The sequence below is a fragment of the Myxocyprinus asiaticus genome, chromosome 14 (assembly GCF_019703515.2).
Source record: "Myxocyprinus asiaticus isolate MX2 ecotype Aquarium Trade chromosome 14, UBuf_Myxa_2, whole genome shotgun sequence".
NCBI classification, from domain to species: domain Eukaryota; kingdom Metazoa; phylum Chordata; class Actinopteri; order Cypriniformes; family Catostomidae; genus Myxocyprinus; species Myxocyprinus asiaticus.
In genome coordinates this window covers 13,450,633-13,572,528 of record NC_059357.1, presented here as the reverse complement: position 1 = coordinate 13,572,528, position 121,896 = coordinate 13,450,633, and the positions used below count along the sequence as shown (strand labels likewise).

The following is a 121,896-nucleotide window of genomic DNA, read 5'->3' as shown; positions in this document are numbered from 1 at the left end:
AAAAAAAATTAACTCACTGAAAGTGGAAAATAATATTAATATATAATATTATTATGCCAGTTTTTTGACGTGGCCATTTTTGTCCACGAGGGACCTCTGATTAACTTTTTTTATTATTATTGACGCACACGGGTTAAACATGCTAAAACGTGTGCTATCAACATGTGTTGATGTTTACATAAGTTTTATAAGAATCTTCCTGTCATAGCTCCGTTTCTGAGCGAACGATCTAGAAAACGAGCGAAGCTTCTCATGGGTTTCGACAGCAGCCATGGGCGGAGCTTTCTGTGCTTTCTGCCTTTTCATTGGTCAACTCTGCACGAGTGTTCGAGAACCGTTCAGAAGATAGCAGCAAGCAGTTGGTTTTGTATTTAAACAGAAGCGCAGAGTGAGAACGTCAGAGTTCTCCTACAGAGCTGACTTCAGTTACAGGGAAGAGAACACAAGTCACGACGGTTTTCTCTGACGAAATAAAACTAATATCTGAGGAAGAAACCACAGAACTGCACAACGGTATGAAATTTATAAATGTTTTCAGTCTTATATCGTCTCTGTTTACTTTTACTATTTAATAAACTAAATCGGTATAATCTTAATCATTTCAAATCATTTTGTAAAGGCAATTAGCTGAATAATAAAGTTAGCCAATAATAGCTCATTTCACACATCCAGCCTTTTCCAGAAAATGTACTGCATTTTTCAGGTAAGAGATCGTGTGTGAACAAGACCTTTTTGAAAATACTGATAAATTTTGTTATGGTAATTTCCCTTACTGAGAAGTTTTTATACATTTTCATATTGATGGTATGTGTGAACATGTACCAGTAAAGGCAACCCAACAATTTTCCTGTAATTTACCTGGTTGTATGTGTGAAAGGGGCTAATGTTTTTATTAAGATGTGCAGGTAAGTTAGTTGTTCCAGTCAGTCTCTGTCTAGAGGAGACTGATATGGGATTTTTGAGACCGATACTGATTTTAGAGGGGGAAAACTCACAGATTATATCAGCCACCATATCGGTATTTATTTTTTGAGCTGGAATGAAAACAGACCTTTTCTATGTGAATTTGTACCGATTTTGCACCGATATGACTATGCAAAGGTACTAGGAAGGCTGCTTTCTTAAATATTTTTATCAAAGAATATTTGAGATTATTATTAGAATTTGTTGACAATGTATAGAAATGAACACTGAGAAAATAAAGAATACAAATACAATAAATAGCTTAATAAACATCAGTACTGTATGTTTATTAAGGTACACCTGGAAGTCAATTGCTGACCATTTAAATAAAGAATAAATAAAAATAAAACATAGCTAAATAAACATCAGTACTGTTTAGTATCAGTCAATTGCTGACCATTAAAATAAAGAATAAATAAAAATAAAATGAGTAGCTAAATAAACATCAGTACTGTTTAGTATCAGTTAAATGCTGATTATATTAATACTGCCGAGTCAAGAGATAAACAGCGGCAGCAGTGTTACACCATATTCTGCTATACAAGTTCAGGGGAAACTTTCAATGGTGGAAAACCAGACTTCTGAATATTACATTTTATAAATGACACAACTGGAATTGTTCAGCTGAAGGGGGTACCAAACTGTAAATCCTGAACAAAACAGTTTGGTGAATACATGTTTACTCATTAGCTTCCACTCAGCTGACAACAATGAAAGTAGCTATGTGGTTAGCTAGTTAGCTATAAGCTCGTTGTCATGGAGAGTAAAAGACAGACATTGTTTATTTTACTTTCCAGCATTGTGTCTCACCAACTAGGTAACAACATAGCATGAAATCAACACTCATCAGACACAATCCACCACTGCACCGTTGTCTGCTGAGCTGCAAAAAGATGCTCTGATGTTTACATTTCAGTCTGCTACATTACTGACTGCACTGACAAACTATAGCTAGCTAACAGCAAACAGACATGAGTGACATGGTTGTCAGGGACAAGGTTAATGTTATATTAGTTATATTGAAAAGGGAAAATGAGTTCAGAGTTAGCTCTGTAAACAGTGGAGTCGGAGCGCACTCTGCTGGACAAACTACACTATGACACCAAATCTAAAGCATTGTTTTCTGCATTATATTTTATGGAAAAATGTTTTCATATCCGATATATTGGTGAAAGGCTAATATCGGGCACTAGTCTAGAGCATTACTGGGACTGCTTCATGTCTATTAATATAGAATACTATTATTATTGTTCATTGTTCTACTTTTTTTTTTTTTTTTGCCTAGATGTTTGATTTTGATTTTGTATTTTGTTTCTCTTGTTTTAGACAGCTGTTAACATCCTGTAAAACGAAGATGTCATCTGCAAAAGGAGTTGCTATTGGAATTGATCTGGGCACTACCTACTCCTGTGTGGGGGTGTTTCAGCATGGAAAAGTGGAGATCATTGCCAATGACCAGGGAAACAGAACAACACCCAGCTATGTTGCCTTCACAGACACAGAGAGGCTCATTGGAGATGCAGCTAAAAACCAGGTGGCCATGAACCCTAACAATACCGTATTTGATGCGAAGAGGCTGATCGGCAGGAAGTTTGATGATCCAGTTGTCCAGTCTGACATGAAACACTGGTCCTTTCAAGTCATCAGTGATGGTGGAAAACCAAAGGTCAAAGTTGAGTACAAAGGAGAGACCAAGTCATTCTATCCTGAGGAAATCTCCTCTATGGTACTTGTGAAGATGAAGGAGATTGCAGAGGCTTACCTGGGGCAGAAGGTTACGAATGCAGTTATCACAGTTCCTGCATATTTCAATGACTCCCAGAGGCAAGCAACTAAAGATGCTGGAGTAATTGCTGGGCTGAATGTCCTCAGAATTATCAATGAGCCCACAGCTGCAGCCATTGCCTATGGACTTGATAAAGGCAAAGCTTCGGAGCGCAATGTCCTGATCTTTGACTTGGGTGGAGGCACCTTTGATGTGTCCATCTTGACCATTGAAGATGGCATCTTTGAGGTGAAGGCCACAGCTGGAGACACTCACCTGGGTGGGGAGGACTTTGACAACCGCATGGTGAATCACTTTGTTGAAGAGTTCAAGAGGAAACACAAAAAGGACATCAGTCAGAACAAGAGGGCGCTGAGGAGGCTGCGTACAGCTTGTGAGAGAGCCAAGCGAACCCTCTCCTCCAGCTCTCAGGCCAGCATTGAGATCGACTCGCTGTATGAGGGCATTGACTTCTACACATCCATCACCAGAGCACGCTTCGAAGAAATGTGCTCAGACCTCTTCAGGGGAACACTTGACCCTGTGGAGAAAGCCCTGAGAGATGCCAAGATGGACAAGTCTCAGATTCATGACATCGTTTTGGTTGGTGGTTCCACAAGAATCCCTAAGATCCAGAAACTTCTGCAGGATTTCTTCAATGGCAGGGAACTGAACAAGAGCATCAACCCAGATGAGGCAGTGGCTTATGGTGCTGCAGTGCAAGCTGCCATCCTCATGGGTGACACATCTGGAAATGTCCAGGATCTGTTGCTGCTGGATGTGGCTCCACTATCCCTGGGCATTGAGACAGCTGGTGGAGTCATGACTGCCCTCATCAAACGTAACACCACCATTCCCACCAAACAGACCCAGACATTCAGCACATATGCAGACAACCAGCCCGGTGTCCTGATCCAGGTGTATGAGGGAGAGAGAGCCATGACAAAAGACAACAACCTGTTGGGGAAGTTTGAGCTCTCTGGAATTCCACCGGCACCTCGTGGAGTCCCCCAGATTGAAGTGACCTTTGACATTGATGCTAATGGAATCCTGAATGTGTCAGCGGTGGACAAAAGCACCGGCAAAGAGAACAAGATTACAATCACCAATGACAAGGGTAGACTGAGCAAGGAGGAGATTGAGAGAATGGTGCAGGAAGCAGACAAGTACAAAGCAGAAGACGACCTCCAAAGAGAGAAGATTGCTGCCAAGAACTCCTTGGAGTCTTACGCCTTCAACATGAAGAACAGTGTAGAAGATGAGAACCTGAAAGGCAAGATCAGCGAAGATGACAAGAAGAAAGTTATTGAGAAGTGCAACCAGGCCGTTAACTGGCTGGAGAAAAACCAGCTGGCTGATAAGGAGGAGTATGAGCATCAGCTGAAGGAGCTGGAAAAAGTGTGCAACCCAATCATCACTAACCTGTACCAGGGGGGGATGCCAACTGGAAGCTGTGGTGCTCAGACACGTGCCAGCTCAGGGCCTGGTTCCCAGGGGCCCACTATTGAGGAAGTAGATTAGTTATGAAATGGGAAATGTGATTGTTCTTTGTAATTGAATTTACATAATTTATTTGATATTTTTGGATCATTTATTTAGATATTTTTGTGAAGCATACAAGTTATTTTTTTATTTTTTTTTATTTGCACTGAACATATTGTACATTTGTTGAATATATTGTAATTTTGCCAGTACTGCAGTTGGAATATTGCATATGGAATATGCATTTCTGTTAGATGTGTTCTGTTTAAGTAGATGTTGAAATGTTATGGTGTCAGAATGTTAATGTTAGTTAATACGTCATCTGCATGTTAAGAAATGTGGTAAAAAAACACATATTTTTAGTTTTGCATTTGTGTAGTCATATGATAATTCATTGTGCCATATTCCATACCTGAAAGGGTTAATTAAGACTGTTAACATTTTTCATGAGTTGACTCTGAACATTTTTAAAAACTATTGAAAATTAAACTTGTTAATTGTTACCAGTGTTATTTTCCATAATGAAAACATTTTTGTTAACTGAAATAAAAATAAAATCTAACATGGTTGGAAAAATGGAAACTGAAATAAAATATACTTTTTCATAACTCCAAACTAACTAAAATAAAATAAAAAAATGCCCTCAAATTAAATGTTTGTTTTTTTAAACAGTATACTATAAAATGATAAACATTTCAAATCCACCTGATTAGACAGAAAATGCTACTGGATAGCGGTAACACAAGACTGCCCTGAGAATTTAGTGACATAAAGCATACTTGAATGATACAAGTAAATGTTTTAGCTCTGGCAGCCATAAAACACTAAAACTAAATAAAAAAAAAAAAACTAACTAAACTGAAACTAACAGTCAAAGAGTGCAAACTGATAAAAACTAAACTAATTTGGAAATGACCAATAGAGAATAAAATATAAATAAAAACAACATTAAAAATTAAGCACAACAATATTCCTGATTGTTACTGCTTTATTTTTTTTTTTTTTTTTTTTTTTTCAGCTTCTTAAATCTATAGTAGCAAGTACTTGATCAACTCTAAACATTTGATATACACTGCCTGGTCAAAAAAAAAAGTCACCATTTGGATTTAAATAAGTAGATACTTAAGAGCCTATAATTGGATAATTATTGCAGTGATTAATATGTTTCAGCTGGCAACAATTCTTTTAACTCTAAATGATGCAGTGTGTAGCTTCTCATTTCTTAAACAACCATGTCTGAAGACGTATTCTGAGGTGGTGGAAATTATGTTACTGGCTGAGTTCGAAATGGCATACTACTCTTACTACTTCTGCCATATGGCAGAAATAGTACGAGTAGTATGGTAGTACGTCAGTATGTGATTTGGAACTCAGCCACTGTGTTTCAGAAGGGGCAAGTTATTGGCCTGCATCAAGCAAAGAAAACAACTAAGGAGATTGCTGAAATCACTGGAATTGGGTTAACAACTGTCCAACGCATTATTAAAACCTGGAAGGATAGTGGTGAACCGTCAGCTTCGCGTTAGAAATGTAGTCTGAAAAAAATCTTGAATGCTCGTGATCGATCATTAAAACGTTTGGTGAAGTCACATAGTAAATAATCTACAGTAGAACTCACAGCTGTGATTAATAGTGAAAGTAAGAGCATTTCCACATGCACAATGTGACAAGAACTTACAGGATTGGGACTAAACAGCTGTGTGGCCACTAGAAAGCCACATGTCAGAAAGGCTAATCAGAAAAACCAATTCAGTTTGCTACGGAGCATAAAGATTGGACTGTGGAGCAATGGAAAAAGGTCATATGGTCTGATGAGTCCAGATTTACCCTATTCCAAAGCTGTCACACATAGTGCCCACTGTACAAGCCTCTGGAGGCAGTGTTATGATCTGGGGTTGATGACCAGGTTATCCCATCAGTGGAGTTTTTTCTTCCCTGGCATATTCCAGGACGACAATGCCAAGATTCATCGAGCTCAAATTGTGAAAGAGTTGTTCAGGGAGCATGAGGAATAATTTTCACATATGAATTGGCCACTACAGAGTCCTGACCTTAACCCCACTGAAGGTTTTGGGATGTGCTGGAGAAGACTTTAAGGAGTGGTTCGACTTTCCGTCATCAATACAAGATATTGGCCAAACATTAATGCAACTCTGGACGGAAATAAATGTTGTGACGTTGCATAAGGTTGCTGAAACAATGCCATGATGAATGCACACCGTAATCAAAGCTAAAGGCGGTCCAACGAAACTTAAGAGTATGTGACTTTTCTGTTTTTTGTTGGCCAGGCAGTGTATAAATACATCAACCTAGTCCTGAAACTTCTGATCGTTTAAAAAAATAAGGACAATTTTTTGCTTGCTTAAAAGTGAAACATAAAAAGATGAAACATACAGTATAAAGACTTAATTGCTTGCATAACATAAAAATAAATGAAAAATGTATTGATCCCAAAGTGCATTTGAGAAGTTACAGCAGTTGGGGTGCTAACTAAATAAACTTATATTTCACCCAAAAATGAAAATTCTGTCATCATTTATCATCATGTTGTTCCAAACTCAAATTACTTTCTTTCCTTTGTGGAATGAGATGTTAGGCAGAAGTTTAGGGACTGACAACCTCAATAACAATTAATTTTCATTGCATCTTTTCCCCCATTCAATGAAAGCGAACGATGACCGAGGATATCATTCTGCATAACATCTCATTGTGTATTCCACGGAAGAAAGAAAATCAAATGGGCTTGGAACAACAGGAGGGTAAGTGATGTCAGAATTTTCTTTTTTGGGCGATCTATCTCTTTTTAGGTTTCGGTTGAACAGAAACGCATAAAATATGTAATAACTGAATGGAAAATTTGGGAAATTACAAAGCAGGCTCAGTTGCGTTCATTGATCAATGAAATCAATTTGTCTCGTGCAGCAGAGATGCATCTCTTTGTGATAGATGGGGTGTACTATAAAATCACCATAAATAATATTTTCTTATCATAGTTTATTTGGAGATGTATTTAAACATGTGATTAAAGGAGAAAAGTCTTATAAAGCCTCATGAAAATTCCCTTTCCATCATGGTCTCTCTGCCCAGACCCCTGTGTGTCCTCCTCGCGCCCCTCTCCGTTGATGACGCGTCAGGACTCATTTCCGGCGACCGTAATCTGTTGTTGAATGTACCGTTCTGTCCAGATTCGGGATGGTGCTCGTCAAGCAATAGTGAGTGGCTTTCACAGATTTTAATTACGCTTTATATTCGACAGCATGCCGCTGCCGTCTTTTACGTATATTTTAAGCCCGTGATTTGGGGTTTGCTGGTCGGCGCTAGCCGCTTAGCCTTCCCGATACAGCATTGGTGTGTTTTATGGATCGCTCCCCCAGCAGCACCGCTATTCAGACATGCATGATACGATGCATATTTAATAAGAGCTATATATTCCGTTTAGGTTCGGTTGGATGGTAAAGAGCTGGTTTATCGCGGAAAAAACCGGGACCAGCTAACGACACGCCCGTTATAATGCGGTGTCACAAACAATATCAGAGAATAAATGCTACCTGTCTTTTATTCATTCTCATATTGCTTTGTAACCCCTCTGTTTACTTCTTTTTTCAGCCAGGTGCTGTTGCCATGTTCAGTAGAAGAGGTAAGACCTAAATTCACCACTACTACATTAACCGGCTTTTATGTCTTCTGTGATCGAAAGCTGGTTTAATTTTCTGTATTTCTGTTATTGCTTCAACAAATAATGAGACAGTTCCATTCACGCCGTTTGTCAGTTTAATGTCAACATCTTCCTTTTCTGCATTACATTGTTTGTCTTCATTGTGCGGTGAACTAGCGGACAGTTGCCATTAGTTACTTATGTAACACCCCTCAACCCCCTCCCAGTACCAGGTTGGCCAACTGTACTCGGTCGCAGAGGCCAGTAAGAATAACACAGGGGGAGGAGAAGGAATCGAGGTCCTCCGAAATGAACCTTACGAGAAAGATGGGGAGAAGGGCCAGTACACCCACAAGATTTACCACATACACAGGTGAGTGCATGTGTTATTGTATTGGTCACCAAAAAGTGTGTAAACCAGAAACTTCTAGCACGGACATCTACTATTAGCTGGTGATTTATAGTTAAGTATACCAACATGTAGTGATACGTACCTACTATTCTAGTGATATTTTGTGATATATGGAACCCTTTTTATATTTATACGTCTTTTACAGCAAGGTTCCTGGTTTTATTCAGATGTTCGCACCTGAAGGAGCCCTGGTTTTTCACGAGAAAGCCTGGAACGCCTATCCCTACTGTCGCACTAGTTAGTAAACATTAGTTACCTGTGCGAGTGTGTTATTTAAAGTGTTCCTGGGTTATCTTGTTCCATATCACACTGTTCATACTTTATTACCCTGGGTTAGTAATTAAAGGAATATTCCAGGGTCAATACAAGTTAAGCTCAATCGACAGCATTTGTGGCATAATGTTGATAACCACAAAATGTTTTTTGACTCATCCCTTCTTTTCTGTAAAAAAAAAAAAAAAAAAAGAGGCAGAAATCGAGGTTACAGTGAGACACTTACAGTGGAAGTGAATGGGGCCAATTTTTGGAGGGTTTAAAGGCAGAAAGTTTATAATTTTATAAAAGCACTTGCATTAATTCTTCTGTTAAAACTCATGTATTATTTGAGCTGTAAAGTTGTTCATATCATTGTTTTTACAGTCGTTTTAGGGTTTGTTGAGATTACATCATCATGCAACGAAGTTGTAAAATTGGCTATAACTGTACACAGAAAAGGTTAGTAAGTGATTTTATAACACTGAAATCATGTTAACGTGCATATTATTTATGTCATGTGACTATACTTTTGAAACAGTGAGTATTTTGATGTTTACGGATTGGCCTCGTTCACTTCCATTGTAAGTGCATCACTCTAACCCAGATTGTTTCTTTTTTTTTTTTTTTTTTATAAAGAAAAGGAGGGGCAAATCGAAATTAATTTTTGTTGCAATCAGTATTATGCCACAAATGCTGTCGATTGAGCTTAACTTGTATTGAACCCGGAATAATCCTTTAACACAGGGTTAAAAACGTTAAGGGCCGTGTGAAAATTCTTCAAGTTTGTAATGCATTGTATGATTCTACCTTATTTTTTACTTGTGTATTATATTAATTGTGTACTGAAGCAGTCTTCTGCGATGCAAGCAAAATACCTTACCTATTGTCCATCTTTTCTTTTCTCTCCTACACTGAATTGAATTTGGAACATCCTAGTTGTTACAGTAAGTGTATCTTTGAAATCATCATACTATTGACATGATACTGGACTACTCCCAGGTCATACTTGCTGAATCACAGGGTTTTGTCAGCATTGCTCACTGTTGAGTAAAATTACCTAAACATTCCATGCAATATGCTAAAATCTTTGTGCCATCTGCTTTTCAGAATGAGTACATGAAAGATGACTTCTTCATTAAGATTGAAACCTGGCATAAAGCAGATATGGAAACAACTGAGAATGTGAGTGTAATAAATACATGGTTCATCAGCTCTTAGATATGTGATACCAAATAACTCAAAGTGAAAATGAAAGGGATTATGTCATAACCCCCCCCCCCCAACACACACACACACATATCCACCTTATTTTTCAGCGAAACTAGGGCCTTCTTGAATGTGGACCTTTTCTGGTATAAGCCACCTCAAGCCATTTCAGCGATTAAAAAAATACTCATTTATACTGCTTAATATTGTAAGCTGGCAATACATGTGATCGCATTATTATAATGTATTATTATTTTCATTAACATATTATTTTGGAGTGCATATAATTTTACCTTTTTTCGCATTTTGCCATCATTTTATCACATGCGCTGACATGGACAGTCCTCAGCAGCTCTGTCTATCCTGGCTTCCACAAACTTTACACAACCAGGAGAGAGCAGAAAGCTGCTGCGGAACTTTGTCTCACTTGCCGGAAATGCAGCTGCAGCTTACTTCTGCTTTGAAAAATATGGTGGATATAACCTTATTTCTTCCATGTAACACAAAAGGAGACAGAAAGTTAGCCTAATTTACTTTCATTGTATGGGAAAGAGTAGCATCAACATTCTTCAACATTTCTCCTTTTATTTTCTATGTGAGAAAATAAAGCCATACAGGTTTGTAACGACATGAGGGTGAGGAAATGATGATGTAATTTTCATACTTGTGGACAATTTAAGTATACTTTGTAATTTATTTGAATTGAGACTTATTATTATTATTGCAGACTTATTACATCATTTTGCATCATTAATTGCCTGAAGGACAACTGTATTGTATGCAATCTAATGTTTCCATCTTCCTCTCATGCAGCCTCATGGTCTCCCTCCTGAGGAGTGGGAAGAGACAGAGATAGTGCCAATCGATATTGCAGATCGTTCTCAGGTGGATGATGTGGTGAGTTGAATGAAAAAATCACATTTGTGTCTTTGTGTGAAATGTTTGTGGATCCACTTAAGTTTAGCAGAAATGTGATTATGTATCAATTTTCTCTGTTGAGCTGCTATTTTGCTTCAATATCTCTCCTCCTCCTTTCTATCCCACACATATATTCTATTCTGTTCCTTTAACCGCTCCATTCATCTCTCTATCAATCTGGGTTACAGGACTATAAACCAGAAGAGGACCCTGCTATCTTCCACTCAGAGAAAACTGGGAGAGGACCTCTTGGGCCTGAATGGAAGGTAAACATGATCACTACCCACATACAGTATATTCACACACACACACACACACACACACACACACATACACACACATATATATATATATGTGTGTGTGTGTATGTCCATGCATTCTGAAATGCAGTGTTTACTGTGATAATCGATATGAAAACTTCTATGCACAGTTTTTAACTCTCTGTCTCTTGTAGAAAGAGCTTCATAACGGTAACTGTCCCTTCATGACGGCGTATAAGCTGGTGACGGTTCATTTTCGCTGGTGGGGTCTGCAGGGACGTGTGGAGAACTTTATTCATAAGGTAATCCAGTAGTACCCTGGCCTATAATACTTATGGCTCTTTAAGCTAAGCACAAGCAACTAGTCTACAAAAAGAAGTGCCGATTGTAGCACGTGCCTGTCGCCAACGATCTTTTAGTGTGCCCACTACTGAGACATGTTCAGAGATGCAGACGCTATGACAGATTTCAAACCTGTTTGAAATCTGGCCGATCAGTCATCAGATGTGCGCTAGAGGTCGACTGATAGTAGATTTTGCCAATAACGATAACTAAGCTGGTGGAAAAGGTCAGTATCGGTCAATTAATCGGTTGGTTTTTAAAATCGATTTCTAGTATGTAAAAAAAAAAAATCTTAGTCTTAGGCACAGACATAGGGGTATCAAAAGTCCAAAATCAATAAAATCCCAGATGCAGTTTATTGTGTAACCAAAATCCTAATACTTACCAGAAAAAAATGAAAATTTGGTGCATAAGGCAGGACTTTTAACTATAAACAAGCCCAAATATTTCACCTATTACCTACAAATATTTCAAATATTAAACCATATTTTGAGGAATGAGGTTTATTATTATTATCAAGATTACGGCTGTCAATCAATATTTGTTTTCTTTTAATCGAATTAATTACATGACATGCCGATTAATTAAACGAATTAATCACAATTAATCGCATACATCATTATTTGCTGAGAAAGGCCTCCAAATAAAGATTATTTATATAAATAATGCATAAAAATTCAAATATTTGTAAATGTAATACGTGTAATTTCTATAATAAATATATAATACGGGTTGAAATACAGAAATAATTTGCATTATTGTGGCAGATGAATAAAACATTGATTAGACAATACAAAAAGAACTCAATATATTTTATGTTTTATTCTCATATCATTGAACAAGCCTACACTTGACAGCAATCTGTTTTGCAATCTGAGTTCGTCAATGTGTGTAGTTCTCACTGGTATTCATAATCATAAATGCTGCATTTTTAGGACGCTCTGTCAAGATAAAAGTAGTAGAAACTCGATGTCTCAAGATTCGTGTATTCTTTTGTGTTTCGCCCACCTGTTATGCTTCTTCAGTGAATGGTTCTAATTCTGTGGCTGCACTGCTTGTGAGATTTGTTGAGGCGGCTGCAAACAATACACGCGGCTCGCAAAAACGGATGTACTTCAAGCTTGAAAAAGTCTGTGTCACTTGCTGACATCGCATCTACGACTGCTTCACGTACATAATGAACATTGGAAGATCTCTGCCCACTTGCGGCTCGTATGGTTGGAATATCCATACTTTTATCACGGAATTTACGTACACGCCGGGGCATGATTAATTGTGTTAATTTCTTTTACGTGTTATTTTTTTAATATAATTAATCGCACAAAATTAACACATTAAATTGATAGCACTACGCAAGAAATGAAGTTGGAGACACGATGTATGTGCTGACAGGGCATGTTTGCATATACTTGCTTTTTTCTTTGTATCCCCTCGCTTTAATTTAGAACACTCGATTATCCAGTCAAAATAAAAAAATATGCATTGAAGTGAGGATAAATATATAAAAATATGGATGAATATTGACAATGATGAAAGTTTTAGTTTCAGCAAATCTCCACGAGGTGTCAGTGACCACGTTTATATGCACTTAAGAAAACGGTTTATTGCATAAAGTGGCATTCTGAAACAACATGTAAACAAGAATGCCGATTTCCTTACACCGCTTAAGGGATTAAGAGAAAGCGGTTTAACACACCCAGGTTTCTTGATGTGGCCATGTAAACATGTTTGAAGAGTGCGCATGTACGTGAACAGACTGAAGAACAAACGTCATATGATGGAGCCCAATAACAAGTCCTCACAGTGGAAAGAATTCAACATTTCTGGGAGTACAGTAGGAAAAGCACATACACTATTAACTATACACATTTATACACGATCCCTTACGTCCGCATTTATATGCTAGGACATTGGTGGAATCCCGGAGTTTTACATAAGAGGGAGGTCGCTAAAGAAAGTTAAAAAAACAAACACAGCAACAACTGTGGAATATCTGAAAATAAACCGAAGGAACGGAGAATAAAATAGCAAAGTCTTTCTCAGATGCCATGTTTGTTATTTACACAAGCGTTGCAGGGAAATTACGTTGCTGTGGAGAAAGCTGCTTACTGACTGAGCCGCATGTATACGGGAGTAAAGAGTATGCTGTTTATGCAGTACATGTAAACCAGAACACTGCTTTCTCGCAATAACATGCTTTCTCACAATAAGCTGCTTTCTGGTGTCTATGTAAACGTAGTAGTCATTAATTGTTTTTATCAGCATAGATTCTTTCTAAAAGTAACTGTCGGCACTGATTAAATGGTAAAACCGGTATTTCGGTCTACCTCTGATGTGCGCAATATCCTGACGAGCGAGAGAGCAACAATGACCAATAGCCAACGACTTTGTGAAAAAGGACAAGAGGAGAGAGTAATGCATTGGGAAGCAGGAGACAAAAAAATTTTATACATAAAAATAAAATAAAACATCCAACTGCTACTCATATCTCCCCACTCAGTGCAAAAATGACCACAAGCTATTCCTCTTTGTTGTTTGATGGTATTTTGTCAAGAATAAACTCTACCGTTGCTATATATGTTTGTAAGAACAAATTTTGGGATCATAGCTTCAGTCGGTGAGGAGAGCGATCTAGTAATTAACGTACTTGCTCTGCGATCAGTTGTGTAGTGTTTGCACACACAGGAAACGAGACTGTGAGTTTTTTTTTTTTTCAGTTTGGAATGCCCAATTCCCAATGCACTTTTAAGTCCTCGTGGTCGCGTAGTGATTCGTCTCAGTCCGGGTGGCGGAGGACAAATCCCAGTTGCCTCCGCGTCTGAGACCGTCAACCCGCGCATCTTATCACGTGGCTTGTTGCACGCGTTGCCACGGAGACAGTGCATGTGGTGGCTTCACCGCGGCAACCATGCTCAACTCGCCATGCGCCCCACCGAGAACGAACCACATTATAGTGACCACAAGGAGGTTACCCCATGTGACTCTACCCTCCATAGCAACCGGGCCAATTTGGTTGCTGAGGAGACCTGGCTGGAGTCACTCAGCATCCTGGGATTCGAACTAGCGAACTCCAGGGGTGATAGCCAGCGTCTTTACCATTGAGCTACCCAGGCCCCCGAGACTGTGAGTTTTTAAATATGCCCAGGGCGACAAGTTTCAGTCTTCTAGTGCGCTGCTGACTTTAGTGAAAACTCTTTTATTCTGGTTTGAGATATTTTTATACATAAGGATTTGACAGCTGAAATAATTCTTAACTGGTCCTTGTTCATGCTGTTGTTGTGAAACAGGTTTGCTTATAGTAACACAAATCCTATCTCTCTCTCCGTCTCTCTGAGTAGCAGGAGAAAAGGCTCTTCACTAATTTCCACCGGCAGCTCTTTTGTTGGCTTGACCGCTGGGTGGACCTCACTATGGATGACATCCGCAGGATGGAGGAGGAGACGCAGAGAGAGCTGGACCAGGTAACCATTACTATAGACACCATGTGTCTCAGTCCTGCACTTAGCAACTGAATTCTGGGCAGGAAATAACTCCAACATTTGATGTCGCTGATGGTTCTACAGTTGCAGATATTTTATTAACAGCAGTTTGGCAAGTTTCATATTTGAAATAATACCCCAACTTCATAGAGTAGGGATGTGACCTACAGTAGTGCCACCTGTGGGCTGACCAACTTAATTGTATTATTATTGACAGTGCAGTTTAAGTGATGGTATTTATGCATTGTAGATTATTACTTAACCCTTTAAGCTCTGAAGGTGTTTTTAAGAATTTCCTGTTTCAGTGGCATACCTAAAATTAAAAGCTTATAACTCGATAAAAAAACTAAACAAAAAAAAAAAAACAAGGAATGTTTGGTATCATTTAAAAGAAAATGTAAAAATAAATAAATAAATGTCATGATATAGATTATGATAAATTTTGATACAGCCTAAGAAACTGCTGAAAAATCACAAAAAACTTAAGCCAAAATGTAAATGTTTTCTTTTTCTGATTTGACATTATTTACCTCAGGATGTAAATAAGGTGGCTCTGAAAAACTTGTTTGTTTGGTTCCCAATCATATCACCTGTAACTGAGTCAAATGTTTGTGTTGATATGACAAAGCAATCAAAAGTTATAGCATTACAAAATTAATTTATAGTAGTGTCCGAAAACATCTCCAAGTGTCTTAAAGCCTCTCCAAACAAATAAAACATAAAAATGGTACATAAGAACTAATTACACATGCAAACACTACCATGACTTAAGGTTTGCATAGCATGCAGTCATGATTTTGGAATTTAATTCTGTGGCATTTGAGTGATCATTTAGTCTGTGTCATATACTTGGCACCATCTCCTGGTGGCCATATGTAATTAGAGTGATTGATCACATGACTCTCTGCCCAAATATGGAGGACTATCACCATTGGTTGGAGCAATCTGAACCCAATCGGATTGGTTTAGCATTCCATGACGCTGCAGCATTTCCAGTGATGTCATCTGATCAAGGAAAGCTAACGTGTTTTTAGCCAGATAGCACATTATGTGAGTGTGCACATTATGCTTTGTGTGGATTATCTAATGATCTATGTATTTGATTAATTTGTGTGTGGGCTTGTTTTAAAGATAATCACCTCCTCTAAGTAATGGTATGTGATATTTTATGTTTATCTTATGTTTATGTTTCATGAAGTTATAAGCGAAAACGCGGCATATGAGCAACACCTGTTCACAAGAAACATTTAAAAGATATACTTCGCTATTAATCTATATATTTTTTGTCTAGGTTGTATTCAACTCTTTGAGAGCTTTCCAACAACATATGACACATGACTATTTGATCAGTTTGATGTTTTTACAGATTACAATAATATTTACAATGCACCATTTTTAATAAATTATTTTTTCTGCGAATTTCAAAGCACTTGTTCAGTTTTGGTCATAATGCCTATATGCATTGTAAAGTAGAGCTTCTATGCTTTAAAACTATAAAAAAAAAAAAAACTGTAGTTATTAATAGTTTTAAGAATATTAAGAATATGAATATTTTCCACACATTTAAGGGTTAAATACAAAATAGCCGTTAGTGAAGATTTTACAAATGATGACCCATCTCAAAATTAGGATTTTGTTTATTGAAATAAAATATCCAATGTGACCAAGAGTAAAGTGCCACCAATAAGGCCCCAGGGCCTCTGACCGCCAGGGGCATCAAGTTTAGAGGTCCACTATGACCTGCCACCCAGAAGCAAGCCACTAACAGATGTATAATTTATATAGATTGATAAACAGCGCTTGAATGTGTGCAAAACATGGTTGTGTTGAACACCTTGTGCATGCACAGGAGAATAATAGTTCTGTGGATAAGGAGCATAATGCTGGATTTATTGTACTTTTCCATGTCATTATTATTAAAAATCTCTTTCATTTTCAGATGCGCAGCCAAGGCCCTGTGAGAGGGATGAAAGCAGGAGAGGACTAGGAAGAGATCGAAGAATGCAAGATACAAAAAGGGGCTACTTTTTATTTTACCTCCTTCAGTCCTCATGGCCAATCACAACGTGCCACATCACCAAGCCCTTCCAAACAGGAAATGGTCATCCTTACTGAGGACATGTCCATTACCATAAGTGTGAATGTTTGTGCGAATGTATAAAGTATGCATGTGTAGCCGTGGTTGTGCAGTTTGACTTTAAACCTCATTATTTGCTGCCAAATTCTTTGGGACTCACTTAAGATACGTTAAGTGATACCGGCATTTCTTTTTATAATTAAGTGTTATAATTGTTTAATGTTTTTTTTTTTTTGGTTCATTTTGCAACCATCAGCTTTTTACTGAGTGCGCCATTGGAGTAATGAGTCCGAAGCCCTGAGGAATAATTTTACTACATGTATTTTGACCATAAATAAATGAAAAAAAGTAATTTACTTAATTCTGTTATATTTATCTTGTTGTTTGGGAAATCTTGGTGGGAACATGCCTCAAGAGGTAGGATCATGTCAGAAAATGTATTAAAGGAAAAACAGAAAGCTTGTTATACTTGTAAGAAGCTCGAAAGCATAACGGTTTTCAGGTTTAGATATGGTGGGGTTTTGGTTTGGTTCTGCACTGATTACAGTGTGGATGTCATTGTTGAGAGCTGTTGAGTGGATAATGTTTCATTTTTAAACTTGAGTGTAAGAGCCTTGAAACCCCTCCCACCTTTGACTGACATGCTACAGGCCACACCTCTCCATTTGGATGGGGATGGTCAAAATTTTTGGAGAATGAAGTTCAATTTACAATACTGTAACAACAAATAAAAGAAAACATCATTGACTACTAAGAGTTGTGTGTGTCCTTTTATTCTAATGCATTTAAGTAACAAAAGATTTGGCAAACTAATTAACGGAAATTGGCCTTGCCTGAATTATGCAAAGATAGAGCAACAATAAACCCAACCTTCATTTATGTGAGTGTTTATAAAATACTCATTTTGAATCCATAATTGGTAGGTATTCTGTGTACATCACCTGTATGCCAATTTATGGCACTTACTGTAGCTGTTTGATCATATGGACACTGTCCTCTTTTGGTTGGGTTTGTATTGACGTCTTATTCTGTCTGTATAATTCTCATCCATTTTCAGTTCAAATTTAACAGTGATTTGGGTGGACTTTTTACTGCTGCGTTTTATTTGTATAAATTAGGTCACGGACTAGCAGGAAGATGTTTTAAATCTATAAATCTGTAACAATTACAGGCTTGGTGGGCTCAGTAAATCATAGACAAATATTTGAGATCATGTTTGACATGGCCTAATGTGTCAGAGGACTGCACTGAGATGAACCTATTTCTAAATTTTAGTCTCCTAGCTTGCTCGCAAGGCATTTCAAGAAAGTCAAAACATTTGTACTTCCATAGCCTAATTTAGTATAATAGTGGTGAAACTGTGCAACTTTAAAAAACCCAAGGCCCCAAGACTGCACATTTCCATTAAAGTAGTTATGAACCTTTGATATCACCAACTGTAAATTTGTAGCTGCTGATTAGAGAATATGTTTTAAGAGTTTATCTGTATCATTTAGGACAATTTATGTAAGGTAAGATTATGGTAAAATCGGTAAGATTAAGAATGGAAAAAATATTATATTAAAAAGAGAAAAAAATAAAATAAAATATAAAAATCTTTCCACCAATTTTCATTCTCAAGGCTTTTCACACGAACTGCATATGCCATGGGTGCAAAAGGTCAACAGACTGAGTTATATCATCTGAAAAGAGTTTATATAACAGAGAACATCCTGCTTTAAATACATACTGGACAGAAGGCATAAAAAAGTGTGAGACAGAGAGAGTGTGATGAATAAATGAGGAATTAACATAAGGAAAAGGAAAGGGATGTCCATATAGAGGGATTAAATAAGAAAAATAAAGATATAAACAGGTCGGCATTACGTAATTTAACTTTATGGATTCTCCCAATGATGCGCTCTGACTCATATGTCATTCCGTCTAGTCTAAACAAGGCGACCCATAATATTCATCAATCCTCTTGAGACCCAGAAATTCACAATTGTCAATTGTAATGACTTACTGTAATATTTTCTTAATAACTGAGTCTTGAAGTTCATAACATATAGGCAGGATTGGGGAGTAACGGAATACATGTAACGGGAATACGTATTTAAAATACAAAATATAAGTAACTGTATTCCACTACAGTTACAATTAAAATCATTGGTATTTACAATACAGTTACATTCAAAAAGTATTTTGATTGCTGAAGAGATTACTTTGCATTTTATTGTCATTTGTTTCATTTAATATTTAGTCCTTTCAGATGGAAATATTTATACATATAAATGATGCGATCCAAAGTGCATTTGAACAGTGGTGAAACACTTTCTTATGATGTGTTACATTCATACGAGCAGACAGAGAAGTACGTTTGAAGTAAGTCTGGAGCACAAGAAATAGAAATAAACCTTGTGTAAATTGTCAGCTTTACGCAAAGCTAAAATGCTATTTCTAGTCATTTCACATGCACATGTTACCAGGCACAATCATATTTTCTTTTTATCAAAGAAAATTCACATTAGATCATATATATTTTTTTTTTTTCTAGTAAGACCTTTGATATTAGGGCAAAATTCTTGATAATAATTTTTTTTATTGTTTTCCTGTAAAAATATCTAAAAAACCTTAAAACAAGATCAATTTGATATATCTTGTTTTAGAAACAACACTGCATAAGATATTTAGGTTTTTCAGAAAATGTATTTTTAACGTGTATTTTGTCTTACTGTACTGGCAGAGTTTTTATAGTCAAAACAAGTGAAAAAATCTACCAGTGCTGAAGAAGTAATCCAAAGTATTTAGAATACGTTACTGACTTTGTGTAATCTAATGGAATTCATTACAAATTACATTTTACAACATGTATTCTGTAATCTGTAGTGGAATACATTTCAAAAGTAACCCTCCCAACCCTGCATATAGGCCTGTTAATAAAGACATAAAGGCATACACATTTCTTATGCTGAACACTATAAAAAACAAATTAAATGCAGTTTTTTTTTAAAATTTTGGTACCTTTAAAAATACATATTATTTCATTTTTAAATGTTTAAAATAACACTTTATGTATGATGGGGAACTTTACCACACTCTAGACAGCTGTCTTTTATGTGGTAGACAATCTTGATTAACCATCAAGACTTTAATTACAACATAAAACACTGAACTGAAACATAATGACACACACACAGAGCGGCTGCTTGCGTCTCTCTCTTTCTCTCTCTCACTCTCTCTGGCACCCCCAGCTCCTCCTTTATCTCTCTCCCACTGATTGGGCAACTCAGCGCCGGGCATGCATCCTCACGGCTCGGCTATGCCCTCCTCCTCGTCACATACCTCCAATGCCGATTCAGGCAGGGGAAACCTCCGGCCTGACTTAATTCCTGGAGAGGAGGAGTGGGAGCATGCCGCAGGCTGGTCTTCCATGCCTCCTGGGAACCTGGGTAGGATGAGGGGAGGGAAAGGGGAGAGAGAAAGAAAGCGGGAGAGCCCAAGAGCGAAAGGGGAATTTTTAAGAAAAACTTGGGTTCCTGACCACGCCGCCATTCAGTCCTCAGCCGGCTGTCCAGCAATCCTCCGTGACGCCGGGCGATGGCACTGGATTTCGCCTCCTGAGGGATGGCAGAGGGCTCCTCTGCCTCCTGGCAGACTGCAGCGGGCTCCTCTGTCCCCTGGCATACGTCAGCGGCTCCTCCACTTCCTGCGAATGGCAGCGGCTCCTCCGCTTCCTGGCCGCTTCCTGGCTACCTCTTGTTTGGTAGGGAAAGGAGGAAGCAGGAACCGGGTTAACACTCATAAAGACTTTAGTCATAAAACTGAAACGACACATTGACACAGAACGGCCTCGTGCGTCTTTCTCTCTCTCTCTCTCTCTCTCTCTCTCTCTCTCTCTCTCTCTCTTTGGCATCCCCGGCTCCTCCTTTATCTCTCTCCCACTGATTGGGCAACTCAGCGCCAGGCCTGCATCCTCACGGCCTGGCCACACCCTCCTCCTCATTACATCTAGTTAAAGTCTTACTAGAAAGTTTTATTATTTTGTTACACATCTTGGGTGTAATCTGATTACAAAGTAATTAGTTACTGTAATCTAATCAGTTTTTAAGTAAAAAGTAGTGTAATGCATACCATTTTTATTATTTTAATCAGATTACTGACTTTCAATTAAGGTAATAACCTTTAAGTACCTACATTGCTTGGGCTACACATATTTCTAAAATAATATTATTTCTGGAATAGTATATTTAAAATATGAATTCATATGTTCATATGTAGGGTACAATGGGGCTTAAGGCCTCCTGGGGTAAAAGGCACTTTTGATTTTATTTTCTCCCAAAACACAGCAACAAAAACTTCCACAGTACTTTCCTAAACACATGTTTGTCACTATACACTTCAAAATACTCCTGATCCATGAAATCACCGCGTGCAATGTCTAAAGTCTGATTTTAAGGTAATTTAATGTAATATTTAATCATTTTTTAAATGTTGCGAATTTATGTCTCAGATGAAAATCACATTTATTTTGAGACAAAATACTTATTTATCATTTTCAGATTTGTTCAAGGTGATTCAATCAAAAGTTTTTTAATAACTGTTCAGTAAGTGAAAGGATAGTATTTGGGGTAAAAAGCCCCCATGTTGTGGGGGCTAATGGCCCCCATAAAACACCTTGTTGGGATGAAAAGATTTATGAAAAATTTTGTTGGCTTATATTTACTGATTCACAATGGAGATTCATTTGTTGATAGATGTTATGAAATGCCAAAAGTGACTGAAATTGATAGAAAATCTTCCTGCTAGTCTGTGACCTGTTTCTGAAGTGGTTATTTTGAATAAGTTTTATCTTAATTTGCTACTCAAATAAGCATCTTGCTGTCTAAAAAGTATTTGCATAAGTTGACAAATTTTGCCCTGATACTAATGTAGGCCTACTTATATTTACAAGATATCAATATAACCTCCCTGGCCACCTTTTATTTTATTTTATTTTTTAAATCAAAACAACAATCTTTTATTTCTTCTCACAAAAAATTATGTTGCTCCATAAATCTTCAATAAAAAGAAATTTATTTTTTCAATTTTGACACCTTGTGACCAGAAAAAAAAAGCACATTTTCCTTAAAGGGATAGTTCACCCAAAAATGAAAAATCTCTCATCATTTACTCACCTCATGCCATCCCAGATTTGTATGACTTTCTTTATTCTGCAGAACACAAACAAAGATTTTTAGAAGAATATTTCAGCTCGCTCCATACAATGTAAGTGAATGGGTACTGACGTTTTAAAGTTCCAAAACGCACATAAAGGCAGCATAAAAGTAATCTATATGACTCCAGTGGTTAAATCCATGTCTTTAGAAGTGATATGCTAAGTGTGAGTGAGAAACAGATCAGTAATTAAGACCTTTTTTTTTCTATAAATTCTTCTCCCTGCCCAGTAGGTGGCGATTTGCATGAAGAATGCGAATCGCCAAAAATAAAAGTAGAAGAATTTGAAAGTGAAAATAAACATTTATAGGAAAAAGGGACATAAATATTGATCTGTTTCTTACCCACAAGTATCATATTGCTTCTGAAGATATGGATTTAACCACTGCAGTCGTATGGATTAGTTTTATGTGGCCTTTGTGTGCTTTTGGAGCTTCAAAATTTGGTACCCACAGTTTTAGCAGAAGAAAGAAATTCACACATCTGGGATGGCAGGGTGAGTAAATGATGAGAGAATTTTAATTTTGAGGTGAACTATTCCTTTAAAGCGTGCCTTGAGCCTTATTGTACCCTGCGTCTCTTTCTCATTTCCGTGACAGCTAAAGGGTGTGCAACAATGAGCAAAGAGGAAATATCAACATTATTTTGGATTCGTTAAGCAGAAAAACATGTGTTTCTGTTAATGTTTTTTTAGAAACACAAAAGTAAAGTGATTAATATTGTAATTACTTTTTCAATGAAGTAATCAGTAGCCTCAAATAATCTAATTACAGTTGTAGAGAAGTAATTAGCAATTTGTAGTGGATTACTTTTTTACCCAGCACTGCTTGTTAAACACCCACCAATTTCCTTTGAGGAAATAAATTGTAGCTATGCTGTTGTTCAGTGCTCAATCACATCAGTGTCAAGCCTTCTAAACGAATAATAAGCAGAAATCTTGGAGCTAACTTTCTGGTTATGACGTGATGTTGTGTATGTCACTACTCTTTTCGAGAGACAGATCGGTGGCTGATCATCAGAGGAAGATCATCTGAGCTAACTGTCTAGACGCGGAACACATGATATGCTAATACATGATAATTACAAATGTCAAGTGATCAATAAATATATGGCACCATTTTAAGAGTGTGAGGTTTTGGATATTTAAGACCTACTAGTAACTTGTTGTACTCATGCTATTTGCACAAAGAGCAACGTTCATCAGGCATCAGATGTTTAGCAGTGATAGAGGCTCACCAGTTAAGTGTGAGTTGAGCAAATGTGCTGTGGAGTTCGTGGAAAACAGCTGGCGAGGTTAAAAGGATTAGCAGGCTGCAGGATTTGATTGTATTTCCTTTATTATGTTTCCCAAAGGTCGCAACATTAATGCCATTTTCAGGCCATAATGCACCATACGAGCGCCAATAATCTTTGTGTGGGAGATTATCAGTCTAATGCGGAACGGTACTTAGTGTTGTTCACTTATACAGATGTTTCAGATTTATTTTAGAACATTCTATTTGATCAAACTGAAAAATCTAGAATGCTGAGTTTACAGAGCACTTATCTCTAGTTTCTGCTTGAAATGTCTCACACAGGTCATTCTCCTCACAACAACACCTGGCCTCTTTTTATGAAACATCCTACTTGCATGCCTAAAATGGGATTAATTTAAGGGATAATTCATCCCAAAATGAAAATTTAGTCATCATTTACTTACTCCCATGTTGTTCAAATCTGTATGACATTCAAGAAAATGTCTGTTAGCTTAAGCCAAAGTCAATTAGTCAATATTAATTTTCTTAACTTGCGTAGGAAATGGCAGGTAGATTTATGCAAGGGAACAATATTTCATTCATAATATATACACTGTAAATACTAATAGTTATCTAAAAATTACCATTACTCTCTAAATCCTAAAGTTGTCAGTAATAAAAACATTAAAGTGGTCCTAATTAAACTTTACTTGAAATGGCACATTTTAGATTCAGATCTCAAATATTTACATTCTTTAAACTTTGGCTTCAAGTTTTACTAACTCTAATTATCAAGTACAAAATTGTGGCTGTGTGTGGGATACCCATAAACCCTTGCGCTTGAATAAATTTTGTATGTTTGGTCAAAACTTATGTAGAAATATATATATATATAGTTTTAATTCTTATGACTTTTGTTGTAACTGGTAGATAGCTGTGATTTGTGTGAAGTCACCATTACGGTGATTAGTGTTACCTTTGGTGAACTTGAAGCCTGTTAAATTTAAACCATTTTTCTCTATTCAGTTGTACTTTACAAAATTGCAGATTTTATGTGCACTTAGAAGTAATGAGGAGAACCCAGTGTGTCAAATGTCTGACCGAGATTCCAGTCATAATTTCCCTTATACTGTTTAAGACCTGCTATAACTCAATTTAAATAATTCAATATAAACAATGATACTTTAATCACAGATGAGTAAAGTTTACTCGTAACTACTGTAGTTAACTTAAAAAATTAAGTTCAGTTTACTTGAGCCAAATAAGTATGTTTACTTAGAAGAAGCATGCAAAGCGCATTTGCATTAAAAATCTAAGTAAGGTCAACTAATTAGATTTTACAGTGATACTAATTTTCTATGCATAATCTGTATGTGTGTGTGTACAGATGACCTAGACATACACTCACACACTGATGCGCTAGAGGAATTAAACTGGAATAGAGAGAATAAACTGTGATCCAGTCCACTGATTAAGTTTTTCATTTTCAATGATGAGATTAACTAAAGCCTATATTATCAAATTACAGCAATATCATAAGCATGACATGCATTAAAAAAAAAAACAAAAAAAACAAAAAACATATTAAGCCATGTATGCACACAGCAACACACCCTAATGTGGAATTAAATAACTTTCAGAGTGTTTTTCATTCAGTTTTATCCCAAAAGTTCAAGTATGCATGTCCAATGAAAGACACAATCCAATTCTGAAAATATATATCAGATATGCACTCAAATATTGTTACATAAATCTGATATGACATCATAATAGTTTACAGGATGAGTCAGTAGTTGTGGTACTCAAAGAAAAAACAATAATACACAAAGTGGTATAAAATACTGTTTCCAAATAAATCTGTAGTTTGTGAATATATTAAAAGTCTGACGGTTGATACTGGTATTGGTGTTTTCTTCTTTGCTGTATACCTTCAACATCTCAGGTGTATTCTCAATTTTTAGACATCATTTTGACAAACTCTGCAGGAGAGAGATGAAAAAAAAAAGAGCTTAGAGTGTGAGTAACATAAATGCAAAGGTCTAGTGAAATAATACTTAAAAATGTTTGCATTATTAAATATGCAATTTTATTATTAAATAAAATTTATTTTAATTATTTTAAGTAAAAATAGCACAAACACACTATCCAAGAAAAACAACTGACAAAAAAACAAGTTTGTTAGGTTTCAAATTTAACAATTTTAAACATAATTTAGACTAAATTAAGAAAGTGAATAAGGGAAAATTACTTGGGTCTACTTGGTTAAAAGTAATTGTGAAAATGGCAGAGAAAAGTGAAGTTAGATCTGAAAAAAGTTTTAACATCATTTGTTTGCTGAATACACTTGGTGTGATGTTTTGTCATCTAATGCAATTAAATTCACACAAGTGAGATGTAATTGTCCAAAAACATATCGAAGCCACTGTATAGTTGGACTTTTTCTCAGTATCATCATAATAATCAATTGTTATTTAGCAACAGTGACAACAGACACCTTAAATGCATTATTGATATCTTTGGTTCTCATTCCAAAATTGCTACTGTTTAATGCCCCCATAGGTTCCCTATGACCCATGAAAAATAATTATTTAATTCAAGTACAAGGCATTGTAGGAATTCCCCATAGCCTCAATTTTGTACTCAATAGTTTGAGTTATTAACACTTAAAATCTTAAGTCTATGGATTTTTAAGAAAAATAAGTTAAAGGAACATAGATATTTGAGTTTTGAGCCCAAAACTTGAAATTTTAAGTAATATTTAATTAAGAAAACATGATTTTTCCAGTAATGACAACTTTAGGGTTTACAGTGATAATGTTTTGTGCTATATGTCAATGTTTGTAGTCTGTACATTTTAGAAACACACTTAATGTGACAATCATATCATCATCTGTGTGGTCAAAATTAAGAACAAAGAACTAGTTCTTATCAGGGATCTGTCCGCAAAAGTTCGGACAACAAGTGTGCAGAGGTTTCTGTGAGACACATGAGAGCATGTACACATGGCATGTTTAAGTCAAATTGGTCACTATACACTGATCTTAGTATCGAATATGACCCGCAGTTTCCTCTGGGCCAACTGTGACTGAGGCAGGGCAGGTGTATGCAGAGGATGTTGTTTCCCTTATGGTTTGATCAATGTTGGTACAATTGCTGAAACAACTTTTCCTACTCTGACTTCAGTAAATTAAAGAAAGTTCTCAAAGCTTCAGCAATTACGGAAGAAGGTCAGTTCAGTAGGATGGTGTCTAAAGATCCCTTTGCTTGCAGGGCTGCATGTGGAAGGTGGAAACATGCCATTATAGATCAGGTGATATGTGGCAGTTTTAAACTAGAACAGAGTGTAAAGGAGATCCTGTGTGAATACTGCAAATGCCCCTACTTTCTACTACTCTATTCTACTACTCATTTGCTCATTTTACATGCATGTTGCAGTGGTGCCATGTACCTTATATCACTATAAGCAAGATAAGAGGTTTATAAAAAATAGACATAAGTAGATTTATATCAAGTTAAATTAAAAACTGAACTTGACATGAAGTGATCACCATGCATGTTTATTGTATAGAAAAGAGCAGCTGTGACATTTTCATAATTGCTTCTTTTTTTGTTTGATTGGGAAAAGTCAAATGGATTTCGAGTGCTATGAGGGTGTGTTTTTACATTAATATTGCATCAAGAGGGACAGTTTTACCAAGAGCATTTGAAAGCAGCCAGCATTTGTGGCTATCAAAATATTGAACTAAGCAGAGATTCCCAGTGGCACCCAGTTTGGGAACCACTTGTGTAGATGATGACACTACTTTTCAGTTTAGAGTGAATTATAAGTTCTAGTTTCTGGAAGTTCATGTACCCTGAAATCAACCCCATTTAACCTCATTATTTCAAGCGACATCTCCCATCAGACATTTCTACATCAATTTTACTGCAAATATTTCCCCCTCTAGTTCTACTGATAGCTAATTGTGCAAGCAACCTCTGAAGCTCAGGTTCTGGTCCCATAGGAACCAGGAAATAATCTCATTCACAAAAAAACAATAGTGAGTGTGATTCAGTGGTTACATTTTCACTCTTAAATTAAATCTTAACTCCACTGACTGGTTAGGTTTAAGGTTGGGGCTTGGGTTAGGGCATATGGATAATAAAATATGCTTTCCTGTTGAGTATATAACATCATTTACAACTAAAAATACTATTTGCTTTTGGCGCCGCTCTGTGGACATTTCACCCCAATAACACTTCTGGCTTTGATCTCTGGGGGCCAGTGATTCGAATTTTGCTGAGAACAAACCAGCAAACCTTTCGACCTACTGTCGCCGAATTCACAGTGTGATCAGTCATTTACTGTTTCAATGCCTGATTTCTGAAACAGCAAACACTTTTTTTTCTTCTTTTTTTTATTTTTTTACCTACAATAATTATGCATCTTAATTATCAAAGTTGTAAAACTTATTAAAACATTTTTTTGGAAGTTGCATTGAAAATCCACTTGGCACAAATATATGAGGGGGCACATTCCTCAGTTTGAATGCACATGACTCTTCTCTTTGTGTGTGTATAAATAAGAAAGCCTGAATGTTGCTTTTTTTTTACCTTCAAAATCAACGGTTCCGTCTCCATTGTTGTCGGCTTCTTGTACAATGGCTTCTATTTCCTTCCTGTTTGTGTTTTCACCCAGCAACTTTTGCATTGCATGCTTCAGTTCTTCTATGGTAATAGAGCCATCACCATCCATATCAAACTACAGATAAACATACAAATATGAACATCACACTAATTTAAAGGGATAGTTCACCCCAAAAAATGAAAATTCTCTCATCATTTACTCACCCTCATGTCATTCCAGATGTGTATGATTTCTGTCTTCTGCTGAACACAAATGAAGATTTTTAGAAGAATATTTCAGCTCTGTAGGTCCATACAATACAAGTGAATGGGTTCCAAGATTTTGAAGCTGCAAAATCACATAAAGGCAGCATAAAAGTAATCCATAAAACTCCAGTGGTTAAATCTATGCCTTCAGAAGCAATATGATAAGTGTGGGTGAGAAACAGATAAATATTTAGGTTCTTTTTTACTATAAATCTCCACTTTCACTTCCACATTCTACTACTTTTGTTTTTGGCAATTCACATTCTTTGTGCATATCGCCACCTACTGGACAGGGAGGAGAATTTATAGTAAAAAAAAGGACTGAAATATTGATCTGTTTCTCACTCACACTTACAGTATATTGCTTCTAAAGATATAGGTTTAACCACTGGAGTCTTATGGATTACTTTTATGCTGCTTTTATGTGCTTTTTGAAGTTTCAACAAACTCACTTGTATTGTATGGACCTACAGAGCTGAAATATTCTTCTAAAAATCTTCGTTTGTGTTCTGCAGAAGAAATTAACTCATACACATCTGGGATGGCATGAGGGAGAGTAAATGATGAGAGAATTTTCATTTTTGGGTGAACTATCCTTTTAACAGCCAAACAGACATCAGACTGGAGGCCTACTTTAAGTAATGGTGGAAATTAATACAAAAAAGGACTTACTTTACAAACAATAATGCAGCTTTTTATTAGAAATACAGTGGGGTCCCAAAGTCTGAGACTGCTAGTAAAAATTCTTCTACTTTGCTCTTTTTTAAAACATGAATTTTAGAATTTCTTTGTATTTGGTATACACCTTTTTTGTGTCAATAAAAGCATACACTCGAGCTGGCATGAACTCCAGGTTTGTGCAAAAAATTATGATTCATGTTCTCCCAGCATGATTTGAGAATATTTCAGACAGCAGCTTGTGTGATTTCATGGAAAGCAAACAATCTGACCTTGTGAACAAAGGGGTTAACATGGTCAATGTTACAAATTTGTTACCTTTGATTAGTGAGCCAGAAATAGTGTGGAATCTTAAATGTATAATTTTATGTCACAATGTTTCTTTGTTTTAAACTTTTTCAAAATTCAAAATTAAAAAAAAAAATAAAAAAAAAATTTATTTCCATGTTTAAATAAGATTTACAATCTAAGATTTTCAATGTGATCTCATACATTTGGACCCCAGGGAAATTGAAAGAAACCAAAAATAGAGGGGAAAATTAGGTTAAGATAAATTCTGCATTTAGAAAGAACAATTCTTCACCTCTCTAAATGCTTCCTTTAGCTCCTTTAGCCCAATCATTCCAGCAGTTTCTGCCAACAGCTTTGGAGCCATGAGGTCAACAAAATCCTGAAAATCTACTTGTCCTCCAACTGAACAAGAAACAATTAGAGATAAAGAGAGAGAAAAAAAAATGTGAAAAAGTGATCAACACATGCTAAATAAACAGATGAGACCTCATCGAGTAGATATGCAATAAATCACATGGGGAATAACAGCTGCTAGCACATATGTGAGACAGGGAAAGGGAGGGAGAGATGCAGCAGGAGATGACATTGTCTTACGGTTCATGTTGATGTTTTGGCTAAGTTCAAGCAGTTCCATCTCAGTGGGCATGTAACCCATTGTACGCATCAGGTTGCCAAGATCTTTACAGCTGATCAGACCATCCTTATCCTTATCAAACTCAGCAAATGCCTCCCGCAACTCTGCAACATACACAGTACACAGACACATTACCACTTGATAAACACTGAATTACTGAGACTGAGTAGTTGGATTGTTCTGGATGAATGACACTGTTAAAACAAATGGCTGATATTTATTTTTTAAATTGTTACATTTACATTACACATGAATTTGGCAGATGCTTTCATCCAAATGACTTGTGCTGCCAGCGCTGTGCTTTACAAGAACAAAATGCCTCGCCTAAATTACACAGTGCATCTGGGATTTCACATTTCATTTGCATCTTTCATCTTATTTTGTTAGGTCAATCTGGTTATGTCAATGAGCCAGAACAGCTCAGATAAGCGTCAGTGAATTTAACAGTGAAGCTGGGCTTCATATTTTCTTTTTTTCTTTTTCTTTTTTGGTGCAATTCTTGAATCTATGTTTTAAATTTCAGTTCTAAATAAAATTGTATTTGTATTTTATTTCAGATGTGGGGAAAACAGCTAAATAAATGATGGTCTTACCCTCTATCTCTTCATCAGCCAGCGGCCGCTCCTATAAGACAACTGCAGTTACATATTCACCAACATTTTTGGATTCGTCAAAACTGAGTTGACCTTTTATGTAAGGTTTATGTAAGCAACAAGCTGCTGTTGTTGATGTCAATGTCTTAGGACTAATTTTGAAATAATTCTCCTGGACAGTTATCATTCTGTTTCTGATGGATACTCATTAATCCCACCAGCAGATCCAATACCATAATCAGAGAACAGTCACATGGGTTTTAACAGACAGAGACAACTCCAGCTAAATTATAGCATGTAAAAAGCAACTAGATGCTCACTGGTGCAGCAAATGAGGAACTCCAGGTTAGAATCACTGGCTATACTTGAAATTGTGGGATACTGTAATGTCTAACAATGACCATGACACTTGTGTGAACTGGAGTCCATGTGCGTACCAGAGTACATGAAAATATACAAATAAATGGATTTATAAAAATGAAAGAGACTTACAATATTTTTAGCTCCTCTTAGGAAAATGCATGCCGGCCCAAGACTCATATCTTACAACCTCTTCTCTGTGTGTTCTGTCTGTCTTTAAAAGTTTTCAAATATTTAACAATTTGTTTTGTGACATTCATATTGTGACACTGAAGTAATTACATAATAGTTCAATACGTCAATATTATTTCAATTTACTCAGCAATTGTTTAATAACACTAATTTGTCATCACATTATTTTGTTTGTTAGATAATTTTACATATTCTTCAGAAACATTTCTTGCATTTTTAAACTCTTAATTAAACAGATTAATAATAATGATTAAATACTTCATAATTGTAACTATGGATAATAAAATGACTATGTATAAAATAATAGTGAATAATAGTGAAATAGTAATAATACTGAAATAGACCTCTAGTCTAAAGATGCTTGGAAATATGTTTGAAAATACAGAATTTAGATAAAATATCCATAACTATAAAAAAAATTGTTTTTCCCCTGAAAACATTTGAAAAGTTAGAACCCCACCAAATAAATGGCAATGAAGAGCACCATTCCTAAAGTTCCAAACACAAACCTATTACTCACCTGTTCTCTCTACTCCTCTGGTCACACAAGTAGTGATAGGAAGGGCAGTTGTTATGTTTATGTTGCTTCTGTCAGCCAACTATCTCTTCCCTTTGTTCTTTACTTTGACAAAGAGCACGAACAAACCTTCTTTACTGTCAGTCAGCAGACTTTGAATTATTAAACAATACAGAGAGGAAGGGAACGAGTAAGAGAGTGAGTGAAAAAGCGAATGAGTGATGGGGGGGTGGGGGTGGGGGTTAGAGAGAGAGATCAAATCTAGCTTCTTAAGCAGAACCAGACAAAACAAGTTTCTGTAACTGCAAATGACTTACATGGATCAAAACTATTTTGGTAAAAATTTTGTTGATATTTTTCCCCTGACTTATTAATATTACATGCATTTCCAGTAGTAAGTAATGATGAACTATAATTATGATATATTATGATATTTGGTTACACTTAATACGGTTGTATATTTTAACAGTATATTTTAACACTAGTTAATGCATTAGGCATCATGAATAAAAATTTTGCAGACTTAATCTTGGTCAATACAATGCAAGTGAATGGTGACCAGACCTTTGAAGCTCCAAATATCATATAAAGGCAGCATGAAAGTAATGCATATGACTCCAGTCGTTAAATCCATATCATCAGAAGTGATATAAGTGTGGGTGAGAAACAGATCAATTCGTTTACAATAAATCTCCACTTTCACTTTCAGAATGTGAAAAAATTTGAAAGTGGAGATGTATGATAAATATTAAATATTTAGATATGTTTCTCAGCCACACCTATCAAATTGTTCTGAAGATATAGATTTAACCACTGGAGTCATATGGATTACTTTTATGCTGCCCTTATGTGATTTTTGGAGCTTCAGAGTTCTGGTCACCATCCACTTGCATTGTATGGACCTACAGAGCTGAGATATTTTTCTAAAAATCTTTGTTTGTTTTCTGCAGGAGAAAGAAAGTCATAGATATCTGGGATGGCATGAGGGTGAGTAAATGATGAGAGACTTTTAATTTTCACTTGTGTGTTGCATAGAAAGTTTATGTAAGGACTGTAAATAATGATGCACAATTAAACCTGTTTGTCTGTGTGTCAGTTTATTTGTCAGTTTATTTCTGTAATACACACATGCAGATACAAATGGTCTGCAAGTTTAAGTAAATTGTTAATGCCCAGCATTTCTTGAATCCTGAAATGTGTTTGCATAAGGGTAGCCCAGTAATCCCAGAGCTCTCTCTGCTCACCACCATTACTAATACTGTCTGCTAAGATCACTGCTTTACAGCCCTTTGACAGAGAGGTGGGGGTGAACTAGTCTGATCAGAAAAGAGGATTAGTAACAGTAGAATAGAAAAAAAATGTAATGATTGTATGATTGAATGATATATATTGGCATGGAGCAGAAGGAAATATATTTAGTGGGGGTTTGGATATGTTTTTCTCTGTGGAAGAAAGACGTCATTGTTGCTGGATCTGAAAATATTTGAAACTGCTGGAAAACATGGACAATAGAGTTGTGAAATGCAAAAGAAAAAAAAATGTTGCTATGGAGCTTTGTTTTTTGTCATTTATGATCACAATGTTCTGATGTCCCCTAAAAGGAAAATCTATAATATTTTGGGACAATATATGGCCAACACAAGTAGGACTTAAACAGAGAGAGAGAGAGAGAGAGAGAGAGAGAGAGAGAGAGAGAGAGAAAGAGAAAGATATATATATATATATATATATATATATATATATATATATATATATATATATATATATATATATATTTAGAGAGAGAGAGAGAGAGAGAGAGAGAGAGAGAGAGAGAGAGAATTAGTGTCAGCTTATCTGGTATGATTACAACATCTGTTGACAAGGATCAACCATTTTTAACATTTTTGGGGAAAAAAAGAAAAAATGTGGTGGTTTATCAGACACAATATAATAGACTAAGACTAATAATAGACTGCTCACATGACCAGATACCACTGCATTTCCAACAGTACTAATCCAATCGTCTAACACTGCATTACATCACAAGCATTATTTCTAAACACATTATTCCAACTGTCTTCCTTTCTGTGTCTCTTTCTATATGTCTCTCATCTACATCTTCCCTTTCTCTCATGCATTTTTCATTCTGGCCCCCTGATCCCCCTTTGTGATATTCGATCATCTGCTTTATTTTCAGGTCCTCTACCCTCACAGGTTTCAATGCAGAAAGATAAAATTGCTGACAGTGGAGACCTCCAACCCTGGGTCTCTGTCTGGGTGCTGAGTGAGTGTAACCATCCCGCTGTGTGTGTGAAGGTGAATGCAAAGCAATACTTCCTCCCAGGGCCGTTTCATGGTCATGATCACTGACCAGGGCGGTGTTTCCCAATAACGATTGATCTTAGCGGTTAAGAGCGTTTTCTAAGAGCAATTTTACGAAGGCTCCTTATGTTTTATGTGCGTTTCTCAAAACTGCACTTAACATGAACGTGCGAGGAAGTGCTTTAAGTGCTATTTAAGAGAGTCGCTGTCCATATAACAGTGCTGAAATGTGACCGTATAGTGCTGCTCTTCATTGTAACTTCATTATATTTGTGCATAAATTTACCGTTTGTAATTTGCATGGCTAAAATGTTTTTTTTTTTTTAAATATTCGATTTAATTAACTGCAAATTTACATATTGTTTTTCCAATAATTTTGTGCAGAACGATCTTTTTCTTTTACACAATCTGCTTCCATAATCAGGTGTGCATTTATAATATTTCGTTTTCACAAATTCCTCTCGATATAAAAGCTTCCAGGATTAGTGAAGACAGTGGAGGACCTGTCTGTTGATCCTGCTAATTAAAAACATTCATTGAATATTATTCAGTGTTATCACGGAACGCAAAATAAGAAGACGTTTGGAAGATGTGCTTTATGGACATTCACCAATAAAGTGAAGGTCTGCTCTTTACTCCCAAAAGTGATAACGGTGACAGTAATGCTGCATGTGTGGTGCTACAACTTGAAATGCTGGTGAGAGAGCCTGTGGGTGTCAGAGAGGGAGAGGAGATGAGGATAAAAGTGTCTGTCAAATGAATAAATGTAAATGTAGGATGATGAGCAAATATATACGGACGATTTTCATGCACGGTAGCAAGTTAATGATTTGTTCTTCTCTTTCTAATATTAATTTATACAGTTGTCTGCATCAATCTTGCCACAACTTTGTTGTTACCAGCTTGTCCAGCTAGTCCACACAAATAACTTTATTTGCTTACTAATTAATCTATTCATCCATTTAGACAATCTATTTTATGCATTTCATAATAATAATTATTATTATTATTACTATTAGACTTATCCTGATATTAAAGTCTCAGCATAAAATGTAGCTATTGGTATTTAAATTGTATAAAGTGTAATTTCACACTTAAATTTCATTGTCCTGCAGATATCTGCATAAGTCTGTGTCCTTACGATGTTCTTAGCGGTGTTCGATTACTACAGAGCACTTGTTAATCTACGAGCATATTCAAGTACTACTAAAGTTACGATGCTTTTGGGAAACAGGCCGCAAAACTAAGATGAATCGTAAACTGAATCTACAATCTACTTCGGCTTACGATGCTTTTGGGAAATGAGGCCCAGGTCCATAATCCAGCCCTGTTTCCAACACCCTTCACTGTTACCAGTGATTACAAAATGTTTCACGTTTAACAAAACATTTTATTTTGAACTGAACGCAGTTGAGTCAATTACATACTTGATTTGCAGGACAGTCATCAAATGCATTGTTGGCTATACAATCAAAATGTTCATGTTGCATGCAAGTAGTCTGGTCATATACGGTGTATTGTGTTCACTGTGTGCTTCATAGATCTGAAAATATATCACCATGTGATGTAATAAAAACATGATTTATAGCGTAGGTGTGAATTACACTTGGTCTCATAGAATCACGTTACTACAATGCCTACATTTTTGCAAAATAATTTTTACATGGTTTATTGTACGTATCGTGGCAGTTTCCTGGAGGCACTACAACAATTACTTTTATTCCCTTTCATACAAATCAAAAGTAAAACGGCAGATTGTCAGTTCATAAACATATACTTTTCGCCCTGTTCCTCACATAACGCTATCTTATAATATCAAAACACTTTTACTATAGTGACTTATAAGGCGATACATTTTAACATGTGCTTTATAAAACCAACTTTATTTGCAAGCTTGTTCGAGCATGATGGAGTTGCCTAGTAGCTTTATTGATAAACCACTGTACGAGTGGACACATGAGCTTAAATTGTCATAGAAGCACCCTTAAATGACATGGCTGTTTCAGCAATTGCATTTTTCATGTCATCTTTGCTTTTATGACACTATTGGTTAGGTTAAAGGTTTAGGGTAGGGAGGTACTCGATAGGCCATTAAACTTAAAACCCTTTTTGCTTTCTGCACCATACAGTGGACATTTCACCTTTGGAACTGCCGTGATACGTGTAAGGAACCACATACAATTTTGCAAAAATATCCCCTCCCCACAGTCATGTTATTTTTATGAGATCAGGCTGTGCAAAAGTACAGTATTTACAGAGAACAATATATCACAGTATACATTAGCGAGGTCAGGAGAGGAATAGAAGAAATCAGGCACAGAAACGATAGAACAGGAACACGGGATTATCAAGACAGGCACAGGTCAAAGATTGATGTGAAATTCAAAAAATGTTGTTCGAGTGTCATCACAGTATCTGTGTATGTGCTCAGGACAGTGTTCATAGCCCATATGCTGTCTCGTCTGTATTTTGGGTAATATGTTGTTGAGAAGTTTGAGGAACTGTAGTTCTGACTGAACCAATTTGTCCAACTTGCTTAAAGGGATAGTTCACCCAAAAATGAAAATTCTGTCATGGTTTACTCACCCTCATGTTATTCCAAACCTGTATGACTTTCTTTCATCCAAGAACACAAAAGGAGATGTTAGACAGAATGTTCAGTCACAGTCACCATTCACTTTCATTGTATGGGAAAAAATGTAATGCAAGTGAATGTTGACTGAGGCTAACATTCTGCCTAACATCTTTTGTGTTCCATGGAAGAAAAGTCATGCAGGTCATTGAACAATACGAGAATGAGTAAATGATTACAGAATTTTCATTTTTGGGTGAACTACCCCTTTCAGGTTTCTGTTGAACAGAAATGCACAAAATGATATGGTAATTGAATGGAAAATCTCAGTCTAACCTTTCAACTCATCCAAAAGAAGTTTTGCAAACTTTTAACATCATTTTGGCATTTGGATGTGGGAGGAAGATTTGACCAGTGCATCCTGGGAAATGTAGTTTGAATTACTGCTCAGGGGCAAAGATGTAGTCTAGAGCCTGTCTCTCTGCAGCAGCCACATTAGGGTGCCAGAGATCCACACTGAAGATAACTCTAGAACCATCTTCAGCGCCTCCTAGAGGACACACAAAGAAATTGTTAGTTAGAGTAATAACTATCAATTGTGATATAAGGTATTTTCCAGAATGTACAATAGGGTTCAAAAATCTAGGTTCAAATTAAAAAAATCTAATTGAAACCTGGAAATGAACAGGAAGTTTTAGTAAATTTTTAGAAATTTTTAGAAAAGAGTTTCAGAAGAGATCAAAACAACTTTTCAAATAGTGTTCAGATTGGCCAAAGATTTAAATACGGATTTATAAAATTCCAAACTCAAAAAAATAAAAAAAATAAAATAATAATAATAATTTCTGAGCTAATCTATTCACAATCACTTTATAGTTCCATACACTTACTGTATATCAACAAAAGTCTTGTGTGTCTATTTTTATTTCTACAAAGGAATTTTTGAAAAAATATCTCAGACCCAGTTGATACATACATGAGACATAATTCATAACTCCATTAAGTCTCTATAAAGACAAGTCATAGCTCTCCTCAATTAGTTGTGTCATTCAGCAATCAGCATTATTATGTTGAGTTATGAGGTTTTTCTGACCATTGTGTGAGAAGGTGTGCAGGAAAGAGTCATCCACAAGGAGGCAATGTCCTTCTGACCAACATTGTGGCTCTCCACCCACCACCAGCTCACACTTAGAAGGTGTCTGAAGACCTGAGACAGACAGAGAGAGAGAGAGAGAGATTACAATGGGGAGTAATTTTCATACAAACATGACACTTTTAATGTAAAATTCTAGAAAGGGTAATTTAAAGAGCCTATTTGAACATGCAACAAGACAAACAAACAAACGAACAAACAAACTTCCCAGAGCATTAAACCAATTTGGTAGTCTGGGCATAAAATGTAAAAGCATCATATACAGATTAATCCATATCTTCAGAAGCGATATGACAGGCATGGGTGAGAAACAGATCAATATTTAAGTCCTTTCTTTACTATAAAGTGCTCTAATGTTCATCTTCTTTTGTTTTAGGTGATTCACATTCTTCATACATATCGCCACCTACTGGCAGGGAGGAGAATTTATAGCAAAAAAGGACTTAAATATTGATCTGTTTCTCACCTGCACCTTTCATAGCACTTCTGAAGACATGGATTTAACAACCAGAGTCGTATATATTACTTTTATGCTGCCTTTATGTGCTTTTTTGTGAATGATCCCTTTAACTGTTACTAACATATGGGCCTTGAAATGCCACAGGTGTAAATTTGATGTCTGCAGTGATGGCCTCATAAGCAAATGAGTGTTTTCTGTTCCATACAGGTTTTACAACAGCTACATTATCAGCCAGTTGCTTGCAAGCATTCACACTTTTTGCACAGAAGACGATTATGAGATAAAGATTAATCATTTCAGTGTTTCTGTATCGTGACTCGTGACTTACCAAGATGGCAGCGCAGTCGTGTATTTGTAGGACCATAGGCCCCTCCCATTGTGGCCCCAGGGCCCAGGAGCCAGAACCCAGCAGACCCCAGAGAGTTACTACTGATGAAGGTTCTGAGAGACAGAAGGGTTCGGTATGTATATGGACATGCACGGCAGTTACTGGCCACACACACTCCAGCGTTATAGATCGGGAATACTGCCTGGCCCTGAAAGTGACGAATACAAGAGCCATCACACACAACAAATATTTTCTCTTTAAATTTGTGCAAATGTATATCTGCTAAAAGTGATTTGTTGATTGGTCCATTGTTTTGACAAGGAGTCAATGCAGCGCTTGTGGTGGAAGACACAGAAGAAAACAATAAGACACACCATAGCAGTCAAAGACGCCTGTTAAGCCCATGTTTACATAGATCACATAGATGTTTACTTTCTTCCATGAAACAGTAATGAGGCAGAATGTTAGAGACTGACAGTTTCAGTCACAATTCACTTTTATTGCATCTTTTTTTCCATACACTGACAGTGAATGGTGACTGAGACTTAACATTCTGCCTAACATTTTATTTTGTGTTCCATGGAAGAAAGTTAGTCACACAGGTTTGGAACAACAAAAGGGTGAGTAAATTAAAACAGAATAGTCATTTTTCTGTGAACAATCTCTTCATTCCATGGAATGATTACTTGAGGCCAAGATGAGGCTGGTAGGTATAGTTACCTTTGATCCTTGGTAGGTCCACCCTAGTTTTGTATCAATTCCCCTCTGGTAAACTGCCTGGAACTCAGCAAGGATTATTGGATAAGTGGCCTCCAGAACCTCAATGTCATGGCGATGAGCATCCCTGGGAAAGAAAGGTATGCTGGGAACATCTGGGAGGTAGAAGAGATGAGGTTTCTGTATGGAGGGCCGATCACTGATTCTGGCCTAGACAACAGAGAGGGGAAGTTGATGCAACAAACAGTGAAAACAATGTTGAAGATATTGTTCAAACAAAAATTCTATGATTTACTCACCCACATGCCATCCAAAATGTGTATGACTTTCTTTCTTCTGCTGAACACAAACAAAGATTTGTAGAAGAATATCTTGCCAGAACTTTGATGGTCTGAAGAGCACATAAAGACAGTATTAAAGTAATCCATACGACCTGAGTGGTTAAATCCATACAATTCATTCAGAAAGTATTCAGACCCATTTATTTTTTTCACATTTTGTTATGTTGCAGCCTTATGCTTAAATACTAAAAAAAATAAAAAATAAAAAAAATAAAAAATCAAATCAATCTATACTCCATACCCCATAATGACAAAGCAAAAACCAGATTTTTTATAACTTTAAAAGAACTTTAAAAAGAAAAAACTGAAATATCATACTGACATAAGTATTCAGACCCTTTTGCTATGACACTTGAAATTTAGCTCAGGTGTACCCCATTTCTCTGGATCATCTTTGAGATGTTTTTACACTTTGATTGGAGTCCACCTGTGGCAAATTCAATTGATTGGACATGATTTGGAAAGGCACACACCTATCTATATAAGGTCTCAGCTGAAAATGCATAAAGGAACTGTCTGCAGAGCTCAGAGTCAGGATTGTGTCGAGGCACAGATCTGGGGAAGGCTACTAAATGTATTGGCTGCATTGAAGGTTCCCAAGAGCACAGTGTCCTTCATAATTCTTAAATAGAAGAAGTTTGGAACAACCAGGACTCTTCCTAGAGCTGGCCGCCTGGCCAAACTGAGCAATCGGGGGAGAAGGGCCTTGGTAAGAGAGGTGACCAAGAATCTGATGGTCACTCTGGTTGATCTCCAGAGATCATGTGTGGAGATGGGAGAACCATCACTGCAACACTCCACCGATCTGGGCTTTATGGCATAGTGGCCAGACGGAAGCCTCTCCTCAGTGCAAGACACATAAAAATGCTCCTAAAGGACTCTCAGACTGTAAGAAACAAGATTCTCTGGTCTGATGAAACGAAGATTGAACTGTTTGGCCTCAATTCCAAACGTCATATCTAGAGGAATCCAGGCACCGCTCATCACCTGCGCAATACCATCCCAACAGTGATGCATGGTGGTGGTAGCATCATGCTGTGGGGATGTTTTTCAGCAGCAGGGACTGGGGGACTGGTCAGGGTTGAAGGAAAGCTGAATGCAGCAAAATACAGAGATATCCTTAATGAAAACCTGGTCCAGAGCACCCAGGACCTCAGACTGGGACAAAGTTTCACCGTCCAACAGGACAATGACCCTAAGCACACAGCCAAGACAACGCAAGAGTGGCTTAGGGACAATTCTGTGAATGTCCTTGAGTGGCCCAGCCAGAGCCCGGATTTTAACCCAATCGAACATCTCTGGAGAGACCTGAAAATGGCTGTCCATTGACAGTCCCTATACAACCTGACAGAGTTTGAGAGGATCTGCAGAGAAGAATGGCAGAAAATCCCCAAATTCAGGTGTGCAAAGCTTGTCACATCATACCCAAAACGACTTGAGGCTGTAATCGCTGCCAAAGGTACTTCAACTAAGTACCGAGTTAAGGGTCTGAATACTTATGTCAGTGTGATATTTCAGTTTTTTATTTTTAATAAATTTGCAAAGTTATCAAAAATCTGGTTTTTGCTATGAAATTATGGGGTTTGAAGTGTAGATTGATGTGGAAAAAATAAAGAATTTAAAGAATTTTAGCATAAGGCTGCAACATTAAGTGTGAAAACATTGAAGGGGTCTGAATACTTTCTGAATGCACTGTATCTTCAGAAGCGATACAATAGGTGTGGGTGAGAAACAGATATATATTTAAGTCCTTTTTTACTATAAATCTCCTCTTTCAGTTTCACATTCTTTTGTTTTTGGCGATTCACATTCTTTGTGCATTTCACCACCTGCTGGGCAGGGAGGAGAATTTATAGTAAAAAAAAGAACCTAAATATTGATTTCTTTCTTACCCACACTTATCATATCGCTTCTGAAGATATGGATTTAACCACTGGAGTCATATGGATTACTTGTATGTGCTTTTTGGAGCTCAAAGATCTGGTCACCATTCACTTGCATTGTATGGACCAACAGAGCTGAGATATTCTTCTAAAAATCTTTGTGTTCTGCAGAAGAAAGAAAGCCATACACATCTGGCATGGCATGAGGTTGAGTAAATGTTGAGAGAATTTTCTTTTTTGGGTGAACTATCCCTTTAAGATTCTAATATTTGAGAAAGTGCCAGAAAACCCTAATACCCTATGTTATGAACTGCTTTTCTGGCCTCAGCTGGTTTAAGCTGAACTCCCAGCCAAGGATCCCCAAACCAAAAATCGGGAGACAATCTAAGACCAGCCAACCAGTTTAGGATGGTTTGTTTTTACTTTTGTTTTTGTTTTTCACAACAAATCTACCATTTTCAGCTTACCATCTCTCTATTTTTTCCTATCCACTACACTCCACTTTTCCCATATCTGACCTGATTCCGCAGGCCCTTGTGAATACGACCCATGCCGGCCCAACTGTAGCGCTTGGCATACTCCTGTAGTGCTCTATACAACTTCCTGCTTCCTGCTGCAGCCTCAGTGGGGAAAGGAGCATGGCTCCATACTGGCGTCAGGTAGCTCTCTGTCCCCCCCTCTTCCTCCACCGTCTCCATTGTGATTGCTGCTGATGCTTTGGGGGTAGAGTGTCCGGGGTCAACAGGGGACCGACTGGATGACCGAGAGAATGTGGACCGGGCGGAGCTGTTTTTGAGCATTCCAGGGTGGGATGGTGGGTCAGAACCCACACGGTAGCAGTACCAGAGGAAGAGAAGGAGGACGGTCCAGAGCAGCCCGCTAAGTGGGGGACCACCCAGCAGCACACATGGGGGAAGCGGCACCAAGTCCAGTGACCAGGACATAATGCTGAGAGAGTGAGCTTTAAAACAATGCATAAAAAGGACATCCATGTAAATTTATTTTCTTATAGGCATGCTACACACTCAAAACAAATATTTTTGCTGCTTGTTCAAATTACATAATTAAAATGAACTAAAGCAACACAATTCTAGATCATTTTGTCACAACTTGATTCATTGTGTTCTATCTGTTTAAATTTGTAAAATGGAAGTTTACTTAATCCATTTGAGTTGGGATCATGAACCGTTTTTTGTGGTGTTAATGTATCACTGATGAAACTGGGCAGGGGATTTCCATTTCCCAGCATGCTTTGTTTGAGTCTGGATAGGGAGAGTAAATTTTAAGTGTTATTAAGTTTAAGTGTTTTGGTTTAAGATGAATATGAAGGGAGATATTTGTTTGTGTTTAAAGTTTTATGTTGAGATTCAAAAGAGTTTGTTATGTTGGAGTTTTAGGGGTCACCAAAATGGCGAAAAGGGGAGCTTGAGCTAATGGTGAGGACAGATAAATATGGCACATTGCTTACCGTCCCATAGCATAGATACTAAACTATGAAGTGCTTCCAACTAGTATCTATTTAACATACTAACATTTTCTTTCACTAGTTAGTACATAAGAAATAAAAAAGATATATATGAGTTACATGTCTAATTTTGTTGGGTTTCCCTAAATCAAATAGGTTCTTTCTACACAAATTGTTTGTGTTGAGATTACATATTAATTTTAAGTTAAGAAAACTCATTTCAAACACATGGAACCACTGTCCACGATTGAATCAAGTTCAGCCAAAGAGATATTTTTTTTAAGTGCAGTAGCTGTCTCGTTGCCTTAGTTATGAAATCACAACCCAATAGCCAGATAGGTACTGGTTACATGAGGCTTCTTCAGTCAGTTAAATCAATACACACTTTAGCTCTCCATTCCTACATGTTTATGAGGAAGAATTACAATTCAGCAGACCGCAGACGATGAATATTTCTGCTTCAATCCAAAATACAAAAGGCTTCCCCTCAGTGAGACATTGCTCTACTGCATAATGATTCCTGCTGCAGTCAGTTTGTGTTGTCGCTTTCATTCCTCGTACTCACGTTGCTGAAACATGGAACACGGATGTCCGGGAGAGAGCGACGACGGAAAGAACCGATTTGCACCGAACATTACAAGTTACCATTCGGACACTTGCAACGCAATTGATCAAGCTGTGGTATATGTGTGTGTTAGCTTACCACTTCTCCACGCCTTACTCAGTCTCTCGTTCCCCCTTCGTTCGCACCACGTACTTGTTTATCTCTTTCCCGGTCTGCAGCCCTGAAAATACAGGAGATTCCGCATTCACTGCTTCCGTAAGGGGCCGTTCACACCGAACGCTGTTTTGCGTCGTCCGCGCTGTAAACATTTTCTAGACGGACGTATTTGACCATTTCACCCCCAGCGTCTTGCCGCGTCAATATAAAGAGCATCAAGTGTTAAAAACGCGTCTCGAGTCAGCTGTGTCTGGCTTTTTTTTTTTTTTTTTTTTTTTTTTTGACGCCTTCGGTGTGAACGGCCCCTATGAATTGAAGAATGACTCCTTTACAAACGGACCAAACAGGTTTTTTTTTTTTTTACCTTTGTCCTTGTACTGACGCATTTGAATCCACAAGGCTCTGGTTGCTGTTAGTTGAGAGCCGCTGCCCGCGGTACAAAGCAGGGCAAGTTTCAGCACCGGGCTGCTGGACAGCTCCTATGCAGAGCGCCGTCTACGTCTTGCACTACTGCTGTTCAACCACACTGAGGCGCCAACGAGGTGACCAAACGCCACTAAAAAAAAAATACCCTCAAACCAACCAAACACATTGACAGTCAACGCGTCAAGCATACGAATAGGAACTGGTATCTGTGTCTGTTTCACTCACCTGCAAGCCTGCCTTTAGGCCTAATTGGACTTGAAAACGAATAAAAATAGGCTACTTAACAAAGAACGGGTTCAACTGATTGTTTTCAGTGGATTGGGTGTGAATAGAACATGTGCATTTGACATCAACTGGGCCTGGACCGCGTGCAAATGATTATTTGAAAGCCGTTTGACGCGCAGCGCCAGTTGTGGCATTTTGGAAGGGGGTGGAGGAGTGAGAAACGGAGCGTCGCGCCTGAAACGCAGCATCAAGAACGAGGCTTAAAGAAAAAGAAAAACACTAAATATTCAAAGAATTTCCCGGAGAAGGGAAGAACCCTTCAGGATTTTTTTAGACGAATATAAAACAGAGACTGCGTATTGCGGGTGCGTATATTTTATTTTTCCCTCTGACTGGAATATATTACAGACAGTGATATTTTCTTGATGCATTTCTATTCATGCAATCTTGCTTTTAGTCTGAAAGATGCAGGTTTATCCAGTCTAGACGGTTTGCTAATGCGTTTTTTGCGGGGGGGGGGGGGGGGTTGGGGGGGGGCGGTGAATGGGCTTCTTGCATTATAGGGATGGATAAGAGATGTTTTTGAGAGCATCTGAATAAATTACCAGACGGATCTGAACGTTCTGCCCGCAGTGTCAGCAACATTATACAAACATCTGCATGCATTCTCTCGCGCGGACCCTATCATTTCTGTTTGTTTGGGTTTTATAAACTAATGGCCACCCTCGATGTTTTTATAGAGCCTTTTTCCTTTATGTTGTCATTTGCATTATGAAGCAGCTATTTTTTTTATTTTTTTATCAGCATTGGTGTGTGCGGTAAATACCAAAGAGGTTCTGAATGGTGACCGGGCCACTTGTGGTAGCGGTGACATCACTGATCAGTGAACGCGGGCACGGCAGTGGCCATATGTCACGTGCACTGTCAGGCCTCCAGGGCCACGGCGGGAATATAAGATTTGATATACCGCAGTAGATCTAACAACTCAGGGAGAATATTTTGCGAGATTTCGCATTTCTCCAGCTTGTATTTAAAGAGCAATTATGGCATATTAGTGGACTTGTACTACTTCTAAAAATATATATATATTAGGAGCATCTTATAACGAATTAATAATTGCAGTCATTGTTTTAAAAACTGATTAACTTCTTATTTTCTCTAAATTAGCTAATGTAAGGGGATAAACCATGGGCGCAGATTCCAGGGGGTATGGGGGGTGTGAGGGGGGCATGGTGGTATTATTTATAATACCATGACCAATGGAAACATGGGTAAAAGCTTCACGCTGCAACCAAAGTGATGCAGTTCAGTCCTGGTAGGGTGGGTCAAATACGGTGGTCTGCGGCATCCTCGGCTATGTTGCGTTCAGAATCTGACCGCAAGATCAAAATTGCGCAAGCAAATTGTGTTCAGCAGGATTTTGTGGGCGCATTTGCCTGATCTGCATAATTCCTTTAGTGAATTGAGTTCTAAACGAGCACAGTTAGCGTGTGCAAAAAACGGCGCTTTACGTGGGCACAATTCATTTTTAGTGGATCTGCCCCACAATCTTTTACTTACAATCTCTTCTATCTAGTCTTAAATCTGTACCTTTTTACCCTTCTTTCTTACTATTTCTCCTGTTTGCTTGCACCCAGGCTGTCCTCTCATATTAAATAATGGACTCCACAGTTCTTGCTGTGACACTGTGTGTCACACTGCTGCACCTGGCTTCAGGTAACGTGCTATATGCGTGAGTGTGTATGTACTATTGCATGTTTAACTATTTATGCAAGGTGAATGAACATAGTATGTAGGATGAAACTATTCAGCACATTCAGATTTCTTGGTTACTCCTGGCTTTTTCAGGTGCATCTTTAGGGACGTCAGACCCTGAGGCTCCACCCACCGTGACCTCTAGTCCCCACCCCTTGGGAGAACTCATCCATGCTGCACTTCTGAGTAAGGAGTACCTTGGACACACCCCTGGAAGCAGAGGTCAGTCACTCCTTAAAGGGATAGTACACCTAAAAATGAAAATTCTCTCACCATTTATTCACCCTCTTGCCATCCCAGATGTGTATGACTTTCTTTCTTCTGCTGAACACAAACGAAGATTTTTAGAAGAGTATCTCAGCTCTGTAAGTCCTTACAATGCAAGTGAATGGTGATCAGCACTTTGAAGCTCCAAAAATCACATAAAGGCAACATAAAGGTAATCCACAAGACTCCAGTGGTTAAATCTATATCTTCTGAAGTGATATGAAAACTGTTGGTGAGAAACAGATCAGTATTTAAGTCCTTTTTTACTATAAATCTCCACTTTCACATCTTTTGTATTTGGTGATGTGCATATCGCCACCTACTGGGCAGGGAGAATAAAATATTGATCCATTTCTCACCCACACCTATCATATCGCTTTTGAAGATATAGATTTAGGCACTGGAGTCGCTTTTTGGACCTTCAGATTTCTGGCCACCATTCACTTACACCTACAGAGCTGAGATATTCTTTTAAAAATCTTTGTTTGTGTCCAGCAGAAGAAAGAAAGTCATACATATCTGGGATGGTATGAGGGTGAGTAAATAATGAGAGAATTGTCATTTTTGGGTGAACTATGCCTTTAAAGACCAAGTTACTACTTATACTTAAAAACAGTGGTGCTCAACTGGTGGGTTGTGACCCAAAAATTGGTTGCATGTCTGTTCTGATAGGGTTGAAGGAAAAAAATTATGTTAAATGCAAATAATAAAATGGAACTAACCACATATTCATGTATAGTTAGGATAGCAAAATAAATAGGCTTATTGACGTTAAAAAGGAAGGAGAAAATGCATCTCATATATTTTGTTGTTGTCATCAAGGCAGTACATTCAATCAAGCTCTATGGTATCTTGATGCAAATTCATCTTTCCCTTGGTAGAAGTGAAAGGCATGGTAAATATTCATGGTAATATTTATGGGGTGTATCATGGTTTGATTTTAAGAACAGTTCTGTTTAATTTTGTATGATAAACAGTTTTGATACTGTGATGGCTAATCACTTGATGTCCAATGTAAAATCTGGGTCCTGAAGCAAAACAAGTTTAGCACATCATTTAAATTAAAAAACATTTCTACGTCATCACTGTAGAGCCATGTTTAGTTTTTCATTAATCTATGATCTAAACTCACAGGTACAACCACCAACCCGACCCAGGCTGTCCCGTATGCCAGAGAATCAGAATCCACCTCGACAGTGATGTCACCAGGCATCCTTACTACTGCAGTGACCTCATCTGCTGCACCTCAAGCTGGCCAGTCAGGTTTTGGGAGTGGTGTGACATCACCGCCAGCTGAAGATGAGACCACAACCACTCTAATTACTACAACAACAATTACAACAGTCCACACACCAGGTATCACAGCAAACAAAAACTCCTTTCTAGTCCTTTTCAGAGATTCTGTTCTGGTACAGGACACTGAGTGAACAAATTAGGGTGAGGAAAAGGTGTGCATAACAGTTGGAGACATCAAGCAATTTGAAGATGAAGCTCCTGTGGTTCTTAACTGGTGGGTCGTAACCCAAAAATGGATTAGTCAGAGGCAAATTGTCTTTACAACTTATGTTTTGAAAAATCATGTTGGATTTTGTCTCTCTCTCTCTCTTTTTCTCCAGTGCAATGTAATGCCAGCCTGTCAGGATTGGAGGGAATAGTTGAGTCCCCTGATCCTCTCTCCTTCTCATCTGCATTTTCCCCACTGGAGTGCACCTATAGCATCACTGTTTATCCTGGATACGGTGTTGAGATACAGGTATGATAGCCTCACCGTTTCCATATTTTCACTGTAACCTCAGATAGCCTCTCTGTAGGTCACCATGGTTACTGGCTGTTGACGTAACTGATGCAGCTTGTTGGCATTTGCATGGGCAATCTTTGCCCTTGATACAAACTTTGTGGATATCATGGTTAGCTGTTGTTATGGCAACACTACCTTTCTGGCTTATAGGTGAAGAAGGTAAACTTGTCCAAGGGGGAGTCACTTACCATTCAGGAGCTGGGTGGGGCAGTTCCAGAGCTATTGGCCAATGAGACGCTGATGAGCGAAGGTCAGGTGATTCGTAGTTCAACCAATCAAGTGCAGATTCACTATAAGAGCCTGAAGCAAGCGAATCATGGGGTATTCAGCTTTCACTATCAAGGTATCTTTCTTGAAATGGCTGTTTTTAAAGGGATAGTTCACTCAAAAATTAAAATTCATTTACTCCCACTCATGTTGTTCCAATGTTAGGCAGAATGACAGCCTCAGTAACTGTTAATTTTTAATGTATGGAACAAAGATGCAATGACAATGAACGGTGACTGAGACTAACATAACTGCCTAATATCTCCTTTTGTGTTCCATGAAAGAAAGAAAGTCATAGAAGTTTGGAACGACATGAGGGAGAGTAAATGATGATGGCATGTAAATTTCTGGGTGAACTATCCCTTTAATAAAAATTTGATTGATCTGTTTTTACATGACTGGAATAATAGTATTTTCTCATTTTTTTATTAACACTTATTGCAGCGTTCCTTCTGTCCTGTTCGTTTCCCCTCTCCCCCGAGGGTGGTGGAGTGACTGTAACTGATATTCACCCCGGCGGTCAGGCTCACTTCCATTGTGATCCAGGATTTGAAGTCAGAGGTCATGAAGATGCAACCTGTTTGAACTCCACTCGACCCAGATGGAGCACCCCAGAACCCCATTGTGTGGGTAGGTAGTTCTTTTTTTGCATTTAGTAGATTTATTGTGGCATATATACATTGTATATTTAATGCTGTAAACCTTTGATTTTATAAATCCTTACTTCTTTTGTTCTAACTTTGAAAACAAAAATGTGGCTTTTGGATCTCATTCTTTAGTTACACTATTGATTCAATGTAATAGCAGTAGTTATATTAAGCCATCTTCAATGTGTGTTTTAAAGCTGTGTCTTGTGGAGGATGGATCAGAAATGCCACTGTGGGCCGCATCCTCTCTCCAACCCTCCCATCTGCAAGTAACCATAGCACTGGCAGTAACCTGAGCTGCCACTGGCTGCTGGAGGCCAAGGAAGGCCACAGGCTCCACCTCCATTTTGAGAGGGTGGCTCTTGATGAAGACAATGATAAGTAAGTGTTCCTGTCACTCATGTCTTGCTCATATACTGATATACTGTAATAATTTCACACAAAATGAAAATACTGTTATTATTCACTCACCTAAATATCATTCCAAACCTCTATTACTTCCTTTTGAAGAACACACACACACACACACACACACACACACACACACACATAATGTCTTCACATGGGTTTTTGCCATATAATGAAAGTGAATAATGTCTCTGCTAGGACTAGGTAGAAATATAGTTTTTCCAATTAATTGAGATATTCATTTGAACAATCCTAATATCAATCCTTAAAGGGATAATTCACACAAAAATTAAAATTCTCTCATCATTTACTCACCCTCATGCCATACTAGATGTGTGACTTTCTTTCTTCAGTAGAATACAAACAAAGATTTTTAGAATGGCTCCGTTGGTCCTAACAATGCAAGTGACCAGACCTCTGAAGCTCCAAAAATACATAAAGGCCACATAAAAATTAATCCACAAGACCCCAGTGGTTTAATACATGTCTTCTGAAGTGATATGATAGGTGTGGGTGAGAAACAGATCAATATTTAAGTCCTTTATTATCGTAAATCTCTATTTTTCTTTCAAAATGTGAAAGAATGTGAAAAAGAAAGTGAAAGTGGAGATTTATAGTACAAAAGGACTTAAATATTGATCTATTTCTCACCCACACCAATCATATAATTTCAGAAGAAATTTATATAACCACTGGAGTCTTATGGATTACTTTTATGTTGCATTTATGTGATTTTTGGAGCTTCAATGGAGGTCTGGATTTTAATTTCGGGGTAAAATAATGCTTTAAAACCCAAAGACTGATCTTTCACTTTTACAGTTTAGGTTATGTTGATTATTACTGTATAATTGTTTAATAAATAGTAATTGAACTTAATAATTTGGGCCCTGTCGTTAATCTTTTTAAATTATATTTTTTGGAATTAACAAACTCAGAAGGTTCCCTCTATAATTTACAGCATTAGCTGAGAGAGAATGTCTTTCATATGTCAGCAAAATGGACATGATAACTGAAATGTACTCAAATGAATATATTAAACCCAGCATAAAATATTGATGATGAGCTGAGTATGCTGTGAATCAAGGGCATAGATTTGGCTTGAACATTTGAGGGGTTGTAGCATAAAGCATTTACCCATGTTTCCATTGATCATGGTATAAATAATGTGTGTGGGGGGTTTATCTATGCCCCTGCTGTGTATATGCATATATGGCAACTTTGGCACAGATTTGATGTCATGATATTTGGTCTCGAGAAAAGCAAGAACCAATGATGTGTGATGTTACTGACGTCTAACCTGTGCTGTAGTCGCCATATTTGCATATTCGCTGCATACTCAGCTTAAATTTTGGTCTATTAATCACACAAAGTGATTGTATGGCTTCTGAAGACGTGACATATAGTGGATGTAGTAATCGGATTACATATCTCTTTAGAGAAGTAATTAGTAATCTGTGGCTGTAGTGGATTACTTTTTTGAGTAACTTATACAACATTGCCTTTAATTCTCTTTCCTAGGTTGATAGTGCGCAGTGGGAATAGCTCTACAGCTCCTCTTCTCTTCGACTCAGATCTGGATGATGTTCCAGAGCGAGGCTTCGTAAGTGAGGGAATGTCTCTCTATGTAGAGCTCACTGCAGACTCCTCCTCCATTCCTCTGCTGCTGGCGTTCCGCTACGAGGGTAAGACACTTAAAGAGAGAGAGAGAAACTGGAAGTCAGACATGTGTCTATGTATAAAATGCAATCAAATGCACCCCCATTTCTGATAGAGATCCACTGAAATCCAGTAGCGATTTGCTTGGTTGAAAAGTGTCAGGATTAGCAGAGAATCATGAGGCTCAGGACCCAAACGCAGAGTGAAAAATAAAGGAATTTTTTTATGCGATGCACGCAGCAGGCGACAAAAACAAGACAGGACACCTGTGCGAGAGTTCGGCCACACACACACACACCTGACACCTTAGATTGAAGTGACCAAACCTCAGCACAACATAAAGACAGCTCGCGACCCGGGCGCGCAACGCAACGCGAGCGCAACGCAAGCGCAACGCGAGGTGCACCCGTGTTTGCGAGAGACAAAAAAACGAGTGACGCGAGTGCATGCTGCCAAGATGACAAAAGCGTGATGCACCCACATCAATAACAGACAGACATGGAGCACGAGTGTCCGGATCCCGACACGGACCGAAACCGAACCAGACAGGAAGTCAGGATCCAGACAGTGTGCTCCCAACATGAAACAAAACAGACCGAAGAGCACACGGCAGGGAATACAACCGAAACCGTGTGCTCACACAAAGACAGATAATGAAACACAAGACATACATGGGATGATGATGCCATGGTCCTGTCAGACAAAAACCCAGACTGACAGAGTGACAGGACCATGACAAAAAATTATAAAAGTGGGTAATTTTGGATCCTGGTTTGCTTGAATTAAAAGCAAGATCATTCGACTGGATCAATGCATATACCATGTATATTTATCTGTTTATGTGTATACATAATTTTTGATTGATCATTTATATATTTGTTTACATTGTATTGCCTAGGGTAACATAATCACCTCCAGATTTAATCTTAAACTGGAAGCTAAATGTCATAGAATGGAAATATGCAGGCATTTGTTTGTGTGTGTGTGTGTGTGTATGAGAGAGGGAGGGAAAATGCATACATCATGGGAAAGGACACTGATAGAGGCTGACAGATATGCAGGGGACAGAGACACATGGAGGAAGAAAAAGAGATGATAAGAAAAAACATTCATAATAAAAAAGATAAACCAATTCTTCTGTGTCTTACTCCCAATATTTACCCTGATCCCATTTTACCAGCATATTTTCAGCACCAGTAACCCTTTTTTAATATTGATGCAAGGTAAATGTTTCAAAGTTTCAGTAAAAGAATACTAAAATTACATGTGCTTTGTACCTTTATATCTGGGTTGTTTTACTCTCACTTACAACATTAAATAATGTTCTATTTTTCCCTTCTCTTTCAGCCTTTGATGGAGAACACTGTTATGAACCTTACCTGCCTCATGGGAATTTCACCAGCAGTGACATCACCTTCCCGCTGGGTACCATAGTAACCTTGTCATGCTCTCCTGGATTCGTTATGGAGCAGGGGTCCGGAGTTATGGAGTGTGTGGACCCCAGTGAACCTCACTGGAATGAGAGTGAGCCTGTCTGCAGAGGTATGAAATAATTGTTTAGTTTTTTTTACAGTATTTCAGGGTTCCCACACTTTTTGCCCAATGAATTCCCATGACATTTCCAGTTGTCATTTGTGATTACTGGATGAGGATTTTGAAAAGAATTTTAAATATTTGCACTTCCAGGCCATGTCTATAAAATGATTTTTACTCTAAAATTGATATACTGTAGAGATTCCCTGTAGTTCGGCTCTGTGTGGTTTTTACAATTCTGCGAGCTATCCATTATCCTAATCCTCAATTATGGTGATTCAAAGGTGATTTAAAAACCCTTCTCAGCACATTTAGGCAATTTCAGGACAATTCCGTGAGTCTCAGATGTTACCTGCTGGGGCTTAAATGAACTTCAATTTATCTAATCACTCAGGGCTTCCCTGCTGAAAAGACCAGCATGCTACTTAACACACTGTCTACAACGGACACGAGCAGCGCGTTGTGTTGCATCAAAAGTAAATAGCTCCCATTATAATCAATGATGCTGTCTACATTGGATGCGTCCATTGTGTCGCGCCGACATTAGACAAATACCCTGTTCTGTTCCTGACACGCTGCAGAGTTATTTCTGCCACTTTATTAGACCATCTGTCTTAAATAAAATGATTTTACTTACCAAAAATCATATATGTGAATTTCTTTTGTTATATATTTCACAGAGCTGTCACAATTAACATGTTAACGCACGCGATTAATTAAAAAAGTTTAACACGTTCATTTTTCTTAATCGCGTTTAACGCATTTACTTTTAATACAGCATATACAAGCATAAACTCTTGTATAGGAAGGGTGGAACCTTTGTAATGTGTCCGCCCGGAGTCATTAAACTGACGCACACACAATAGCGATTCCGTGTCAGTGATAAAATTATGGAGAAAGGACCTCTTAACACTATTTGTTGTGATGAAATGAAAGATATTCTTTGTTTTGATTTGTGGGAAAAACTCTTATAATGCTTAAACACTGTTAAATTCTCTTGGTAGATTTGTAGACACGCACATATTAATAAAGTATAATTACACTTGTTTCGGTCATGATCAACTCAGTACGTTGTCAATAGTTTAAATGGATAGTTGGTTAAAAAAAACCTCTCTCATCATTTACTCACCCTCATGCCATCCCAGATGTGTATGACTTTCTTCTGCAGAACACAAATGAAGGTTTTTGGAAGAATTTAATCTCTGTAGGTACATACAATGCAAGTGAATGGTAACCAGAAATCAGAAGGTCCAAAAAGGACATAAAGGCAGCATAAAAGTAATCCATATGACTCCAGTGGTTAAATCCATGTCTTCAGAAGAAATATGATAGGTGTGGGTGAGAAAGATCAACATTTAAGTCCTTTTATTACAATAAATCTCCACCTTTGACCAGCACCGACCAGTATGTGGCTGAATGTGTGGAATTCACTTCCACACCAGAATGTGACAGTGTAGATTTACAGTAAAAATGGACTTAAAAATTGATCTGTTTCTCACCCACACATATCATATCACTTCTGAAGACATGGATTTAACCACTGGAGTCATATGGATTACTTTTATGCTGCCTCTATGTCCCTTTTGGACCTTCAAGGTTCTCATCACCATTCACTTGCATTGTATGGACCTACAGAAAGACATACACATCTGGGTTGGCATGAGCGTGAGTAAATAATCAGAGAATTTTCATTTTTGGGTAACCATTCCTTTAAAGACTCTTTTTACAAAAACACTCAGTGAATCAATCTTTTTGGTGAATAAATTCAAAAGAATTGAGTCGCAAGTTAATGACAGACAAATCAACATTATCTAAAGTCATTTCACTCTAATAAATAAATATGACTGGAGTGGTTTGCAGAACAAAGCATATCAGATCATTTTTCAGGTTGAATAAATAATTAAATCACAAATTAACAAATTCTTACATTCTTCTCAGTGGTGATAGCCCCTTGAGAGTTAGGAAGAGATGAGTGAAAAATCTGTTGTCCACTAGGCAGTTCTTCTAGTCTGCACACTAAATGAGAGAGAGAGAGATAGATAGAAGAGAGAGAGAGAGAGAGAGAGAGAGAGAAATCTAATTGACAGTTTATAAACTGATTAGAGAAAAACAAACTTATAGCAACTGAAACTTAAGCTTTCCTTGGCTTTGGTTTCTTCTTAGCGAAGAAATCACCTTGGAAGTCAGGAACCAATGTGTGCAAGATCTTCAGTGCACTAGATAGGTTTTCTGGTCTGTACAGAAAGAGAGTGAGAGGCAAATATAATAGACATTTCATAAACTGATTGTAGGAAAAAAACCAAAACAAACGCAACCGAAACTTACATTTTCTTTGGCTTCATTTTTGCCAAGACTGACTTCAAGGGTGAACAAATACCCTTGGGAGTGAGGAATAAATGAGTAAAAGATGTTTGGTGCACTAGGCAGTTCTTGTGATCTGTAGACAGAGAGAGAGATAAGCAAATATAATATTGATGTTTTTATATTGTTTACAGAAAATTTTACCCAGAAATGCTGCAGAAATCTACATTTTACTTTGATTAGCTTTTAAGAAGTAATTTTCGACTTCATCTTCCCCAGGAAAAAGGATGTTCTTCGGTCCATTGAAGCACTTTATTAAATTTTGGTTGGATGTCATACATTTTCTCACACAGAAAAAAAAAGATAACTTACATTCTTCTTCATTTGACTTCTATTTGGAGAATCCTCTGTCCCAGGGTCTGTGTGTTCAACATCTTCTGGTAGCTTTAACCTTGCTTCATTGTAATTATCCACAAAAAAAAGAACTGTCCTCATACAGTCCATTGTTTTGCACTGGCAACATTTCAGATTAATCAATTTGACAGAACTCTGACATATCGTGAAATTATACAGTATGGCTTTATGATATGTCAAGGTAAGATATTATTCTACATGTGTGGGACATGACATGTTTACTAATGAATACACAGATATATCACTTGGTTTGCTCAACATAAACAGAATCTACAAGTTTGCACTAACCTGATGTGAATATCCTAGCATGGTGTGGGATCCATCCTTCTCCAGATTCTTCCTCATTTTTTATTGCCTTGATGACATCTATTTTGTTTGGAGGACACATAATGTACATTTATTTGTACATTACATTAAACTTTATTTAATGCTTGTCATCTCATGTTGCTCCTGTTATTAGTAGTCCAATTACTCTCCATACCTAAGTCAGTTTGTCTCAATTCCAATTTTCATTGACACTAAAAACGGCCCCTGCAGAGAAGGAAAATGAAAGATATACATTATAAATCACTAAATTGTTTTGTTTTAAGACACTGTCTGGTGTACTACTTAGATGCATACTAAAACATATATACATTTCTGTACTTGTTATTTTAAAATTATGCTGCATTATCAGAACCTGCTAAAAATAAGATAAGCAACTGAACAATAAAGATCTGTAAATTATAACAGATTATATCACTGGAGATGTGAGATAAAGTATAAAGTATTTATGGTCAGTGTTGAGTACAACAGACTACATCTGAATAATACAATCTACTGGGGGCACCAGCACACTAGAATCCCACGATGGGAACCAGCAACCAAAACAGAACATACATTTCTGGTCTATTCAGCAGGGTTGTGATTTGAAAGCAGTTGATTTACTGTTTTGTTTTATTCTTCTTCACTTAGCTCTGTGCGGTGGGGAGCTGACAGACCCAGTGGGAACAGTGTTGTCTCCTGATTGGCCACAGAGCTACTCTAAGGGGCAGGACTGTGTATGGCAAATACATGTCAGCGAGGACAAGCGTGTTGAGCTGGATGTACAAATGTAAGGATGGTTCAGTGTTTGAGTTTGTCTAGTTCAACTGTAGATTCTATTTGAACTAAATTCTGGTCAGCCTTTGACAACTAATCCTCTACATCCTGTCTTTTGCTTGCAGCTTGAACATCCGCCATAATGATGTTCTTACCATATTTGATGGCCATGATCTGATGTCACATGTGATTGGGCAGTACCTGGGCTCAAGAGAGAGGTTCAGGGTCATATCTGGGGGTTCTGAGGTCACCATTCAGTTTCAGAGTGATCCTGATGACTCTACATTTATTCTTAGCCAAGGATTCCTTATCCACTACCGAGGTAAAGTATATCAGCTGATACCTTCTTTGCCTGAAAGCTTAAAATTGCTGTCTTCAGAGGCTGTATACGGAGGTAGGTAGGCATCAAACCACATCCAAATTCAGTATTTGCATCTCATCCTGTCTACTGAGATACCTTAATCTGGTGAGTTTTTGAAGGCAGCATAGAGATTTGATATCCAATATACCCGCATGTTGGTTGGTTGAAAGAATAAACTTGCCTTCTTATGGAGCGGGTGAAAGCAGTAATTATTTTATAAATGTCCTGTTTTCTTTTTTCTTTCAACTTATGACTCCCTTTTATCAAGAAATAAGTATTATAGTTTTAAATATTTTCTTGGTTGTGTCTGAAGCTCACTTAAAATAGTTTGAGACAATTAAACATGACATTATGGTGCCTTAGAAGGCCCTCAGAAAACAAGCATCCTTACGAGGTTCCTTCATACGTAAATAACTGTATGTGAAGTCATTGACTGACTGGGCAGTGAGACTTTCAGATGCAGCCTTTGTCTTTTGTAGTGTAAATTGTTTATTGTGATGTCACTTCCTCCCATTTCTTGCAGAGGTGGAACCTAATGACACATGCCCTGCCCTCCCTCCTATCGAGTTTGGCTGGAGCAGCTCCTCCCACCCATCTCTTGTCAGAGGCAGTGTGCTGACCTATCAGTGTCAACCTGGTTATGACATTGTTGGCTCTGACATCATCACCTGCCAATGGGATCTCTCCTGGAGCAACAACCCGCCCACCTGTGTGAAAAGTGAGCCAAGTTATATCTGCTTTTGTATTGTTATATATAGCACTCTATTAGGAAAACTATGGTCCTTATAAAGTGCCCGACATGGTCTTTTGCTGTTACAGCCCATTCGCCTCTAGGTTCGACTTGTGCATTCTGAGATGCTATTCTGCTCACTACAATTGAGTGGTTATCTGAGTTACCGTAGCCTTTTTGTCAGCTCAAACCAGTCTGGCCATTTTCAGTTGACCTCTCTCATCAACAAGGTGTTTCCATCCGCAGAACTGCCACTCACAGGATGTTTTTTTATTTTTGGCACCATTCTGAGTAAACTCAGCATGAAAATCCCAGGAGGTCAGCAGTTACAGAAATACTCAAACCAGCCCATCTGGTATTACCAACAATCATACCACAGTTGAAATCACTGAGATCACAATTTTTATTTATTTTTTCCCCCCATTCTGATGGTTGATGTGAACACTAACTGATGCTCCTGACCCGTATCTGCTTGATTTTATGCATTTCACTGCTGCCACACGATTGGCTGATTAGATAATCGCATGAATAAGTAGGTGCACAGGTGTTCCTGATAATGTGCTCAGTGAGTGAATATATATAATGTATATATACAGTACTCTGCAAAAGGCACTTAAGATGTTTCACAAAAACATTTGTCTTAAGATGGTTATTTATATCTTCAGCTTTAGTGTGTCAATAGGAAAAATAAATTTTAGACTCCCAAACATTACTTTTGCAAATAGAAAAGATTAGAATAGAAGAACAGGGCACTCTGCAAGAGATGGCATTGCCCCCACAGAGCCACCCACTGAACATTGAGTCAGTCTGGGATTACATGAAGAGACAGAAGCAATTGAGACAGCCTAAATAGATAGAAGAACTGCGGTGAAGTCTCCAAGAAGCTTGGTACATCCTATCTACCAACAACCAAGAAAAACTGTGTCCAGATGTACCTAGGAGAATTGGGGCTGTTTTAAAGACAAAGGTGGCCACACCAAATATTGATTTAGCTGTTTACTGGACTATGATGTAAATTGATAAATGAAAACTATTTATGGCATTATTTTTGAAGACATACTCACCATGCAACATTTTTCACAAGTGCCTAAAACTTTTGCACAGTACTATATATATATATATATATATATATATATATATATATATATATATATATATATTGTTTATTGATTACTAGCCAATAGTTATTTGATCAGTTCAGAGTATTGATTGATTTATTGATTCATTGGTTAATATTGTGTATTCTATCTTTTTTTTGTCCTGGCTTTGATGCACCTCCAGTCCAGCAGTGCCCTGATCCAGGAGAGGTGGTCAATGGAGCTCGCTCAGTACATCCCGAGTCTGGTTTCGCTGTAGGAACGGTTGTACGCTTCACCTGTAACCAAGGATATCAGCTGGAAGGCCCGAGCCAGATTTCCTGCCATGGCAGAGACACTGGCATGCCCAAATGGAGTGACCGCAGCCCTAAATGTGTCTGTGAGTACAGGGACCATAATTCAGTTGGCCGTGGAACAACATTCCTATCAACCAGTTACAACTTTGGGATAGGGTAAAGGGTTGGGTTAAGGTTAGGGGCTCGAAAATAGGTTCTTTTTTTTCTTCTTTTATTTACTTTGTCTTTATATTTTGTAGTTACTGTAATTTTCACACACGGTTTCCTCTGAATCTGAATCATAGTTTAGACAAACTAGTCTGTCACGAGACAGATTATATTCTAAGCAATCTAATTTCTTTTTTGACGCAATGTGTACTTACTGCGTTTTACCTTTGCACAGCAGTTTATGCCGTCAACCATACAGTGTCTACCTGTCTCTCTCTTCATGTAAATATTTGTGTGTGTGCATTCCTTCCCTTGATAAACAGTAAAATATGATCCATGCCCAAACCCGGGTGTGCCAGACAATGGCTACCAGACTCTGTATAAGCACAGTTACCAGGCAGGTGAGACTCTGCGCTTCTTCTGCTACGAGGGCTATGAGCTCATTGGAGAAGTCATCATCAACTGCGTCCCAGGACACCCCTCTCAGTGGAACAGCCCACCACCATTCTGTAAAGGTAAGAAGAGGTGAACCAATCCAGTACCTACAGTATAAAGTGGATGTTTTGTCTTATAGAGGTTCATACTTAATATTTTCTTTGTTTGCAGTGGTCTATGAAGGGCTGCTAGATGATCATAAACTGGAGGGTAAAGCTGACTATCATTGTATCAATGTTATGTATGATGATTATATAATCTAGCCCATTGATGTCAGTTATGATGCTTATGTTATTCATTTACTTTCTATTCAGTGTCTCAGTCGTTAGAGGCCTCTCATCAAATGCTGAGTGAGAACATTGCATTGGCTATTATCCTGCCAATCATTTTAGTCATCCTTCTGATTGGTGGGATCTACATGTACTATACCAAGTAAGTTTAAGATGATTGTTTTAAATTGCTTTTAGTTTCATCTTCTACCACATTCAAGAAGACCCCATGAAATCGCTTGATGAGTGCATGTTTCTTTATTGTGTTCATGTATTTCTTAATTCAACTTTTTTTTTTTTACAATAGCAGTAGACTTTAGTTGACATCACAGCTGTGAACTATGATTTGCTGCTTGTTATTGCTAGTCAGAATTATTATTAGGGGGAGGGGACTTTTTTTTATTTTATTCTAGAGAGAATTTTATTGGTCAAAAATGTGTAGTGCAAGATGTGTCAAATATTTTTCGTCCGTTTTCTTGGAAGAGAAAGACTGTACATTTTAAATGCATATATTTGCTAAAAGCTCATTTGATCAACTTTTAGGAGTACACTAGCATGCAGATGGCCACAAAGGTAACAGACATGGACTTAAAAAACAATGCATTTACAGCTGCTCCTTGTTTTGCTTCTCTGAACTAATACCTCCGTCACCGTCTCTTTCTCTCTCGCAGTGTGTGTAGGTGGCAGTGGAAACCGATGTTCTGGAAGTCTCTATCTCACACCCACTCTTACAGTCCCATTACAGTGGAGTCTGACTTTAACAACCCTCTTTATGAGGCAGGGGTAAGATTTTCACAAATTAACAGATTTTATGGATTTACATTGAAAGGATTTGCAACTGAATACCAACTTGAAATTCTAATGAAGAAATAAAAGGGACCAAACAGACACTCCTTTTAAGGAGTAAATTACTAAGCTCTTAGGCAATAAATGACTCACTGATTATGGTACAGAAGGACATGAACTGCAGGCATAGCCTTAAGTCTGCCAAGACATCATATCAGAGAGAATTAATTCATCTCAATTTGTCACATTTTTCCTGATTGGAAGTTTAAGTGACTTAGGCCCTAGAAGAATAAAGTCAGTGGAATTTTCTATACCGATTGCCAGTAAAGTGTGTGTGTGTGTGTGTGTGTGTGTGTGTGTGTGTGTGTGTTTTCTTCTTCTTCTTCTGTTCAAATGCAGGACACGCGAGAGTATGAGGTGTCCATCTGAGGCTGGAGTATTCTAATGTATTCAAATTGTGGATGAATGGAAAAGAGAAGAAAAGAAGGGATACTGTTATTTTTCTCTACGCAAGACATTCATTGGTTTTATTATATTAATTCCAACACTCACATCCCACTCTACATAGTCTCGCTCTCTCCTCCCTCTCTATTGATTTACTGATAATTTGTTTGAAATTTGTGTTTGTTGCTTTTTTATGTGTGCCTGTGTAGCATGCTTGTGTGTTGATGAATGAGTGTATAATATTGGCTGTATATGTGCATCAGAAAAATGAAATTGTGAAAGTAATAACAAAATTGTTTTGAGTTCATACATCTGCATATGTTTTCGTGGATGTGTGTGTGTGCCTATGAATGTATAACAACAGTATGATTTTCACAGTCAGACATGTTTTCTAACTAGGCATGTTTGGTGCCTTAAGCACTGTAAAATGGTCAAGGAGAGAAAGACAAGAAAGAGAAGACTGGGAGGGAAAAGTCTGGTTTCGCTGTAAGAATTTAGAGAGGGAAAAGTAAGTGTGTGTGTGTGTGTGTGTGTGTGTGAGAGAGAGAGAGAGAGAGAGAGACTTTCACATAGGCAGTAAAGGGAGACAAAGTACACAAAAGAATATCATATGAAATACACAAACTATATGCTCATGTTCACATATTTATATACAGACATGCATACACATACATGATCACACCAACATACTGAATGTAAATATTTTGATTGAATACTGAAGCTTCTGTATACAAAACTGATTCAGTGCCAAAATACATCCCATAATGTGACATCACTTCATGTTTCACTGATTGCCATAGTATTTCCCACATTATTATGTAATAATGAGGACAATGCCAGCATTTCATATCATTCTTTGCTGTTTCTTAAGAATCTATTTCTGCTTGATGTTGAATGACCATGTTTCAGAGGAGCGGAATGTCCTCTCGCTTACGGCACGCAACGATTGTATATTTTACCGCTTCAGCTTAGAATTCATGATCAATTATACTTACTGTCATTGTTATCAGAGTTGATGTTGTTGCATATACACTGTCGAAAACAATATATACAGAAAAAAAAACTGCTTGCTGTGATGCAGTAATCGGATTGAAATGCTTTTTATAAATTGCCTTTTTTCATTTATCTCATAGTTTCTTGTTAATGCAGTGAGTTTCGTCTTTTCCACTGTGCCATTACCAAAGCCCATGTTGTGGAGGGCTTTGTCGCATTCTAGTATTACTTGATTGTTATTTATTTATCAACATTATATACTTGTTATGAGGACATTATTTATTTGCTGAGATTTACGATTAAATAAAAGTCTCTGTTGGATGGTGAACGTGTTTAAAACATGTCTTTTTCTATTTACACATTTTATTATTAATAAATGTTGGCATATACTCTATATTGATTAAAAAAAGCTTTATCATTTAAAATGGCACTTTTAATTTAATTGTTAACTATAACTGTTTAACTTAATTCAAATTATGTCTTTTTTTTTCAGCAGAGTGAATTAGCTCTTCATACAAGGTGTCTATTATTAGGTGTAAATTTAATATGGTCCAAGTTTAAGAATACATAACGGTCTAAATACATATTTTCTTAAAGAGATACCTCACCCAAAACTAAAGAAATTCTGACATCTTTCACTCACCCCAATGTTGCTTCAAACTTTATGACTTTTTTTCTTCTGTGGAACACAAAAAGTTAATTTTTAAAAAGTCATCAGAGCGTTTATTTGCTACTGTATATATACAAATAAATAGCTGTCTGTCTGCTTGGAAAAACAACAAAAAACAAAAACACCAAACACCATAAAACCAATACGAATATATTCCAAGTCTTTTTAAGGCATGCAATCTGTCACGGCTCCGGTGAGTTTGTCTTGAATGTTTTGTCATTTTCTCTCCCTCATGTCTTGCAGGCGTGGCCGGCATGCATGATTGGCGTTTCCATGGGAACATTGATTGTTCCCGGGGGAACGCTGATCATGCCACTGATAAGCGTGCCGAGCAACACCTGTTCTCCTCTAATTCACTCCTTTCTTAAGCCCGTTGTGTTCTCAGTATCTTTGTTAGATTGTTGTTTGATGTTGAGTACTAACCTCACTCTCTCTTCCTATTTGGTTCTGTTGTTTGATGTTGAGTACTAACCTCACTCTCTCTTCCTATTTGGTTCTGTCTCGTGTATCTGTTGGTTGCCTGTGTTTGGTTGTCTTCCAATATTGCTGTGTGTCAGCTGGTCTTCCACAAAGGATACCTCGTCTCTCCCTGTGTGTCAGGAGTTAAGTTCGCTCATCTCGTTAATGAACTGTGTTTTTACTGTGCTGCTTCTGATCATCTCTCTGCTTCCTGTCTGGTAAAAGACATCGCTCACTGGTAGGAGAGGGGTTACTGGCGAGTGCAACACCTTTGGACAAAACCCCTGGACTTCTGACACTTCTCCTGGCCCAGCTGAAGAATGGATCTACCTGTCACACGGTTTCCACCTTGGATGATTCTGGAGCTGAAGGGAACTTTATGGATTTCAAATTGGCTTCTAAGTGGCGACTTCTTATGGTCCAGTTGGAAAGACCCATCACTGCCCACACCCTAAGTGGCACGCCGTTGTCCATCATCACTTAATCCACAAAGCCAGTCACCTTCGTCTCTGGGAATCATACGAGCAGTTGTCATTCTACCTTATCCAATCTCCATCGGCACCGGTAGTGTTGGGGCATCCTTGGTTGGTAATGCACAACCCACACATAGATTAGTCAACCAACACTGTTCTTGCTTGGAGTCCTTATTGTTTTAGCCCTGTCTGGTATGTCAACGGTACTCTGGACTCCAACCTCAGACGTGTCCACCTCCACCACGAACTAACCTGCAGGATCGGGAGAAACGAGGATGGATGCCCTAGAAAACCGCTCCTTTAATTTAGAAAACACGGCCTCAGCTCACGAGGACCAACAAAAGTCAGTGCGTGTGGAGGTGATGTCTGTCAGAGGTGCAGCGAGCTGACAGTAGTTCCTTATAAACCTCCAATAAAAATGAGGTTTATGTTGGCCAATCGGAGATGGCTTTAACCTTAGTCGGGTCCATGCGCACTCCCTCGGATGAAATGATGAACCCCAGGAACGGAACCGATTGTGCATGAAAAATGCACTTCTCCGCCTTGACGAACAGCAGATTCTCTAACAGTTGCTGAAGCACCTGCCTGACGTGATGCGCATGGTCCTGGATATTCTGGGAGAAGATCAGAATATCATCAAGATATGGGGCCTGAGTAGCTCAGCAAGTAAAGACATTGACTACCACACCTGGAGTTGCAAGTTCGAATCCAGGGCATGCTGAGTGACTCCAGTCAGGCTTCCTAAGCAACCAATTGGCCAAGTTCCTAGGGTGGGTAGGGTCATGTTGGGTTAACCTCCTCATGGTCGCTATAATCTGGTTCTCGCTCTCGGTGAGGCACGGGGTGAGTTGTGCGTGGATACCGCGGAGAATAGCGTGAGCCTCCACACACGCTAGGTCTCCGTAGTAACGTGCTCAACAAGCCATGTGATAAGATGTGCGGACTGACTGTCTCAGACGCGGAGGCAACTGAGATTCGTCCTCCGCCACCCGGATTGAGGCGAGTCACTACGCCACCATGAGGACTTAGAGCGTATTGGGAATTGGGCATTCCAAATTGGGGAGAAAAGTGGAGACCCCCCCCCAAAAAAAATGAAAGATAGACAAACACAAAATGATCGACCATGTCTCTAAGCACGTCATTCACGAGCCCCTGGAAGAAGGCGGGGGCGTTGACCAATCCAAAAGGCATAACCAAATATTAAAGTGCCCCCTATGGGTGTTAAAAACCATCTTCCACTCATCCCCCTTCCTAATCCGGACAAGGTGATAAGCGTTGCGTAAATCCAACTTCATAAAAAAGGACGCTCCCTGCAAGAGTTTGAAGGCTGAGGACATCAACGGTAAAGCATTGCAATTCTTCACCGTGATGTCATTCATACCCCGATAATCTATACAGGGTCTAAGCAAGCCATCCTTCTAGTTCAGTCACAGTCGTACGGGCGATGAGGAGGAAGGGTCGCCGCACGGGACCGGCTGAACACCGTCCTCAAGTCATGGTATGTCAACGGTACTCTGGACTCCAACATCAGAAGCATCAACCTCCACTACGAACTGACCTGCAGGATCAGGAGTAACAACGATGGGTGCGGTAGAAAACCGCTCCTTTAATTTAGAAAACGTGGCCTCAACTCGCGAGGACCAACAAAATTCAGTGCGTGTGGAGGTGAGGTCTGTCAGATGTGCACCGATCTGACTTTAGTTCCTTATAAACCTCTGATAAAAATTAGTGAACCCCAGAAACCTCTGCAATGCCTTGTGAGAATCTGGGGTTGGCTAATCGGAGACGGCTTTAACCTTAGTCAGGTCCATGCACACTCCCTTGGAAGAAACGATGACCCCAGTAATGGAACCGAGTTTATTTTCGCACCGCTTAACACCAGCTGAATGGAATTACTATGTCGGCAACCAAGAATTATTGGCTGTCCTGTTGGCCTTGGGCAAGTGGTGTCATTGGTTAGAGGGTTCAGGGGTACCTTTCCTGGTCTGGATAGTTCATAAGAACCTAGAGTATATTCGTAGCGCCAAACACCTCAACTCTAGACAGGCTCGCTTGGCACTATTTTTCACGTGTTTCATTTTCGTGCTGTCTTAACGCCTAGGCTCTAAAAACGTCAAGCCGGACTCCCTATCTCGATGTTTTGAGGTTGAGACCTCCACCGTCCCACCGGATACCATTCTACCCACCACTCGTGTCATTGGCATGGCATCCTGGGAGGTGGAGGCTAAAGTCCGTGCAGCGCTACGAAACACGCCCCCCACCACGTGCCCAGCTGGCCGTTTATTTGTTCCGCAATCTACCCGGATGCATGTCCTACATTGGGGTCACTCATCCAACATCGCTTGTCATCCAGGGGCGACTCACACTCAGACACTAATTAGGCAGCGATTCTGGTGGCCATCATTAGCACAGGACGTACGTCAATTCGTAGCCGCTTGCTCCATTTGTGCGACTAATAAGACATCCTGTTAACCCCCAGCCGGGCTCCTCCAACCGCTGCCTGTCCCTTCGAGACCCTGGTCGCACATAGCCATGGATTTCGTAACTGATCTCCCCCCCTCCCATGGCAACACAATCGTTTTGACTGTAGTGGATCGGTTCTCGAAGACGGCTCATTTTATTCCCTTCCCCAAATTACCTTCAGTGAGGGAGACAGCAGTAGCAGTCATTAACCACGTCTTCCACATCCATGGCCTCCCGTTTCTGACAGAGGCCCCCAATTTTGTCATGTTTTTGGGCAGAATTCTGTCGACAGCGGGGGGCTATGTTGAGTTTGTCCTCTGGGTTTCATTCCCAGACAACGGGCGAATCAGGAGCTGGAAAATGCCTTGCGCTGTGTGGCCTCCCATAAAGCGTCTTCTTGGAGTGATTATTTAGTCTGGGTCGAGTACGCCCACAACCCCTTGCAGTCGTGGTCTACGGGGTTATCACCCTTCCAGTGCAGCCTCGGTTATCAGCCCTCTCTGTTCCCCGCACAAGAACCCGATGTACAAGTACATTGATTGTTCCCAGTGGAACGCTAATCATGCCACTGATTAGCATGCCGAGCAACACCTGTTCTCCTCTAATTCCCTCCCTCCTTAAGCCTGTTGTGTTCTCAGTATCTTTGCTAGATTGTTGTTTGATGTTGAGTACTAACCTCACACTCTCTGCCTGGTTGGTCCTGTCTCGTGTATCTGTTGGTTGCCGATGTGTCGGGTGTTTGGTTGCCAGTTCCAGTATTGCTGCGTGTCAGCTTGTCTTCCACGGAGGATACCTTGTCTCTGCCTGCGTGTTGGGAGTTAAGTTCACTTATCTCTGCTGCGTGTTGTTCTGCATCTCACTAGCTTCAACGGAAGATTCTACGAATCTGTTCTTGAATTCCACAATGCACACACTCTACAAACACACTCTTCACTGTGATGAAGAGAACAAAATTTAAATCATTATTCTCTCTCAAAAAAAATAAAATCATAAAGTCTGTAAATAAAATTTTGCGCCCACGTCAATGAAATCAAACCTCATTGAATTTAATTTTATTGCATAAAATTGGAATTATGCAATCATCTGTCATAGTACATCAGAAAACAGTGTCTCATAATTTTCCTCACGAGCAACTTCAGTCTTTCGCTGTCATAGGTCATGAAGAGCTAACAAAACTTATTGAAACATCAAAAGCCACAGCATGTATGTTAGATCCAATACTAACTAAGCTCTTAAAAGAGATATTCCCTGTAATCTCAGAACCTCTTCTTAATATTATTAACTCCTCGCTATCCTCAGGACATGTCCCAAGAAACTTTAAAATGGCAGTTATCAAACTGCTTATTAAGAAGCCACAGCTTGATCCTGGATAATTGGCTAATTATAGACCATCTCCCGTTTATGTCGAAAATACTAGAAAAGGTAGTGTCCTCCCAACTATGTTCATTTCTACAGAGTAATAGTATATATGAACAATTTCAGTCAGGATTTAAGCCCCATTACAGTACAGAGACAGCACTTATCAGAATTACAAATGACTTGCTCTTATCATCTGATCGTGACTGCATTTCTCTTCTAGTGCTTTTAGATCTTAGTGCTGCCTTCGACACCATAGATCATGACATTCTCTTGAATAGGCTTGAGAATTATGTTGGCATTTGTGGACTTGCATTAGCTTAACCTCAGGATTCATATCCCAAGGTTACCGGAGCTGGCCAGATCCAGCTCCGTTCCTGCTTGGTGTCGGACTCCACTGCTACACTACTGGTCAAAGGTTTTGAAACACTTACTCATTCTTTATTATAATTTTTTTTAGAATAATAGTAAAGTTATTAAACTATGGAATAACATAAATGGAACTATGGGAATTACGTTGTGACTAAACAAAATCCAAAATAAATCAAAACTGTTATATTTTAGCATCTTCAAAGTAGTCACCCTTTGCCTAGAATTTTCAGAAATGTACTCTTGACATTTTCTCAACCAACTTCTTGAGGTATCACCCTGGGATTCTTTTTAAACAGTATTGAAGGAGTTCCCATATATATGCTGGGCACTTATTGGCTGCTTTTCTTTATTATTTGGTCATCAATTTCAAAAACTTTTTTTTTTTTTTTTTTAATTACATTTTAGATTTAGAATGAAATAAATTAATATGGTGGCACAATTATATTTTTGTCTACAAAACTAATTTCAAACATTTAAGCATAAGCCTTCAGATCAAAAGATTTTTAAGATCATGGGAAACATTTCGGTCAAGTGTTTCAAAACTTTTGACCGGTAGTGTACATGTCTCTGAGTAATGATGACTAAATTCAGCTGGTGCCAGCCAGACATCACTTCAGTCTATTACGATGGACTTCAGGGGATGAACTGATGCCACCTCCAACCATAAGACGTGGGATACATCATATGCCACTGCCTGAACCTTGGACTAAGGATAGACCTCACCAAAATCACCTGCAGGTTGAACTGCGATGCACCTCACTGATCTCTGCCTGCATCACCTTGGTCTAATGATGGACAACACTCTTAAAATGGAATACATAGACTATAAATTAATTGCCAACAAAAGCCTTCATCAGCCAACTAACAAAGGACAATGCATCTATGTGAACTTCTGCAGTTAATCCAGGATGAACTTCAAAGACATTAGTCATTAATCTTACAGTTCTTACAAAATCTTTGTTTAAACGTCAGCAAATGGATGCTGGTTGACATGCATAGTAAAAACAAAACTAGTACTCATCGAAAATTATAGTATTTTACAGTAAAATATAAGAAGGTAATAAAACAGAAAATGAAGATAAAAGGACAGTGAAAGTATAAGAACATTAAAAGAAGATTTAATTAAAAAGTCACAATTAAAACCATTAAGTAATAATATTCTGAAAATATTTGAAATATTATTTATATCTGATGTTTCTGTCATCAGATCCAGAGAGATTATATTAAAGAGTTCGAGTACAAAAATGCAGAAGGCAGGTTCCCAGTTGGTCTGATATGTTGTCATTGTGATCAGAAAGTCTCTGGATCCGAGGGCTCTACAAGAAACATATTTTGGCAGCATATTAACTATAAAGCCTGGGGGAAAGTGCATGACTTAAAGACAGATATTAAGATCTTAAAATTGGCTATATACTCAGACTAACTGGAAGCCAGAGCAGGAACTTCATATAGAACTGGTGTGTGCTCTTATCCTAGCTCCATTTTAAACTGTAGCATCATGATTTTGTACCACTTGAAACTAGCAAGCTTGGAGGAGACCTACTTGAAATTACTGCTAAAAAAATAACCAGTTAACTGGATATTATTTGTGAGAAGCACAAAGCTGTAAATCACAGTTTTGATAATAGCTTCAATTTAAGTACAATTAACTGTATTTGAAGAGGATAATCCACCCAGTATCAATATTACTTTCCATGGAGTCATGGTCAGTGAACTGAATTCATTTAAAGAGTGAAGACATCCACTTTTCCTGGTTCCTGTTTTATCCTAACTGTACTCCACATACTCACACCCTGTCATTTTGCACTCTGTAGATAATGTACCTGTAGATGATACTGCAGGTTGTGGCCCTAGACCTGCTAGTGTTGTGCTGAAAAAAACAGAACAACATAATAATAATGTCAAGGTTGAAAAAGGAAAGGGCATATCATTAATGTAGATCCCCTAATATGATCATGATTTAAACACTGAGAAGTAATAGCATTTAAAAGACAAGTAATCACAGTAATATTACACTGCATTTGTAATTTTTTTAAAAAGATATCAGCATATATGTAGCATACGCGATTTATTACTTTCCTCGGCATTGCAACATAACAAACTGTGATAATGAATCAAAAGGTGTTATCATCACACACTTTATTTGATTGACTTTGGCAGCTGCCACAAATAGAGGCTGGTCAGTGGCAGCTAGCATCGTCCTTTGTCAGTGGCTGTCAGTCATCATGATAAGACCCAAACCATGGGCAGAATTTTAACTGAGGTCCAGAAGCATAAGTAGAGCGGGTTTAGCTTAGCTTTACTTTTATAGCTGTATATTTGTACTGTTTTATTATTTTTCCCAAGAAAATGTGGGTTCCAGAGAGGTAATTTCCTGCATTCTGGTGAATTTTTAATGCATGTGAATCACAATGAAACCTACGAAGAGCAAATCGACTTTTAGGACAAATAGTTTCTTGAAAAAAAAGTAGCGCTCCTCAAATTTGTTGTGGTGATGAAGATGTTTGTAATATTTTGTACAAGCATGTAGGAATCATATACTGTAAATAATAGCAATAAATGTTCTGAAATAATACTAAGAATTAACAGTAAATTATTGTATATTGTATTATATGTATGATACAATCAAAACACTACTGTTCATATTTTATCATAATTGCTTGCAAGTCCCCTACAGTGAGTTCTTAAAATTAATGTAGCACAGACATTGTTCCCCTTCTGTCACTCACTCAAAGTTATGTCGATGTAGTGACACTAGGGGTCGCCCTTGGGAGCCCCAAACACCTCTAATCTTTGAGAAAAGGCCAATGAGAATTGGTGAGTGGGATTTGCATGCCACTCCCCTGGACAAACGGGTATAAAAGGAGCTGGCTTGCAACCACTCATTCAGAATTTTTCTTCGGAGCCGAGCGGTTGTGTATCAACGAGCTGAATTCCACTACCGGTCCATTCACCTCGAAAGAAGTGTATGCTGTTGGATATACAGGTATATGCCGCATTCCAGCAGCTTTCTCTCCTTCTGCACGCTTAGTGCAGACTACGCCCCTGGGCGATTCGACAGCGCTACTAAGAGAGTATATATCTCTGCAAAGAGTATATTTTCCTCTATTAGAGCAGCACATTGACGTGAACATTGCCGTTCCGTCTTTGTGTAATTCCTGGATGCGGTCGTTATCTCTCCACCTCCGACAGCCATGGGTGCTGCCTCACGTGTCTGGGCCGCGCTCACACTGAGGCAGCATTTGTGGATGGTTCGTGTTCTCATTGCGAGAACATGACCATGGCAACGTTGCGGTCGTGGCTTTCCTTCCTCGGAGGGAAAGCCACTCCAACCACCCCCACGCTGGGCCTTCTACCTACGGGTATTAGGCCAGCCCAGCTGGCGCTGGAGGCAATTTGGGGACTCCAATGGGCATACACTCCCTCGCCGGGTAAATCCTTGTGGACCTCCTGTTCCCCAGCACGCTCATTTGCCCCCGTCAAGTTCCGAGGTGAGACCAGCTCACCTCACAGCCAGCTTAACGTCTCCTTCGGGGCTTGTGAGCAGGATGAGTCCTCGATCGCTGAATCGGAGAGCGCGCTGGCGATGTCGGATGCCGAGGACTCGACTGGGCTGCCACCTTCGGGTGTGCCCGCCCAGTCTGAGTCTGACGCAGAGCTGACCGCCATGCTTGCCCGGGCTGCCACGAGGCTCACTTTCTCAAGGCTCCCATCTCTCAGATCGGCCTATTCGGTGACACTGTCGAGGACTTTGCCCAGCAGTTCTCGGCGGTGAAGAAGCAGACTGAGGCGATACAGCACATCTTGCCCTGGCGTGGCTCAAGATCCCGTACCCCATCTGTTTTCCGAGGGCATCCCCCTGTGGCGGCGAAAGCCCAGGCGGCTCCACCACAGCTCAAGCCCAGTTCTCGGCCCCAGCATAGAGCACTCCGCAGGAAGCCGACTCCCCCCGCCTCACAACTGGGCACAAGGACCTGGAAGGCTCCTAAGCGCCCCTGAGACGGACGACCCAGGGAGGGAGATGTCCGCTGCTACCATGGAGCTGGTATCCAGACCACTCCATCCCCCGGTGGAGGACCGGGAGGTAAATCTTTTGTTCCCTTTTGTTTTGTGTTCGCCCACCCACTTTTAAAAAAAAGAGTGGTTTCCTCACTCCTTGTGTCACACGGTCGGTGTTTACGACCGCCGTTATCACGGCGACCAGACACTGAGCACCTGCGACTTGGACGTCGCGAACGCGGGCTCCCCGCCTTCGCGTGCCCGACCGCACCACACTCACACCCATGGCCTGGCAGTTGTGATGAGTTACGAGGACGGTCAAAAAGTCCCTCCTCCCCCGTCGCCGACCCCCCCGACGCCGGGTACATGGAGCAAGGTAAGTGCTTCGAGGGCCCCCTCAGCGCAGCCACAAGTTCAAGATGAAGCAAGACTCCTCGACGTGGCGAGCCCACGCGATGTATTGCCATATGTTACCTCCCCTTCGGGCAGGATGTGGTCTCCATGGAGTCTTTTCCCCCTGAAAGAATAGGAAAGGGAAAGAACACCTTCCCCGATGCGTATAATAGCGTTAGATGGCCCCAGCCGAATCTAATACTCTGTGGAGAGAAACATAGAGAGAAAAGGCGGCTGACACGGCCTGCTCCCATGCTAGTTACGTTGCTTCCCCCCACTGGGATGTGAGGAACTACATGACGTGTTGTGGGGTGTTGGGGGAGGTTACGTGTGGACTGATGCACCTGCTATTACGCATGCCAAAAAATCTCCTTTTTGGGAGTCCGCCTCGACTCCACGAGCAGGCGCACGCACCTCATGAGCGAGCACGTTCAAGCCATTCTACAGTGTCTGTCTCAGTTCAAACTGGGGAGAATGCTTCCACTGAAGCTGTTTCAGAAAGCATTGGGATTTATGGCGGCGGCATGCAAGCAGCCCAACCAGCCATGGTTTCCGGAAATTATAGAAATGCTGTACAGCTCGCCATGGGAAATACCGCTGAGGAGGGATCTCCTCTCTCACGCACAAGATCCCCAGATGTGGAACCTGCATGTGTGGCCCCTGAACGGAGCATGCTAGACGCGCCAGAACTGACGCGTTCAGTCATGAACACCATTTTACAGGCCAGAGCACTGTCCACGAGACGCCTCTATGCGATAAAATGGAAGGTGTTCACTTATTGGTGTCTCTCACATGGCACAGACCCAGTAAACTGCTCCATACATGAAATTCTCATATTTCTTCAAGAGCGAATAGAGGCAGGACTCTCCCCGTCAGCGCTCAAAGTGTATGTGGCAACTATATCTGCATATCACACACATGAAGCCTGCACCTCTATAGGCAAGCATGATTTAATCATAAAGTTCCTTAAAGGAGCAAGACGATTAAACCCACCTCGGCCGGCTACAGTCCCAACTTGGGACTTAACTTTAGTCCTGAAAGCTCTCGCAGGAGCCCCCTTCTAACCTTTGGACTCAGTTGATTTGCGCATGCTCCCCGTTAAGACCACACTACTACTGGCTCTGGCTTCAGTAAAACGGGTCAGTGACTTACATGCACCATCAGTCGACAGTTCATGTCTGGAGTTTGGCCCCGGTCTTTCAAGAGCCACTGTCAAACCTAGAAAAGGCTATGTGCCTAAGGTCCTAACCACGCCCTTCAGAGTGCAGGTGATTCACCTTCAGGCCTTCTTCCCTCCTCCATTAATTCGAATGAGGAACAATAATTGCATTTGTTATACCCTGTGGGGGCACTACACGCATACATTCAGCGTACACACCATTTCAGACTGTCTGATCAGCTCTTTGTATGCTATGGAGGATGCACAAAAGGAATGTCCATCTCCAAGCAAAGACTTTCTCACTGGATTGTCAATGCAATTGCCCTGGCTTATGAGCCGCAGGGTAAAACTTGCTCAATTGGTGTTAAAGCACACTCAACTAGAGGCATGATCTCCTCATGGGCATGGACGAATGGTGTGTCCGTACAGGACATACAGTATGTTTTGCAGCAGGATGGTCCTCTCAAAACACATTCGCAAGGTTTTACAACCTAGACGTAATGTCTCTCTCTTCACAAGTCCTCTCTGTTTAGAGCGCTTGCTATCCATTGGCCAAATATATATACTTATGCTCCTCCCTTTTAGGATGAGCTCCCCATCTTTTACACAACCGCCTGCATTAGGCCGTTGTAATTTACCGTAAGTCACAAGCACTTACATTATTACGTGAAGGAGTTAATTCATACTATATGACTATAGTTCATATATTCATCCTGAGTGCTCCCCTCCTGGCCCAACACGAGGGTCACTCACCCTGGCATACTCTTGTCGGTCGCATCCCATGAGACTGTGGCGTCATGCTTCCTTTCTGGGAGGTTATGTCGTGTAGTGCAGCATGATGGGTTTCTGTTCCCCATATGCATTCATAAATGCAATGTCAAGTGTACTGAGTCATAAGGGAACATCTCGGTTACGTATGTAACCTCGGTTCCCTGAGATGAAGGGAACGAGACATTGCACACGCTAGCCGCACTACAAGACTCAGAGTTCTTGAGGTACGAGCGATGCGCTCCTTGTTCTCAGTCAGAAATTCAGAGGAAATGGTGCCAAAACAGGCAGGGCTCAAACTCCATAGCCAATATTAGAATATTGCCGTTATTGTAGAGAGGTTTCAACTTGGTCGTGTAAGAAGGCACTCCCCATATGCATTAATAAACGCTAGGTCTTGTTCCCTTTAAATCAGCATAAACATAATCCATCAGACTCCAGTGGTTTAATCTATGTCTTCTGAAGCGATCCAGTTGGTTTTGGTGAGAACAGACCAAAATATAGCTCGATTACACTTCCTATAGCGCCATTTTGCGCTCTGCACATGCATCAAGCACTAGGAAGTGTAATCAAGCTTGAAATTACGATCGTGCCTAGAGACTGCAATGGCAAGATATACAGTGAAAAAGGATGAACATTTCTGTCTGTTCTCACCCAAAACCAACTCAGAAGACATTGATTAAACCACTGGAGTTGTATGGATTACTTTTATGCTGACTTTATCTCCCATTTGGAGCTTCAAAGTCCTGATCATCATTCACTTGAATTTCATGGAACTACAGTGCTGAGAAATTCTTCTAAAAATGTTTGTTTGTCTTCAGCAAAAGAAAGAAAGTCAAACATCTGTGATGGCATGGGGGTAAGTAAATAATGAGATTATTTTTGGGTGAACTATCCCTTTAATATTATAGAGTATATCATGTTTATTCATAAAAACAATTCCAAATAATTCAAAAATACTGACTCCTTTATTGCTATTAAAATAATAAAGGCTTATATCGGACTTTTTTGTTGTACACAAAGACACTGTATTAAGCAGCACGCAACCTATAAACAGTGTTTCTGGTTATTATATGTCAAATTCAAGCGTCTGTCTATCTAAATTTCTATCGCATCCACTTCGTCCGCGATAAAGAAAGCAAACATCGCAAACATCTGCCGTGACTGTTGCAGATTCAGCACATGACTGGAAGCACAAAGTGTCCGGCTTGACAGCTCTCTTTTCAACTCCTCCCCCAACAGCAACCAGTAAATCTCGCCGGTCGGTAAGGCAATGCACAATTGAAGTGGAACATACCTAATGATTTGATTTTAGATTAAATAACAACTTACATTTCATTTTGTTTCATCACACAAAGTGATCATATAGCTTCAGAAGACTTGGAATATAGTGCATGAGTAAAAAAACATATAAAAATTCACCTTATGTGTAACACAAATGAAAGAAAGTAATACGGGTTTGCTGTGAATAATGACAGAATTTTCATTTTTGTACAGTGACAGGACAGGACAGGGAGAGACCTTGCCTTACCTTGCCTTACCTGGCCTTTAAGTTCACTGTTGTGCTATGGTGTTTCCCTAATATTCTCTTTTGTTTAAAGGAGACCTATTATGCCCCTTTTTACAAGATGTAATATAAGTCTCAGGTGTCCCAAGAATGTGTCTGTGAAGTTTCAGCTCAAAATACCCACGGATCATTTATTATACCATGTTGTAAATGCCTCTTTTTGGGTGGAATCAAAAACACGCTGTTTTCGTATGTCTCTTTAAATGCAAATGAGCTGCTGCTCCCCACCCCCTTTCCGGAAGAGGGCTGTGCCTTTACAGCTGGTGCTTCGGATACTATAGCAACAACAAATCAGAACCAATATGACTGACATCGTAAATACCGGAGTTCAGCCATATATGTATGAGCAACCGTAAACGACCCAAACATAGGCATTTTGAGTTTGTGATAGTGCTTCTTATGTAGAAAATCACTTCCTGTCCTTCATCTGCATTTCACGCCACAGCAACGCAGTGACGTGACGTCATGCGCAAACAAGCTATCATGGCATAGCTCTGGTCTCCGTGAATACAATCAGAGACAATGGTAACTTTAGCTGCATTAGCCATGGAATCAGCTAACAAGCACATTCGGAAAGGCGATTTGCAAACATTCGCAAAATATAAAGTGCGATACTTACATCTTCAGGATATAAAGCTGGAACATGAACAGTTGGTACTGATCCATGCTTGAGAGTCAATTTTTTTGAAAATCCTGCTTTATATTGACCCTCATTCACAAAGCAGTCCGGTGTAAAATGATTTGCACAAACATACACGAATTTTGGTATGTTTTGGGGCACATTTTCTTCAAAAACAAAACTTGTCAACTGCATCTTCAGTGGCTCTGATGCCAGGAGTACATGAACACAGGAGACTCTTATGTTCAATTTTACAGCCAACAACAGAACACTTATGACGCTTACGAAGTTGAGACATTATTCTTCTCACTTTAGCTGCTCCAGCGCGGAAAAAAATGGGGGACTGTGTGTCGATCACTCAAGGGAGGATCTATGATAACAGGGTGGTCAAGGGCGTGGCCTGCTCTAAAGTGAGGTCACTTCAGAGCGGATACGAAAACCAGTCATTTTGAGACACTGTTTTTGATTAATAGAAATATAAGAAAGAGGAGTGGGTGGACTTTTAACATTGTAGGGTGGTTGTGTACACACACTGCCGACTCACATTTATGTTCAAACACCAGGTAAAAGTGAATTTTTTATAATAGGTCCCCTTTAATGCTATTTGTGTTGTATGTATTAATGTTGTTCTGTAAAGGCAATATATTAATACCATTAAATTAAAAAGGCCTACATTTTTATGCGTTGTTGTTATTCAGAATGATCTACATTATCTACAGGTGCATCTCAATAAATTAGAATGTCGTGGAAAAGTTCATTTATTTCAGTAATTCAACTCAAATTGTGAAACTCATGTATTAAATAAATTCAATGCACACAGACTGAAGTAGTTTAAGTCTTTAGTTCTTTTAATTGTGATGATTTTGGCTCACATTTAACAAAAACCCACCAATTCACTATCTCAAAAAATTATGAACACAAACTGATCACCTCCATGCCACGCCAAATTGAGGCAGTAATTAAAGCAAAAGGAGCCCCTACCAAGTATTGAGTACATATACAGTAAATGAACATACTTTCCAGAAGGCCAACAATTCACTAAAAATGTTTTTTTTTTATTGGTCTTATGATGTATTCTAATTTTTTGAGATAGTGAATTGGTGGGTTTTTGTTAAATGTGAGCCAAAATCATCACAATTAAAAGAACCAAAGACTTAAACTACTTCAGTCTGTGTGCATTGAATTTATTTAATACACGAGTTTCACAATTTGAGTTGAATTACTGAAATAAATGAACTTTTCCACGACATTCTAATTTATTGAGATGCACCTGTAATTTCCCCCAAAACAGACCAGAAACGTGTTACAGAAGAAAAACATTGACCTAGTAAAATACCCGTTCACGATTGGCTGCATTCAGACACAGCCACGCTACTCTTCAAATCATATCACGTATGCCGTGATAGAGGGCGGGACTTATGTGCATGACAGGCGTTCATTTGGACCAATCAGTCAACGAAAGACACTCCTCACGAGGGGAAGCGGCCATTGTCAATCACCACATCGAGAAGCTAGAAAGAGGAAGATAGTCGTGCTGAGAGAAAACAGAGGAAACTATGATTTGGTGAAAAATCATGTCAGCTTTGCTGGTATATATGTAATCGTCCGTCGCGATTACTTTGTGTTTTATGCGCCTTATCGTGGGCACTTTTCGTTAACCAGCTTGGTGAGTGTTTGACAGCCACTTAAATGTCATCATGAGCTAGCACGGGGGCTAATAAGCTTTTTTGTATTTAGACACAGACATATTACTTATTAGACTAAATGATTACTGTTCACCTACAGTTTCTGTGCATGTGTTTTTCGTCTAACTACCAGTTGTCGAATGTACCAACCTGTAACGATTGCGGGGAAACACATTTTGTGCGGTCTGTGCGAGGATTAGCTGCTAGATTTCTCATCTGGAGTTAAGATCTCTCTATATGTGTTGACCTAATTCTGCACATTTCCTCTGTTGTCAGTACAGAAACACATCTGTGGCCTCCTTAGTATAGTGGACACATTCACAACCCTATCCAGAACACTACAGAAGTATTGTGCTGTTATTTCCATGTTTTAGGGATACCCCTGTAATGTTCCAGTGCTTTAAAATGAATGTAATAATGGCTAATTGTATAGCTTCATGTATCTAATGCTGTGTGTTTTAAGAATTATCTACTGTTATATATTCTGAAAGTTTCTGCCACATTAGGTGTGTACAGTTTATGACTTGTTTAATGGTTTGATATCACCTTGTTCAAACCAATTTGTGACGTGTCACAACCTTTATGGGTTTATTTTGCCCTCATAACGGTTTTAATGTGTTTGGCCATATACACTTAAACCTGTGAGCAATCACCAGAGATTGCTTTGAAATCCCACTGTCCAAGTTCCTGTTAACTCTTTGTTTCACCATACTGAAATGTACTCTATCTGTGTCCTCTATGTCTTTAGGCAGTAAATTAGCAGTGTTTGATTTCCATTCCCCTTATGTCTGCCGAGGCATCTGGTTCATCCGGTGGGAATGTGGTCACTGCGTCCAGCTCAGCCCCACCATCCTCCAGCCATGTTGGGGAAGAAAAGGCCGGTAGAGGCCTAACAGGAAGTAAATATGTCAAGCTCAATGTGGGGGGTACTCTCCACTACACCACGGTCCAGACACTGAGCAAAGAGGATAATTTGCTCAGGAGTATGTGCAACGGGAGCATGGAGGTCACCATTGACTCGGAGGGTAAGGAAAAGCATAACAATGGGTTACTTGCGAGCGAGAAGCAATTGATGAAATTCGGGTCAGAATGAATCTAGTGTAGCCAGACTTTTGACATAAGTCATAATAAAGTCTGGTTCAGATTGCTGCTTATTCTGGTGACTTTAAGATAGTAAGACACTGTCTGATCAACATGTAAAGAAGAAGAAGCCTTTATTCTGTCACACATTATAAATTTTGCATATGAATAGTGAAATTCTTTTTTTCACATATCCCAACTAAGCTGGGGTCAGAGTGCAGGGTCAGCCATGATACTGGAGCAGATAGGGTCAAGGGCCCAACAGTGGCATCTTGCCAGCGCTGGGGCTTGAACTCCCAACCTGCTGGTCAGTAACCCAGAGCCTTAACTGCTGAGCCACCACTGCCCCTTTTTGCATATCCCAGCTAAGCTGGGGTCAGAGCGCAGGGTCAGCCATGATACGGCAACCTGGAGCAGATGGGGTCAAGGGCCCAACGGTGGCAGAATTCTTGCCTGCCTTGTGGGAGATGTGGGGCTTGAACCCCCAACCATCTAGTCAGTAACTCAGAGCCTTAACCGCCAAGCCACCACTGCCCCAAGCATGGTTAATTTTGTTTTTAAGTGCTGTTTAGGGACGAGTTTATCTGAAATGGATTATACCACAATAGTAGCAAGTCTATTATTGTGCTATAATCTATTTCAGATAAACATGTCCCTAAACATCATGTACAAACAAAATTAACCATGGCTGGTCACTTTTAAAAATGAAATAATTCAACTAAGGGAATTGAAGTCTCATTGAATGGTTGTACAGAATACACCAACAAAACATTTTGGAAAAGATATAAAGACTTTGATTTGAATTTCTGTCCATCGCAATAAAAAAAAAAAAGTACAGATATAACTCGTAAAAAAACTAAGCAAAATATACAGTTCTGCTCATTCAAACAATATTTTATATATATATATATATATATATACACACACACACACACACACACACACACACACACACACACTGATCAGCCACAACATTAAAACCACTGACAGGTGAAGTGAATAACATTTATTATCTCATATCTCTGGATGACTTTTATGTTGTCCTGGGTTTAGGAGCTACTTGAATTACTGAATTACTCTTAGATTAAAATTTTATGAGTCCTAAAAATAGGAGTGACAAGCCCTTAATTTTGTATGAGTTGCTCCTAAATTTCCACATTAGGAGCTACTTTTAGCCTTAAGATTTTTTGTAAGGACAAGCTCAGGGATGCATATATAAAAGTTTACTCCTCTTCCAAGGCTGGATGGTGCTGGACAGATGTGGGCGACACTTTTCCCTGGTACTGAACTTCCTGCGAGACGGGACAGTTCCTTTGCCAGAGAGCACACGGGAGCTGGAGGAGGTGTTGAAGGAGGCACAGTACTATAGGCTCCAGGGCCTTGTGCAGCACTGCCTCACCACCATACAGGTTAGTCACATGTTTCACTGGACTTGTATGCTTGAGATTGCATTTCTCTGTCCCCTCATTTACCCAAATGCATGTCACAGGAAAGTAGAATGTCATTGGACCATTAGGTGGAGCTCACACCACATTCCAGAAATAGTATTGGCCCACAGAGAAAAATTATCTGTGCTTATTAAGGAAGGTGTGATCATCATAGATCTAACTGTTGGTTATGTTGCTACTATCAATTTCTAATGGCTTATTGATGTTGATACAGAAACACAAGGATGGCTGCAGAGGATGTCACATTCCTATGATCACTTCAGCCAAAGAGGAGCAGAAGATGATAGCAACCTGTAGGAAGGTGAGATAACAGAGACTTGTATGATGTACTTTCCTCTGAGGAACACAAAAGGAGATGTTAGGCAGAATGGCATCCTCAGTCACCATTCACTTTTATTGTTTGGAAAAAGGGTGCAATGAAAGTGAACGTTGACTGTTACTGCCTAACATTTTCTTTTTGTGTTCAACAGAAGAAAGAAACTCATACAGGTTTGGAACAACATGAGAATGAGTAAATGAGGACAGGATTTCATTTTTGGGTGAACTATTCCATTAACTTTTACTTCCCTTAGACAAAAACAACAAATTAAATATGAGATCGATTTTTTTTTTTTTTTTTTTTTTTTTTTTTTTTTTGGGGGGGGGGATTTTTCCCCCTTTTTCTCCCAATTTGGAATGCCCAATTCCCAATGCGCTCTAAGTCCTTGTGGTCGCATAGTGATTCGCTTCAGTCCGGGTGGCGGAGGACGAATCCCAGTTGCCTCCGCGTCTGAGACAGTCAACCTGCGCATCTTATCACATGGCTTGTTGAGCGCGTTGCCACGGAGACATAGCGCATGTGGAGGCTTCACGCCATCAACCGTGGCAACCATGCTCAATTCACCATGCGCCCCACCGAGAACAAACCACATTATAGCGACCACGAGGAGGTTACCCCATGTGACTCTACCCTCCCTAGCAACCGGGCCAATTTGGTTGCTTAGGAGACCTGGCTGGAGTCACTCAGCACACCCTGGGATTCGAACTAGCGAACTCCAGGGGTGGTAGCCAGCGTATTTTTACCACTGAGCTACCCAGGCCCCCAAATATGAGATCTTTTAATGAAATAAATAAAGCTTTAGCCTGCAGGTGTCATGGATGAATTGTGGGACACGTATATAAACAATTACATTATTATTAATATAATAACTTGAATTTAACTTTTAATAATTACATGTAATAATAATAACAATTGGGGTGATATAAGGATTATTATTTGAAAGTTTTTGTCTGTGTTTGTTTTATTAATCCTCCTTTCCTCCTAACAGCCAGTGGTGAAACTGCAGAATAACAGAGGGAACAATAAATACTCCTATACCAGGTATATTCAGAACTCATTTTCACTCCTTCAGAATTTTCGGAATAGAAAAGAATAAAGAGTAGATTTCTGAGTTAACTCCACTTTTGTAAGCATATGAACTCAGTTTTGTTAAATGCTACCCTGGATCTAATGAATACTTATGTACTCCTTGCAGTATAGAAATAGTGCAAGGAAATTGTCACAAAATTTGTCACACATAAGTAATCTAGCATTGATGTGATCTACACTGTCTCTTGGTTCTTCCTCCATTGTGCTATAACCTTACTCTTTGGCAAAAGTCATTACGCCTCAACAACACCTTTTAATGCCCGGTGGGCCTGAGGCTTGTCAATAATAACGTAACGAAAAACTGTAAATGAATGTGGAGCAGTTAAATGTGTGCTCGAGGTGCCTTTTGTCCTTTTTAAACTTCACTCTTTGTTCCATTTAGCAACTCTGATGATAACCTTCTGAAGAACATCGAGCTGTTCGATAAGTTGGGGCTGCGCTTCAATGGCAGAGTGCTGTTCATTAAAGACGTTTTGGGAGATGAGATATGCTGCTGGTCTTTCTATGGCGAGGGACGCAAGATTGCTGAAGTCTGCTGCACCTCCATTGTTTATGCCACTGAGAAGAAACAGACCAAAGTGAGTCAGAGGGAATTAACGCTTTATTTGTCTTTGTGTGTATTGCTAGCTGTCTTTAGGTTTTTGCAATGTAACAAGTACACTACATTGCCAAAAGTATGTGGATACCCCTTGTAATTAATGGTTTGGCCGTTAAAATCAAGCAAATAGCCGTGCAGTCTCCTTAGGGTGTTTTCACCCTTCGGCCCTCTTTAAAAGAACTATACTCAGAGGTCCACTTACAATGTTAGTATTTTTTATTTTTTTTGCACCAAAAGTCATAATTTAGTAATATATGATAATTTTCCACCCTGTCTCTGGCCCTCTGTCTGAAACACTCTGTTTTGGCGTAAGCGTTTCCTTAAAACTTCAACATAAATGCCCACTGTTATGATTGGCTAACATCATGCAGCCCCTCGAATACAGCCATATTTGAAACTCAATCGGAAGAGAATGAACAAGCTTCACAACATTATAAAATATCAGATTTTACAAAATATACATCCAACACATTGCATCCAAATATATTAAACTGTTCACTTACTGAAAGCACAGTAGCGCCATAAACTTTCAAACTGTCATTACATTTGAAATATTCATAAATGATACTGTTTACGTGCAGTTTTGCGATGGGGTCCAATAGTGTTTTTAACTGCCCCGTCCTTCAATAACAGTTCCTTTGCAAAGCTTGAATCATATTATGACTGGTTCACAAGCAATCCACGTACATAATACGTGAAGCACAGTGATCAAGATGCACACACATAGAGTATCATCCTGCGCATTGCCCGAAACACATAAAAACCGGTCAAAGACATCTCTCTAGTGTATGTTTACATTCACCAACAATTATAAATAGCGCAATAACGCAACCAGGACGTGTTTGTGCTCAAAAGGGGCAGCTGTGGCTCAGGTGGTAGAGCAGGTTGTCCACTAATTGCAGGGTTAGTGGTTTGATTCCCGGCCCACTTGACTCCATGCCAAAGTGTCCTTGGGCAAGACACTGAACCCCAAGTTGCTCACAATGGCAGTCTAGCGCCTTGCATAGCAGCTCTGCCGTCATTGGTGGGTGTGTGTGTGTGTGTGTGTGTGTGAATGGGTGAATGAGTCACAGTGTAAAGCACTTTGGAACTGTTAAGGTTAAAAAAGGCTCTATATCAGTGCAGACCATTTACCAAAACAACAAGATGCACTAGCTGAGTGAAACGGAATGGGGTCTTCTTTTCAGAGATGTGACTTGACACTGCATCTTTTAAAAGTGGAGCAAGATAGATGACAGCGTTCAAAGACATCTGTCTAGTGCATGTTTATATACAAAAATAGTCCAGATGGGTCTGCTTTGGTGTTCAGGATTAGTAAGGCCACACCAGGCCTACCTGTACTGCTCTCTCTCTGTTTCCAAACTGAGCACCCTCTCTGTTTCCAAACTGAGCACCAGTGGGCGGGGGCCAAGGGTGCGTTGTTGTAAAGTAGGCATTAATGGTGTTGCTGTAGAGGTGGTCATGAATTAATGTGCCCCCTTAGTGACATAGGGAAGTCACGGAAATAGAAAACGAGACATTTTTGCAGTTTGGTTTCAATAAATGCTTTTATTGCATTGGGGATTTAGTTTAGTTATGAAATATACAGTATGTTTTATAGTAGAATGACTTCTTATATGCCAAAATATCAAGGAAAATTTTATTCCTCATGACATGAACCCTTTAAAAGAGAAAAGTAATGCAGTAGAACTGAATGCATTGTATTTTTTTTAAATAAAAAAATACTGTATTTAGAGGCAAAATTCAACATTCAATCATGGTAGATTAGTCATCTTAACAACAAACAGTCTGAGGTTACTTCCATTCATAGAATACTAGAGTGAGATATTCCTGTCGTAATTTCTTAACTTTCATGCTGTTTTTCAAGACTTCAGGTTAAACTCTCAAATCTTCATTTGCACAGAACACTGAAGAAAGACCTTTTAAGTTTGTTTCGTGTGGAGTTTACAATAGTTTTAATAGTCTTCTCACTCTGTCATGACATCTCCATCGAAACAGAATAAGTGGAATGTTGTGTTTTTCCTTTGTGCGTTGTCATTTCCTGAGTCCAGGAACCTGTCAGGGCCAAAGATGTTTGCCATTACCTCCACCTCCGGAGATGGTCTCGGTTCCATTCGCTTTAAAGAGGTCTGATTTCATTTGAAGTGTTCCTATATGGGTCAGTAATTTCCCAAACCTTAAAACGAACCTTAGACTTTAAGTAGACCTCCTTATTAATACCCATGATTTGGAAATTAAATGTTTAACAAGCACTTATGGGTGTGGTGTTTGAGTGTTCACATACATTTGGCCATATAATAGTGTATGGTGCATTTGGTGCTTTTCGCTGATGAGATGTAATTTGTCTGTGATCTCACTCCAACTCTTCTTCATCTGTTCACACAGGTTGAGTTCCCAGAAGCTCGTATCTTTGAAGAGACACTCAACATCCTGATCTATGAAAACGGGCGAGGCTCTGGATCAGGAGGCATGGCCCTGTTGGAGTCAGGGGGTGTCTCATCCCCAGGTGTTGGCCAGTCAGAGGAGGAGGGGGCGGGTGTAGGGGGTGGGGATAGACGGGTGAGGCGTATCCATGTGCGGAGGCATATTATGCATGACGAGAGGGGTCATGGACAGCAGACTGTCTACAAAGACTGAATGTTAAAGAAATAGAGGAATGGTCTTTTAGGGGAGTGAAGGCCCTCTGTAACTGGGGTCCTGTGAACCGATATGCATGTAAAAAAGGATTGGCTGAGAAAAGAAGACAGATTAACATTGGTATGCGTAATACTGCACTGAAAGGGAGGGGTGGGAGGTAACTATGGCCTAGTTTAGAAATTATTGTAAAGTTGCCACCATGTGGTGCAATTTTGTTTATATTTTTCTGTGAGATAAATCATCATTTGTTTTTTTGTTTTGTTTTTTAATTTAATTTATTCTGTTAATTTATTGTCCAGACTTTTCATTTTCTTATGAGTAAATGTGAAATTGAAGTTGTTTTTTTGTTTTTTGTTTATACGGGCCATGTGAAAGCTTATCTTTCAGTGTGTAATGGTAAACTGTGACGTATGCTGATTTGTGTGTTTGAATGACAGGTTGAGAGGTACTTAGTGGGTATTTCATATTGTAGAGAGAAGTCAGATCTTATGAAAAACTGACAAAAATGTGTGAAGCCTGTTGTTACAGCCATAGATAGTAAAGGATAAGTTTTGGATAAACAGAGGATCATCATTTGAATGGGCAAGATACAACCGTTACAGACATATTTATAACACTTGTATTGTTTTTTCTCAACAAAATACTCCCAACAATCTCTGACATCATATTACTCATGTTCGTGAACTTTTTTGTCCACATCAGTAAGATTAAAAATTACTTGCACTAGCACTAAACACTGTTTTAGTTTAATTGCAGGAGCATTTATAGATTATTTGATGCTTACAGCTAAAAATTAATCACATAGGAGTTTGGATCAATATTTTTTCCCCCCATGAATTACAAACCCCCTCACCAAAATGTCTTTATTGACCATGGAAAGCCATACTTGCACACACTCAATGTACTAAACCAAAAACATTCCCTAATTTTGCAAACTAGTATGCATGCAATGCCGTCCTGATGTGGTCTTGGTATTTTATCCAAATGGAAGAAATATTCCATTAACATTTTCAATAAAACGTCTTTTTGATTAAATACTTGTTCAAATGCACTGTTCTTGTAAGATGACACTGTTGTACAGTCGATTTTGTATATTCAATCAAAATGATTCCACATAAATTGCAATTCCTTGATGACATTACATGTTTTCAGTGTTGTTTTGTTTCTATGAGGTTGATGTATAATTCTACTTAATTTGGAATATGTGAGAAATTTTGTTTTCAGTTTTGTTTTATTTGCCCAATATAATGAACAACCCAGATACATTTTCTTAACATTAATAATGTTATTAAAAAATATATATCAAATACACAGTAAAAATCTTTTACATGTTTTATTATTCAATAAACAACAGATTTATATAAATATATACAGTTGTGCTCAAAAGTTTGCATACCCTGGCAGAAATTATGAAATTTTAGCATTGATTTTGAAAATATGACTGAAAAAAAAACCTGTCTTTTATTAAAGATAGTGATCATATGAAGCCATTTATTATCACATAGTTGTTTGGCTCCTTTTTAAATCATAATAACAGAAATCACCCAAATGGCCCTGATCAAAAGTTTACATACCCTTGAATGTTTGGCCTTGTTACAGACACACAAGGTGACACACACAGGTTTAAATGGCAATTAAAGGTTAATTTCCCACACCTGTGGCTTTTTAAATTGCAATTAGTGCCTGTGTATAAATAGTCAATGAGTTTGTTAGCTCTCATGTTGATGAACTGAGCAGGCTAAGAACTTGGCTGTGTAAATTGCTTCTGTGTAAAGGAATCAGAATCAAGGTGCAAAAAACAAAAAATAAATAAATTTGATTTGGGTATCCTTAACCATGGTATCAAATTTATTTTAGAAACATATGTTGGAGTTTTCTGAATGGCAACATTACAGCTGATCTTACTCTCAATTTGGCCAACTTTACAATCCTAGGCAATTTATCACTATTAAGTGCATGTTACATTATGACCTCATATGACACATTTAAATATCGTGGCCAAGGCTTGCTGGCTTACATTAAAGTATATTCATATAAGGACAGGTCTTTCACTTGCGTTCTTAAAAATATAAATTACATTTATCTTGTGATTACCTTTACATAATTTTGAATTAAAGTTGTGTGTGTGTGTGTGTGTGTGTATTTTAATCCAGGTCAACAAAGCAGATGGTCATAGAAAAAAAAGTTCACATTCTTGCATCATCTTTTGAATGAAAGTCTGTTTGAAGTTATTTACCAAATGAGCAAGAGATGATATATCACAACAGAAACTTTATTATGCCACCACAAATAAATTTGTGACAAAATATCCAACGACACAGTTTTAAAGCTTCACAAAAGAAAACAGAAGAATATAACAAAAAATACTTATGGTTGTTGGTTAATTTATTTACTTGGAGCGGTACCCTTACGATACCAGAAGCAAATCATTGGCTGTAATCATTCTGAAAAACACACACAACACAATCTATAAATTGCTGTGAAAAGATGAACCGTTTTAGTATAAGCCTAACTTCGTTTAACGCAATTACCCTTCCGAAAACATGGTTTAGATCAGTGGTTCTCAACCTTTTTGACTCAAAGGCCCCCTATTGTCAGAGAAAATACTCAAAGGCTTCCATGTAGGCTATTAGATTAGTTATAAGATATATCTATTATAAGATATTTCCTTAAAACTTGTGATTCCAGAAATGTCTAGAACTGTATATTCTTCATAAAAGGCAAGATGTTGAAGGGAGTTATTACATTTTTAGCATTTTCAGTAAGTTGAATTACAATAATTATATAAACATTATAATAATCTATCATATTTTAAATAATTGTAAGAGATCTTGAGGCCCCCCTGGTTGAGAACCACTGGTTTAGATGCATTGTAATATGCATCGCTTTAAAAAGAGTGTTGCATTAACACGAAACAGGAAATCTCAGAAACCGAAAATTTCAGAACACCGGGAACACAAAAGGCGTTGGCACAAACGAACTCAAGACAAGGGTTAAAAAACAAAAAACAAAAAAAACGAAAGTGCCGGGGGGAGGAAATAATAACGATTAACAAAATACATATATAATTATTTTGTAAAGCTCTCAAATATTTAATATAAGTACAATCTGTGTGACAAGTGTTATTTTGTGAAAGAATGATGTTACGTAAATGTTATGAACGTGACGAAACCGCGTCTTTCGGAAACAGTGCGTGATGACGTATAGCAACGTGCTTGTGCGTGTACACGGCAAAGCGCGCCAAGGTAGGGTGGCGAGCATACTACGCAGTGGTGTTTGCAAATGTAAAAAAAGTGGCGCAAATGTGCAAAACATGGTCAAAGAAGAAGACGCGATCCGAAAGTTCGTCGTAAAACAACTGCATCAGTGTTCGGACATCAGGTAAACTGCAGTTTGAAAGAAATGTCAAAAGTACATTTTGAAACGATCAAAACTGAGGGGATGATTGTCAGGTATCAAACAGCGTTAAGGCTAAATCACAAACTCCGACCTTATGAAATATTGTCATCTCGAAGGAAAATAATCAAGCATTGGAAACTGGAAGACTACAGATCAGAACAGCGTTTATTTACAGTTGTCTTATAGCACGATTTATAGGCAAAGGATGCTGCATTGAAGTGTGTGGCTAGGTGTCCCATTAATCCAACACAGTATTACAGGAGCCCACGCAAAAGAGCCTGAAGGTAATACAACAGTGTAGCATGCCGAAACAGTTGGACAAATATGCATCAGTTAGACAGAAGCACCATTCGTGCTCTTACCCTTTTATCTTGACGTTACACAGTAATGGACGTGAATGTGTGCTTGTGTTGTGTAATGAACTAAATAAGCTTCAATTAAAGGAATATTTCACCCAAATATGAAAAAAGTCATTATTTACTCAAGTTGTTCCAAACCTAAATGACTTGCTTTCTTCCGTGGAATATAAAAGATGTTAACCTCAGTAACCATTCATTTTCATTATATCTTTTAACCATACAGTGAAACTGAATGACTAAGGCTCTAAGTCCCTAACATACTGCCTAACATCGTTTGTGTTCCACAGAGGAACACAGCAAGAGGGTGAGTAAAATTATTATTATTATTATTTCATTTTTGGGTAAACTATCCCTTTAACGGTTCGCATGTGTTAGATACATGTGCAGTGCCATATGTCACTGCATAGATTTCTTGTGGCCCATCAGAATTACTTGAATGTCTAATTTTCTGTTACTCTGCCACCTTTCAGTACATTGACTTTGGGAATTCTACAAAGGATATATCTGGAGCAAGTGGGGAGAGAATCCCTCATCACAAAGGATAGACAGTCAATGAAAAAAATAGTTGAGGAGGAACTTTTGAAAATGCAGGTGAGGAAGAACTGGGTAACACTTACTAATCTAAGACATGTATTACAGAAAGCCCCATTGAAATTAATTGAAGATTTCCATGAACAGTGTGCAAATGTGGGTGTCCTTATCAATCTTATAACTGTTAATTTGGGAAGAAGTACTGATGCAATTTAATCCACAGCATTCACTTCTTTTTAAAGATTTGAATAAGGGGGAAAAAACTCTCTTGGTACCTTGTGTTACTATTGTAAGTGTCCTAGCAACTATTTTATTTGTATTTTCTTACTATACTGGATAGTTTCTGTAAAATTCTGTTTAAAAATATTCAAACACACATGACTTCTATAGACTTGAGAAGAGCAGAAGCTTGTCTGATAATATGGTGGATTATCATTTTAAGGTGGGGCTTAGCCCCTTGAATTCTATGTCGCTATATCGCAAAATATGTTTACACTTAACTTTAAAGTCCCCAGGTACATAAGTCAGGCATATGTGGTATCATCTGAAATCTTATAATCTGAACTTTTCATAGAACACTGCCATTTTTGCATTTATGTTGCGTAAAATAAGGGCTGAAAACATCATTGCAAATAAGTGCCACCTAGAAGTAATGTGGTAGAAATATGAAAATAAAAGTCTTTCACATAGCATTTAAATAGACTAATCATATATCAAATGAAAGCTCTCGTTCTCAAGAATACCACAGGAATGCCCTAATACCACAGTTCGAAGGATTTTCAAAACAATCACAAAGTGGAATATTTCTGTAAGACATCATATATTCTTATGTGCCAATCACTGCTGCTGTAAGCCCCAAGTAGCCACAAACAATATATCTGCTTTTACCTTAGACAGTTTTCTACAAATTGAGTTATTTTTTTTGCTTGTCTGTGAGCTTACTTGGGAGAATAATCTAGGGCTCTGTGAAATGTTTTATTTTTTTCCTAAATTCAGTGTGTTCCATGTTTATTTTCACTGAATTCTGGGTTTTAAAATTTAATTACATTTTATCATTAAAAAAAAACTCTAATCAAATTAATTCATAGAATTTTTATCAAATGAAAACAGAACAATTACTTTTCAAAATACCATTTTATTATTGTTTTATTAAGTGAGAAGCGTCTATACAGATCCTCACAGCACAATCCAAAACCCCAAATTGTTAGCTTATTAAACTGGAAAAGGCTATGATTAAATTATATAAATATATGATCTGCATGTTTGACCTGCTTCACAGTGAATAAAGTGATCTGCTCTTTTGTCTTTAATACACACACATGTGTTGTTAATGATGTGGTTAGTATGTAAGTAGTGGCTTCTCACATTCACTTACTGTTGAAACATGCAGCTCATGCAGACCATATAGGATATTTGTTTAATTAAATATCACCCTTTTGTGGTTAAATCATCACACGAGGACATATCACATTTTAATTTCATTAATTGTGCATTTATACATTAATTTCATCCCAAATACAGCGGCAAAAAGTATGTGAACCCTTTGGAATTAGCTGGTTTTCTGCATTAATTGATAAAAATTTGGTCTCATCTTCATCAAAGTCACAAGTGTAGACAAACAACAGTGTGCTTAAGCTAACAACACACCCACAATTATAATCTTTCATGTCTTTATTGAACACATCCCATTAAAAATTCACAGTGCTGTGGAAAAAGTGAACTCCTAGGCTAATGGTGTCAACAAAAGCTAATTAGGGTCAGGAGTTAGCAAACCTGGCACCCAATTAGTGAAACGATATTGGAGGTGGAGGTGTAGGTTAGAGCTACTTTGACTTATAAAAAGCAACATTTTGAGTTTGCTATTCACTAGAAGCATCTGCTGACATGGACCATGCCTAGCAAAAAAGAGATCTCAGAAGACCTACGATCTGCTTTCAGACAAAAACATTGCTGCGTGCCTGAAGTTTGCCAAAGACCACCTTGACACTCCACAACACTACTGCGAAATATCATCCCAGTAGTGAAGTACAGTGGTCTCTTTTTCGCTAGGCATGGTCCATGTCAGCAGATGCTTCTAGTGAATAGCAAACTCAAAGTGTTGCTTTTTATAAGTCAAGTAGCTCTAACCTACACCTCCACCTCCAATATCGTTTCACTAATTGGGTGCCAGGTTTGCTAACTCCTGACCCTAATTAGCTTTTGTTGACACCATTAGCCTAGGAGTTCACTTTTTCCACAGCACTGTGAATTTTTAATGGGATGTGTTCAATAAAGGCATGAAAGATTATAGTTGTTTGTGTGTTGTTAGCTTAAGCACATTGTTGTTTGTCTATCCTTGTGACTTTGAAAATTAGATCCTATTTTATGACCAATTAATGCAGAAAACCAGCTAATTCCAAAAGGTTCACATACCTTTTCTTGCCACTGTATGTAAAATTCCGTGACATTGCGTTTTATAATTAATTCGTTTTTATGATTGGATTCCACGATTCCGTCCGAGTTTTCCACAACGCAGAAATCATAGGCCCCTAATAATCCAATGTTCTATCTTAGATGTCCAGAACAAAATATGCTGTCCAGCAAAGTATGCTAAACAAATCATTGGAAAAGTATGTAATAGCAAAGGGAATCTCTGCTTTATTATAACATCTAGATTGAGCTTCTAGTCCACTCAGAGGCCGAGATATACCATGAAACAATGGGGGTAGTGCATGAACTGAAAACAAGGCTGAATGTCTATGGACGAGCTCATCTGTGAGGGCTAAAATTTGTTAGATCAGTGGTTCTCAACCTTGTTACTGGAGGCCCCCCTAACACTAAACATTTCAGATATTTCCCTAATCAAACACACCTGATTCAACTCATCAGCTCGTTAGTGGAGACTTCAAACCTTGAAATGGGTGTGTCAGAAAGGGGAGATATACAAAACGTGTAGTGTTGGAGGGCCTCCAGGAACAGGATTGAGCACCACTGTGTTAGATTGCGACCTACATTTCAGATCTGCTATTGTGATGGAAGGTGATAGAGGAAAAATTATTTTTCCTAGTACTTGCTTCCATCTAGTGGAATAAAATAAGAATTAACATGCTTACAATGTAAGGACAACAAAAAGAAGTCTTTTTTTTTTTTATTTTTTTTTTTACTTTCTGTTCATCATAGGATTACACACACATACAATATTATTTATGAATATAGAGGTTTTTTTTTTTTTTGTTTTGTTTTTTTTTATAATATTTTGCAGGTTTTCTGAAAAATTGGACCCCTTTTTTGCAATTAGTCCACAGTATGTTTGAATGGTGAGCTTTTATATTTGAGTGTGAAAAATTGCAGGGAGCAGCCCAAAAGTGCACCAGAGTTTAAGGGGTTTTAATGGAGGGTCACTTTCAAATTTTAGGCCAGCAGTGATGACGAGCCTCTTGTTAAGTATGTGGCTCCACCAAAAAGCCAGAGCAAAAGGAAAAGGGTGGATAATGATGATGATGGGGATGAAGGCTCGGAGAATAAAGTGGTGGGAAGGACTAAGAGATCACGGCTTGATGAGACATCTCCAGGTAACAATACTGTATTTGTGGAGCTTGTCCTTGTTTCATTTGCTAAGCAGGATGTTGCTTGTCTAAATGGCTCCACTGAGGGTGGGCATGGGTAACGTTCTAAAGTTGTCTTTTCCAGATTCCCCCGACTCTGGAATAGAGAAGGCAATGAACGAGGGAGGACAAAAAGAGAAAGAAGCTGGAAGTAATCACACGGATGAAGACAGTGAAGAGGAATGGGAGAAAAAAAGCACTATGAAAACAGTAACACAGCAGAAACAGAAAAAAAGTGGGGGTATGCAAAGCCCAAAGGGAAAGGACAATGCAAAGAAACCTGAGAAGAGAGGAAAGAAGATAGAGAGTGAAGAAGAGGAGGACGAGGAGTTGGAAGATTCAGACGAAGAGGAGGAAAAGTGGAAAATAGCAACAAAAGGAGAGAAAAAGAAAAAAAAGGAAGACTATTCAGCCAGCGAGCAGGAAACGAGTGATAAACCGACAAAAAATAGCAGCAGTGAGTCTGTCAGTGATTCTGAGGGAGAAAAAGGGAAAAGCAAAAAGATAAAAAAGAAGGAAAGAAAAGTGACCAGAAAAAAGAAGCCGGTAGAGACAGATGCTGTGAAAGAAGTGGAGAGACAAGTTTTTGGGAGTAGCTCTGAGAGTGAAGAAGAGAAAAACGAAAGCATTAAAACAAAGAGGAGGAGCAATTCTGAAAGCGAAGCAACTGGAGAGAGTGAAGATGAGAAAGATAAAAGTGAGGATGCTGCTAATTTATCCTCCAAAGAGATGGAGAACATTGGTAAGCATGACATCCCACAAGAGGTCAAAGCAGGAGCACGTTTACACCCAAGGTCCAAAATTAATAGAGAATTGTACACAAAAATTACAATTCATTATTTACTCATTCTCATTTACTGCCTACAACTCTGTTGGGCAGAATGTTTAGTCTCAAGGCCGTCACATTTACCTTTGCACGGCTAAATTCCGCAGGCGAAATACAGTCATCTCAATGGGAATCGCGCAATGGACTTCCGGTGGCAAAGAATTTCCCCTCACTGGTTTCTGTGACCTCTGTGTGGGCAGTGCTTCGTACACAGCTACACTGAATATTCACAATGGACAAGGATATAATTTTAGTGGCAAGTTTATTTTTTAATGTAACTATACAAGAGTATAAAGTGCAGTATTAGAAAGAGGCTGCTTGGCAATAAGATCTTTGCTGGTTTCATGTGCTCAACTTCCACCCTGCGGAATTTCGCCACGCAAGGGAAAATATGACTGCGCCTTCAGACGTAATTCACTTTCATTGCATGTGTTAAAAAAAAAAAAATGCAAGTGAATGATGACTGAGGCTGTCTGTACCTAACAATCAAAGTTCCTTTTGGACCCTGTTTTTACACCTCTTTCCTCAAATTATGTAGTTTTCCCCCCTCCTTTTTTTCCCAGGAAAAAAACAAAAATTACAGGAGAATCATGAGGAAGCAGAGGACTCTGACTCCTCCTCTCTTCCCTCACTGGAGGATGAGGAAGAACAAGAGAAGGACAAGAAGGAAGGAAAACAGAAGAGCGTGACAAAGAAAACGCGTCGTGAAGAGGGGGAGAGCGCAGCCAGAGGAAAGGCAAGATTAATTGATCCTTGATGACTGTCTCTTCCCATTTGGATAATTAGCTCCTCTCTCAAAAACGCTTCCTCTTTTTTTCATTCTTTATTCTTCTTCATTCTATCACATTAAAGCAATATCACATGAGTAAGAGTCCTGTTAACTGAATAAGAGCAAAGCTGTTATTGAGCTGTTAGCATGAGTGTGCAGGCTAAAAGAAACAAGCAGTGACGCTTTCCAGCACTCTTAGAATGCAGTTTGTCAGATCAAATTATTGAACCGTAACTGTTGTACAGAGTCAGAAACAAACCAGGGTTTGGGGCAAAAATGCCACTGAAACTGACAAAAATTCTCCAAATCTTTGAAATAGAAATTCATCGGTCCAGCACTGGGAACCCTGTAATACAAAGACTGGACAATTATTTAAAATAAATTCTTGGAGTGTGTTTAATGTTTGTGATACTTTGTGCATTATTTAGAGCTACTTTTTAATTTTATAGGTAACAGCCATAATTGTTCAGGCTGAGAATGTTTTTTTAATTTATTGATTCAACTGAACTATTTGACATAAATGGTGTGTGTTTAAAATGGTTAGAAAAAAACACGTGCCCTCTTTAAGTAAAAAATAAAAATGGCCCTGGAAATCAATTTCAGGTTAAAAATGTTGCCCCGTAGTAATCCCCATTTTAAACTTTGTTTTTGTCTGTCAGGATGAAGAGAATAAGGCAGTGTCCAGGCTGAAGCGCTACATCGCCCTCTGTGGTGTGAGACGGAACTACAAGAAGCTGTTTGACGGCTGCCGATCAGTAAAGGCGAAGGTGGATGTGCTGAAAAAAGAGCTGGAGGAGCTGGGTGTGGAAGGTTTGTGGCTTTAAACAAGGTGTACATGTGTGAAATCACAGGTGAAATCGCACAAGGGTGAATCATTGGAATGCAATGCCAAGTGCTATATGCAGATTTGCATTATTTTAATGTTCAAGTGTTACATGCATTCTTGGATGTTCAATAATTAATGTAATGTTTTGGTTACCTTACAATGTTATTTCTGCTTACGTGAAATGTTTTCTTGTATGTTACTAAAAAAAAGCAACTAATGCCATAATGCAGAGCTCAATTAGTAATGCACCAAAACTTCTTGATACAAATGCTAATTTAAAATTAGCCTTTGATTGTAATAACTATCGACATTCAGTTGATAATAAGCTGTAATTTTTATTTTTTTATTAATTCCATATACAAATTTAAACAAACAACACAAGAATACACGGAATCAATTTTTAACAATTATGTGCCCCCGCCACCCAACATACATCCCAGTGGTCAAACATTAAATAACAACAGACACACATATAAACAAACAGTCCAAAGAAAATACTCGATGACATAACAAAAACATATTCAATTAACCAACATAAAAGAAAAAGGGTTCCACATATAATTTTAATTAAAATCGTCCCTCTCCAGTGCTCCTCCCTGGCAACCTTCTAGGAAGGCCAAATAAGTGCCCCACTTCTTCCCATATGCACCCAAACTGCCCAGCCGTCTATGTGACATCTCTTCAAAAGCCGCCACTCTGCCCAACTCAGTGCACCACTCATGAAATGACGGCGCATCAGCCGACTTCCATCCCCTTAGCATTACCTGCCTGCCAATCATCACGCTGGTAAGGACCCAGTTTTTTATGTTTTTTCATTATATTAATACCTGCCCCATCACCCAAAATACAAAGTCTGGGGCAAAATAAAATCTGAGTGCTCAAGACCTCACAAATAAATGCGCCAAATGTCAATAAGTGACCAGTGCGCCAAATGTCAATAAGTGAATACTTTTACGTTCTTCTGTTACCACTACAATAACATCTGGGCCTATTAAGAAACAGATATCTATTGTATATTTTTTAAATATTGCACAAATAGACCTAAATAGTGGTGCACTAATCAGGAAATTTGAGGCATATACTGATAATTGTTGTTTTAACATTGTGATCAGTCGTTACTGATATTTTTCCAAATTTGGATTGGACTTTGGATTTGGATTCTTATTTTTCTGCAGAGGAAAAATGGCTTTTTCGGTGGCTGAAATTTCAGTGCATTCTAATGACGTTTAATACATTTTATAATACAGAGTTTTTTTGTGTTATGTGTTGCTGTGCAATAGACTATCTGGAAGCTTGACTAGAGTGTGTTTATGTGTGCTATTACTTATATTTCAGTGTAATATATTTCACATTCTCTTCTACCTTGTAAATATCTCTGTCCCAGGACAGCCATCCATAGAGAAGTGTAAGAAAGCTCGGTTGAAGAGAGAAGAAGCACAGGAGCTGGCTGAGCTGGATGTCAGTAACATTATCACCACTCAGGGTAAAGGCAAGCCTTCATCAATAATACACTCACTGAGCACTTTATTAGAAACACCTGTACACCTACTTATTCATGCGGTTATCTAATCAGCCAATCGTGTGGGAGAAGTGCATAAAATCATGCAAATACAGGTCAGGAGCTTCAGTTATTGTTCACATCAACCATCGGAATGGGGGAAAAATGTGACCTCCGTGATTTTGACCGTGGCACGATTGTTGGTGTCAGACGGACTGGTTTGAGTATTTCTGTAACTGCTGATCTCCTGGGATTTTCATGTACAGCGGTCTCTAGAATTTACTCAGAATGGTGCTAAAAACAAAAAACATCCAGTGAGCGGCAGTTCTGTGGATGGAAATGCCTTATTGATGAGAGAGGTCAACGGAGAATGGCCAGACTGGTTCGAGCTGACAGAAAGGCTACGGTAACTCAGATAACCACTCTGTACAATTGTAGTGAGCAGAATAGCATCTCAGAATGCACTACATATCGAACCTTGAGGCAGATGGGCTACAACCGTAGAGGACCACATTGGGCACATTATTAGGAACACTATGATCCTAATAAAGTGCTCAGTGAGTGTATATATTTTACACTTAACACTTAGCCTTTTGATGCATGAATGAATAAATCAAAAAGTGCATCACCACTCTCTGGGGTCACTCGTCTTTACCTTTTTTGGTTCTAATGAAATGCCCGCTAATCTCAAGCACACAGTGAACTCTGCATACTGTTATCATCAGGACGTCCCAAAAGGAGAACAGCAGCAGCGGCATGGCCTCCCCCTCAGAATGTCTCTCCTCCTCCCTCTGCCTATAAACGTGCTGTGGACTCTGACTCAGACAGTGGAGACAGCCACACAAACAAGGGGTGCAAGAGAGCAGCAGCCTGGGGCAATCTGCAGGGAATCATCAGTGATGATGGAGAGAGTGACTAGGTGGCCAGTGCCTTTTAACTACAATCTGTTTGTACAAAAAAACTGTTTGAAATTGTACAAAAATGATCACATATGTTTTCAATCAATCTGGTACAGAATTAATCTCTACCTTAGCAAGAGATTTATGTTCATCCTCTGTTATTGTAGGATGCATTTGGATTTCATTCCAACAAGTTTATTCTCACTGTTAATGTGTTTTTATAATTGTTTGTTGTCCATTTGCAATTTCATATTTAAGTGTCTCTGTTGTGCAGAATGAGGTTTGGTTATGCAGCTTAAAGTGTACTTGATTTTTAAAAAATAAAATAAAGTGGTATTCAATGAATCCTGACTGGTTACTGCTTATGTAATAGCTGATCCAGTCCTGATATTCTGATACTCTGGCATACACACCAGGAAAGTTGGGGCCTGCACAGTCTTGACCAAAACTCTCAATGCCAGACTGAATCTACAGAGAGCCTAGGGCTAGAAGATATGCAAAAGATATTTTCACAATATTTTATAGAAAAATATTGCGATATCCAATTACATTGTCAACCCCCCTGCCGTGGGTCTGTAAAGATTTTTGCTTTGAAACACGAAAAATTTTAAATATTTATAAATTCAAATCGCACTTTAAACAAAATAAGTTACCTATCCTGTTACCCAGTTCTCTGAAATATTGAGTGGAGAGATCCACCTATGGGAGGGACACCCATACCTGACCTGCAGAAGCATCCAATTGTACTAAATATGTTTTGCAGACAGGAGCGTGTGTCAAATGCCGCTGTAAGGCCACGCCCTTACATGAGTGCATAAAAGGACCAGTACGCACTACTTTTCCTAAGTGAGCATATTATGTTTCTTGTGGGGCAAGCTTGGTGGATCTTTCCACTCGATGTTTCAGAGAACTGGACTTACATAAGTAACCTATCGCTCTCTTTCATCTCTTGTTTGAGATCCACCTATGGGAGATATGGACAACTCCCCGATTGCCCAATACACTTACAGTGAGGCGCTGTCAGCCAGAAGAATGGTCTCCTCATTGAGGCGGTGCCTGACACATCCTATATATTATAAGCAGGCCAAACAACCCATTAACACAGCAAAGTAGGGATGAGGGGTCATGCATTATGATTGATGTGTAACTGTATGGCAGGGGTTCTCAACGGGGGCGGTACCGCCCTTCGGGGTGTTCAGAAGATGCCAGGGGGTGCTGAGAGCAAATTAGTTGAGAGGAGGGCATTAGGTTACAAATGGGGGTGTTTATCAGTCATAATCAAATCTATTGTCAAGTTCCTCTTTGCATTAAAACGTTTATCTAGACTTGAATGCATCTGAAGTATCTGGTTTAGCAGCGTCAAATACACAGGCGGAGGCACAACCTCGGCTAATGCACCTGTATGGCTCTGTAGATCGATACGGCTCGATGGACAGAGCAGAGTGAGTGAATTTACTATAGTAACACTAACTGTATTTTAGGCAGAAATAGATTGATAAATATTATCGTATCACTACTTAAGCTCTATTAAATTTGTCATAGGCTATATTAGGGGAGTGAGGGAATATATTGGATTTTTGTCACCAGTGGCGGTTCTGGCTTGCTTGATGCCCTAGGTGAGATCCGACGTGGCGCCCCCCTTTATATCAACAACAACAACAACATGAGAAACAGATCAATATTTAAGTCCTTTTTATACTGTAAATCTCCACTTTCACATCTGAAAGTCACATTTGATGCCTGTTCAGTTTCACTTTCATGTCTGAAAGTGTAAGTGGAGATTTAGTGTAAAAAGCTACTTAAATATTTATCTCTTTCTCACCCACATCTATCATGTTGCTTCCGAAGACAGATTTAACCACTGGAGTCTTACGGATTACTTTTATGCTGCCTTTATGTGCTTTATGGAGCTTCAAATTTCTGGCCAACATTCACTTGCATTTTATGGACCTACGGAGCTGAAATATTCTTCTAAAAATCTTAATTTGTTTTTTGCAAAGAAAGAATGCCATGTTTCTGGAATGGCATGAGGGTGAGTAAATGATAAGGGAATTTTCATTTTTGGGTAAACTATCTCTTTAAATAAAAATGACTAGACAATGAATATAGCAATGAAGTAACTATATATATATATATATATATATATATATATATATGTATATGTATATGTATATGTATATATATGAGTGCATCCGGAAAGTATTCACAGTGCTTCACTTTTTCCACATTTTGTTATGTTACAGCCTTATTCCAAAATGGATTAAATTCATTATTTTACACAAAATTCTACAAACAATACCCCATAATGACAATGTGAAAAGTTTGTTTGAAATCTTTGCTAATTTATTAAAAATAAAAAATGAAAACAGCTGTATTCACAGCCTTTGCCATGACACTCAAAATTGAGCTCAGGTGCATCCTGTTTCCACTGATCATCCTTGAGATGTTTCTACAACTTGATTGGAGTCCACCTGTGGTAAATTTAGTTGATTGGACATAATTTGGAAAGGCACACACCTGTCTATATAAGGTCCCACAGTTAACAGTGCATGTCAGAGCACAAACCAAGCCATGAAGTCCAAGGAATTGTCTGTAGACCTCCGAGACAGGATTGTATCGAGGCACAGATCTGGGGAAGGGTACAGAAAAAGTTCTGCAGCATTGAAGGTCCCAATGAGCACAGTGGCCTCCATCATCCGTAAATGGAAGAAGTTTGGAACCACCAGGACTCTTCCTAGAGATGACCGCCCGGCCAAACTGAGCAATCGGGGGAGAAGGGCCTTAGTCAGGGAGGTGACCAAGAACCCGATGGTCACTCTGACAGAGCTCCAGCGTTTCTCTGTGGAGAGAGGAGAACCTTTCAGAAGAACAACCATCTCTGCAGCACTCCACCAATCAGGCCTGTATGGTAGAGTGGCCAGACGGAAGCCACTCCTCAGTAAAAGGCACATGATAGCCCGCCTGGAGTTTGCCAAAAGGCACCTGAAGGACAGAAACAAAATTCTCTGGTCTGATGAAACAAAGATCTGGAGGAAACCAGGCACTGCTCATCACCTGGCCAATACCATCCCTACAGTGAAGCATGGTGGTGGCAGCATCATGCTGTGGGGAAGTTTTCCAGCGGCAGGAACTGGGAGACTAGTCAGGACCGAGGGAAAGATGAATGCAGCAATGTACAGAGACATCCTTGATGAAAACCTGCTCCAGAGTGCTCTGGACCTCAGACTGGGGTGAAGGTTCATCTTGCAACAGGACAACGACCCTAACCACACAGCCAAGATAACAAAGGAGTGGCTACGGGACAACTCTGTGAATGTCCTTGAGTGGCCCAGCCAGAGCCCAGACTTGAACCCGATTGAACATCTCTGGAGAGATCTGAAAATGGCTGTGTACCGACGCTCCCCGTACAACCTGATGGAGCTTGAGAGGTCCTGCAAAGAAGAATGGGAGAAACTGCCCAAAAATAGGTGTGCCAAGCTTGTAGCATCATACTCAAAAAGACGTGAGGCTGTAATTGGTGCCAAAGGTGCTTCAACAAATTATTGAGCAAAGGCTGTGAATACTTATGTACATGTGATTTTTTTTTATTTTTATTTTTTTATTTATAAATTTGCAAAGATTTCAAACAAACTTCTTTCACGTTGTCATTATGGGGTATTGTTTGTAGAATTTTGAGGAAAATAATAAATTTAATCCATTTTGGAATAAGGCTGTAACATAACAAAATGGAAAAAGTGAAGCGCTGTGAATACTTTCCGGATGCACTGTGTGTGTGTGTGTGTGTGTGTGTGTGTGTGTACACACATATATATATATATGTATATAGATATATGTGTGTGTGTGTGTGTGTGTGTGTGTGTATATATATGTGTGTGTGTATGTATTAAATAGATGTACACACATATACACAGGTAACCTCAGGAGAAATACAGGCTGCTCTGGAAAAAGACGGTGTGGTTGTTTCAAGGAGCACACTACTTGCTAACCCCTCTCTAAACATAGCGCCTATGGTTGTGACCATAAAGCTCAATTTTGGTCTTGCCTCTCCAAATTACTGTGTGCCAGAAGCTGTGATGCATGTCAAGGTGTTGTCGGGCATATTGTAACCGGGCTTTTTGTGGCATTGGCTTCTTTCTGGCAGCTCGACCATGCAGCTCATTTTTGTTCAAGTATCGTTGTATTGTGCTCCTTGAAACAACCACTGTCTTTTTCCAGAGCAGCCTGTATTTCTCCTGAGGTTACCTGTGGGTTTTTCTTTGTATGCTGAACAATTCTTCTGGCAGTTGTGGCTGAAATCTTTCTTGGTCTACCTGACCTTGGCTTGGTATCATGAGATCCCCGGATTTTCCACTTCTTAATAAGTGATTGAACAGTACTGACTGGCAATTTCAAGGCTTTGGATATCTTTTTATATCATTTCCCATCTTTATAAAGTTCCATTACCTTGTTATACAGGTCTTTTGACAGTTCTTTTCTGCTCCCCATGGCTCATTATCTAGCCTGCTCAGTGCATCCACATGAGAGCTAACAAACTCATTTACTATTTATACACAGACACTAACTGCAATTTAAAAAGCCACAGGTGTGGGAAATTAACCTTTGCCATTTAAACCTGTGTGTGTCACCTTGTGTGTCTGTAACAAGGCCAAACATTCAAGGGTATGTAAACATTTGATCAGGGCCATTTGGGTGATTTCTGTTACCATTATGATTTAAAAAGGAGCCAAATAACTATGTGATAATAAATGGCTTCATATGATCACTATCCTTAAATAAAAGACAGGTTTTTTTTGCATGATCAGTCATATTTTCAAAATCAATGCCAAAATTTCACAATTTCTGCCAGGGTATGCAAACTTAAGCACAACTGTATGTATCCTGTCTTGCTGCCCTAGGCGGCTGCCTATATTGCCTATGCCAGGATCCGCTACTGTTTGTTACAATTTATAAATATTTATATTTTGTATTTATTGTTTTTATATGTGTTTAGAGTAGGTCTACCGTTTATAATTACACAAATGCCATAGTTTGTTTTATAGAAATCATGTTACATCTAGCCATGGTAGTGAAGAAGATCCATCCATGTGTTTACTATGGTCTTGTTACAAATACAACTGTTAAAACTATAAAAATAATTAATGGATTAATTAAAATGTTCAAAAAGGCAAATGTAAATATATTAACAATATCACTTTTATTATTAGTTTCTGTCTTTGCATTTTCATTTTATAGGCCCCAGATATAGCCCTCCATCATCTTGAATTCAAGAAACGCAATGTTTGGTCTCACATTCATGATGCGTAAGCCTGCTGAATTTATTAACAAAACTTTAAAATTATGCAATGCATCTAAGTTGCATTGAGCAAATTAAGCAAATAACAGAAATATTGAGTTGTGGGTTTTTTTTGTACAACAAAGGGAAGCACTTAGGCATAAAGGCTGGATTGGGTCTAAGAGAAACCTCCATGCCCGGGGAAAATATTGTGCACAAGGGATAAACAGAGTGCATGCAAATCACTGACACACTTGGCTGAAGCCAGTGCCAGGTGCATCGCTGTCGTATCATCAACTTTAAAGAAATATTCTCCAAGTGTTTGCCCATTTCTTCCATGAGTTCAGCCTGGTAGGCTGAAGTTCAAGGAATGCATGGGAAGGAGGAATCTGGGACCGGCATGACAAACACGTAAACATTTATTATACAGTTTAAAAGACCAAACACAGTGCTTCCCCGTAGTCACATTACACACACACACACACACACACACACAGGTCCGTGCATCTCTCTCTCTCCCCATCTGCCCCTGTCTCCTCTCCTTAAATATTCCTGCTGCCCCTCACTGGAACGCGAGACCGTTGTGACACACAGGTGGAACTCATTCACCACTTCCTGGCCTCGCCCTGCCCAGATGCCGCTTGGCCCCATCGCCAAACTCAGGCCGGGCAATTCTTTGGGCTGTGACCTAATCCCCCCACCCCACCTTTTCTAGGGAGGGAGCGTTGGGGCATCAGGATGGTCTCTGGGTCTGACCCGCACGTGCCTGGGAGTGGGAACAGGATGAGGGAGAATAGAAAGAGAGAGAGAAAAAAGAAGAGAGAGACAGACTCGCCGGCCCCAGACACGCTGTCGACTGGTCCTCAGCCACTCCTCCGCTCCCTGGCGGACAACTGACGGCCCTCCGCCTCCCGGTGGATGGCAGCGAGTCCTCCATCCCCTGACGGATGGCAACGGCTCCTCTGGCTCCTGGTGGACGGCAGCGGTTCCTCTGGCTCGTGGCAGACGGAAATGGCGGCTCCTCCTGGCGGACGGCTGTGTTGAGGACTCCACGACAGCGCATCCTTCCTGGGTTTCGGCACCAGTGTACTGAAGTTCAAGGAATGCATGGGAAGGAGGAAGCTGGGACCGGCTTGACAAACACGTAAACATTTATTATACAACTACAACAAAACCAAACGCACTGCTTCCCTGCAGTCAAGTTGCGCGCGCGCACACACACACACACACACACACACACACACACACACACACACACAGGTCCGTGCGTCTCTCTCTCCCAGTCTGCCGCTGTCTCCTCTCCTTAAATGCTCCCGCCGCCCCTCACTTAAATGCGAGAACGTTGTGACACACAGGTGAAACTCATTCACCACTTATCTTCCCGGCCTCGCTCTGCCCAGACGCCGCTCGGCCCCGCCCTGCTCGCCACACCTACAAATTAAGAACTAAAGACAATTATAAATGTAAAGATGATAATAATAATAATAATAATTGAAATATAAATAAACCATTACCTCTAGATAGTACAAATGGAACATATTACAGGTTCATATTAGGTAAAAGCATAATAAATTCCCTTTGTGTTCCCAAAATAATGCTGCCAAATGTGTTCTTATCGAATTTGTGTTGTGTTTCGTTAATACAGATAATGCTGCCTAAAGAAAATAAAATAGAACTTAACTTTAGGTTTAAAGTGAACATGGTCTTGTATTCTTTTTTGTTATTAACAATTTTATTGGTTCCAATCATAAAACATACAAACACAACATAAACTATCAATTATTCACATTAAACCCCCCACCCCTGAACAACTTTTTAAATATCTGTCCCCAGTATTAACAGCCGTCCCATCACCCAAGATACAGAGTCTGGGGCTAAATGAAAATTCAGTGTCCAATACCTCACACATAAAGTTCTGAACCCCCAACCAAAATTCTTGGATCTTTACACATCCCCAAAAAACATGTTGTGTCCCTATCTTCTGATTGGCACTGCCAGCAGGTGGGTGTGTCTTTAAGACCCAACCTATACAATCTAGAGGAGGTCCAGTAGAATCGATGCAAAATCTTAATTTGCATCAGACGGACCCTTGCATCTCTAGATGTAGACTTGATGCTTTTTAGAATCCTAGCCCACACTCCCTCCTCCAAAACCAAGTTTAAATCTTTCTCCCATAATCTCTTGAGAGAAGACTAAGCTCCATCGCCCAGACTCTGAATTAACAAGGAGTAATACACCAATGCCTCATGACCTTTCCATCAGTAATCACCATTTCTAGAGTATCTGCCACTTTAGTGGGGTATTTACTACTCCCAAAAATAGTACAGAACAGGTGGTGCAGCTGTAAATACCTAAAGATTTAAAGAGATCTAGGAATCTTAAAATGTTGAACCAAATTTTCAAAAGATCTCAGTACTCCACTCTCATATAGGTCACTGAGTGTAGTAAACCCCCTCCCAATCCACTCTGTCCAACAGAAAGGGGACTTATTAATATGTAGTTTAGGGTTCAGCTATATGCTTGAGGCAACATTTAAACAAATGTCCTAATTAAACACTCTGGTGTGACTTAACTTATCCGGTTAGTTTGATAGGCTTTGCAATGGCGAAATAGGGGCAAGGAATTCCTGTTCAATACAAAACCAGGAAGAGGCTCTCTCAGGTGGAAGCGATCAATGAGCCAAATGTCTGAGACCGAATGCATAATAATAAAACAAAATCTTGGGTAGGCCTAGCCCACTTTTGTCAATTGGCCTATGAAACTTGTAATCTGGGACGTTTACCATTCCAAATAAAGGACTTCGCTATGCTATCAAATTGCTTGAAATAAGAGAGGGGGACATATACAGGGAAAGACTGTAGCAGGTAGATGAATTTTGGAATACAATTCATTTTAATAACATTAACCTTCCCAATCATAGATAAATGTAATGAAGCCCACCTACTCATCACATGAAAACCTTTTATTAAATTGTCGAAATTAACTAAATCACACAAACTTGCTGGGAATAAAATGTTTAATGCCCTGTTTGGGCCACTGGAAGGCACCTGGTTGAAAAGCTGTTACTTGGCAGTACGCTGTCAGAGCCAAAGCTTCGGATTTAGACCAATTGACTCTGTATCCCGAGAATTTAGAGAAGGAATTAATAATCCTGTGGAGACAAGGCATAGATCTAATGGGGTCAGAGACTAATAATAAAATATAATCTGCGTAAAACAAAAGTTTATGCGCCACACCTCCCGCCATCACCCCTGGAAAATCATCCTCCTTTCTTATCGCGGCTGCTAATGGTTCCAGGTCAAGACAGAACAATAATGGGGAAAGAGGGCAACCCTGCCAGGTGCCCCTATTCAGAGTAAAAAATCTGAAATTAATCCATTTGTTTGTACCGCCACTACCGGGTGTCTATAAAGTAACTTAATCCATTCAATAAAAGTATTTCCGAACCCATATATTTCCAAAACCTTAAAAAGATAAACCCATTCTAACATATCAAACACCTTTTCAGCTTCAAGTGAGGTGGTCTTGTATTCATTTATGATTTAATCACTTTCGTCTTTGTGTCTTTAATACAAAGATATTTACAAAAAGTTGCGTTCACAATGCATGTTTAAGCGTGGAGTGCTCCATGGAAATAAATCGAACTAAACTTGGACCATCTCAGGAGGTGCTCGTTCAGACGACTGAAACAGAGAAGAAAAAGTGATAACTCTACACACATGCAGTGATTGCTTGATGTCGCTAGTCTCTGTACTGTGAAGTCACTAGTGGGCGTTCCACTGCTGTCGCTCTAACGTTATTTATATGAACTGCAGCAGTGCTTATTGCATCATATCATTAATAAGATGAACGAACTAACAATGTATGAATCAAACTCACTCGGACTGCTGACAATTTCTTTTCCATGCATAATTTATCATATCCATGTATGTGGTTACACTTGAAGACGAATCATATAGAACAGTGAAATCACTCACATAAACTTCTCTGTCTTGCCTGCACTCAACTCCATTATCTCAAAGGAGACTATGACGTGAGCTCCACTGAACACCGTCTTCACTCCAATTGGTTGTCGCTCCCGAAAGTCTCTCTTTGTTTGCATAAAGTTAAACTTTTCTCAACTTTGTCGTGCTGATCGCCACGGCCACACCTCCCCAGAGGTTGCTGTTGTGTCACTGGAAATTGCCAGCTTTCATAGAAAATGAATAAAATGATGTCGCTTTGTTGCTGGATGTTGCTGCATGTGTGTACAGGGCTTTGGATTGTGTAATAGTTGTAATCAGCTTAATGACTAAGCATCTTGGCTAGTAATACAGAATTTGAGATTGAGTTCTCTCAGAACCTGGATAAATATTGACAGACTTTTTATTTATTTATTTATTTATTTATTTATTTATTTTTATTTTTTTTTCACAGTTGTTTTAAAGGAAGGCATAGGATGGGAGGCATTCATGGGAAATGAATGCCCCACCAGCTACAGTGGCATGTGAATGCAGACTTTAATTGTTTTTTATTTGAAATATATAAATATTTTTAATATACTAAAAATCATGTTCTCTTTGTGTTTTCACTGTCCCTGGTGTTATAAAAGAACTTGTGTTGCAAGTGAGCTCTTGTGTTATTTTAACAAGAGTGCATCATCAAAGACTTTCTTGTCAAAGGCATATCCGGTACAGGTCTGCAGTGGCTAGCATTTGGCTATAGTGTTAATGTATAGTGTTAAACGTGTTTATATGTGCAATGTTGCTTTAACACTTTGGGCTCTGTTTTCGTGAGTGCACAAAGCTCAACACTATGCACAAAAACCATGTGCTACATCTTATCTAATTTTTGTGAGAGTAATTCTAAGCTAAAGTTGGTACATGTCCAAACTCTGAAAATATAGTGGAACATCAAATTATGTCCGTTTTTATAAAGGATTTAGATTTTATATTTAGATTCCTGTTAAACTATCTATATGTCATGGTTTATTTTTCAAATATTATTATTTGTATGTTTATATTTACAATTGTATTTATGATCTAATTTATATTGGTATTTTCCCACCTGTTGGAGAGGGTAAAAGGTTTAGATTTGGTATGATTTTTTAAAAAAACTTTTTACTTCTGTTATTTTGATTATATTTTTGATTCATTTGAAATGTATTTTAAATGTGAAAATATTTTTGGTAAAATATTACCAAATTATTATTATTATTATTGGTGTTTCAATAAATTAATTTTATTTTTCAAAGTCGACCTGTAGAAGTGAAGTGCGTGCCGACACAATCACTGTTAATACTAGCCAAGATTTGTGTGTCGGTAGATGAAAATGATTAATAATACTTACATTCTTTATAATTTAATGGAGCGTAAATACAAATCCTGACAAAAATCACAGTGTCACTGTCATAAAAATATGCCTGACTTTCTTTTTGTTAATGCACAAAAGAAGTAAATTCATATTTCAATTTTTCTAATTTATTGCATACAGTCCATTTACACTACAAACTTCTTGCATGTGCTGTTTTTGTTTATATCGTTGGTGCTTGAGGGAATGAACTATATAATAGGTCACAGACGCTGCAATTACCGGAGAAGAACCTCAGAATTAAATTGCACTTGGCCCAGCCCATTTGTGCGTTGCATGTGTAATTTTGCCAAACCCACTTGCGCCTAGACTTAGCGTATACTTAAAATACCAAATCTTCATGGCCATGCCTATTGACTTTGCACTTATGACTTAAAGCATAGCGCTGCACATAGCACTTGCATGCTTAAAATAGGGACTTTTAACTTAATGATATAGTTCACCTTGCTCACCCACATGTTGTTCCAAACCGTATAACTTTTCTTCCATGGAGCACAAAAAACCTCTTGTGTTTTACTGCAGAAAGAAAGTCATACAGTTTAGAAACAACATGAGGGTGAGTAAATGATGACAGATTTTTCTCTCCTATTAACATGATTTAAGCTTGGGTCACTTCATACTGTACTTCACAATGCAGTGAGTTGCAGATAAAACCCAGTCTTGACTGATTAGGCTTTCAGCACTGAAATGACATTGTGAATGTTCACTTGCCAGGGCCAAGACCCTGAAGATGCATCCTCCCCTCTGACAATCTTTGTGTTTTAGAGGCACTTGGCCACACTGAAGATGTGGGAATTCCTTGATAAAATGCCTCCAAAATGTACATTAAACATTCTGAGTGTAAAAATTTACCATCTAATTGACCCAGAAAACCTACATTGAAAGTGTAAAAATGACAAATAATATTCTGCATTAAACTTAATATACTTATCTCATGGGGCTTCTTGTGTGGTTGTTGACAGTTTTTGCAGCTCAATAATTTTTGATGGGAATGACAACAATGCTGTGAGAGATAGACATACCGTTTCTCTTCAACAGGTTGTATGGTTGTTTAAAGTGTTTTGGATCATTCCACTGATGAAACATTGAAAAAACACCTTTACAAGAAATTTCAGTTGACAAAAACCTCCAGAAATCACGAGTTGTGGAAAATTAGATGTGATCTACAACCTTTTTACAGCTTTATTCAGTGCATGCCACTGAAGAGACTGTAAGTCTATCCCTCAGCCTTGTTTTCATTCACGTCAAAGATTAAGTATGCCGCTGTTTTAAATAAGGTCTTTAGAGATGGTCACAGAGACATCAAATCAAATCACTTTATTTTCACTCAACCATATACACAAGTGTAAAAGTGGGTGAAAAACTTGGGTGCAGTTCCAAGCAACATAGCAGTCATGACAGTGATGAGACTTATAGCAATTTACAATAAACATCAGATTTACACAACACAATATACATATCTGATATACACATAATTACACACAATACAATATACAAATAAACCAAATAAATGACTAATAATTAGAAGTGGAAAGTAACAAATTACAACTACTCTCGTTACAGTACTTGAGTACATTTTTCTACTTTTTAAAGTATAAATAAATAATAGTACTTGAGTGGATTAAAATTGAAGTATTCAACTTTGCTACAGTTATTTTTCACCACAATTACAAAGTACAAAAAATAAATAAATAAAATAATAATAATATATATATATTTCTGAATATTTGGGAAGAAGAAAGTTATAAGCCATAAATCTATTTATAAATTAAAAAGCCCACAGGGCACAGCATCATGAGCACAGCTTGTGTAAACTGGCACCAGTGTCCTCTCTTCTCTGGCTTCTTCAAGACTTTCTGCCCTGTCACTATACAAGAACTGTAATAGTGTGATTTTCTGCATTTTTCATTTATTCTGGAAAGGAGCCGTTCATTCAGGTACGAGGGAACCGTCTGAACACATTTAACCACTGATCAAACTTCATTTTTTTTAAGGTAGGTAATGTTTTAACGGTGTCAAAAATTAACACAATGTAGTCTGACATACAGTATATGTGGGGATATCTTGTTTACTTGATACTGTCTGAAACAAACTTTTAAATACCTTAGAAAGATATAATGCTAATAGTATTGGAAATTAACAGGGACTCGTGGCAAAAATGCCAACGAAATTAACAAAATATCCCCGAAATTCAAAATATGGATGCAGAAAATGCCCACACAACGAGTTCCCGTGTTTTATTAATAATATCTGATATAGTTACAATTACATTGCGATCTTCTTTTGACTTTTCACTGAACGTTATTTTTTTTCCACACCATCCAGTTCCTCGCACCATCGCGCGCACAGACGGGCTCTCCGCTTCTATCAATCCGCATTAGTTCGGCATAGTACTCCCGCGGTAAATTCCGTAACCGTTCACCCCTCTTATTCAAAATAAACTGTCCTAGCAGGTAACACTCTCGCTCACGGTGCTGTACTGTATTTCCCTGCCCAGTGCTGCTGTTTATCTGTCTCAAAAGTCTCACCCGCTAGAGGCCAAAATTGTGCAAGGGATGGATGTTATATAAAGAAGGTATGAGAAATCACAAAACATGATGTAACCAAATGCTACAATCTACTTAATAATATCTCAATATGTTAATTAACCATATTGTTAACTAAGGGGGCAGTGGTGGCTCAGCAATTAAGGCTCTGGGTTACTGATCAGAAGGTCAGGGGTTCAAGCCCCAGTACTGCCACTGTTGGGCCCTTGAGCAAGGCACTTGACCCTATCTGCTCCAGGGGCGCTGTATCATGGCTGACCCTGCACTCTGACCCCAGCTTAGCCGGGATATGTGAAAAAAAAGAATTTCACTGTATATGTGCAAATGCATAGTGTGTGATTATTATAATTATAAAATTAATTATAAGACTTTATTATTACAACTGTAATACAAAAATACATATACAGAACAACCACTATTAGTGTTTGAATCAATCATATCTCTCATTATTTTTGCCTAGAGTTAAACGGAAAAATATTATGTCGACACTTGTGAAATATTAGCGATAATTTGCGTTTCCATCAGCTTTATTTTGATGTGCTAAAACTTTTTTCGCAAGAAATCCTTGGATGGAAACGTAGTTATTGTCAGTTTTGGATGAACTATCCCTTTAAGAGTTTACAACTAATTCTAACTACTTCAAATACTGTCAGATTATATATTCGTATATGCTTTTACCAATGGAGTAACAGCCATTTCATCTATTAAGCATAGTTAAATTAGTTTACATTGCATCAAATTATTTTTGGATGTTGACGAGTATGGTCAACACACAAAGCTGCGTTGAACTTCATCATTATGTTCTGTCTGCAGTTTCCTGTACTGTCAAGTCTCTAATGACATGTAAAGTACTACCAGATTCATCATTAGTTCTCATGCCTCCACCCACCACTAACTGAACCTCTGACTTACTTTTACTGAGATGTTCGTTTTTCTGCATGCTGTACTTCCTTGACATGTATTAGTTTTTCTTATATTTAATGCATTTAGTAGCCAAAAATGCTATCTAGATTTTTATGTGATCAGGGTAATCAAACGACAAGCATCCAATTCTGGATGGTTATTCGCCAGTATTAGATAACAACTATTAGTACAGGTAAAACGAATCCTATTGGGTTTAATTTTCTTTTTTTCAAGCAACATATCAATTGCATAAAATCAAAAATCAAACATTTAATTATATTATATCAACCAGTGCCAGGTTTTTATTATTATTATTATTATTATTATTATTATTATTATTATTATTATTATTATTATTTTTAATAGATCCTTCTAATTGTGTGGCCAGGGTGATCTTAAATGAGTTTGAGGAATTGTGAAATCCAAGCATAAAAAGTATTTTATTATTCACTAACTTTAATTTCACTCCAAACCTGAATTACTTTCTACCATGTAGAGCACTAAAGCAAAAATCTAGAAACGGATTTGTGTAATATAATGAGTGGATTGCAGTATCGAAAACATCCACTAGATGGCATTATATTATTGTTTTTACAGGACTACTCCAGGTTCAATACAATTTAAGCTCAATCGACAGCATTTGCCGCATAATGTTAAAAAAAGCTAAAACCTGTGTTCCAGTGAGGCACTTACAATGTAAGTGAATAGGGCCAATCCGTAAACTTTAAAATACTCAGTGTTTAAAAAGTATAACCACAAGACATAAACAATATGTGTGTTAACATGATTTAAGTGAGATAAAATCACCTACTAACCTTTTATGTGTAAAGTTAAAGCCGATTTTACAAGCTCAAACAATACACAAGTTTTTACAAAAGAATGAATGTTAGTGGTTTTATAAAATTGCAAGCTTCACATTTCTGCCTTTAAACCCTCCAAAAATTAGCCCCATTCACTTCCATTGTAAGCGCCTCACTGTAACTTAGATTTTTTTGTGATTTTTTTTTTTTTTTGTTTTAATAAAGAAAAGGAGTGACAAGTTGAAACATATTTCTGTGATAATCAACATTATGCCACAAATGCTGCCAATTGCGTGTAACTTGCAGTGGTAGCTCAGCGGTTAAGGCTCTGGGTTACTGACTAGAATGTTGGGGGTTCAAGCCTGCAGCGCTGCCAAGATGCCACTGTTGGGCCCTTGAGCAAGGCCCTTGACCCTACTAATGCCTTGATCAACTAGTTACTGTACTGTAAGTAGGTTTTTGGTATACCTCTACATACTTTACTCAAGTATAAATGTTCCCATTGAGTTTTACTTTATTACATTTTGAGAAGAAAAACTAATAGACCCGTTACACATTTCTCAAATAATTTCATTAAAAGCTCATTTTATTCTAATGTGTTGCTGGTTACATTAGTTAAAGTGCACCGTTCATCATTTCATGAACTGTATGACATTGCTTTGAAGTGTTGTCTATGCATTGGTTTGATGCAAGTCAAAACTGATGCACTAGGTTTAAATTATTTTCGTGTTTCTTTTTTATCTGTCAAAATGATGGACGGCATTTAGAATTATCCATCAAATTAAAAATTCAGTTGGCCTAAATGACAGAGAACTTTTGGTGAACCCTGAATTCATTACATTTACATTTAGTCATGTAGCTGATGCTTTTATACAAAGCAACTTACAAATAAGGAACATAATAAGCAATTTGTCATATACAAATCAACAATATCTTCAGTATCACACTGCCAAATGTCACAGTGAAAGAGACAGACAAAGATTTATTTATTTATTTATTTATTTAAGTAGAGAATTTAGAGTGTGGATTGGTTAAGTGCTCACGGATCAGATATGTATTCAGCTGTTTCTTGAATGCTGAGATGGTATCAGCAGATCATGTGGAGGTTGGAAGCTCATTCCACCACAGAGGAACAGAGAAACTGAATGATCGTGAAATAGACTTTGTGCCTCTTTGTGACGGGACCACCAGGTGCCGCTCGTTCTTTGACCACAGAGAGCGAGTTGGGACATAGTCCTGGAGGAGTGAATTGACATAAGAGGGAGCTGTTCCATTAGCTGTCCTGAAGGCCAGAGTCAAAGCCTTGAATTCGTGAGCCCTTTTTGGCTGATTGAAGACCAGACGTGCTGCAGTGGCTTAATCGTGCTAGCTAGGAGACCAGCCAACAGGGCATTACAGTAGTCCAGCCTTGAAATGACCAAAGCTTGGACCAGGAGCTCTGCAGCATATTCAGACAGGAAAGGTCTTTCCTGATGTTGTAAATTGCACCTGAAACCTGAAAGACTGGGTGGTTGATGAGATTTTGGCGGTGAATTTAAGCTGGCCATCCACCACCACAAGGATTTCTGCCTTGGCAAGGTTGAGCTGAAGGTGATGTCCCTTCATCACGACAGATGGAGCTGCGTATCATCTGGTAACATTGGTAGGAGAAACCATGAGCCTTAATGATAGGTCTGAGTGATGTAGTGTAGATCAGGAAAGAAGGGGTCCAAGCACTGATCCCTGAGGAACACCAGTGGACAGCTGGTGTGATTTGGACACCTCTTCTCTCCAGGTGGCCTTGAAGGATCTGCCTTTAAAGTATGACTCAAACCATCCAAGCGCAGTTCCTGTGATGCCCAGGTCAGAGAGACTGGACAGTAGAATCTGGTGGTTCACTGTTCAGTTCACAATTGTTTTTTTCCCCACCAGAAATTTGGTTAGCTTTTGGGGTCGAGTTATGGTAAATAAAATATAATTTGATCAGTAGGCCTATAAAAATAGTTGAGAAAGTACAAGTCAGTGGACACTTGGCAGTGCTTGGCTTGCTTTCTAGTGTCCATAATTTAAAGGGATAGTTCACCTAAAAATAATAAGAAATAATAATACAATTCTCTCATCATTTGCTCACCCTCATACCATCCCAGATGTGTATGACTTTCTTCTGCTGAACACAAAACAAAGATTTTTAGGAGAATATTTCAGCTCTGTTGCTCCTTAAAATGCAAGTAAATGCTGACCAGACCTTTGAAGTAATTAGACTCCAGTGGTTAAATCCATATCGTCAAAAGTGATATGATAGGTGTGGGTGAGAAACAGATCAATATTTATATCAAATATGATACACAACGTTTGACGGCTCCTGTTTCACTCTCAGTTAAGCTGACAAGCCAAACTATGATATGTAAGTTTCACATGTTTATGGCACAATCTAATGGTTATTTGGGGAAAAAATTGGTTTCAGTGTTTATATCGATCTATTTAAAATGGCAGCAGACTTAGTGACAGTAATGATTATATTGTTACTGATATTTTAAAATGAGTGTTTGCCAAATACAAGCAACTTGTGTTTGGTTAATATTTTTAATATAATTTTATTGAAAACCTGCCTTTTGAAATCCATGTATCAAATATGATTCACTAGGCTTTTGAGGTATATCTCTCTTATCACCATTCCATTCCATTCATGCCCACCACATAAAAAAAACAAAAAAACAAAAAAAACAAAAAAATCACAGAGCTTTGAAAATTTTGATTTTATAAGATATATTTAAAGTATGAACTAATATTTCTGTGTATTTTCATATATGCAGCCTGCTCTGTCATTATAAAGATCTCATTATTTTACATTACAAGCTTTTATCAAGTCAATCTTACTTGTTCCTGAGACCCAGCGAAAAACGTTTTACAATTTCCCTTTTTTAAAATGTCAATATAGTGTTTGGTGCATAAAATACATATGAAAATTTTGTTATTGAAAAAATTATATTTTATTCATATTAAAGTTGATGTGCTGAATTGAACTATGATACATTTCAGGCTTTACAGGGTTCAGTCCTTTTTACTATCAATCTCCACTTTCACATTTTGAAGGTGAAAGTGAAAGTGGAGATTTATAGTAAAAAGGACTTAAATAGTGATCTGTTTCTCACCCACACCTATTATTTCACTTCTGAAGACATGGATTAAAACCCTGGAATCTTATGGATTACTTTTATGTGGCTTTATGTGATTTTTGGAGCTTCAAAGGTCTGGTCACCATTTACTTGCATTGTAAGGACCAACAGAGCTGAAATATTCTTCTAAAAATATTTGTTTGTGTTTAGCAGAAGAAAGAAAGTCATACACATCTGTGATGGCATGAGGTTGAGTAAATGAGGAGAGAATTTTTATTTTTGGGTGAACTATCCCATTAATGTTGTGCACATGAGAAAAAAACCCTCAAAAATTCACCTTCTGTGATCAGTCACCCAGCTACAGTAATTTAAAATATTATTTACTTTTATTAATCGATTGATGTTAAGCTTGTGTTATTCATATTTCTTACTGTTCGATTTTTATTCCATCAATATATTCAGCTTTAGCCTTTATCTGTAAGGGTGCTTGTTTTCAATATCCATGCACTGGACCCTGATGAAGCATCCCATTTTGTTCAGTAGCAAGAGGTGTTCCAAAACTTTTGCAGGCACAAGAGTTTAATGAAAGCGCTGCATATTCTCTTCAGTCTGCTCCCACTCTCCAGTTGTCTCGATCATTTCAATTCTCCTCTCCCACAATGATCACACCCACCCCACACCTCAAACACTGTAATTAATCAAGGCACGTGCTGTAATCAGGAGGAAGAGTGGCTATTTTTAAGAGCCCTGTCACTGCGGGGGCATTGAGAAACAAGATGAGAAAAAGAGGAAGAGAAAGAAAGAAAGATTAATTTATTATGAGTGCAGTTGGATCTGAGATATGAAGTAGAACATTTAGCCAGATGTCTTCTGTTTGAGCTGCTTGTATCTACACACTTACACTTATTAAATCTGTTCACAAAAGTCTGATAAGTGAAAAATCAATGCAAGGTTACAACAAGTGGAATTTATATATATGAGCCTTTCGCTCTCATTTCTTGATTCCTTAACATCGACACTCTTCACTCTTTCTCTCTCTCTCTCTCACACACACACACACACACACACACACACACAACCTTAACATACTTCATCCTCATTGCACAAATGTATCCATGTTTTATTGATGAAATATAAAGATACATAATTTATAAAGTGTCAGGACAGCTGGATTGCAACATTAATCATTATACCACTATGTTAGTACAGTAAGTAGTGTAATTTTTTTTAACTCAACCGTAGATTCTGATAGATCAACATACAGTATGTCCAAAAGCGTAGAGTAAATGGCATGGCATTGTACTGTAAATGTGTTTTACAGTCTTATTTTCCATATGAATCCTTTTTATCTGTATTTGTAAAATAAATACTATTAAATAGTGTAAGCAAACAGCCAACTTGGATGCAGAAAAAAAAAAACTCTTACATAAAGGAATATTCAGTGTTCAATACAAGTTAAACTCAATCGACAGCATTTGTGACATATTGTTGATTACCACAAACATTTAATTGAGTTTGTTCCTCCTTTTAAAAAAAAAAAAAAAAGAGAGAGAACAAAAATCGAGGTTACAGTGAGGCAGGGTTTTAAAATTTTTTGAATAACTTTACACAGAAAAGGTAAGTGATTTTATCACACTAAAATCATGTTAACAGGCATATTGTTTACATCTTGTGTCTATACTTCTGAAACATTGAGTATTTTAATGTTTATGGATTGGCCCCATTCACTCCAGTGTAAGTGCCTCACTGTAACCCAGATTTTTTGCTTTTTTTTAAGAAAAGGAGGGGCAAGTCAAAATTATTTTTTGTGGTAATCAACATTATTCCACAAATGCTGCTGATTGAGCTTCACTTGCATTGAACTCGGAATATTCCTTTAATTCAGATCAGTGCTAAGGTCTAAACTGGTTTAATAACAGGAGAAGACAAGCCATCAACCATTTAGTGTCAGTGACTTTTTGACGCATACATCTCTCTCTCTCTCTCTCTCTCTCTCTCTCTCTCACACACACACACACACACACACACACACTCACTCACTCAGTCACCCTGCGGCATGTGCCCAACTATATGGCCATTATCTCTTTTGGTTGCCATGGTAACCCTAACTTGTGATTGGTAGGTGGCTTTAGGTGGCGATGACACTGTGAGTGGGTGTGTGTGTGCATGCTTACAAGATATGTTGGTGAAGCTTTGGAATATTAAGTTAATTTGCAGTTACTATTTTAAAAAGTAATGATGTCACTCACGTGCCTTCAAACTGAGACAAATCACACATATAAACACACAAACACACACAATAATCCACTATAATAGCATCAGTTTCATCCAGTACAAAAAGCTGTCTGTCAATGTGTCATTTTCACCCAAGCTCACGAGCACACACTTATTAAAGTAGCAGTTGTTACTGACATTGACATGTATGTCACCTTCTGTGTGGCTTTGATTGAAAAGTCAACATTTATGTCAGAGCTGTGGCCTTGCGGTCAGTTTGAGTGCTCTGACACACTGAGTTTTGTTACTCATGTGGAAGACCTGGGTTTAAATCTGGCCTGGGTCGTGTTGCCATCCAGTCCTCTATATATATAAACATACACACACACATACAGGTGCATCTCAATAAATTAGAATGTCGTGGAAAAGTTCATTTATTTCAGTAATTCAACTCAAATTGTGAAACTCGTGTATTAAATAAATTCAATGCACACAGACTGAAGTAGTTTAAGTCTTTGGTTCTTTTAATTGTGATGATTTTGGCTCACATTTAACAAAAACCCACCAATTCACTATCTCAAAAAATTAGAATATGGTGACATGCCAATCAGCTAATCAACTCAAAACACATGCAAAGGTTTCCTGAGCCTTCAAAATGGTCTCTCAGTTTGGTTCACTAGGCTACACAATCATGGGGAAGACTGCTGATCTGACAGTTGTCCAGAAGACAATCACTGACACCCTTCACAAGGAGGGTAAGCCACAAACATTCACTGCCAAAGAAGCTGGCTGTTCACAGAGTGCTGTATCCAAGCATGTTAACAGAAAGTTGAGTGGAAGGAAAAAGTGTGGAAGAAAAAGATGCACAACCAACCGAGAGAACCGCAGCCTTATGAGGATTGTCAAGCAAAATCGATTCAAGAATTTGGGTGAACTTCACAAGGAATGGACTGAGGCTGGGGTCAAGGCATCAAGAACCACCACACACAGACATGTCAAGGAATTTGGCTACAGTTGTCGTATTCCTCTTGTTAAGCCACTCCTGAACCACAGACAACGTCAAAGGCGTCTTACTTGGGCTAAGGAGAAGAAGAACTGGACTGTTGCCCAGTGTTCCAAAGTCCTCTTTTCAGATGAGAGCAAGTTTTGTATTTCATTTGGAAACCAAGGTCCTAGAGTCTGGAGGAAGGGTGGAGAAGCTCATAGCCCAAGTTGCTTGAAGTCCAGTGTTAAGTTTCCACAGTCTGTGATGATTTGGGGTGCAATGTCATCTGCTGGTGTAGGTCCATTGTGTTTTTTGAAAACCAAAGTCACTGCACCTGTTTACCAAGAAATGTTGGAGCACTTCATGCTTCCTTCTGCTGACCAGCTTTTTAAAGATGCTGATTTCATTTTCCAGCAGGATTTGGCACCTGCCCACACTGCCAAAAGCACCAAAAGTTGGTTAAATGACCATGGTGTTGGTGTGCTTGACTGGCCAGTAAACTCACCAGACCTGAACCCCATAGAGAATCTATGGGGTATTGTCAAGAGGAAAATGAGAAACAAGAGACCAAAAAATGCAGATGAGCTGAAGGCCACTGTCAAAGAAACCTGGGCTTCCATACCTTCTCAGCAGTGCCACAAACTGATCACCTCCATGCCACGCCGAATTGAGGCAGTAATTAAAGCAAAAGGAGCCCCTACCAAGTATTGAGTACATATACAGTAAATGAACATACTTTCCAGAAGGCCAACAATTCACTAAAAATGTTATTTTTATTGGTCTTATGATGTATTCAAATTTTTTGAGATAGTGAATTGGTGGGTTTTTGTTAAATGTGAGCCAAAATCATCACAATTAAAAGAACCAAAGACTTAAACTACTTCAGTCTGTGTGCATTGAATTTATTTAATACACGAGTTTCACAATTTGAGTTGAATTACTGAAATAAATGAACTTTTCCACGACATTCTAATTTATTGAGATGCACCTGTATATACATATTCATCTTTATGAATAATCCGACCCAACCGATTCAGTAAATCAAACTTCCCAATGCTTCCTATGAGAGGGAAAGGACGGTTTAGGAGCAATTCATTTGTACATGATTTGTCCAAATGAACCCCTTCACTAAAATGAATCAGACTTTCAAATTAACTGAGAGAGCGGTTTAAGAGGAGAGCGCGTTTGATCAGTTTCTTCTCCTTGAAGAGTGTGCATACAAACAAGTGCTCATATGGGTTAATACGTCAGGAAAATATTCAACTTCCGCGACATTTTGCGTAATAGAATTTAGCTTTTCCAGGACAGAGGGACAAAAATGGGGATAATCCCAGAAAAAAAAGAATATATATATATATATATATATATATATATACACTACGTTTAAATTTAACTTATGCAATTAAACTTTGTTAAAATACTGCATGTTATTGCACCCCTGCTAGTATTTGATGCTCTTTTCTTTGTGCCTTTTACTGTTGTTGGTGGGGGTTTTTTCTCATGATATCAAATCATTTCAGTTTATATTTCTAAGTAGGAAAACAATGTCACTATACACAGAAAAGCACATTATAATACACAAATAAAACAAATAACCATTCATTTTTATGTAGGCTATATATGGTAATACAAGATAACGTGTTAACGTGAACATTACTACACTCATATTAGCTACAATGCTTAACAGTTTATTGCGTATTATGAATTAGTTTATTAGTTAGAGTAATAATAATGTATTATCAATTTTCATAGTAGCCTAATAAAAGGAACATTAATGACACCTATTAATTTAAATACATATTTAACATTAAGTTACCATACCATGGTTCATAGCAGTGTGCTCTATACCATGCCAACAAGAAAGTTTATGTGGGGGGAAAAAATAAAAACTTACACATTTTACATATGTACTGTATATAAATTTACAATTTTATTTTAAATAGCATAGAAAAAACTGCAGAATCATATAATAAACAAATATACTATAAATGCATGTAAGGGACACACTCTGCCATTCTTTAATTATCACATTAAGAAGAAAAAGAGAACTGCTTCTCAAAGTAAAAGATCAATGTGTCGAAAAGTCAAAAGATTAATGTATTAATATTCTTATTAATATGATCAAAAGTAACTTTTAAACAAAAAACAATTGATGCTGTGGGTGATAGACTGTCCATGTGTTTTCTGCTATGTGACTCATCAACATAAATGTACAGGTATAAAACTTGAACACATCACACAAATAATTTTGTTCTCTTTCCTTCTTTCTTAACATGTACATCAACAGAACGTCATGCAGAATTCTTTCAGTGATGTTTTGCTGAAATGTTTTGGCAAAATTATGAATTAATTAATACCATGTTCATAACACTCTTTGAATAAAATTTGTCTATCAGGAAACAGTTTGTTGTTATGATAAGAAATCAGCTAGAAAATAGAGTTGAATTATTAGATCAAATGCCACTTGCTGGTCAAAAGCTTTTACGCTGAAGTTACAGAAATAATTTAAACAGCTGAATTATACGTCAAGAGCCAATTTGTAATCATTAATGGAGGGTTTTCTGAGTGTTTTGATGGGCAAGACATCCATACCATCTCTGATCTCACATCATATAAATGAGTCTTTTTCATTTACATTTGTCTTTCAACTTATCTAGCAATGCCACTGAGAGAAGAGGAGAGGAGAAAAGAGAAAAGTGAAAGAAGGAAAGACAGGACAACACTGGAAAACATACAAATAAGCATTATATTATGAAGAATCCAGCCCCTATAGTCAAGATGCACATGTCTCTGTGTTAGACTATAGGACAGCACAGTTCCTATCATGATATCTCAGTATTTCCTATTAAGAAAAGAGGTTGGGAGAAATAACGAGAGGTTGAAAAACGTAGACTGGTGGGGCCTGATTAGATCAATGCTAAAGAAACTGCAGATACCAATGGACCCAGTGATTCTGTCACCCCATCTTTTCTGTTTCTCTCTTTTTTCCTCTCCCCCTCTCTGGCCTGTTGCTTAGTTACTGCCTTGTGTGCTGGAATTGTGGAATTGTGTGTTTGAGATAGAGAGGTAGAGGGATAAGCCACAGTACACAGGCTTGATCTGTGCCTTTGTATGTGTGTGCAAGTGATTGCATTTTAGTTCTCTTGACAATACTTCTTGAATTATCTCTGTTACTCACCTGTGACACCACTTTCATTCATGCACACACTATGTTTAGAAAGAAATG

At 38.5% G+C, this 121,896-nt stretch overlaps 7 protein-coding genes across 19 annotated transcripts; 5 read left to right on the top strand and 2 right to left on the bottom strand.

The window, feature by feature from the left end:
- Window positions 1–357: 357 nt before the first annotated feature.
- LOC127451686 (heat shock 70 kDa protein-like) lies at window positions 358–4,873 on the top strand. The gene is made up of 2 exons (XM_051716558.1): window positions 358–513; window positions 2,290–4,873. Exon 2 carries the CDS (start codon window positions 2,318–2,320, stop codon window positions 4,247–4,249), a length of 1,932 nt encoding a protein of 643 aa, XP_051572518.1. The 5' UTR covers window positions 358–513; window positions 2,290–2,317; the 3' UTR covers window positions 4,250–4,873.
- Window positions 4,874–7,327: 2,454 nt separating this feature from the next.
- On the top strand, window positions 7,328–17,568 carry pitpnbl (phosphatidylinositol transfer protein, beta, like). The gene is made up of 11 exons (XM_051717030.1): window positions 7,328–7,422; window positions 7,817–7,847; window positions 8,093–8,238; window positions 8,423–8,514; window positions 9,469–9,476; window positions 9,640–9,714; window positions 10,552–10,635; window positions 10,845–10,922; window positions 11,111–11,218; window positions 14,597–14,719; window positions 16,677–17,568. Exons 1-11 carry the CDS (start codon window positions 7,403–7,405, stop codon window positions 16,722–16,724), a joined length of 813 nt encoding a protein of 270 aa, XP_051572990.1. The 5' UTR covers window positions 7,328–7,402; the 3' UTR covers window positions 16,725–17,568.
- A 7,206-nt stretch (window positions 17,569–24,774) lies between these two features.
- Window positions 24,775–31,522, bottom strand: cabp5b (calcium binding protein 5b). Its single transcript, XM_051716443.1, has 7 exons — window positions 31,386–31,522; window positions 30,806–30,887; window positions 30,314–30,344; window positions 29,681–29,824; window positions 29,379–29,488; window positions 27,839–27,986; window positions 24,775–25,224 (listed from the first exon to the last, which is right to left on the bottom strand). Exons 2-7 carry the CDS (start codon window positions 30,851–30,853, stop codon window positions 25,196–25,198), a joined length of 510 nt encoding a protein of 169 aa, XP_051572403.1. The 5' UTR covers window positions 30,854–30,887; window positions 31,386–31,522; the 3' UTR covers window positions 24,775–25,195.
- Window positions 31,523–35,055: 3,533 nt separating this feature from the next.
- asphd1 (aspartate beta-hydroxylase domain containing 1) lies at window positions 35,056–43,820 on the bottom strand. Of its 3 annotated transcripts, XM_051716404.1 has the most exons (7): window positions 43,691–43,820; window positions 43,309–43,390; window positions 41,659–42,101; window positions 38,920–39,126; window positions 38,200–38,407; window positions 37,352–37,465; window positions 35,056–36,808 (listed from the first exon to the last, which is right to left on the bottom strand). In XM_051716404.1, the coding sequence occupies exons 3-7, from the start codon at window positions 42,082–42,084 to the stop codon at window positions 36,699–36,701; spliced, it is 1,065 nt and encodes a 354-aa protein (XP_051572364.1). In that variant the 5' UTR covers window positions 42,085–42,101; window positions 43,309–43,390; window positions 43,691–43,820; the 3' UTR covers window positions 35,056–36,698. The 3 variants fall into 3 exon arrangements, with proteins under 3 accessions (XP_051572364.1, XP_051572366.1, XP_051572365.1); XM_051716406.1 differs by lacking the exons at window positions 43,309–43,390; window positions 43,691–43,820 and adding an exon at window positions 43,031–43,122; XM_051716405.1 differs by lacking the exons at window positions 43,309–43,390; window positions 43,691–43,820 and adding an exon at window positions 43,010–43,113.
- An 88-nt stretch (window positions 43,821–43,908) lies between these two features.
- Window positions 43,909–61,989, top strand: LOC127452239 (seizure protein 6 homolog). Of its 4 annotated transcripts, none has more exons than XM_051717588.1 (20): window positions 43,909–44,342; window positions 45,615–45,693; window positions 45,826–45,954; window positions 47,134–47,355; window positions 47,616–47,752; window positions 47,948–48,140; window positions 48,509–48,694; window positions 48,909–49,092; window positions 50,638–50,801; window positions 52,123–52,317; window positions 55,978–56,116; window positions 56,229–56,425; window positions 56,988–57,182; window positions 58,476–58,670; window positions 59,058–59,249; window positions 59,341–59,379; window positions 59,484–59,601; window positions 59,982–60,011; window positions 60,110–60,215; window positions 60,624–61,989. In XM_051717588.1, exons 2-20 carry the CDS (start codon window positions 45,636–45,638, stop codon window positions 60,651–60,653), a joined length of 2,709 nt encoding a protein of 902 aa, XP_051573548.1. In that variant the 5' UTR covers window positions 43,909–44,342; window positions 45,615–45,635; the 3' UTR covers window positions 60,654–61,989. The 4 variants fall into 4 exon arrangements, with proteins under 4 accessions (XP_051573548.1, XP_051573550.1, XP_051573547.1 ...); XM_051717587.1 differs by having other exon boundaries at window positions 43,910–44,342; window positions 60,110–60,221; XM_051717590.1 differs by lacking the exon at window positions 59,982–60,011.
- A 15,445-nt stretch (window positions 61,990–77,434) lies between these two features.
- Window positions 77,435–85,850, top strand: kctd13 (potassium channel tetramerization domain containing 13). The gene is made up of 7 exons (XM_051716778.1): window positions 77,435–77,625; window positions 78,393–78,669; window positions 79,964–80,133; window positions 80,387–80,473; window positions 81,480–81,532; window positions 81,963–82,158; window positions 84,564–85,850. Exons 2-7 carry the CDS (start codon window positions 78,429–78,431, stop codon window positions 84,813–84,815), a joined length of 999 nt encoding a protein of 332 aa, XP_051572738.1. The 5' UTR covers window positions 77,435–77,625; window positions 78,393–78,428; the 3' UTR covers window positions 84,816–85,850.
- A 2,179-nt stretch (window positions 85,851–88,029) lies between these two features.
- LOC127451858 (HIRA-interacting protein 3-like) lies at window positions 88,030–97,851 on the top strand. 8 transcript variants are annotated; one of them, XR_007899157.1, is made up of 9 exons: window positions 88,030–88,196; window positions 89,044–89,164; window positions 92,499–92,655; window positions 92,774–93,430; window positions 94,078–94,250; window positions 94,943–95,093; window positions 95,697–95,895; window positions 96,494–96,592; window positions 97,333–97,481. XR_007899157.1 is itself a non-coding variant. In XM_051716857.1 (9 exons), exons 3-9 carry the CDS (start codon window positions 89,126–89,128, stop codon window positions 97,524–97,526), a joined length of 1,476 nt encoding a protein of 491 aa, XP_051572817.1. In that variant the 5' UTR covers window positions 88,030–88,196; window positions 88,797–88,877; window positions 89,044–89,125; the 3' UTR covers window positions 97,527–97,851. The 8 variants fall into 8 exon arrangements, 5 of the variants coding, with proteins under 5 accessions (XP_051572817.1, XP_051572815.1, XP_051572814.1 ...); XR_007899158.1 differs by having other exon boundaries at window positions 96,499–96,592; window positions 97,333–97,387; XM_051716857.1 differs by lacking the exon at window positions 95,697–95,895 and adding an exon at window positions 88,797–88,877 and having other exon boundaries at window positions 96,494–96,598; window positions 97,333–97,851.
- The last annotated feature ends 24,045 nt before the right edge of the window (window positions 97,852–121,896 follow it).

Bases quoted from the DNA above. Each gene is read 5' to 3' on its own strand.
- LOC127451686 (XM_051716558.1), top strand. From the start codon at position 2,318: ATGTCATCTGCAAAAGGAGTTGCTATTGGAATTGATCTGGGCACTACC.
- pitpnbl (XM_051717030.1), top strand. From the start codon at position 7,403: ATGGTGCTCGTCAAGCAATA. The intron at 10,923-11,110 runs GTAAACATGATC...TGTCTCTTGTAG, and splicing joins CTCTTGGGCCTGAATGGAAG to AAAGAGCTTCATAACGGTAA. The intron at 14,720-16,676 runs GTAACCATTACT...TTTCATTTTCAG, and splicing joins CGCAGAGAGAGCTGGACCAG to ATGCGCAGCCAAGGCCCTGT.
- cabp5b (XM_051716443.1), bottom strand. From the start codon at position 30,853: ATGAGTCTTGGGCCGGCATGCATTTTCCTAAGAGGAGCTAAAAATATT. The intron at 27,987-29,378 runs GTGAAGAATTGT...GTTTATCTGTAG, and splicing joins TAAAGGAAGCATTTAGAGAG to TTTGATATGGATGGTGATGG. The intron at 25,225-27,838 runs GTAAAAAAAAAG...TCTCTCCTGCAG, and splicing joins CGGAACCGTTGATTTTGAAG to AGTTTGTCAAAATGATGTCT.
- asphd1 (XM_051716404.1), bottom strand. From the start codon at position 42,084: ATGTCCTGGTCACTGGACTTGGTGCCGCTTCCCCCATGTGTGCTGCTG. The intron at 39,127-41,658 runs GTCAGATATGGG...TCTGTTGTCTAG, and splicing joins ACAAGGGCCTGCGGAATCAG to GCCAGAATCAGTGATCGGCC. The intron at 38,408-38,919 runs GTAACTATACCT...CGTCACTTTCAG, and splicing joins GGACCTACCAAGGATCAAAG to GGCCAGGCAGTATTCCCGAT.
- LOC127452239 (XM_051717587.1), top strand. From the start codon at position 45,636: ATGGACTCCACAGTTCTTGCTGTGACACTGTGTGTCACACTGCTGCAC. The intron at 45,955-47,133 runs GTCAGTCACTCC...CTAAACTCACAG, and splicing joins ACACACCCCTGGAAGCAGAG to GTACAACCACCAACCCGACC. The intron at 48,141-48,508 runs GTATCTTTCTTG...CACTTATTGCAG, and splicing joins ATTCAGCTTTCACTATCAAG to CGTTCCTTCTGTCCTGTTCG.
- kctd13 (XM_051716778.1), top strand. From the start codon at position 78,429: ATGTCTGCCGAGGCATCTGGTTCATCCGGTGGGAATGTGGTCACTGCG. The intron at 78,670-79,963 runs GTAAGGAAAAGC...TCCTCTTCCAAG, and splicing joins GGTCACCATTGACTCGGAGG to GCTGGATGGTGCTGGACAGA. The intron at 81,533-81,962 runs GTATATTCAGAA...TGTTCCATTTAG, and splicing joins AATAAATACTCCTATACCAG to CAACTCTGATGATAACCTTC.
- LOC127451858 (XM_051716854.1), top strand. From the start codon at position 88,129: ATGGTCAAAGAAGAAGACGCGATCCGAAAGTTCGTCGTAAAACAACTG. The intron at 92,656-92,773 runs GTAACAATACTG...TGTCTTTTCCAG, and splicing joins GCTTGATGAGACATCTCCAG to ATTCCCCCGACTCTGGAATA. The intron at 93,431-94,077 runs GTAAGCATGACA...TTTTTTTCCCAG, and splicing joins CAAAGAGATGGAGAACATTG to GAAAAAAACAAAAATTACAG.